Source organism: Vicugna pacos, chromosome 1 (genome assembly GCF_048564905.1).
Source record: "Vicugna pacos chromosome 1, VicPac4, whole genome shotgun sequence".
NCBI classification, from domain to species: domain Eukaryota; kingdom Metazoa; phylum Chordata; class Mammalia; order Artiodactyla; family Camelidae; genus Vicugna; species Vicugna pacos.
The window spans coordinates 90,002,850-90,147,028 of record NC_132987.1 but is presented as its reverse complement, the minus strand read 5'-3'; the positions used below and the strand labels follow the sequence as shown (position 1 = coordinate 90,147,028).

The 144,179-nt window shown below is 34.6% G+C and overlaps 1 long non-coding RNA gene across 2 annotated transcripts; it reads left to right on the top strand.

Annotated features, from left to right (window-relative positions):
* Positions 1 to 65,883: 65,883 nt before the first annotated feature.
* Positions 65,884 to 113,986, top strand: LOC140698979 (uncharacterized). Of its 2 annotated transcripts, XR_012077064.1 has the most exons (7): positions 65,884 to 66,183; positions 80,438 to 80,498; positions 101,533 to 101,713; positions 101,932 to 102,090; positions 112,322 to 112,436; positions 113,672 to 113,765; positions 113,889 to 113,986. It is a non-coding gene; the product is annotated as an uncharacterized lncRNA (long non-coding RNA). The 2 variants fall into 2 exon arrangements; XR_012077024.1 differs by lacking the exon at positions 101,533 to 101,713.
* Positions 113,987 to 144,179: the final 30,193 nt, after the last annotated feature.

The window sequence follows — 144,179 nt, the reverse complement described above, 5'->3', positions numbered from 1 at the left end:
AGTGTAAAGCATTTGGGGGATGACCATATTTAAATTTAAAATTGCTTCAAACTCGGCTCTTCTATAAACAACTATATATAAGATATTAAGCCAAATGAATACAGTAACTCTATCTGGCATCATTTAAATGACATCACTCAATATAAGTTAAGTAGCATGAAATTTTACTAAGATGAATTTAAAATACAGGTTTTCTTAAATATGATTAGAACAGTGCCTAGCTCATAGTAGACAGTATCTTTTAAATGAATGACTATTTCAGAATGGCTGAAACAATTCAAGTTTAGTAGCAAAAAATAGAGAATAAAAACAGTTATACCTCAAAGTGTAGCTAATATTAACATTTTATTTTTATTTTTTATTTTTTCCTGAATCCTTCTACTAACACTAATTATAAATTGTATTACTTTTTTGGAGTTTACATTTTACACCAAATTTACACATGTTGTATATTTTATTGAAAACTGAGATTTCTAAGTTTCATACTAAGGCACTCTAATTATTTTCAATTCTAGTGATAATTCCTAGTACTGGTTAAAACCAAAAATATTCATAAAAGAGAGTCTGGTGATATTAAAGAAATGAACTATATCATGATTTTTAAAAGCAGTGAAATAAATCTGATGATACAATTTAAAAATTTCAGGACACAAAGTACACAAAGATGGAAAATGCATGACTAATATAAACAATATTATTACTCACTCCTGCTCAGTTTTCTAAAAATGTCAAGCTAGGTATCATGTAATGAAACTTTAATATTTTTTTGGAATCTAATAACTCTTACTGACCTAAAGCTCAGATTTTAAAACTATCTTATCCTTATTTTCATTGGCATGATGAATTATGAAATAACTGCATTATAACGATAGTTATTCTACCTCATCGGCATTTCTATCCCAAAGACAAAATTAAATATCTGCTTCTAGTATAGAGATATGGATTTATAGATATTTTGTTTTCCAATTAGTATAGTAAAGTTTCCTCTAAGTTAAATTTATTGCTGTATTTTAGTTTATTTTCTTAATTCCTTATCTTTAGAGAGAAAATACAAATAAAATACAGTTAAAATTTTTGTGGATTATTAAGTTCTATAAAAATCAGAAAGCCATTGGTCTGAAATGGATGCATTCTTTCTTTCTGCTTTATGAGCTGAAGATATTGAGTGTCCCTCCGGAAATCATATGAGCCTCACAGAATACTTGATTTTGAAAACACTACAGTTTAAAACTTGAATGATTTTGAAAACTTTTTCCAGATTGGTATAATTTTTTTTTGCTTGAAAATAGTCTCTCCTAACATAATGCTGAATCCTTTAAATGTGTAGCTGTTCCTAATTTGTATCAGAACTGGATTTCTGACAAAACTAAGTAATATCTCTATAGATTTATTTTCACTTTTCAAAGAAAATGGAAACTTACTGACTCACAAAGCAAAACATGTTAAAATATTCAAACTACAAAAAAATGAATGCATATTCATCTTAGCTGGCATTGAAATCATATTAACAGCAGCATTTGATTCCTTTTATTGCTTCACCTATTGCTTGATTGGTCTCATACGATTGATCTACTGATTGAGCTAATAAAGCATAATACAGTAAAGTATCCATTAATTTGTCAAAAGTTCTTGTCTTTTTTTAGTGGACTTATTTTTATTTTTAAATTAAACTCTTCATTTTGAGATAATTATAGATTTACATACAGTTGTAAAATAAAATAAAAGGCGATTAATACACTTTACTCAGTTTTCCCCAATGGCAGTATCTTTAAAAAGCCACAGTGCAATATCACAACAACTGTATTGTCATTACTGCAATTAAGAATTATTTATTTTTTGTTTTCAGCTTTTTCATTTTGAGGGGGAGGTAATTAGATTTATTTATTTACTTATTTTCTTTTTAATGGAGGTGCTGGGGATTGAACCTATGACCTCGTGCATGCTAAGCACACGCTCTAACACGTGAACTATACCCTCCCCCAAAAGTTCTTAAGTCTTACAACATCAAATCACGTTAAATCTTTTAAGAAATATTGAGAAACTGAAAGTAGTCAAAATCAGTTTTACAGATGCTCATTTTTCCTTAATTGTTCATTCAAGAACCAGAAAGTTAACAAAAAGCAAAATTCCTTACTAAATGCAATTTCTTTGACCTCTTTTAGCAAATATTTACAAAGAAAATATGTTTGCAGCTTTCAGTGTATGAACCAATGTAGTCAGTATCTTGGCTTCCCTTATTAAATTAAGCTTAAGCTTCTTGTATAAAAATCATTGTTTCATGTCATACAAAGATGAGTTGAGCTAACTTCCTGAAGTTGATAATATCAGAAGCCTCCAGGGGAGAGGCAAAACATTAAAGGAAATCAAAAAATATCAGTTCAACACTACTCATCTAGGACCACGTAAGAATACCTTACAATCATAAATCAAGATTAAACCAGAATGGGGCTTTGAAGATTATCTAGTGACTTCAACTGTCTTTAAGCAGTGGAACCAACTCTTATTTGAAATCCCAATCTATAAAATAGTTACTAGTCTTGGAGCCCAACTGTGTCAGCCCATTTCCTTCTCCATCCCTCTCCCAAAGGATGGCCCAGATTCTATGGCTTTCATGAATGTGGTTTAAAAACCATGGAATCCCATCATTTTATGAAGACATTAAAGACACAAAGTTAAATAATAGCAGGCTTAGGACTAGAACACCATTCTCCAACTTTATTCTCATTCTTTCTGTTAGTGAGACTCCTTCAGCTCAAGGAAGCAGTATATACAATATAAATGGTTTTAAGTATGGGCTTCAGAATTGAACAAATCTAAGTTCAGTCCTGGCTCCACTACCAATAGTTGCTAAGAGTAACTTCCTAAACACTCTGAGTTTCATCTTTCCCATTTCAATGGGAATTAAATGAGAGGACTTATATGAAGGACTCACCCATAAAACTTCTACATAGCAAGTACTCAATAAATATTAGCTCTTATTACCATTAATTCAAAGTTTAACAGACTGCACATAAATGCTGAAATTTCAAAGTTACACGAATATTTAAACAACTAAAAAGAGAGGAATAGGTCAGTTTAAGTATTATATGGACTAAGTCCAAATGAAATGACCTCCCTTATTTAAAAGGATTTAAGAAAATAGAAGTGGGAATAAACACAGAGCAAAAGAAGAGACTAAATTTAATGATATCTAAACAAATCAGGGCTTGATAACGTAAGTGCAAAAAATATGTCCCACCAGCTGGTATTACCTAAAAGTCTTACCAACCTCAGCAGAGTTCCTTTCTAAGCTTCTTTTTGTGTGCTAAAACCACCACCCCGCCTCCGCCCCTGAAGTTTTCAATGATTAGGAGAAGGAAAAATGTCTGCCTGATTTGGTTTTATTTCAGGAAGCTGCTATCCCCTGCAGAAGCCATTCTTGACACATTACTCAAATGATGGTCCCAGTGGAGGGTATCATTATACAATGGTGCTGATAATTCTGCAAAGGGGTTTAGCTCTTTCTGATGAAAAGTGATCTTGCAAAGGCGACCAGCAGCCAGATCTTGTAAAGTCAAGGTTTTCTCCGCTCCTCTATCCAGATTCAGCTGTGATAGACACATCCTGCTAGATACCCAAGCAATCCTCCTACATGAGAGCGTCACGTACAACAGCTTTTAGAGGTGACTAAATCACTATGCAATTCACAAACACTGCTGTTTCCCAGGGCATAAAATAAACTCAAGAGGGCTGAAGGAGAATAACATGAGGTGTCTGCTTCTTCATAAACCCTGAAGTACCAGTCAGCTCATTTTCTCTCTAGTTCAGCACCATGGTTAGCACACTGATTTTATTTTGCTTTACTTTTGTAGTTAAACAGAATTTTTAATGCTTCACAGCTTCTTCCTGCCAGTGGGCTTCGGTTGGGACCCTAGAGTTGAGTGGTCTCAGCCTAAGGCTCACTCAGCTAAATTAAGGGTCAGAGACATGTCTTCTGCACATCTCCTATATCTAAGTGCCCAACATATTAGCCACTATGAGATCTTCTCACTCTTACTGAACAAAAAACACTTGGTAACTTTTTATTAAAGCTCTGTCAGCATCAGGCTGCACATATACATACATCCATGGATGAAAAGGGACAGGTTCAGGTATAGGGAAATACAAGGAAGGAATAACTATGACTGAATTTTGTTAATGAGTCCAAGAAGAAGGTGATCATTAATCTGAGTTTTGATAACTTAGCATGGTTTCATCAAGTAAATGATGAAATTATCATGAAAACTAAGGCGTGGCTGTATTTTGTTTGTTGGAAAGCAACAATAGTTGTTAACTATTTTAGAAAAGTCATAACACAAATTGTAATGCTGCTCATGGTATTTGAATCATTAATAAGACAACAACAAAAACCTGTGTGAAACTACATATTTTGCTCATGATGTGAACACTTGACAAACTACTTCTCTATAACTTCTACTGAAGTCTTTCTGAGATATTTAGACATTGAAATATTTATTACTTCATTATAAATTAATATTTTACATTGATTAGGATACCATCAAGACATAATATTGGTATTTTTATAATTTTGGTACATAAAATATTGGTATAAAATAATTGGTATTTTATCAAATTATGTAGGTGGGTTGTAATTACCCATGAATTTTATTTCAGGATAGTAAAAATGGATTTATAAAATATTTGCTATTAAAAAAGAATCTGATAGGGCTGAGAACTACTTTTCCAAAGCACACCAGATAAAATCACTACTAAACAAACTTTCTAGTTATAAAAGTAATAAAGACTTTAAGTTAGTTTTCTAGGCTGCTGTAAAAAAGTACCACAAACTAGTACTGAAACGAAAGAAATTTATTCTCATAGACGTCCCATTGGTTCTGTCCCCTTAGAAAACCCAGACTAACACAGAAATCTAGGCAGCAGAGAATGCAGCCAAGGCGGTACCACAAGAACAGGATGGTTAAGGCACTACTGCAAGTATCCTGACCCCTGGGCACATGCCTCCCCTGCCCACTCCTGACACCTGCCGCCATTATCACTGGACTTTGCTATGGCCACAGTGAATAAACTTTAGCTATCCTGACATCTTGATTTTGTTCCCTCTGAATGCAGAGACTCATGTGGAAGTATCCACTTAACCAGTGCTAGAGGGTGGGAAGAGGAAATGGCCAGCCCCCTTTGTTTTTATAGCAGGAAAACAGGCTCAGCCTCCCACCAAACATGACACAGAGAAAGTTCATTCAGATTATAAAGGGAATTCAGAGAGTGGTCAGCAAAACAAATACCAATGTCAATTGCTATGGCATTCAGAGTACCTGGTAAGTTTATTCATACCTGTATGTGTACACACACACACACACATATCTATATGCCACAAACGTTTATATTATATTTCAAATATTTAGGTTACCAAGAAGCATCCGAAAGAAGAATTCTCATAGTGGCCTTGCTGATAATAACATTTTCAGAATTAAAATTTGTCAGCCTCTGCTTCTCTAATTTGTTTTGAGTAATTATATTCCACCTGAAAGACCATACATATTCTAAGGATGTCTACATGAATTTTATTTTCTATTAATTAGATAATGTTGTGACTCTAGCATAAAGCCTTTTCTCTATTCTTTTGGAAACATTTCCCTAGATGTTAACACAAACAATGAAAAAAATTGCAGTACTTAAGAGAAAACAGTTATGTAACAAGTTAGAAGACAAAAGCAAATAAGCAAATTCTAGCAAAAATAATCGGTGTCACCAGTTAATAATATTGAAAGAGGTTGTTTATAGAAAGTCAAATATTATAACAAGATTGAAGTGACATTGGGAAAATCCCAGGATTTAAAATAGAGTTTCTTCAGTAAAGGTCATAATAAACTAGTCATGGAAAGTCAGATGTTATCCATTCTCACATTTCTTTTAGATTGCTGAGAGAAAAGTGATATTCTCTATTGCTAAATTCAGGAAGGTGTCTATCTGTAATATTACTGACACTTCAAAAATATTAAGACCTAAGAACAGATTTTAGAGAAAAGTCAAACAATATGTACACCCTTCAAAATAATATGTTCTACTCAATTTGTTGAAAACAATTTACATTGTTCAGTTACCTTTTAATACGTCCAAAAGGCAAAAATAGAGAAGAGTTTTCCTTCTTTTCTATGAAGAAATAATAATTGTGGAGCATTCTCTGTGCCAGGAACAGTGGGAAATGTCTTAATCTATGCTATCTCATGGAATCAGCATAAGCCTAAAAGGTCCAAGTATTGCAATCGATTAATTCTCTTTTTATCTAGTGGCATATTCTTCATCTCCTTTCTCCCCCGTGAAATTTCTTGGTTGAAGAAACAGAGCAGTATGCCTTCTGAAATTGCTCACAGTCTGGATTTTGTAGATTGCAAAAAATTTGCATTCAGTTTTTATTTCTCTCATTTTTACAAGACTACTTCAAAAGCAGTGTTATCTTCTTCCATCCTGAGACACATAATACATGGTCTTCTCTCTTTTGGGGATGTGTGCAACTGTTCGTCTATGCTTGAATCTTCCTCTCTTTGTTTCAGTTCTCAAAGTAATGGGTTAGTTCATTGACATGGTCTAATAGTGAGCTATTAGTTAATATTTCTAACTCTCATTATAAACCCAAAGATTTAAATATATTTGATGTGATGGAATCTTTTGTAGTTATAATCTGTTCTGATGATTGAACTGCCCAATTTTTAGTCAGTGAGAGCCTCTTCATGTGAGCATTTTGAGTACAAGCCTTTGCTACTTGGTGTGACTTGTTACCATCTCATCTTGTATGTGTCCTGCCCAGCCCTGAAATCAGCCTGTTCTCCAAAGGAGCCTTGGTTCCTCTTATTGGGAAATTGTATTTCAGCACAATGTGAGCACTTAAGGGCATTGCTTTTTATAAATTACAAAATAGCCACAGCTTGTTTGATCAGGAATTTGAGGAAGTGGAAAACTTTTACTTTTCATCAAAACTCTTGTATCATCAACCAAAGCTACTTTCAAATGATTTCCTTGTTAGTTGCTGAGACAATACAAGACTAAATAGGGAATATAATAAAAATCTTAAAAGCATTGTCAACCGAGAAAGTGACCAACTCTGACAGACTTCTTTCCTCCGTATTTTATATTCAACTTCTAAATGTATGTAAAGACAGGTATTTGAAAGCTTTGGAATCACTACAGGCCTTTTCCAGGTACAATTATCTGCCATATTTACACGGTGCTTCACTGACTTTCTTCCTCCTACTCCAGTTCTTCACAGTCCTTCTTGTGTGTGTCAGCTACTCTGGGAGAGACACAGCCACACAGAATATTCTACTGCTAACTTAGGATCCATCCCTAAAATTCTTATACAATTAAAATACTTCCGATCTTGTGAACCAAAAATAAGACTGGGAATTTGACAAGTGAGTGAAGCTATTAGAAAATCATGCTTTCAAAAGTTTAACAAAAATAACACAATGACTATAGCACACTAACTAAAGGAATAATCAACACATCCTAAATTAGCCACTTCTATTCCTTTGAGGAATAGATGGGTTATAAATAAATAAGCAAATTAATAACAGCTTTACTTTATAATAATGGAATTTTTATTCACTGGAAAGTTAATTTTTTCCATTTTCCATGAGATTTTTTATTATATTTTTTGCTTTGTTGCTGGCAATAGAAATATTAAGAAGTATACAAGTAATTGTGTATGTGAGAGAAAGATAGTGAAGTTGAGAGATAGAGAAATCTGCCCAGATTCCCAATGCTTTCCTAACAGAAGGACGTGGGATTTTTGTCTAACTCCAGCATTCAACCATCATCTCTAGAGGCAAATAATAATTTGAGTGCTTCAGAGGGCAAAAGCTCCAAGCAATCTTCACTGAAGCCAGTCAGATAGACATGATTACTTATGTACTTTGAAAGCTGTATTTCCATCCAGTGTGTCACCCACAAGGACTTCATACAAATAGTATGAAGTACTTCACACACCAAACATTTGAGAACTTTGGTCTGGCTCTGCCACTCTTCCTTACGCGTCTTACCGGCTTCTCTCCTAATAGCTATATGACTGCAATTCTAAGGCCCAAGTTCACATGTTTTTCAGCATCTTTTATTCCTTTCAGGATTGTTTCACTGCAAAATCCTCTAGCTCTACTCATTCTTCTGCTTTACTGAGCTTTTTATTCCTACATTTATTTTTCTCTTTTTAATTGCAATGAATGGGTCATGCCAATAAACTTGTTTGCTCTCCAACAGACATTTTCCTAGCTGAGGAAAAGGTATACAGGAGGAAATGAGAATACACTAAGGTAAACGTGAATACCTAAGGGAAACTCACTGTTTGAGGAGTATTATTGTAAAAACAAACAAACAAACAAAAACACCCACCAGGCTCTTCTGGATGGTTTAGAGTTTATAGGACTCTGTTTCTTGATGAGTTTAAGTTTATAGGACTTAAGTTTCTTGATGAGAAGCCAGGAATTCTAACTCCTAATTAAATGCTTTTTCACTTCCACCATTCTATGTCTATTTTAAGTTTCTTAAGATTTTAAATAGATGTCTCTTAAGCTTGTCACTCCTAATGACATAAAGATGTCTTCAAATGTTAAAACACAGTGGTAATAGTTGGGAGAGATTAATGTAGCCAGCTGGCTACACTGTCAGTTTTTATTAACTTCAATAGCATAATATAGTAAAATCTATTAATATTATTATCATGAATAATTTTTTTCTTTTTTATAATAATGTCTTTTCTTTTCCTTTATTTTATTCCCATGAGGTTTTTGTTTCTTGACCTTCAAATTATTTTTATACATATGGAGGATGTTACTTGTTTTCTAAAATGCAAATAACAAATGAAGATAGTGAAGTCAAGCTCTCCTTGCCTTCACAAGCTTCATGAGACTCCTTAAACATTTCTGCAAACTTCTCTCTAATTTAGGAGGAAAACAAATTCTTCGTCCTGTTCTACTTTCAGGTCAGATTTTCCCCTTCTCTTTAATATCATGTAATTAGGTGGCCCTATGGTATAGCGTTGGAGTTTGAGTTTCTTTGTGTCCGATTAGAATTTGGTTCCCTTTGAGATTTTGTAGTTATGTTTCAAAAGCAGTTAGGCATGGTCTTAGTATATTTTGAACTTGATGAACTCTTGTCTTCTACAGATTCTTTTAAAAATAGAAATTTATTTAAAAACCAAAAAAAAGAATAACCTGTTTTAGTTTGAAATGTATTATTTTAGTAAAGAATTTGTAAATTGATTGTTGACTTGATGAGCTGGAATAAATTTTGAATTATAGTTCATCAATATTTATGAAATTGTGATTCTCAACTTAATTTCTACTTTGCAAAGCTTTGTTTTGCTGAGACCTGTGAGTTCCATTTTTGGAGATGAAGAGTGGGGAGAGGGGTGTGGTCTTACATGACTGATTTCATAATTGCATCACACATACTTCATAAGAACCTCCCAACATCCATTCATTATTTGGTGTGATAATACTACTCCCTTTTAAATGCAAAGCCTTAAATGAATTAATTCATCTCAGTGTTGAATGCTCTAGAGAATTAAATTAGGATTTAGCTCCACTTTAACATACTTAAGGCAAAATATGTTAATTAGGGCTGGAGGAGATGAAAGAAAATTAAAAATGAGAGGGTAGATCTGGGTATGGTTGGAGGAATTTAGCCAAAAGCTAAATGTTACTGTGTTGAGATGCTGATTGAGATGGAGGTGGGTCAGTGAAGAGAAAGAGAAAACTAGAAATGAGAGAAAAATTCAGAAAGAGATGTCAGGAAGATAACAAGGCAATATATTAGCTCAGAATCTTGATGGCAATCAGTGTGGCCATGAGTGACCTAGTCAGGTTCTAGTGCTGGCCGGAGAGAGTACCTGCTGTGGGATGGACCTGAATCTTTGATTGACAGGAGAATAGCAGATAAAACAGCATCACATTTTTACTGCTCTCATAATGTTTCACAATCTGACCTCTGCCATTTTAATTGGATATCCATACTGCTTCCTTGAAAGATTTTTTCATTCATAGGTGTAACTATCATCAATATATAACTTCCGAACACTTTTAAAAGGGGCCATTTGTGAAGACCATTCTATCCATACTTTGCTCTACTTCATACCTTCATCCCACATGGTTCAGCTAAGTTTTATATGCCAACTTTTAAGATAAGATAAAATTGGAACTTGTTCCTTCCAAGACCAGGCTTCAATTTTCCCCACCAAATCCTTACCTTTCCAGGGCTGGGAAGAGAGGATCAAAGGAGTGATAGTTCTATCACATTTGCTCATCCCCGGTACCCTGCTTCTTAATCTCCAGCACCCTTAATTAGTCTCAGGATGGAATCAGCTGTTTTTCAACCTTATAATTTATTCAGAGGTAGCATTATGGAGAGTCTTTGCAATATTTTGAAAATGTAGAAAAATTAATGTTCCCATATATTAAAAGATGAACCATAAGTCTATCATTTGCAATTCTGATTTTTCTAACAAAGAGTGCTGATGCTAGATTTCGTTCCACCTCTCACAAAATAGAACGTATCTTAAGACAGACAGCATTCATTTTTGTTCTTTGGTATAATGGTTTTTTTGCTCATAAGCTTTCAACCTTTCATTTTAAAAATACACAATGCCATCACACTAGTTCTGATATGAGAGAACAAAACTAACATTGTTGTTATAACGGATGATAAACCTGCCAAGCATCACTTTTAGGTGTTTTCATATTGAGTTTTGTTTCTGCCTGTCACATGGATATATCTTCATTTCAACCTAAGTGCCATGAACATTTTTGCTTTCTTATAAAAAATACTTTTAAAGATTTGTATGACTATAAAGAGCAGCCATGGTTTTTACCCTCTGAAAATAAAGTGTAAGAAATACAACTCTTTATTAGAAATTTCAAGTCAAATTTTTCTCTTATAAAGTAGAAAGTCAAATCTAACCTATATCTAATTTTTAATGCAACCATTCCTAATGTATACTGATAACTCTTGGTTTAGGAAAAAGGTAAAGTTAAAGTTATACTTGAGTATTTTTTCTATGAAAGCATTCATAATTTCTTCAAATGGTTACCAAACTTTCCTGGTCATCACTGCCATCTCTCTGGGGAGTCAGAAAATTCTCAGAGAACTAATTGGAAGGTTGACACTCTAAGAGTCCTTTTTGTGGACTTCCAGTAAGAATTTCTTTTTTTTTTTTAAGTTATTCTTTGAGGACCTACTCTGTTCCAAATACAGAAGTTATGGATAAAATACTTTAAAAGCATGTGTCTGTGTGCTCATGCATGCACACATGTTTTAGAATAAAGTATGTCACCATGAAAGAGAGAAAGACAAAAAGGCAAAGACGAAGGATGTGGAAGTGGATAAATGGTCTGGAAGCAGGCGGAGAAAGCTAGGAGTTCTCTTCTCAGTGGCCCTATTCAAGGTGCTGGTCAGATATCCCTTCACTTAGTCCTCGTAACAACCACATGAAGCAATTTCATTTAACCACTTTTTCTGGGTGAGAGAACCGAGACACAGAGCTGATAATTAACTTGCCTAAGTTCTCAGATGCAGTAAGTGCAGAGCCTGGACTGAACACAGCAGCATCGTGCCCAGCCTCTGCATCCCCTACACCATGGTGCCTTCCATTTTAGACATTTTATTGGTAAAAAGAAAGCCCAAAAAGAAATTTCAAAATGTTTGGAATCAAATGACAATGAAAGTAACAACTAAACTTGTGGGAAGTATCAAAGCTGTACTTAAAAATAAATGATATTCAGGGTACTAAAAATGCAAGGTTGGAAATAAAAGGACAAACATTCAAATCAGAGTGTAAATCACTAATGGAGCAAATTCAGATAAAGTGGAAGGAAATAATAAAAATAAAAGCAGAAATTATTGAGTGAGAATTTAAGAAAAACAAACAGAATCTCAACAATATATTTGAAGAAAACAGTTTTTGAACAGACTAATAATAAAATTAACCAATATCTAAAAACCAAGATTTTAAAAATGTAATTAATTAAATACACAAGAGGTTCAATAGTAGGGTAAAAAAATGACAGAAGAGATAGTAAATATTTTAATATTTTATAAAGATAGTTAAAATTTTACATTGATAAATTCAAATAATTAGTGTAATGGATAATTTTCTAGAAAAAAATTGCTAACATTGACCCAGGATAAAATTTTTAAAAATAATAAGAGCCACTAGAGATATTTAATTGTTAGTTAAAAGTAGTCCCTCTCCAAAATCACAATAAATCACTTTCTTATTTTGAAAAGCTTTTAATTAGCCAAAACCCACAGCTTACACACTGTGAAGGTCTTCTGGGATGGCCACATATTTATGTTTGTAAATAAAAGACCAGCCTAATAGACCAGCTCATTATAATAATCCTAGAGTGGATAAAAAACAAACTCACCCCCTTCTTCATGGGAGAAACATTTAATTGCAGGAGGGAAACCACTGCTTTTACATTTTCAAAGCAGCCTCATGATAATCTGATCTAAAGCCAGTCATGGACTGATTCAGGAATCACCAAGCTGAGAGCTTTAAGTGAAGCAGAAATGCAGACCAGGTACAAAAAGGTTAAGAAAGATCAAGATAAAGAAATCTTAAAAATAGGCAAAAATACATTAAATCAATTCAAAACACGGTATTAGGGGCTGTAAATAATAGTTGATCTTCAACATCTTCAAATTTGAAATAATCTATGTATTTTAAATTTGATAGAATTCACGAAATCCTTGGGCAACAACAGTTTCTTTTGGTTCTAACAGGCAGCAGTCAGGTATGGAATTTCCTCAGGCTATTTCTCGTTATTCAGGAATCGCTTAAACATTCTTTGTAATCTGGATTTTTTTTTAACGTCATCTCAAAACCTCCCACCTCTTACAAGACTGATAAAAATGTGTTTGTCTAAATACATCGCCTTCCATACTGAAGCCTGTGTTATGGAGAGGCTTGGCACAGATTTCTTTGAAAAATGTTTCTTACTCATTAAGAAAAATTTTTAATACTAATTGCAGAAAACTTAAAGTAGTTATCTAAAGGTTAAATGGTAGGAGGCAAGATGAGAATCTTCTGTCACCGAGAAGGACCACACATATAAAACTCAGCAAGGCTCAAGCTTGTTGACTTGATAACAATAACTTGCAGTGAGGCGCCCCCCTGACTCCGACTCGCTCGCAGATGGGCGGAAGCAGTGCTCGGCTCTGCAAAACCTTTGCCCCGTTACTCCCCGCCCACCTGAGGGACTTCTCACAAACCCCATAGGCACTTCAACTACCGCGTTTAAGGGCACTGAGATGTTTTATTTTCCCTAGAACTATAGTCTCTCTTTTGCTCCACAGATTGTTGTTGACGTTTTATTTTTAGCACTTTGATGTTAGGGAAGTTTGGCAAATATAGCACCATTTTCAAATGACTACAGAACATAAAATCACTTTTCTTACTGATATTTTTTAAAGACTTCTGTTGAGATTCAAATAATTGGAATATTTCACATTGATATTTAAAAATAACTTGTCACACAAATAGTAGACTTTTCAGCCTGTCTAGTGTGGAGATTTTAAAAAGCAGATTAATTATTATGAAAACTAATAATAAGATATATAATAGTAAAAATAGACAATTTGATTTCAAAAACTACAGAAAAGTTCAAAGGGCCAGGAATAGCCAAGACAATCTTGAATAATCAAATTGGAGCATTTATCCTACCAGATGTCAAACACTTTGTATAAGAGACAGACAATTGGAAATAGACAATTGGAACAGAACTGAGGGTACAGAATGATGCATAGGGATATATTTACCTGATTCATGACAAATGTGCAAGTACACTCAAGTGAGAAAAGGATGCTCTTAAGAATAAATTCTGTTTGAACTAATGAACATCCATATGGAGAAAAAAGTGAATGTTGATGCTTAAATGACACAGAAAGCAATTCTTGGATTGTAGACATAAATGTGAAAGTAAACAATAAAGCTTTGGAAAAATAAAAGGACATCTTCTTAACCTTGGGATAGGCAGAGATATCTAAACAGATCACAAAAAGCACTAAACATAAAGACAAGTGATAAATTGGACTTTATTAAGAACTTATTCATCAAAATACATCATTAACATAGTGAAAAATCAAGATGCAAAGTAAAAAAAAAGTAACTTCAATTTGTCCAATGAAGGAATCATATTCATAATGTGTAAAAAAAAATTTCTACAAAGCAGTAAGAGATAAAGAACACAAACAAAATGGAATAGGCACTTCTGAAAAGAAGATCCCCACAAAGTGACAAACACGGTCAATTGACTTTCAAACCAAAAAAGTGCCCAGATAATTGAATAGAAAAAGAATAATCTTTTCAATAAGCATTGCTAAAACAAATGAACATTTATATACAAAAAAAACTCAATTTTTTACCTTGTATGATATAAAAATAATAACTCCAAATGGATAACAGATTTAATTAAAATCTAAACCAAAAAGCTTCTGGAATAAAACATAGAATAAAATCTTTGTAATCTTGTTTTAGACAAAAATGCCTTAGCTAGGTCTCAAAAAGCATCTCAAAAAAACATAAAATTCATAAATTGGACTTCATATTTAACACTTCCACACTTCAAAAAAATGGTTACAAAAATAAAAAGACAAGCCACAGAATGGCAGTATTACAAAATACATATCTGTACCCAGAATATTTAAAGAAATTTCATTTGCCAATGATAAGACAAAAAAATCCAATTTGACAAAAGAAGATAAATGGATGATAAGCACATGAAAAGTTGTTCAGTATCATAATCCTTAGTGAAATGTAAACTAAAGAAACGCCAATACAGATCTACTGGAATAACTAACATTTAACCACCGCCAGCGGGAGTATACCCTGGAAGAAAAATCAGCTTGGAAAACATTTGCCAGTATCCACGAAATCAGAACATATATAGATATGTACCATATATGCCATCATTTTCACTCCAAAAATACACAAATAGATTAGACAGCTAGATAGAGATGTACATTTGTGCATCAACAGACATGTGTAAGAATTTTCATACTAGCACTATTTTAATAGTCTATAACTTCAAACAAACTAAAAGTCCATCAACAGTAATGTGGGTAAATAAATGTTATATTTATAAATGGAATAGTCCACAGCAGTATAAACAACTGCTGATACGTTCAACAATATGCACAAATCTTGGAGATATAATATTGAATAAAAAGCCAAACTCACAAATGTACCTACATATGATTTGGTCAGGTTTCAAAAGAGGCAAAAAGAATGTATGGTGATAGAAGTCAGAATAGTGGTTAACTTTGGAAGTGGGACTGATAACTAAGAGTCTTCTAGAGTATTAATAATGCTATTTATTTTGATCTTCTAGAGGCCTACAAAGGTTCAATTTATAAAAATGTATCAATTTGCACACTTAATAATCTTTGCACTTTTTCTTGTATGTTATGTTTCAATAAAAAGATTACTGTAAAAATTACTAATTAGCAAAATCCAGTGCAGAAATATAAATCATTATACATTTTTATTTTTTCCTCCCTTTTTTTGAGGGGAATAGTTTCAGCCTTCACAAAAAATATCCATACCTATAAACAAAAGTATATAACACTGAGCTAAATTTCATCTGGAAATATACCATAACATCATCTGCTAATTTATACTAGTAAAGGGTAGTCTAATGACTCTTACAGAACTCTGTTTTTCAGTTTGTCTTTCTTGGTGTCACTATGACTTACACTGAAATATATTTTAAATAGGGGTGTAATTTTTTTAATTAATTGATTTACTTGAATAAGTCTCAGATAATCCTGTACTCTAGATGATCATTTTCCCCCCATAGGTGAATACTTTTAAGATAAAAAGCACTTTATAAAGTAAATTGTTGTCATAAACTTTATATTTTTATATGACCAAATTTTCTTGATGATTTAATAATCAAGTCATGAAAGTTTCTATCTCAAATTGGTTTGATTTCTTAGGGAAAAACAAACCCTCCAAAAATCAAACTATTTTTGATTTAGTTATTTGTAACTTGTATTTTTTTCAAAATTGCCAAATATTTGCCATAAAATTATTTTTTACCACAACGTAGTTAACAAACCCCAATGTATCGTGAGTTACGAGAACTGAGTTCTAGTTTGTTCTTTATCATTGAGCGAATGTAGATGAGCCATTTAATTCCTGCATATCACTTAACTCATTTGAAAAAATGAGAATGGTGAATGATGTGATTTGTAAGGTATCAGTAAATGTTGGTACACACAGATCAAGTTAGTCAAAATAGTTTAACGCTGATCTAAATGTAACTACACTGCCTGCAACAGTTCTTGCGTGTGAAACACTCGCCTTTTGTGATAAAAAGGCAAATGCCCTAAAAAAGCGAGAAATGATAGGCATCACAAAATAGAAATCAAGTATTTTCTAAACAGCAGCCACACACCTAAACATTCATCCTGAAAGACTTGAATTCAAAGCCCAATTCAATGTAAATGTTTTCAAATAAATATTAGGCAATTCTTCCAATTTTACTCCAGTGCAGTATGAAAGTTAGTATTATATGAACTATAGCTATAAAATAAGCAATAAGAAAAATGAGTACCAAAGAAAAAACAGCAGAAGGCAGCAATTGGCAGAACATAATAGCTGTGGAATTTAAGATGGGAAGAACTTAAACTGTGTTCAACTTTCTCAGATGAGATGAGTGAGACAAAAGCAAAAAAAGAAAGCAGCAATTTCCAGAGGTGATATATAGCTAGTCACAGAGGCAAGATGAGAAGTCTAATAACCTGAAACTCCTGTAATCCCCTCCACATGACATTGCCTCATTCACCCAGATAAAAAGTCCTTCCAAGTCTTTCCTTTCGGAAGTGTCAGCTCCAACCACGGCAGTGACAACCCTGATTAGCTTATTAGAAGGCCATTTGGAGGCCACCATTTACTGATAACAAATGACCGCACTTTATAATATTTTCAGTGAGATAAACTCCAGCTGAAGTATACAGATACAACCATTTGATTGGATTTATCTTTCACTAAGTGATAGATGAAAACCATAAAACAATCTCAATAAAACAAGATTCAAACTTGAAGTTTCAATTCAAATGGCACCTCTTTCTCAAAGCATCAGTTGATCCTTCCAGTCAGATATTCTCTCTCTTGTCTCAAACCCCATAGCCCATTTGACTATATTTTTTGCCACTTGTCATTATCATTGTATTATAATAATATGTGATCTTTCTTAGGTGACCTCACCCCATTCCTAACTCTTATGTTTAATTCTTAAGGACAGGAATCATTCTTATTCTTCCTCATATCTTCCACAGTGCTGCATGGTACCTACTAGATATGTAAATGTTTCTTGCTTAAACGGATGAATGAATATATAAATATTCTAGTTTGGACAAAATAAAACAAGGTAAAGGATAGAAATCAACCCCAACAGTAACACATCTTTTAAAAAATTTGACTAGAAATGGAAATCAACTTCCATTATATCGGTAAAGTGTAATTTCTTAAAAAACAAAACAAAACAATGAAGACAGAATGAAAGAGCTAGGTGGTGGATAAAAGGGTTGATAATGTTATCCTCTCTACTTCTCTGAGTATTTAAAATATTTCACAACTTAAAAATCTGTGGGACAAAGGCAACACTAGTACAGCAATGTATGCACAATAACACATCAAGTAGACTTACATTACTTGTCTTAAATAATTATTTAAAAAAAACAATGTAGCAATATTCCACTAGTCTGAAGAAAATATATGACATAAACTATACAGAACACAGTCAGGAGCCAACATGCAAAGAGGACCTCTAAAGAGAATTGGTTTTAGAGATTTTGTGAAATAGAGAGCACAGGTTTACAAGGTCAAAAAATCACTTTCTTCACACATTATCCTACCAAGCTTAGCTACTTATTAGCTCTTCTAGCTATCTTAGATTCAAAGGGTCAAATTTGAAAAATGGACACAAAATAAAGGCTAGGGAATTGTAAAATATCTGGGGACATTTGATAGAATATATCATTTAGAGAGCCTTACTAAAAACCCAGGGTGATATTTTGTGATCAAAGTGGCGATACTCTTCTTGGGTGTGGGAGTGAGATCTCAACTCTTTTTAATACAATTTTTAAGAATTCAGAAACATAACAATTATATATCAGAAGAAATTGTATTCTTTGTATAATAATGAAAATTCTTAAAGATTGAAAAAAAGTGATTAGGTTCCACTTACTTGGAACATCATATTTCTTGGTAATTCAACTGAGGTCAGTTCAACTAAAAGACCAGTTTTGAACTCCCACTACATGCTTCTGAGGTGCACCTATGATGGAAAATTGTAATAAATTCTAAAAGATACTAAATGAAAAACCTGTCAATAAAGCCTGTTTTTGTGAATTCATCTTTATAAGGTATACTATTCACATATACAAGTCGATTGAGATATGAAATGTATTTAGAGGAAATGAAAAGACTGGAGAGTTAGAAAGGCCTGTCCTTCAAAGGGAGAGGTTAGAACAAGCTTTCTGCAAGAACAGCGTTCTACTCAAAAGCAGTAGAACGCCTCTGCCCAGAAAGATCTGAAACAAAGACTCTGATGTTATATCATAATATGCAGCCCCAGCAGGAGCTTTCAATCAGATGAGCATGACAATCTGGCAAGAGGTCTTTTCCTCTCATTTAAAAAAAGAAAAAAAAAAAAAAAACCTTGTTCTAAAAGAAGAGCTGCAATAGCAGGCAGAGTCCTGGTGATTTAAAAAACCTAAGAAAATGACCCATAAAACGAGTACATACATTTTTAGAGCTTTAAGGGTCTTTGAGCTTCATTCAGTGAAAATACCTTATTTTACGGCTGAAAAAAATGAGATTTGCTGATGATTTTTCAGCTTCAGATATAAGCATGGAACCTAGAGCTTCTGACTGCCAATCTACTTTGACAGGATGCCTCTCAAAACTTAAAATGCATCCAATAAGTTAAATGAAACCATTTTTCTTGCCTCAATGATGTGATGCTTATATATTTTTGTAGATGACTGTGAAAAAAAAATCCAAATAGCACATACCTTCAGTTTGGTGTATCCAAGCTTAAAAAAAAAAATAACAGTAAATTTCCTAGTCTAGAATTGTTTCTACAGAACAAGTGAGCATTCTAGCAAGATAAGGCAATTTAGTATAATAGCAGGAAGAAGTTTCCTCTAAATGCTTCACAATTCTTCCAAAGGTACCAGAGAGCATGCCTAAAACCATATAAAACATCAGACATCCACAGAAAATGGAGGAGTTATCCTGATGTCTGCAATATATTTTACTGACAAGAGTAAAATAAAAATATTTATGAAATTTCATTTCAGTTGAAAAATATCAATTTTTAAAAATTATTCTCATATTAAGATGCTAGTTACTATAAACAAATTCATTGCATTTCAAACAAGGGGTTTTAGAATATAATATTAAATTTATACAAGGATCTTATTTTAAGAGTAAAGTTACTGTCTATAATAGACATAAATATTTAATGCACTGTCATAAATATGATATATTTAAATACTGAAAATTACCATACTCTGCTTTGAAAATAATTGAATTCATGCTTGAAATGTATGCTTATTGTTTACAGAGAGAGGAGAGAGCTTTGGGTCTATAGCCAGAAAATCTAGATTTAAGTTCCACAAATGTTATTAAATTGCTATAAACTTTAGCAATTTAAATTTCTATAAAATCTGGGGTGGGGGTGGGGGTTGTTTCCTTTTCTGCCAAAAAGAAATAGCATCATCTTCAGGGGTATCATTAAATCTAAATTAAATTTGCATATAAAACTTCGCTGAAAAACAATATATACATTCAAATCCCTATCCTTTTTTAATACACATTATTAGTTTATATTTATCTTGTCTATAAAGAGAGGAGGTTAATGAGTGTGGCTCCTAAGACCATTTTAATAAAAGAGTCCAATCTGATACATGTACCAGGGTAAGAGTCATAAACTATTATATCACCATCTTACTGAAAAGTTTCATAACAGAAACTCAGTGATTATAATTGCTGATGCAAAAAGAAAATAGCTCAAGTTAAATATGGCAGAATGCCTGAATAATATTTTCTGTTACTTCTACCTAAAAGGACCTAGTTCATGCTTTCTTCATTAGATCTTGCATTTGTTCAGGCACCATATGCTTTTCAGTTTTAAAACCCAATGGCTGGGCCGCTGGTGAGGCTGCATGGGCAATGAGATGTAAATCAACCGTAACTCTTACACTCTGCTGGCAGGACTAGAAATAGGTTCAGCCACTTTGGAAAACTATGTATTCGTAGCTATCCAAATTAAACATATGCCTACCTATGCTCCAGCAACTCCACTCTTTTAAGTATATCTCCAAGAGAAATAAGGGCAAAATTTTACGAGAAACAAGTCAAAGGGTCTTCATGGAAACTATAATCTTAACAGCCCCAAACTAGAAACACAGTAAATGTTCATCATAAGAATGAATAATTGAGGTTGTACAATAGAATACTACACTTTAGTAAGAGGGCAAAAATAATGATACATGTGAAAAAATTGTTTGGATCTCACAGATATTATGCTGAGTGTAAGAAGTCAGTCACTACAGCATTCACACCACATTATTCCACCATAGGTTGTTAAAACAAACAAACAAAAACAAAACAAAAACAAAACTATCAAACAAAAACAGGCAAACCTCTCTTTAGTTATTAAGTCAAAACCATTAGTGCAAATGTGATGCTGATGTGCACGAAAATCAAGGTATGTGTCAGCGGTTGGACACTGGGCAGCAGACAGAAGGCAGAAAGTTCTTGAAGCAAGGCTGGATAGAAAGAGGAAAATCTTATAGGAAACTGGAAAAAAAAATGATTCCGTTTATGTACTGGTAGAATAATTAGCCTCTGGCCTGAAATAGCAGGGTCTGTAGAAAGTGGCTGCCCTGGCAGGGGCAGGGAGGGGCTGATTTACTTGGAGGGGAAGAGAGCGCTCTAGGATGAGTATTCTATATCTTTGTAGAACCATGGTTGCTTTGGTGTAATTTGTTAAAACTGTACACTTTTGATCAGTATTATTTGTTGTAAATAAATTGGGCCTCAACTTTTAAAAAAAACAGAAAAAGATATGTCTTTAAAATTTTTTTTTAGAAAAAAGACTTTTAAAATTATTTTCTAATATGTAATACTGCTATGTGTTATAAAGTTGTGAAAAATACAAAGCACTTATGGATTTACCATATGATATGGTTTTCAAATAGCATGAGGCCCCTACTAACTTAAGTTTGTAAAAATCACATGAGATTTTCCACTTATTTCAGTGCTGAGCCATCAACCTCCTTGAATCATCTGTGTTTTTCTATAGTTTCAAATGTGGGAATGCTAGAAAGCTTGTTCACGTGTCGGCCACAAACATACGTGAGCCATGTTAAAAAAAACAATCATAAAAAATTTCTTATTCAAAATTTGTTGCTTTGTTTTGTCTTGTTTCGTTTTAATTTGGGCTATTGAGTTAGAACTGTTGAGCTTTCTCATAGAATGAAGAGGCTGGTAGAGTCAAAAACATCCAAAGAAAAACCTTCACGTGTCAGGGTATAATAGGGAATTGACAGATAATTATCTAGACTTGGAAACACACTGTGACACACACACAGTTGTGCGAACACTGCCTTTCAGGCAAAGATGGCACAATTATCCTACATTAGTAAGACCCAGAACCTTGAAGTTTTCTCATTTTTTGGATCATCCTGGGATCAAAAAGTACATTCCAGATGTAGCTAATAGCAGTGTTCTCTCTCTGTTTTAAACAGCAGACATTTGAGTGTGCTTGAAGAGCGTTCTTTCCACATGTTATGAGCTAAATCATGTCCTCCTCCCCAAATTTGTATGCTGAAGTTCTAACTCTCTATATCTCAGAATATGACTGTGTTTGGAGACAGGGTCTTTAAAGAGGGAATCGAGTTAAAATGAGATCATTAGGGTGGGCCGTAACCCGATCTGGCTGATATCCTTGTAAGAAATTAGGACATAGACAGATATATATACAGAGCAAAGACCATGTGAAGATACAAGAAGCAGGTGGCCAGATACAAGCAAAGAGAAAGACCTCAACACCTTGACAGCACCTCAACCAGAGACTTCGAGTCTCCCCGGGACTGTGAGAAAATAAATTTCTTTTGTTTAAGCCATCAGTGTGTGGTACCTTGATATGGCAGCCCTACAGATCAGTGCATCACCACATTACAAAATAACACATTTGGAAATAACTTATTCTCTCTCTCTCTTTCTCTCTCCCTTTATCTCTCTTTCTCTCTCTCTCTATCTCTCTTTCTCTCTCTCTGTAAATGTGTCCTTTCATAGATTGTGCAGTTTGGGATGAGCCACACTGATGTGAGTGGAATGCGAGTTGGACAACTGAACCAGCAGACAACTTCCGTGCAATGCTGGGAGCAAGACCCCAGAGACCTCCTCTTTCTATAAGCAAAGGAAACTCCGCTCATTTGACAAGCATTTGAATCACCCTCACATGCCTTCCTCAGATTTGTTTCTAATTTTGTCAAAAGCTTAGCCTTCTTCTTGGGCCTTCTTCTTTAATAGTCTAAAAATATTGGCATCATATATTTTAAAACATCAGTAGAATTTAGACATTGGGTGAGATAAGTCAGGGAAGCAGGAAGAACACAGTACCCAGAAATCAGACTCACCAGTCCGCAGGTGAACTAGTTGCCCAAGGTTGGACAATTTGCTTGTTTGGGGCAGTTATCCTTTGTATCAGTGATTCACAAACATGACCTGAATATTACTCTGGAGAACTTTTTAAACAATCACCTACCCCTGATTCTCAAACTTGTCTGGACATTGGAATCATCTGGCAGACTTTTAAAAATTGTGATATCTAGACCCCCATCCTCCAGAGCTTCTGATTTAATTGGTTTGAAATGTGGCTTTCACATTGGGAGTTTTTAAAGCACCCCCCTTCAAATATGACATCCTTTGCCCTTGACAGTGGGATTTAACTGGTCTCAGGAAAAGCCTGGGCACTGGTATGTTTTAATTTGCCTGGTGATTCTGATGCACATTAATTTCTGTGGTGATGCCCAGGCACAACCTGAGGATGCAAAGTTTAAATAATGCTCCTTTCAGCTCTAGATCATGCAATTGTTTTGACTTTTCGTGAGATACATGGTACTGATGATAAATCTCAAAGCATTCTTTTTTATATGTAAACAAGGTTACTTACTCCTAAGCTCATTAACTAATTGTAGACAGTATGAATTTTTATTTCTCCTGTGAGTCAAACACCTTTTGAACATTTTCCAAGTGTATCTAAGCCAGGAGAGAGGCTCTGTATGAAACTGGGAAGGAAACTGGATTACCATCTCAATCCCAGCTGTATTATCGATGCAATTATTTCAGGAAGGAACACATGCAAAGATGAAGGCACAAAACATAATTACTTCTATGATAGTAATTTAGTTTCCTAGGGTAAGGATTCAAACCAGCATCTCCCATTAGTCTAACAGCAATTACATAGTTTTCCCTCTCATCCATTTCTTTCAGGCTTTTCTTATATTTGAATCTTTCTAAAGGGTATTTGAGTGATCTAACATTAACCACCCGCACACTATTCACCACTGTTATTAGAACAGTGGATGAGCTTTACAACTCAGTGAAGCTCCAAGAAGCATTATTACCGATTTTCTTTAAAAGTGCCTCTAAATCATTTGCCATTTCTTTCGATTTATATCCCAGGCAGAATTATTTTCAAGTGACCTTTCAGTGTCTTGTACTTACATTTAAAAATGACTACAACTAGTGATATGATGAAAATGGACCTTGAACCTTGAAGTGTTACATTTCAGTTTACATAAATTCACAAAAGATTAGAAGACATACTGTGACAAGGAGAAATGTAGTAATGGAATAAAGCCCTACTTTGAGGTCCCCCAAACAACTATATACATATCAGAAGGGAATTAGGTGAAGGAAGGGGAGGGAGCCAGTTTATAAACATTAATGAGAAAACTTATTAGTTTTGATTGAATGAAAGATACAAGTCCATATATAGCTTCTATAAAATGAATTATGTTAGTCTGTATGAATAGAAAATGTCTAGAATTGAGGAGGTAGTCATTCTGCTCAATATATTACTAACCAAACCAAACTTACAGTATTACAGTAAGTTCTGAAAAACACTTCACCGTGTTAGTAAACACACATCTTTCTGTTAGATGATAGTAACCAAACAAAATGAATCCAACTGGGGAGCAACCAACCACACCAATTTTGGAAAAGTTGAAAGAAAAGTGAAAAGAGAATTACACTGTGTGATCAAAATGCCATAAAAAGACCTACATATAATTAGCAAAAGGCATACTGTGAACCAAAATAAAGGAAAGCATCTATGAGTCTGCACTTGAGAATTCAGTGAGGCCCCATCACTAATCACTAGAGTTGTTTATGCATAGGCTGAAAGACGTATGATAGGGAAACCATAGAAGAGATTTATGTAGAGATAGGGTTAGGCTGGTGACGAGGTAATACTACAAGGTGAAATAACGCTCTAAAATGAGCTGATTTGTTTAAAAATTAATGTAACTCTAACTTTGAATGTATTTAGTGCGTTGGTAGAAGTAGACAGAAACACTGAGGATAGGGAGGTATCTGGGGCTAGGCAACTGTATCCCAAGCAAGAAAGATCCTGGAAATATAGCAGGCACTTTTTTATTTCTCTTTTTTGAATGACAAGGTATATAAACATCACCACACTTCTGTGATTCCACAGTCTAGTGTAATAGCAATTGTTTTAAAATTATGGGAATATAAAAATCACCTGTTACCCAACTAGTCCTTTCTGAATGTCCAACCACCATATGCCCCAAATACAAAAGCTTAACTTCCCTTTATAAAATTAAAATAGCTTTTCTTAGTTTTTTTCCATTAAGAACTTTGAGAATTGTTATTGACCAAGTGATATTTTTTTGAGAAAGTCATCATTTTAATACCAACCCTTCCATTAGCAACAGAGTGTTCTAAAACAGCTGGTTCTTAGCTTAAAAAAAAATCTCATTTCAAAGACAATGAATTTCTTCTCCTAAACTTCAGAAAACTGATATTCAGAAGGTGAGAAAATATTCCATTTACCATAACACATTTTATAAAAATGGACAATGGGGAAAGATTGAATTTTCCTATACTAATTTATTAGGTGGACTTTATCACATTTAAGCTCACAGAAGATTGGAATCCCTTCTTATTTTCTCCAAATCTCCAGACCTGGAGAGAGAAAATTAAAACAATACAGATTTCTAGAGAAAGAATTAGTCTCTGATGCTCAGAGAGGTGAATAACAAGTCGGTCTTGTGACAGTCTGTGTGAAGACTTGATTTCATCTTGCCTTTTTATTCCTGGGCCTTTGTTGAGTGCTTATTACATATTAGCTATTTGCTGAATGTTAATATAAATTCATAATTTATTTTTACACTAATAAGGCCATAATGAGTGGCAGATTTCCATATTTTTATTAAAACTAATTGTTATAAAATGTTAGAATTAGAAAAGTCCTGAGAGATTATTTTATACAATTTTTCATATGGGCGACCAGAAGAGTTCAACTAATTCAGCAATTATTTATTGCATAGACACTATTCAAAGCTTATTTGATGTCCCAGAGATAAGTGACTTGTTTTAAAAGTATTTAAATTAATTGTACTTGTGCAGCCTGCATTCTGGGAGAGAAACAGACAATAAATAAACAAACAAGTAAATGCTCAAGACATTATTTGATAATGATAATTGTCATGAATAAGATAAGCTAAATAATTTGCTCAAATTCACTCCAGTTGTAGACCTGAATTTGAGCCACGGTCTTCTGTGTCTCAGTCCAATGATATGTTGACTAACAACTACATCCTACCTCTAAATTAAGTACAGTTTTTATGGAACTAAATTGAAGTCATTATTCAAGGTAGCAACTGAGCAACAGTCTGTATAGGTGAAGTTAATTATAAGTTGCTGTAACAAAGGTACCCACAAATGACAATGGCTTAATTAAGATAGAAATTTATTTACTTCTCATAAATAGTCTCAAGGTTGAGTCCATGCTGCTGGGGAGGCCTCCATTCTGTCCTCCAGAAACTCAGGTTCCATCACCTTATTACTCTGGTAAGCAAGGTGTGATCTTACTGGAAGTGTGGAGTAACAGGAGGCTGCAGCATCTTTATTTGGTACACAGCGAGGGAAGAGGGGGAAAAGCACATGCCCAATATCTTAAGGCCAAGGACTTGAAATGGTCACATTGTTTTTTTGCTCACTTTCCATTCACTTAATAAAGTACACTGAGATGCAAGAGAGCCTGAAAAACAGAGTCTCCTGCTGGATGGCCACCTACTCAGCTCAGAAGCTGGCCAGGCTGGGGTAGCTCCAGCTGTTCAAGAAGAAGAGAGGCACTTAGTCATCTCTGTCTTACTGGGACACTATTATTTACATTTGCTTGGTCTTAGAAACCAAGAACATTGGTAAACAATGAGGTCAGAACTGTCATTGCAAGGACAAAGTTATCAAAAACAATGAGGCAATTGATATAAAGAATATTTGGGTGAGTAGTGGCCCCGCTTCTACTGCCTGAGAAACTCAATACTAAGTTTAAAGAATACCTTTACTTAACTTCCTAAGAAAGATGTGTGGATAAAAAAGGGAAAAGAAAATGTATACATCATAAGTGGCAACTGTGCAGACAAATTGAGTTAAGTGAGTAATAGAGCCCACTTTGATGAACCATAACTGTAATTTGAACTGGCTGTTCTATACAGCACTCTAACTCACTTTATAGACCCAGAAGATTACTTGCAATAACCGAGGTTACATATTACCTTGCTATGAAATCAGTAGGGAGGGCAGCTGTGTAAAACTGGTAATTTAGCACTTGCTTAGCAATTCAGACAAAGCTGCTGAATCACAGAGATGTGGATGATAATCGTCCGGAGGTACGAGGGTCAACTGTTTAAACTTTCTATTTGTCAGAAGGAAGTGCATCTCCTGCTTTGAGTAGACACTTCTTCATGTTATAAAGAACTTCCTGACACAACTGTTCATCTTTGAGTCACATCTGAGAAGACACTTACCTCATATAGTATCTCTTCAAACAATGATGTTGATAACATCACATCTCTTTACTGCTGTTCTCATTTTCTCCTCTAGTAAATTCACTCTTCCACGAAGAGAAGGAATTAGTCAAATCCTGTCTCCTCTAACAGGGGAAAGATTGTTGTAAGGCCAATGACATGACATTGTTGTAAGGCCTGATGATATGCTCAGGGTTAAAAAAAGATGTTTCAAGGCTACAAAGAAAGCATATAGCTGGAAAACAGCTTGAATGTTTTAGAGTTGAGTTAGTTAATGGGAGAAGTACTCATAATTCAGTGAAGCATGATCAAGATTCAATAAATAGTACCTAGATTTAGATCCTTGGTTAAAACCATGTAGAGGATCCAGAAAAGTCTACAAAAAAAGTTAAATTTCTTGACAACAATGAACTTTAACGTCAAGAAGACCAAACATTATATATTTATTGAGCATCTATTAAGTACCTACTATATGCCCCAGGAAGTGCTGTCAGTATCTTTTCAAGCTGAAATGATATAGTCCTTGCACTCCAGTTTACATGGTAGTTTATTTCAAATGCAGGCATTTCTCCTGTAATGCAATAAAACTAGGGGATACAGTATTTTTATTTGTGGACTTCTGTTGGTTGTCTTGCAACACAGCAACTTTGTTTGTGAAGGTTAATCATTTATTCTAATAATGGGAAACAGAGACAATAAGGATGTCTAACATACACTGGGCTAATGATAGAGCTGGAGAGGATAGGAAAGACAGGTCATTGATCTGGAATAGTAGTTACAAATAAACAGGTGAGTTTTTCTCATGCAGGTTTTAGGGATATGCACCTGTAGCCCTACATTTATATCTAATATCCCACCTTTCATACAGAAATGCCTTTAAATAAAACAATACAAAAGTTTTTCCCTAGGAGTCTATAATTCTAACTCCTGATTCCCTACTCATTTAGTCCTTATAGTAACTTTACAAGGTAGGTTCCACTAATATTCACACTGTCAGATAAGGAAGATATGTCACAGGGAGGTTAAGTGACTTGCCCAGGATCATACAAGGTAATGTAGCTGAAGTATTCCAGAAGTCTCTCTTGTTTGCTCAGATAAAAACCACATAATCTTCAAAGATCAATAAAATAACTTCCAATGTTTCTTTGATTTCTTATTAATAAATTAAGATCCTTTTAGTTTTACTAGCGTTAAGTTTTATTTAGTGAAATAGTATAGCTGAAAAAAATTTAAAAACTTTCCAAGTGAAAATTACTCTAACTGGAAATAAATCATAATTCTTCCCTGAAAAATAATAATTTTTTTCTTCATTTCAAAATTCTCTTTTTTTAAAATCAAAAGGAAGGAAAATTATTTCACACAATCACATAATGTGTACATTATGGACAGTAATTTTATATAAATAAATATTTTTAAAGGATTGTCTTTTCTCTTTTGTGTTTTACTCTTTACCCTCCTTGTTCATCAGCTTGCTAAAAAACAAGATTCAACTGACAATTTAAAGATCAAATGGCTTTATTAAATGATTTGCGAATCAGGCAGTATCCCATCTAGCAAATAAAAAGGACCTGCAAGGAACTATAGAAAAATGGGAGACTTTGGAGACATAAGGGGGTGGGGACAAGGAATGAATGGATTATCTCACCTCTGCGGGATGGAAAATGGATTACATCACTGGTGCTGACCAGGAAATTATGACCAGTTTAACATTACATTCTTGAGAAAGGCTGAAACTACATTTACTTTAGGTTTACGTTAGTCTTGGTTTGCTGACCTGGGGCTTAGCACAAGTGACTCCATCTGGGGCCTGTCATCTTTTTTAAATAAGTTGTATTAATTTTCTGTTACAATCATAACAAATTACCACAAATTTAGCAGTTTAAATTGACACCTATTTGTTATCTCACAATTCTGTTCATCAGAAATCTAAGTAGAATGTAATTTAACTGTGTCTTCTGTTTAAAGTCTCATAAAACCAAAATCAAGATGTCATCAAGATTGACTTCCTTGCTGGAGGCTCTGGGGATATATCCACCTCTAAGTTCATTCAAGTTGTTCCTTTGATTCAGTTCTTGGTGTTTATGTCACAAAGAGTCAGTGTTTCCTTGCTGGTTGTCTGCTGGGGAAGATGGTGCAGAAGGGTGCAGTCTTTGCTCCTAGATTGCCTGAATTCCTTCTCTTGCTTCCCATGTAGCCACCCTTCCAACAATGGTGAAGTGAGTCCCTCTCATACTTCAAATCTCTCTGACTCCAGCCAAAGGAAATATGGTACTTTGTAGTTTCTGCCTTTTTGTTTACTGGCTTTCTATTTAAATTTAGGAGACCTATCTTTGTTTTTTGTTTTGTTTCATTTTGTTGGGGAAGGAGGCTATTTTTAATTTTTCTAATTACGAGAAAGCTAATAAAAGAGGTGATAAAACATTATCAAATAGGCTGACAAATTTTATAAGAATCTTCTAAACTTCAACACTATGAAGTTATATTTCTACCTCACATTATTCATTTTTCACTGTACTTTAAACAATTTTTCACATATGTTACACAAATAACTAAGGCAAACATTTCCTGAGCAGGGTAGATAAACCAAAAATACCTTTTCATCCTCTTCATTTTTCAAGAGGAGACAGGAGTACTGTCTAGAGTGTCAATAAATGGAGACGTATTTGCTTGAGACGGTCACTCAAAATAGTGAGAGAGAAAACATCAAACCAAACTTTTCAATAATTTCTTCAAATGTAGACTTTCTGCATTAAAATGTTAAATTCATGACAACCTGTTTGGTTCCTTCTTGTTTGTTTTGAAGTTTTGTTGTTATTTGTTTGTTTTTCTCTGTCTACACATTCCTATATCCTTATTATAGTCTAAATAGTCTATTCTGTTTAGTCAAGAAAGAAAACATGATTCCATCTCTTAGTTTGCTTAGACAGACAAATTCTAAAGTTAATATCGTTTTTCTCCTTTGTTCATACCTCCCATCCTGTTGCCTCTAAATCCCAGTTTTTTAGTACCCTCAGTGCAAAGTCCTAGTTCAGGTCAGCCTCATCCCCTGTGACAACTGCTTTAATAACCTCCTGATTGCTCTGCTTGCTTTAACTCTTGCTACCCTAAATCCATCCTCCACAGAGCAGCCAGAAAAATATTTCTAAAAGATAAACTAGGTCATGTCACTTTCCTGCTTGAAATCTTCCAGTGACGTCCAATACAAAATCAACATGTCCAAATTCCTTAACAATGGCCTCCAAATTTTTCTATGATACATCTTCACCTACCTATCATTAGATACCCTTCATGACTCCCTTTCCTTCCATTAACTCTGCTCCAGGTGACTGGCTTTTATGCTAACTCTTAAAGTGATGACAAGCTTATTAGCATCTTACTTTGCACTCACTGTTCCTTTTCCTTGCTATCCTCTGTTCAAATGCCACCTCTTAAGACAGACCTCACCACTCTAGTTCCTTTCTACTTCTTTACCCAGTTGTGTTTTTTTCATAATACAATGTTTTTACTTTGTTCTATATTACTTTACATGTTTTCTGTCTGTTTTTCTCTACCCAGATTCCCTATATCCACTAATATGTAAACTCCTTGAAGACAGGGATCCTGCCTGTTTTGCTTACCGCTTTCTCCCAAGCATCTATAAGATGCCTGGCCCATAACAAATATTTATGGACTCACTTGTAGAGGACTTTTATATATTAGGGATAATTCTTTTTGTCCAATTTATGGTTAAGAATAAAAATGCTAATTAATTGAATGTTTAATAGGTGCCAGTCACTGGGCTAAATAATTTACATATATTACTTTTTTAAACTTAATTAAATATCCTGAGGCAAATATAGATATTATTCCCATTTTAAAGATGAAGAAACTAAGGTTTAAGAAGGTTGCATGATTTGCCCGGGGACACAGAACAAGTAAGTGGCAAAGACTGAACTGTTTTTCACTTAAAAACCCTGAGATTAGACTATATCTCATTTCAAAGAACTATATTATTTCCCATCTCAGTCTACTGACCTAACTTAAAATTTCTAAGTAACTTAGCATTGTGAGGTCAAATTTCTATTTATGTAAAATAATCAAGTTTGTAATAAAATGTGTCTCAAGATTTTAGTGCTTAATACTTCAAGCAAGCAAATCCTTAGGGAGATATATGAGGCTTTCTATTTCACTAATTTCTTGTGATTTCTCATTTATTCTAGGTAATATAATTGCTTTTCAACATAAAACTACAATCAAATACAACCACAAGTGACACTCAATCTTTTAACCTCCAACATTTTCCGTTCTCAGCTTAAGGTCATCCACTTGTTTGGGAAGTGTCCTATTAGCAGCTCTTGGAAAGCGCGGGATCTGAAATTTGGAGTGCACGCTAGTGGCTTACATCCCCACATGTAATGCTGTGTAATAGCAGCACTTAGACTTGACGCCTCCAACTGCTATTCTAGACAATGTAGAATCACAAGCCTTGAATGGAACTCTTTTCTAAACAAAAGGGCAGCACTTCAAATATCTTCAAACCATTCTTGTAGGTAACTTTCATTTTTTCAAGAAAGTACCCTTCAAGGGAAGGAGTCTGTTGTTCTCTATGAGTTATCCCATGTTGTTTCAGTCACATATCCAGTTTTTACTTTGCTCTCTTTTCTCTTAAAAGTGATGGAGGGGTTTAGATACTGAAATTGTTGTATTAACCTGACCTGCTGTAGAAAAGCATTTGTTAAAGATTTGCTCTTCATCTAACATATTGTAACCTCTTTTAAGCATAGAGAAAAACAGCATTTAAAAAAAACAGATGTAGATTCCCTTGTCAAACCAGAATCTAAAGCACTGACATTCAATATTCAAAAAGCAAAAACTACTTATATACTTGCCTTTTAACAGAGTTACGACAAAATATCTGTAGATTTGGTAGCAGAGAGCAGTATGAAAGGGCGAAAAAACAAAATTTAATAAAATATATCGGCAGGTACTTCTTAACCAAAGCAAAGGCAACAAAAGTAAAAATAAACATAAAACTAAAAAGCTTCTGCTCAGTAAAGAAAACCTTCAACAAAGTGAAAAAGCAACCTATGAAATGGGAGAAAATATTTGCAAATCATATATCGGATAAAGAGTTAATACACAAAATAGAGAAAGAATTTATATAATTAGATAGCCAAAAAGCACACAATACAATTTAGAAATGGGCAGAGGACCTAACTAGACCCATGTGAGAGGCAAGGCAGTCTGTCCACAGCAGTGCCTCTTCCTGAGAACAACACAGGAAAATAAATAAAAGTATGAAAATAAATATTTATTTATTTATTTATTTGACCTTTTTTTTTTTTTAATTGAAGTACAATCAATTACAATGTGCCGATTTCTGGTGTACAGCACAATGTCCAAGTCACGCATATACATACATATATTCGTTGAAAAGGAATATTTGGAACATCCGTTTTTTTCCCCAAGAAAATGGAATTTCAATTTCTGAACATTAAAAATCCACTCGATCTCATTTATTCTAAGAAAAACTCCTTACAAAGTAGTATTAAAAGCGACAACTGGCCCAAAGTGGAGTCACTTGTACTAAACCCACATCACCATACCAAGACTTAATACCTAACCTAATTGCAGTTTCAGCCTCCCTCAGGAATGTAACCTTAATGGGTCAGTTTGGAATTTTCTGGTCAGCACCAGTGACTTAATCCCACTGATAGATTCCTTTTGTCCCCTAAAGGAATGTGACCTTGCCTGAAACAATCTGCTCTTTCCTTGTCCCTCACACATCTCTCTGCCTATAATACAGCTCCTTGGAGCTCCTTTCTATTTGCTAGATGGGATAATGCCCAATTTATGAATCACTGAATAAAGTCAGTTAGATCTTTAATTTACTTAATTGAATTTTGTTTTTTTTAACAGTAGCATTTATAAAGCATACAATTGATACTTTTAAAAACAGATATTTATTTATATTAATCTGAATGAAAACATGAAACTCCTTCATCAAGGCAGATTTGTATTACTTACAGCAGTAACAACACCCATTCCTCATGCCACATGTGGAGCTGGCTGGCACTCTGAAGTCATAAAACCCCCACCCCTGGGCTCTCTGTGTGCCTGGAGCCTTTGACACATTAACCCCTACTCACCACTGCAGGACCCTTTGCAAACCTGCATTTCTGCAAGACATAAAACATCTTCTCTTGATGGGTGTTTACCCTAACAAAAGTCATTGTCCCAGGAGATAGCCCTGCATACAATACCCTAGGTGGAGAGGCCTCGCAACCTGACCTTACCAAAGTCCTAAAACCTATTGTTCAGAGAAGTCCCTGACAGACCTTGCAACTAATCAGGTACCTGTGCACGAAGTGATCATGCAGCCCCCTACTCTTTGTGTGCACCCTCTCCGGGATAAAAGACCCTGAATGCCCACCCTCGGTGCTCTGTGCACCTCTCGCCCGTGTGGCCCGCTGTTTCTTATAGCAGTATAACTATTAAACTTTCCTAAACTTTCCTCAGTCTCTGGTAATTCTTCACCAACCCATGTCACCGGCCCGCCGTGCTATGCCCAAACACCGCAGGTCTTTCCCTTTCCTGAGTAGTGCAAATTAAGCACATACACAAAAGCACAAAATATACATAAGCAGGGCTCTTGTCTTAGGAGGCAACCTGAAATTACGAATCTGGCAGTTTACAAACATGTTGTCTCTCTCCCCTCCTGATAAAGGGAGAGAAACCCTCATCCCCTAGTGGTTTACAATCCTTTGGAACATAAATGACTGTCCCAGGTTTCATCTCCCTTTGAAATGTAAACACATGAGAGGTAAGTCTCCAATCTCTCAGGAGATCTTCTAGCTATCCAATCACCTCCCAATTTCCAAGTCACCTCCTTCAACCTAGGCTCTAGGTCTTTTTGCTCAGAAATCCCTAACCGTAGATAAATAAAAACATACACTTCATGACAACAGTTCATCCAAGATATTTAATAATCATGAACTTTTCTGGATCAAATAATGATGATTTTAATGTATATAAATAAAAATAAATTTTTATGAAGAAATAATAGTAATTTCAATGAATTCCAAAAGGGTTAAATATTCATACTATATTTGCTGATCACAGAAATAATGTGATTTGTTGATTACAAAAAACAACGGCAAAAAAAAAAGGACAAAACTATTTCTAATTGGAAATTAAAGAATATTCTTCTAAACAATTTAATAATTGTTACAGGTTGAATTGTGTTCCACCAAATTCATTTGTTGTAGTCCTAATCTCCAGTATTTCAGTATGTGCCCCTATTTGGAGCTAAGGTTATTGCAGATGTACTTAGTGAAGTGAAGATGAAGTTATATTGAAATAGGGTAGGCCCCTAGTTCAATCTAAGGAAGGTCCTTACAAAAAGGGAAAATTTGGAGACATACAAAAGAAGGAAGACTATGTGAAGAGATCTAGGGAGATGGCCACTTACAAGCTAAGGAGAGAGGCCTGAAACAGATCCCTCACTCAGAATCAACCAGAAGGAATTAATCCTGCCAACACCTTGATTTTGGACTTCTCGTCTCTGGAACGGAGACAATAAGTTTCTGTTTAAAGAAGTGTAAAAGAATTTTTAAGCAGAAAATAAAATAGCAATTTGAAAAATAAATTTTAAAATCTGGATCTTTATCAGTCTCCCAAGACAAAAGAAACAAAAGCAAAAATTAAAAAATGGGACCTAATCAAACTCATAAGCTTTTGCACAGCAAAGGAAACCATAAACAAAATGAAAAGACAACCTGTGGAATGAGAGAAAATATTTACAAATGATGTGACCAATAAGGGCTTTATTCACAAAATATACAAACAGCTCATAAAAGTCCATATCAAAAAACAAACAACTCAATCAAAAAATGGGCAGAAGACCTAAATAGACATTTTGCCAAAGAAGACATCAAAATGGCCAACAGACATGAAAAGATGCTCAACATTGCTAATTATTAGAGAAATGCAAATCAAAACTACAATGAGGTATCACCTCATGTCACACCAGTCAGAATGGCCATCATTAAGAAGTCCACAAACAATAAATGCTAGAGAGGGTGTGGAGAAAAGAGAACACGTGTACACTGTTGGTGGGAATGTAAATTGGTACAGCTACTATGAAAAACAATAATGGAGGTTCCTTAAAAAACTAAAAATAGAGTTGTTTTATGATCCAATAATTCCACTCTTGGTCATGTATCTGCAAAAGATGAAAACTCTGATTCAAAAAGATACATGCACCCTAATGTTCATAGCAGCACTATTTACAATAGCCAAGACATGGAAGCAAACTAAATGTTCATGAACAGATAAATGGATAAAAAAGACATGGTATGTATATGCAGTGGAATGTTACTCAGCCATAATAAAGAATGAAATAATACCATTTGCAGCAACATGGATGGACACAGAGATTATCATACTAAGTGAAGTAAGTCAGATAGAGAAAGACAAATATTATACGATATCACTTATGTATGGAATCTAAAAAAAAATGACACAGATGAACTTATTCATAAAATAGAAACAGACTCACAGACAGAAAACAAAATTATGGTTACCAAAGGGGAAAGGTAGGAGGAGGGATAAATTAGGAGTATGGGATTATTAGATATACACTACTATATATAAGATAGATAAACAACAAGGATTTATTATATAGCACAGGAAACTACATTCAGCATCTTGTAATAATCTATAATAGAAAAGAATCTGAAAAAAAATATATATGTATAACTGAATCACTTTGCTGTATACCTGGAACTAACACAATATTGTAAATCAATTCTATTTCAACAAATATTTTTAAAATAAAATAAAATTTGGATCTTTAAAAAGATGAATATCCACATTTTTTTCTTGCCAAGTCTGATGAACAAAAAGAGGACACATTTAAATAGTACTAGGAAGGAAAACAGGTAACTGTAGATAGGTAAATGCTACAGAATGGCAAATCTTGATGCAAAAGATAATTTCTACTAAAATAAAAATTGCCAAATTGACTCAAGCCATGATATTCAACAAATGTAAACGAAACTTTAAAAACAATCAAACAAATAGGCTGGGATTTCAAAATTGTAGAATAGATAAACAAGATTACACTGTATAGCACAGGGAAATATACACAAAATGTTATGATAAATCACAGAGAAAAAAATGTGACAATGAGCGTGTATATGTCCATGAATGACTGAAAAATTGTGCTGAACACTGGAATTTGACACAACATTGTAAAATGAATATAAATCAATAAAAAAGTTAAAAAAACAAAAACAAATAGGCACATGTAGTTTTATCAATGAATTTTACCCAATATTCATTTAAATAGAAATATTGTTTTCTCAATTTTTTCAAAGCACTATAAAATGTTAGAAATCTTTCCAATTTACCTGACAACTGTGTTGTAACTCTGATTCTCAAATTACTGGAAAAAGTTAAAGCTAGAAAAGTTTCATTTTTATTTCAATAATCATTATTATAATCTTGATCTCAAGGTCACTGGAAAAGGAGAACACAGCAAAGAAGCAACAGCTCAATTTTCCTTTTGAACACAGGTGTAAAACTTTGTATACATTACACACAAGAATGGCTAGACAAAAAATTTGATGGTTGATTTGGTTAAGTGTTTCATAGAGTAGGCAAAGTTTTCTTAATGAAGTTGGGGCGATAGTAGGCACATGAAAGTGATAGACAGTCATCATACTCCCAGGAGAATGGAGGGGACTAATGTGACTGCCTATTGGACAAACTTGTCATAGATACAATAGACATAAAAACATACAAATTCCAATTCAAAATTTACAATAGTAGACACCATAGGTTTAGTTACCTACTATACACTTATTGACACCTAAATACAAAATCCAAACCAAGTGTTAAATTCCCAGTCTCTATGGCTATATGTTTCATAATCATTTCAAATTCAACAAGTCCAATAATGAACACATTATATATACAATGAACACACTGTGTTATATGTATTTAAATATGGAAATATATGTATATGTATATACATATAAGTCTGTGTATATACAAGTATATAGAGAGATCTGTGGAATAGCTTATGGAAGAGAAGTGGCTTGATTTAGAACTTCGAGAGAACCAAAATCTAGAAAAGTATACAAAAATAGGGATCATAAACTTTATATCTGATAAAGTCTTAGATATCTAAGGAAAAGAAATCTGTATTAATGAGGCTAAAATACAGCTCCAAGAATGTAGGTATACAGGTGTAAGAATCCACCAAGGAGTGATGCATGTTGGTGTCTGAGTGGTGCTAGTAAGAGAGCACCTGACATCTGCTCAGGGTTGAGGAGACAGCAGAGAGCAAGAGAATGAGAAAGTACAAGACAGAGAGAGAAAGAGAAATGGAGGTTAAAATATCACCTTTCTATCAGTGGTCTGTTAGCTAAGGTCCATATCCTCCCCTCCCCAGTGCACAGTTTGGAATGGCCATACCAAGGGGAATTTTGTCTCTACAGAGCAGAGTATTTACTGAAGATCACTGCATTATACTGGTTCTGAGAAAGGAGAGCAGAAAAATACTAAATTCCATGTTTACAGATTTTAATAGATTATTCCCACTTATGGAAAACCATAGAGCAATGGCAGTTAACCATTCTCCAAGTATCTTATTCCACCTCTGTGGAAGTAGTCTTAAGAGGGGCATTTAGGAAAAATGTCTTCTGCTGTAAAACAGAATGGTGGGGAATATACTTTATTCTGAAAAATAATGTATAGTAAGTAAACCCTGGCTCTAGGAATCTTCCTTAACTTCTTCTGCAAATGCCTTCATTTTATGAACACTGCAAAACTTAATAAGGTGCCTGGGTGGCAAAGACCATTCCTGTTTAAATTCACTTGCATCCTTCACTTAAAGATTTTTAAAATCCTATGGGTAAAGTATGATAAGTGGGGATTTCCTAAGACTAAATCCAAGACTACTATAACAATTTTTCTAAGAAACGCTGGAGAAATACGAGAGAGAATAAAAGGGTGATGTAGTCTTAAGCTTAAATGTTAATGGCAATTTGAAAAGACTAGCTATTTTTAAAGGGCCATATGAAAAACTGATAAGTGGAAAATAAAATAAATAGCAACTGAACTTTGTAGGAAATTCTGAAAAGAAAGAATAAAGAGGTAACTAATGATTTTCTAGTTTACTCATAAACTAGAGTTTACTCATGGATGAATCACCAGTAATATTCTTCTTTGTCCCCTGAATTAGTGAATCACCAGCTCCCATGAGGAGACTCACCATTGTCATTTGGAACCCCACCCAGGACATCATCACTACTATGTGTTCTGTGCCCTCACACAGCATTGTAAATTTCTTCTTCTGCATTTTAATGACAGAACCATGCATATTTCATGGTCGTGGTGCTACTTGCTGAGCATGAGTCACCAGAAGCTGGCTGCCAAAAGAAACTCAAGATTATGACAGCAGTATAATTTTTCATTTAATCTTGATTTGTAGGATACTATAAAACTGGCAAAAAAACAAAAAAAAAGAAGAAGAGGAATCTGTTCTAGAACTGTCACTTCTCAAGGGCATGGCAGGAAAGGGGCAATATAAAAATCAAATAAGATAATAATGAATTACTAGAAAGTCTTAAGAAGAAGCTCCTATATGAGAGAGGGTTGAAAAAAGAGAATGCAAGGAATATTCCAAAGTTAATAACATAAGTGGGAAATGGGAAAAAATTGGAAACAGCCTAAGAACACTGTGAAATTTCATGTGAAATTTCCAAGTATAAATATGAGAGCAGAGTTGGCTTTTCTTTATAAAAGGTTAGATGTGAACACTGTATATGTTAAATATGATTCCATGTATGTTTGATGTAGATTTATGAACAAAATTACTGGGCTGCTATGGCCAAACTAAACTAAACTGTGTAACATTGGACAAAATTGGAAAATCACTTAATGTAATTCTATGAATAAGTCACATTCTTGCACTTTTTTAATAGTGAGAGACAGCAAAAGCTGACCTAGAACAATAGAGTATCATTATTTATATTCAGCCAGTCTCGAAGCCCTAGCACATCAGAAACTGGTGCTCCTGTGGAAGCTCCTGTGGTGCTCACATAACCATAATGCAATAAATTCCTGGAGTAGAGCTAAAACTCACCATTGGAGAAGACTCTCTGGGTTGAGAAGCAACGTGGAGGTATTCCCTGACAAAGCTCTCCTCAGTGAAATCCTTTGGGTGAGCATGCTTGTTAACACTTACTTTATAACAGAGAATTGTCCTATGAGAACCATATGATTTTATGAATTGGAGTCATCCTATAACCCTCTTTCCCACACACACCTCACTTGGTCACTCTTCACATTGATATGTTCACTTATTCTGGACAAGGGAGGATATAAAGGTGTTTCAAATCAAGATCGTACCTGTCTCAGGAGAAACTGAATGAGAGGGATTTGGTCAAATATTGAGTATTTAAAAAGATATTAAAGTGATTCTTTATTCTCCTTAAGAATTCTTCTTAAATCTTAGAAAGATTCATCATCCTAAGTGAAGTAAGCCAGAAAGAGAAAGAAAAATACCATATGATATCACTTATATGTGGAATCTAAAAAAAGACACAAATAAACTTATTTACAAAACAGAAACAGACTCACAGACACAGAAAACAAATTTATTGTTACCAGTGGGGAATGGGGGTAGGAAGGGATAAATTGAGAGTTCAATATGTGCAGATACTAACCACTGTATATAAAATACATAAACAGCAAGTTTACACTGTACAGCACAGGGGACTATATTCAATATCTTATAGTAGCCTATAATAAAAAAGAATATGAAAATGAATATATGTATGTATATGTATGACTGAAACATTATTCTGTACACTGGAAATTGATATAACATTGTAAGCTGACTATACTTCAATTAAAAAAAATGTGTTTAGTGAGGGAGAGTTTAAGTGGTTGCTACTCATTATGTGTTCCTGTGACTAGGAGCATCAGCACCACCAGGGAACTTGTTAGAAATACAGACAGTTCAGGCTCTACCCCGGAAGTATTGAACCAGAATCTGCATTTTAACAAGATCCCCAGGTGATTCATAAGCACATTAAAGAAGCCTCATTCTAAATTTCATAAGAAAAAAATTTTCTCAGCTCTTCATGTTTTTACCCTAGATTCTAAGAGCACCTAGAGGGAACTCAGTATCATTTGCTGGAAGAATGAATGAGTAAACTAATTAGTGGATTCTCCTCAACTTTTTCTTTAATCCTCTAAGAAGATGTTAATCCTTACTAAAATTTTTAAATTATAACTATAGTTCAGGCTTGACTAAATGGATGCTGAGTACTTGAAATGAGCAATGCATTATGCTAGGCTGTAGGGACTTTAATGATACATAATTCTTTTAAAATATTAAGATGTACCAAGAAACCTGTATTCTAATTAAGAATTATATGTCTAATGATATGACAAATATATTGAAATCTAGACTGTAATTAATATTTAAATAGTGTAGGACAACAACAAAAAAGAAGGCACCAAGTACAAGACAAATTACAAGGAAAATAAACTCTGTTGCAATTTGGAAGAAGAAATCATTTACTTCTACATGAACAGAATAACAGCAGCAACTAATGTTTATAATATGTTTAGCAGGTGCTTTCCAGTAGAAGAACATAGAAGTGAAGAGTCAGCTATTGGTGGTGATAATAATAGTTTATGTTACTACAAGCTAAGACTTAACTGCGTACAAAGCTCTATTATGAGCATTTTACATATATTGACTCGATTATCATCACACCTTTAGCATAGGACAACTATTATTGACAATTTACAGATTAAAAACTGAGTCATAGAGTAGCTTATTAATGTGCCCAAGACCCATGGCTGGTAAGTGGGAGGTGATTCAATGTGACTACTCAAAATAATGAGGCTTTCCTGGTGGAGAGCTGCGGCTTTTTCCTTGGATTAGGGGGTAGGTGGGAGGGAGGGAGGTAGAAGATTAGAGCAGCAGAGGTTGAAAGGTAAATAAAACAGCATGGACAGATTCAGAGTACTAACAATCATGTAGTGATTTTGAATATCATGAGGAAGAAATCAGGATTCGGACTTGAGTAGACTAGTGAGCAACAGGTCCTGCAGTACAGACGGGAAAGGTTTATTCCAAGCCTCCCTACCTTGGGCTTGATTCCTGGCTCGTTCACTTACCACTCGTGGGATCTTGCACACCTGACCTCTTTGATCCTCTTTCTTCAAACATTTCATGAGGTGGGTATAAGAATTAATTGAATAGACTCGATAAATTAGAGCTATTTTACGACTATGTCAGTAGCCACAAAAAAGTTAATCCACAAAAGCTCAAGTTAGACCCAATTTAGTGACTTCAGTGTGTCTCATCTCTGACCAGGGACACTCAAGGAACTGAATGCATGGGCCTAACTAGGTTGTATCTGATTATGTCAAAGCTCTGTGGCCAATTTCCTGCGTATTTTCTCTTCCTGCCCTCATCTAAAGGACATTCATGTGGGTTTCTGCCTTTTAGTTATCTTAACCAATGTGGGTAAAAATCAGTGCTTTTACAAAGGCAAATAATCCTTAAAGCTTTCCCCCTCCCCACATAAACCTCTGTGCAACTTTATATATGTGGAGATACAATAAGCATGGGATAATTATAAGTTGTGCATATGATGTCAGAAGACTATTCCTGTGACATTCTAAAGACACTGTTTTCAAAGCGCCTTCCTATAAAGTCAGTGCAAGTTAAATACAGAACTCCAGCTTGGTTCCACATAAATTATGGAGTTGGTCAGTCATGAAGAGAAAATTACATTTAGAGTTCCCACTGGCATTATAAGACGCGAAACTGAAAAGGGCATTCTCACACTGAATAACAGGTGTCCCAGCTTCTTAATGTTGTTGTTTTCTGAGTGGAACCCAAGTCATGAGTTTTAAAATAAGCTCTCTCAGAAGCCTGAGAAATTAACTGCAGTGGGTTAATAAGCCTCATATTTTCTACTAGGGAGCAACCATGGGTTGACAGAATTGGCTCATTAAGGAATAATTATATTTTCTGTGATCTAATTTGAGTCTAAAACTCATGTCTGCATTTGGTTTTAATTTTTTTATCCTCATTTAATAAATCTTCCATCCATACTGGCTGTGAAGTGAACTTGCATCATATTTGGCATTTCCTTTAATTTTCTCTTAAGACATAAATACCTTCAACCAGAAATCATACATGTACTAGAAATAATGCCTTTTCACAATGATGTTTCTAATTTATTCCAGCTAGGTTCAGATCTCACTCATATTACCATTTTTTAAGAAAATTAAAAAATTATTCAATTATTACTGGAGATGTTGACATCAGCCCTTGAGTTACAGTGTTCAGGTCAGTTTTTTTTAGGATTGAAACATACTACAATCTAATTAGAGGGCAGCCTTTATCCATACTGCCAAGAGCCAGAAAAGTAATCAACCTTGAACCAGGAGCCAAGGAGAATCACGGTGTTATAGTCTGCAGCTTGTCTTAAGAAAAGACTAATTTTGTACCATTTCTGTTCTCATCATATCATTTTATCAAAAGAGAATGCTTAAAAATAGAAAATTAAAGTGAATCTCCAAAGTATTATCAATCTATAACTCTTTCTCACAGGAAAGAGCAGGTAAAATCCATTCACATATTCTAAGAATAAAAGAAGGAATAAGAATTAGAAAGGGAGGAGTTGATTCCCGACCAGTTCATGAGAGATCTGCCATTTATCTCTCAAGTGTTTTGTTTCGTTTTGTTTGTTTTTTGGTGTGGTTTTGGGGTTTGGGGTTTTTTTGTTTGTTTTTTGCTTACTAGAACAAGCAATCACCCCCAAAATGATTACCAAAATAGGAAGAAGAGAGTGTAGAAAGTAGAACAAGTAAGAGAATAGAGAGCATAAAGTGTCATTTTAGTGACTAACACAAAAATCAGCACATCTAATTCAAGAGATAATTGATGATCAGAATGTTTTTCAATCAAAATCTTATTAGTCAGGCATCACATTTATTCATTTTCCTAGGAAAAGGCTTTTCATGCCACTGAATCTAGTATAGGTATACTCAATATTTAAATGTAAGCCCAGGAACTATAAAGCTTCTAGAGAAAAAACTTAGAAGAAAAGCTTTATGACAATGTGTTTGACAACGATTCTTCTTCATTTGACACCGAAAGCACACACATCAAAAGCAAAGTGTAGATCCACTTCAAACTAAAGAGTTTCTGCACAGCAAAGGTAACGATCAACAAAGTGAAAAGGCAGCTCACAAAATAGGGGAGAAACCATTTGCAAACAATCTATCTGATGAGTAATTAACACCCAAAACATAATAAGAGCTCTCACAACTCAACAGCAAAAACACAAATAACCAGATTAAAAAATGGGTAAAGGGCTGAATGGACATTTCTCCAAAGAAGATATACAAACGGCCAGATGCTGAACTTCTCCAGTCATCAGGGAAATACAAATCAAAGCCACAATAAGATATCACCTCACACGTGTTAAGATGGATATTAATTTTAAAAAAAGATACATGTTAGTGAAGATGTGGAGACACTGGGACCCTTGCACACTATTGATGGAAATGTAAAATAGTGCAGCTGCAGTGGAAAATAATATGGTGGTTCCTCAAAAAATTAAATATAGAACTGCCTCATGATACAGCAATCCCACTGCTGGGTATATATCCAAAAGAATTGTAATCAGAATCTCAAAGAGCTATATACCCAACGTTCATTGCAGGATTATTCATAATAGCCAAGACACAGAAATGTCTATCAACAAAAGAGTTAACAAAGAAAATGTGGTATATACATGCAGTTGAATATTGTTCAACCTTAGAAAAAAAAAAGTCTGCAATGTGAATCATGAATGAAACTGGAGTGCATTATACCAAGTGAAATAAGCCAGTTATCGATGTTCAGATAATGCATACTTCCACTTATATGAGGTATCTAAAGTACTCAAACTCATAGAAACAGAGAGTAGAATGGTGACTGCTAGGCCCTGGGGCGGAGGAGGGAGGAAGGAGAAGTCACTGTTCGATGGGTATAAAGTAGTAGTCATGCAAGATAAATAAACTCTAGGGATCTGCTGTACACATAGTGTCTATAGTTAACATTACTGTATTGTGCATTTAAAACTGTTAAGAGGGGAGATCTCATGTTAAGTGTTCTTACCACAATTAAATAAATAAATAAATGTCCTGCAGTGATTGATTGATAGATAATAGATAGATAGTGTTTATTTGAAGGATTAATACCACATTTAAGATAAATGGTTCAGATCACATGTACCCAGTATTTTTTCAGTTGTTCTGAATATTATGAGACTTCCCCATGTTATGAACACTTAAATCAGTTACAGTAAAATGAGAGAACAAATTATTTGCATGGGAAAAGAACGCTTTTTCAAATACAGGACTTCTTAGGACATTGTATTTCTTCCTTTAACCTATTTGCTTATCGCAGATTGAGACCAACCCAGGAGGAGGCAAAAACCCACCTGGGAGCATGTGCCTGGTAGTTCAGGTTTTAGTGAGTCTTCCTGAAATAATATGATCATTATTTATGACTGTAAGCCATAAACACTTTGAAAAAGGAACTAATAATATTGGGATTATTTACTTCTTTGATTTTTGGATTCCTTGAATACATACAACTTTAGCTGTCACATCATATTTTTGTAGCATCCCCTTTTAATATTTTCAACATTCTTATGGATAAACATTTGCATATCCACATAATTATAGTTAAGTTTAATTTACTTTAGAATTTTTTCCTTGTTGATGTTGCTATTTATGTAATTTAACTAATAACGAAAATACCATATGTTAGATTTTAATTCCATATACATAATAATCTGAATATTAAAATCAATATTAGAATTGAATATTAAAGTCAAAATCAATTGAATATTAATATCAATATTAGATTTTAATAGAAGATTCAAAACAAGGTAAAAATTTTGCATATAGATTTCTGAATTTAGACATAATCAGATGTTAGAAAATTTGTATTTTATGGAAAGATGCCTTGAGCCTTGCAAAGTAGGATCAAGAGAACATGGATTCTAACTGAAATCTTTGTAAGCTCTGGTCTCCAGTTCCTGTAAACTGTGAAGGCTTAGCTTAACAGACATTGTATAATGAGGTGCCTTAAGGAATCTTAGTCATCAGGTTTAGCTCTATCTCAGACCTGCATAAAAGAATGTACGCTTAGAAACTTCATAACTATAATTATAAATAAAATACTTACAGAGTAGTTACTATGTACCATGCACTGTGCAATGAAGTTCACGTAAGTTCTCTTTTATTCCTCAGATCAATCTTATAATATAGCTACTATTATTATACTATTTTACACATGGAGAAAATGAGACTTTTTAAAGATTGAATATCTTGCCCAATTGCAGAGACGTAGACAGTAACTCTAAGAGGAAAAATTGAGGACACAGTAGTTTCTTTAGTACAGTCATTTTGATTCAAATATTCAAAAATAAAGTTCCAAGAAATAATTAGATATTTCTTAAGTCCTACCCAGTATGACAGCATGATATAGTTCACCTGTAGGTTTTCTCCAACACTGTTTACTCTGATTCTAGCTCATCCTTAGGGACCACTTTAGAGCAGACTTACTCCTCTTCTGTGCAAACTCCCTGTTTACTTGCAGGCAGTTTTCAAGTTCTCTCCCTATTCTTGAGAGCAAACATCCTCATTATTCTCATGGAATGTGTTTCTCACCCTGTCACTCTTCAGGAAATCTGCTTCTGGTGTGCTTTGGTTTGCTAATGCCTTTAAAATGAGGCAATAAGAGAGTTAAAAGTAGGAAACATTAAAGGCTAGATAAATTAAAGAACACAAGTCCTTGGGAAGAGGGGGTTTCAATAGAAACTGAATAAAAATAAGGGCCTAATAATAAGAAAAAAGGGATCACTAACAAAAAACATACTTCAAGTATTGGCTTAGTGCTGGTCCAGCCAATGATAGCTAAAATTAGTTTTATGCTTCCATCTGTTGCTCCCTGAGTCATGCACAGAACATAATTCTCTATGTGGTTGGATCTGAGGTTAGCAGACGCTCTTTAAAATGAAGTTCAAATGAGTTTTCTTTTCCTCAGGCTTGCTGCCTGGAAGATTGTTTGCTTAGCTTAATGTTCTTTACCTTAATGTTTTAGGATATTTTACTAATTTACTTTTATCTTTTCTGCTTAATATAAATTATAACAGCATTTGAAACTCCCGTTACATGAAAATGCAAGCCCGTGCAAGAGAATACTATAACTCACTACACGATGATCTTCCAATTTATAGTAACAGGTAAATATTACAAAAGTCATTGCAGTTTTACTTCACTCATTTCATTAAGCACAGAGTCTAAAATGTTTATTGGTATTTTACCTTTCTCTTAGCTTATAGTCTTTATTAACTAACTTAATTTTCCATGTTTTCAATATTACAAATATAAGAAGGTAGATTTGAATTGTTAGGGTATTCAAAGAAATATCTAGCTTAGTTAAAAGTTAGTTATTACTAATAGCTCATAAAATATGTAGTAATAAGATTAATAACATACATCAATATTATTGATATTCTCTAAGAAGTCATAAAGAGAATATCTCATATTAATTGTATAATAGGAATTCTCCCTAAATTAAAAGAATGAATATTAGACTGCTTCACATGGCAGCAATGATTGGAAAGCAAATGAGATCATCCATTCAATTAAAATATTACAGAGTAGTGAGAGTGGGCATCTTTGTCTTGTTCCAGATTTTAGCTGGAAGGCTTTCAACTTTTCACCATTGAGTATTATCTTGGCCATGGGTTTGTCACAAACAGCTTTTATTATGTTGAGATAGAGTCCCTCTATACCCATTTTGGTAAGAGTTTGTTTTTTATCATAAATGGGTGCTGAATTTTATTAAATGCTTTTTCAGCATCTATTGAGATGATCATGTGATTTTTGTCCTTTCTTTTGTTGATGTGGTATATCACATTGATTGATTTGCATATGTTGAAACATCCTTGTGTCCCTGGGATGAATCCAACTTGATCATAAGTGTATGATCTTTTTCTCAATATCACTAATCATCAGAGACATGCAAATCAAAACTACAATGAGGTATCACCTCATGCCAGTCAGAATGGCCATCATTAAAAAGTCCACAAATGATAAATGTTGAAGAGGGTCTGGAGAAAAGGGAAGCCTCCTACACTGGTGGGAATGTAAATTGGTTCAGCTACTATGGAAAACAGTATGGAGGTTCCTTAAAGAACTAGAAATAGAGTTACTATTTGATCTAATAAATCCATTCCTGGGCATGTCTCTGGAAAAGATGAAAACTCTGATTCAAAAAGATGCATGAACCCCAATGTTCATAGCAGCACTATTTACAACAGCCAAGACATGGAAGCAATCTAAGTGTCCATGAGAAGATGACAGGATAAAGAAATTGTGTATTATACAATGGAACACTACTCAGCCATAAAAAATAATAAAATAATGCTATTTGCAGCAAAATGGATGGACCTGGAGATTGTCATTCTAAGTGAAGTAAGCCAGAAAGAGAAAGAAAAATACCATATGATATCACTCATATGTGGACTCTAAAAAAGAAAAAGACATAAATGAACTTATTTACAAAACAGAAACAGACTCACAGATATAGGAAAAAAAAAAAACTTATGGTTACCAGGGGGGAAAGGGATGGAAGGGATAAATTGGAAGTTTGAGATTTGCAGATACTAACTACTATATATAAAAAAAGCAACAAGTTTATACTGTATAGCACAGGGAACTATAGTCAATATCTTGTAGTAACCTATAATGAAAAAGAATATGAAAATGACTATGTATATGTACATGTATGACTGAAACATTTTGCTGTAAACCAGAAATTGGCACAACATTGTAACTATACTACAATTTAAAAAAACTCATTTAATTAATACAGACAGACTTTCCTGAGTTCAGAGTCCATAAATTAAAAATAAATTATGGAACCCTTCACTTTGTTTAAGTGCTGCACTAAGCAGTGGAGACAGAGATGAAGAAGAAAGGATTCTTTTCCACAAAGCCTAGTGTAGATGACATCAACAAATTTAGTCCAATTTTATAAGTGCAATGAGTAGATTCCAAATTGCCTTGAGATCTGGGAAGAAAGATCCCTAATCCAATATGCATATTGTAGGAGGAGGTAGGGTTGAACAGAGCCCACTGTGAGTAATGTATGTCTACCCCCTATACATGTAACTTTGTAAGATACATGTGTCCTTGGTAAATTTTTTGGTCTGTACTGTTTGCTAATTTTTTTTGTTGTTTAGCATAATAGTTTATTAGTTGTTTCATCATCTTCAAACACAGGGAGAATTTAGAATTAGGTATAGAAATATTCAACAGAATCTCAGCCATAATACTAATATTTTGTTTTAAATTTGTACATTTATGTATGTTTGAGTATTCATTTTTTATTTTTTTAATTTTGATATTCATTGGAGTGTAGTTGATTTACAATGTTAGTTCCAGGTGTACAGCAAAGAATTCAGTTATACATATACATACACATTTTTTTTCAGATTTTTTTCCATTATATGTTATTAAAAGAAATTGAATATAGTTCCTTGTGCTATACAGTAGGTGCTTGTTATCTTTTTATATATTGTAATGTGTATCTGTTAATTCCAAACTTCTAATTTAGCTCTTCCTTGCCCTGTCCCCTTATGATAACCACAGTTTGTTTTCTATGTCTGTGAGTCTATTTTTGGTTTGTAAATAAAATTAGTATAATTTTTGTTTGCTAATTTATCTCAGGTACCTGTAACAGTGCTTGGCATACATCAGTTGCTCAAAAATATATTTGGTGGAAAAAAATTACTTTTCCCATTGATACTACACTAGTTATTCCTTTATATGATTGATTACAAACTTTGGGATCTATATAGTTGTTTACTTGGAAGAGGGCAATAAATATTTATACTAAACTAAGCAACCAATAGCTTTCAGAAATATCACATTATCAAGCAGAAAATATTCTTGAGCTATTATTACTTTAGTCCTATACAAGAATGCACTGGTAAATTATAAATACAAAGCCAGAACTGCACAGGTTTGTTGGGGCTTACAGAAAAGAGAATAACTTGAATCAGTGCAAAAGCAAATATGAGCTCCCACTTGCAACTACAGAGCTGGACTGAGATTTAAAGCAAAGGAAAGGACAAAGCTATTAGTCACTCAATTTGATATTTCTTTTACATTTGTTTAATCGATTGTTCCTCTATTAGGAGTTAATATAAATTACAATGGAAAGGATATTTTTGAATTTTTTTTTAAAAATTTAAGAACGTTCCCTCTAAATATCAGGAGAATAAATGTTACTGGACACTCTCTTAGTTCTTATTGAAAGTAAGATTTCCTAAGTGAAATACATGAGCCCTCAGCAAGCTGACATTGCAGTAACATAAAGAAACATGAAATTGTTGGAAAGCAGGAAAAGTCAAGATGGTCAAATCGCCTTTCCCTAGATAGCTTCCCTATATTTAGTTTCAATGGAAAATAGAATGTTTTAAGACTCCATTTCTGCCGAGGTTAGGTCATCATGGCCTTAATAAAAACTTATTTTTTTTCTCTTTGAATTTAGAAATTTCAGGAGTTCCTCCTTGCCCAGCTGTGAGCTTACCTACCATTTCCCCTCACTATCCCATTTTTATGCATGACTTATACATTCACTTTAGAAAGTACCAGATAAAACTGATAGTTGCTTTTTAGATAACATTTTCTAATTAAATGTTGAAATAGAATCTAAGGTGAAAGATATTCATCCAACTTGCCTAGATAATTTGGTATGCTCTTGGCACTTTTGAAACTAAAGCTAGATTAACTGTGGTATCATATCAGTCATATGCTTGATAACACTATTATACTAATTTAAGGAAAATTAGTATATATAATAAATCTCTTTTATGAGTGCATATATTGCTCTTCATGTAGAGGAAAAACTTTCATATTCTCATATGTTATACTAGACCACTGATTCATTACATGCCATTCTAAGGGATGTAAAAGGCATGATGAATGAAATTTGGCTTCACACTTTATTACTTTAAAATTCAGCTTTCCTGATTGCAAAGATGTTAATATTTATTAAGTTTTCAAAGAAAATCCTTGAGTTTATGAATTTTAGATACTTCATGTAAACCAAAATAAAAAATAATAATAACACCATATATGTTATGACCTTGGTTAAGTGGTACTTCTGTCCTAAAAATTCTTCAATGAGGCACTTAAATCCTTTCTGCTCAGATTCCACTTCACCATCTACTTAGGGAAGTCCTAACTATAGGTCATCGCCCACAAGACAATAAAAACAGCTTTCAGCCATGTCTAGTTAGCAAGTCATTTTTTTCAGTCCTTTAGTAAACCACATTTTCTAAGCAAGCAAACAATTTATGTTGATTCTATGGTCAATAATGAGTTTCCATTTGTATCAAAAGTCATAAATGTACAGGATGAACAATTTCCCTTGAAGTAGGCAATTCTTTCAAACATCAAGAATGTAGCTGGTCTTAACCTCACAGCACATAGAAAAAGCTCTCAGTTGGGTTTCTGGTTAGGCCAAAGTAATTTCAAAAGAATGAGGTAGTCAAAAGATAGATCCTGGAACCAGCTCCTGGCCTTTGCTTTTTATTTGCTTCTTTCTTGTAGCCAAAGAAGACAAACTTTTACAACTAAGTGAGCTGAAAATTAGAATCAATGGAGAGAGACTTTATTGTCACCAGCCTCTAAGTTCCCATTTCTCCTGTGCAGCTCTCTGACTCACTGGGTCAAGGTTTTCTGACTATTTCTGTCATCCTTGACTTAACTCTGGTTAAACCAAGTTCTCTATGCTATGAGGATTGTCTTCTTGTATAACTTGATAATTCATGGTTTAATCTCATACTTAGGCAAGTACATTATCAAAAGCACAAGTTAATAAAAATATTAGCTTTCCCCACAAATTTTACATCTGTTCTTTTCTGTCTTACAAGTGAAAACTGGCAAAACTGTAACATTAAAGCAAAATCAGACACATAAACCACTGATCAAACTTAGTAAATCCATTTAATTTACCAGCATACAAAAAGATTTGTTCTGGGGAAAAAAATTGTTTGGAAACAGACTAATTTATTGGATCACCATTTTATTAAAGAAAAATGGAATTTGGAATAAGAGTATCCTACCCCAAGGTCATATATTGAAAACTGTGTGCTATAGGATGCATAGACATTTAGCAGAGAGAGAAATGGCATCTCGATCTCTGGAAATGCTGACATGTAAATTTAACCTTCAAGTAACAAGTATACCAGCATCATCATTTGGGAGATTAAACTAGAATAAATTCAGAAGAATTAATCATTCATGTGTGTGTCTCTCTGTAGTAGGAGTTAAAGGGTGATCCCATAATCTTCCTATGGTGGAGACTGTGGTCAACATTTCCGTTCCTCTCACCTTCAACACATATACATATCAGAACGCAAATGCCTACTGTATTATCGTCAATTGATTTCTCAAACTGGGGATGACTTTGTGTAGACAACATTCCTCTATTCCACCATGTCCCATGGCTAGCTGTTAGCATAAATTTGAGTTGTTTTTTCCTTTCTTATTGTTGCTGTTTATTTATTGAATACTTTTGACTTGGTTTTTCCAAGTCATAAAGAAGTTATATCAGAGAAAATTTGGAAATAACTTCTTAAAAACCGCTTGTCAACATCATTAAATTTTAGAGGCAGAAGTGTCTGTGAACCTCATTTAGTCCAACTCCTTCATTTGATACATAATGGAAGTGAAATTCTAAGACACTGTGATATACTTAAGGACACAAAGTTGGTTAAAATTAAGAATAGAAACCAGGTTCTTCACTTCCAGTTCAGGAAACTTTCTATTATTTCTATATCATTTCCCATATAACAGTTTTGGGTTTTTTTTTTTTTTATTTTTTCAAACCAAACAATCACCAGTTTGAAAATTGTATAGCAGTTTCTGTGATGTAGAAAGGCTCTGATATCCATTCTATTCAACATATTTAGCAATAAAGTCTGTTTCAGTATTTATTCCTGACTAATCATTGCTATATTACACATAATGACCCCCCCAAAATTGGCTTTTAAAACTTTCCATAATTATAGAATTAACATGAAAGCTGTTACAGAATAAATTGTTATATCGTTTGTGAAACATTTTTCATCTTTACAAACCAAATTTGGGGAAGCAATAGTTTAATAAATGAGAGGATATTTTGTTCTTCAGAGTCATTTGAAAACCAACACTAAATGGTATTTTAAGTAAGATATAATATTGTATATGTACTAGAAAAATGAATAGTATGTGTATTTGTGTATGTGTTCTCCAAATAAGTTCAAAATGTTCTAAGCAGACAATTCTATTTAGTCTAAAATATTGACGTATTGATCTGGAGTCTATTTTTAAATCTATAGGGAAACAATGCATAATAAAAAAATGTGGTCACAATCCAAGTGAATGTTTATTCATGTTTTGGGCTATAATTTAAAAATTAACAACTACTTTGTTACATTTGCTGATAATGAGATGCTAATTTCTTTATGTATGTAAATTCTTTCTGATCAAATGTCTTCACTTATGCATACTTAAACTAAGACTCTTCTTTGGCTGGAGAAACCAAAGAGGCAGAATAAAAAGACCTAAATACCTCTCAAAGGGAAAGATAAAATGGTGCCAACTTGTTGACATAGTTTGCCCTGTGCTCCAGGGTAAAGAAGCCAATGGCCAAGTTGGCTTCCAGGTATTACACTGAGTATTTTTCTCTTTCCAAGTCGATTTATCTGAGAGTAGATACGATTACATAATGTGGCTCCAGAATACATTTCATCCTAAACTTGTAATTTTGCTAGCCATTTTATTAGTTCACATAAGCTGCAACAATGATTTATGAAGACTAAAAACTATATACTGTATTATATCACATTTCTTTTTTTCTTTTTGCCACATTCAAGTGTTCATTACATAGTCCCCATTCTAACTGTGGTTCTGTTCTCTTAGTCCTCAGAACAACAACAACAATCTGTAACTGATTTCCGTCTATTCATCTACTACAAAGAAAGAGGAGTGTATGCAATCTGTTCACCTAACAACTTTATTCTATTAGGAAGCTTTCCTTGTGTGACTAACAAACAAGAATCAACAAAATATAAGGAAAATATAAGGGTCTGGATTTGAACTTCCCATAATTCAGATTTTCCCTTGTTTGACTGAATTATAGTGTTAGTAACTCATTGGCTCTCATATTTATTTTAAGATCTAATTAAAAATTCATGTAAAGACCATAGTGCTTTATTACCACGACTCTTTTATTTACCATAGCATATCTCTTGATAGTACAGTGCCCAGCAAATTTTTGTCAAATTACTTAATAAATTTAATAATGTATACCATACATTATTACCATAGAGGAATCCAATGATTACACCCTAATTTCACATTTATTCTTATAACAAGCTATATTTGTTCATTTTATTATGTATTATTTAAAAAGCACTACTATCCACGTCTGAGATACAGAAATGGGAACTCTGAGTAGAACTATTTTAAGATGTTAAAGAAATGACACATAATAAGCAACCTTTTCTGTAAGAAGAGACATAAAACACAGAGTATTGAGTTTTTATTTTAGAAAAATATTTATATATTTAACATTCAAGCAGACCTTGACAAAAGATCAAAACATTTTGCCCAGGGTGGACATTTTGGTGTAATTCTGTGGTGTTTTGGAAGCAGGCTGTGGTGTGAGCACTGCTGAATAAAGTGGATGATGCCAGGGAGACTCATCTCATATCTGCTTGCTCTTTCATCCAATCAGTTGAATCTCAAAAGCAGTAATATTGCATTTGAGAAACAAATGCTGAAATTGAACAGCTTACAAAGGATTTAAAACTTAAAACTTATGTTTAAAATATTTTCAAGGCTCTATGATCAATACAGGACTTAGCCTCATGGTGTTACATGGACTTAAAAGCTGAGCTTAAGTTTATTTTACAAATAAAAAGTAGACTATATATAAGTGCATGAACTTCCAATTCAAAAGTTCAAATAAAGCTCACAACCTGAAAAACAGATAGGGATTTCACAAGAATTCCTTTAAGAAAAACATTTGCCATTTTCTTGTTTGTAAAGGCACATCCACTTGCCCTCTGTTCTTTCTTCAAGATTTTTCCTTTTAGACTCGTACATTTTTATGTCTTCAAAAGTCATGTCCTCGCTGATGACTCTCAGTCCTATTTACTGATCCAAACTGCAGTTCTGGAAATCTAAATGCTAAACATTCTGTTCATACTTTTCCATTTGATTCCTCATTATTTCAAATGCAGGATATCTAAAATTGTCATCTATCCTCTTTTCTAATGTCTTTCTCCATAGTAGCCTCATAAACACTTTCTTGTTACTTTAGAGTCATTTATAAATCAGTCCACTTATCAGCATTCAGTCAATAACCCATTTCTGGTGATACCTCTTTCAAAAATTCTCTCAATCAGTGCTTCCAACGACCCATCTTATGTTGATTTTCCTAGAGGCCGAACCTGAGACAGAGATTTGGGCATTCATGATTGAGGGTGGCAGTGCTCTCAGGAGAAAGAGACCGAAGGAAGCAGAGATAGCTGGGGAAGGAGCTGAGCATGGATGAACTTTCATCCTGAGACCAGCTTCTGCCTGATCCCACGCGGCCTCTGGAGCATGAATTATGACACAGAATCCAGCCCACCTTGAGGCCGAGGACCTGCCTTCTCTATCTCCATGTCAGTCACTGGTTGCATGGAAGGGCACATAACCTCCTGGGCAAGGAAGCTCCCATTCAACCAAGAGCAATTCTCTAGAGAAGGCAGAAGCTGTGGGTCATTAGCATCCAACATTCCTGACAGCTGATGGACGGGTGTTCCTGTCTGATACTGTGGATCTGGATGGGGCACCAACAGTGTCCCCTACCACACTCAAGTAAAAATTTTATATATAACATACTTGACTCAAAACTTTGTCATTATTAATACTGAAGAAATTCTGAGAAGCTTAGTAATGATGTTACAGGCTATTTCTCTCAATGTTCTTCCATAGTCAAAGTTCATTTCAATAAAAATTTGTAAAACCTGTTTCCCCACCCTGCTATAAGAGGTATAAAAAATATGAACTACTATTGTGAATAACTTTGTAATGACATTTTAGAGGTCATAATATAGGGCAAACTACTCTCTGAATTCTGATTTTAGCAGATGAAAATTTTTTTTACAAAAGCTCAAAGGCATACATGTATGCATGCACATACATGCATTCAAATAAGCACATGCACACACAAGTTGGTTTGGATACAAACCTTTGGGGGAGCTTCCTGCATGGCCTCCAAGAGAATGAATGAAACAGAATGGAAGAGCAGAGGAGTTAGTTCTCCACAGAGTAAATTCTGGTTAACCAAAGTTGGAAAAAACCTGGGAAGATAAATCCTTCCATTCTTTCCCTAGTAGGGTTCTTCAAGGGGCAGGACCTCCTTGTAAATCTTCTAGGAAAATGCGCTGGACCAAGTGACTGTGCCTGCTAGGTGACCTGCCTGTCTCTTTGCGGCTTTTTGTGAAAGTGCCAAATGGAGTAATGTCTCACATTATATTGCTTCTGTCTTTGCCTCACTTCCCTTTTATATTAACCCCCACTTTCTTGGATGTCTTTTTCTCAAGTAAAGTACGAAACTTGTATCCCTGCCTCAGCTTCTGCTTTTTTTCCTGCTATTCCACGTGTGGGTCCATAATCATTATCAGAATGGAAATCAATGCACTGCTTTCTTCTTTGACAAATTCTTACTATTAAAAAAATCAACAGTGTTCAGTGATATGTTTGGTTTACCTCTAACACAAATGTCATATCCCATTGTGAACTGGTGACAGTTTATCAGCCGGCTAACAGTCTGTGTATTACCATTTGAGAAGCAGTTTCAGAGGACAAAAGCTGAAATACACACATACACACAATATGAAGAGATGGCCCCCAAACAAGACATACCTTGCCAAACTAACAGGAAAGCAGAAATAGCTTTATTAAAGTTCCATAATAATGTACCTTTCAACCAGAATCCAGGGAAGTTAAGTAATATTTCACACTTCTAATAACTACATGTTTAGCACTGTGCTAAATATTCTACAGGTTGTACCAGATTGTGTATGCCTCAGACAGCAACCATGTTATCTCCCTTCCCATATTCCTTTTTACAATACAATGCTATAAATAATCTATAAAGTGCTAGTGCCTACTTGCCTTCCCCTTGAACCTGGAAAGATTTGTAATGGCATTCACAAACACAACTGTGGCCAAGTGACACTTCGTGACTTTCCAAGGCTGGTTCCTATCAGCACTTGTCTTGCTTGGAAGTCATGTACTCCAGGCTATCACAAGCAATGACGCAGTAAGCCTCTCTGTACATGTGTTCTTTGAAAAAATTACTCAAAATATAGCTTGAAGTGGGACTCCTGTGGCATGGGATATGTGCTTTTTAAACTTAACCAAATATTGCCTAGACTTCCAGTCTAGACAATAGTCCTAGATGTCCAGTCACCCAGCCCAGGTGCTAAACATGTAAGTGAACAAGTCTTCAGATGATTCCACCCTTGGTCATAGATTCATCCCCAGACTTTGGGTCTCCCTAGCTCCAGATATTATGAAACAAACACAAGACTTCTCTGCTATGCCCTTTTCAAATTCCTGACTACTGAATCTGTGAGCATAATAATGCTGTTCTAGGCTGTTAAATTGTAATTTGCTACGTTGCAATGATAAGTAAAACACATGCAATAACGTTTCAAAGTCCTAATAATTTTTTTTACTTAGAATATCAATCCAATTATATCAATGCATTAAAAAAACTTATTAATGATCTCTATTAACAAGTAATAAAAACTATACAAGTTAATAGTCCCAAATAAATATTATCACTGTAAATGTTTCCATTGCATTCACGGCCCTCTATTAGGGTTTGGAGGGTGGGAGGGAGAGGAGAAAATATTCATTTACTCAAAAATATTAATGAAAAATGCCCCACATCTAATTTTATGTTCTACTGAGACATCCATAATTCTATCAGTTCCTGTCAGAGAAAATGAAATAAAAAACACAGTAGCAGAAGGTCAACATTTTCTAAACTAATTAACACCTTTACAGTTCAAGCAACTTGGACCCAACCTACTGGACCATATCTTGGATTGGATGATTCTTGTTCAAATTGACACTTGGGAAAATAAAATTATTATTCCAAATCTGCTCTTCAAGATAAATTACACATTGTATTACATTTTTTTCTATTATAAAAACAGATCCAAGTACACTTTTAGTCAAACCTAAAATATAGGTAAATGACATTTAATCATCAGACATTGATATGCAAATGATCACTCCTAACATCAGGCATACTTTCATCTTTGCAATAGGTTAAGCAAAGTCTGTCATTGGTATTGCCAAAAGATTGACAGCTGACATGTCACTAAGTGCATATAGAGTTCATTGTGGGAAAGAGACTTACCTTCACCTACCTGGATCTGAGTTCTTTCCCCAAGGTTTTCATTATCTTAATATAACCAAACAATGCTATTGGAACTACTCTACTTCAAACCATCAGCACATTTTTGAATTAATGAAAAATCTCTGAATTAATCTTCCTGTATCTATCATTGTCCCCTCAATCTTATCTCTATCAAAAGGCTACAACTTTTAAAGCATATATTTTAAAGACATAGATCAATGCTTCCTTAATTTTCCAATAAAATCCTAAGAAAATAGGGAGGAAAAAAATCCCAACTTTTACCCCTATGTGAAGGGCCTTCAGGTTTGACTTCATCTCAGATCCCTCCCCTTCACTCACTATGTCCCAGCCACACTTGCTATGTTTCTGTCCCATGTGCTCACCAAGCTGACTCTCTCTTTAGGACTTTTGCAGTTGTTGATTTTTCTAGCCAAAGGCTCTTTCCTCAAACATTCAGATCAGTGGCTCTTTCCTGTCATTCATTTTCCAACTGAAATATCAGTCTTCATTTCAGAGAAGCTCTTCCAGATATGATGATCTAATATTGCTCTATGCACTCCCAGTTCAGTTCATCCTCTATCATCTCACACTTTTTATTCCTCCCTAGTCCTTAATTGCTATCTTCAATTACACTATCAATTTGTTCCTTTTCTGTTTATTGTCTAACTCAAGGCGAACACAAGCTCCATGAGAGCAAGGCCCTTAACTGCCTTCCTCTTCCCCCAGTAACAAATAATCATTTGTTCAATGAATGGAAATATAAAACGAAACAAAACATGACAGTGAATAGAAGCAGTGTGGACATCAGCTGGAGAAAATGGCTGAATTATAAGCCAAGTAGAGTTATAGTGATGACACTGATAAAGCAAGAGAATATTTTCTTCCAATACTAAGAACTAAACTTCATTGGATATCAGCCTAAAATAGTCAGAACATTTAGACTATCGTTTGTAAATCCAAGATTGTTATAATATTTTGCAACAAGAGAATATTAAAGAAAAAGTAATTGAAATTACCTATATATGTACATTAAGTGTTGTGGGTTGAATTATGGTCCTCAAAAAAGATATAGTCAAGTCACATCATTAAGTACGTGTGAACACAACTTTATTTGTTTTGACAATTAATTTTTTGGGTCAGCTTGGATAGATCACATGTGTAGATATGTGGTCAAACATTATTCTGGATGTTTCTGAGAGAGTGGTTTTATATGAGAGTATCATTTAAATTGGTGGACTTTGAGTAAAGTAGATTACCCTTCATATTTAGGTGGGCCCCATCCAATCAGTTGAAGGTTTGAATTAAAAAAACAAAAGACTGAACTCTCCCCAAACAAGAGAAAATTCTGCCAACAAACAACACCCTAACCCCAACTGCAGCATCAGCTCCTCCCTGGGTCTCCAGTCTGCTGTCCCACCCTGTAGCTTTCAGACTTGCCAGCCATAATCACATGAGCCAATTCTTTAAAATAAGTTATTTTCTATATACATACATTCTATTGGTTCTGTTTCTCTGGAGAACCCTGACCAATATATTGGTAAACAGAATCTTTACAGATGTGATCAAGTTAAGACGCAGTCAAACTGGATTAGGGTAAAACCTAATCTAATGACTGATGCCTTGATAAAAAGAAGAAAAGTTGAACATCGAGACAATAGAGAGAACGTCCTGTGACAATGGAGGCAGAGATCGCAGTGATGAGTCTACAAGCCAGGAACCACAAAGGATTGCTGGCAACCACCAGAACTAGGAGAGAGACCTGGGGCAATGCCTCCAACAAAACTTCCAGGAAAAACAATCCTGCCCACACCGTGATTTCAGGCTTGTAGCTCCCAGACTGTGAAAGAACACATTTCTGTTGTTTTAAGCCATGCAGTTTGGGGTAATTTGTTACAGCAGCCCTAGGAAATTCATACAGTAAGTTTAAAAAAAAGCATCTCAAAAGAAACTATTATGATATACTCTCTGAACAGCATCCAAAAAATAAACGAGTAGAACTGAATCTGGAACTGAAAAGATCAGGTCCAATGGCAACATTTATAAGTAATTAGACTCTATTCTCTATGTGACTGTTTTGGCAAAGGTGATTTCAGAAAAGTGAAACCACATGTAAAATGCATTTTTATTTGCTTTGAACGTTAGACCTGTTTTTATAATCTGATTGTTCGTGTGCTTTTTCATGCCAACCTTTCATAAATATTTCAGCACAATCTATTGTTTGTTTTCAGAGAACTCCTCTTCCTGAAAATCCCTTACCACCCCACAACCTCACCCCTCAGCATTACAGAACCACATTGTTAGGACATAGAAGGAAAACCCTCAGTAACAGAAGTTGTCCTTCACTCAAAGCCAGCTTAAATAAGTGAGCTCATTAGACAGCTACACATTTGTCACAGAAATTCTTTAGAAAACACGTAAAGTCATTTGTTCAAGTAACTCTAGTTTTTCTACTGCTCACTGGAGAATTATTCAACTGTTATCCTGGCCACAGATATTCAGACCTTTACCCAAAAAGCTTAGTATATTAGTTTTCTATGACTGCTGTAACAAACTACTACAAACTTGGTCACTTAAAAAAACATAATTTTATTCTCCCACAGTTGTGAAGGCCGAAAGTCTGAGATGAAGGTGTTGGCAGGGCTGCACTCCCTCAGCAGGACACGGGGAGATCCTTTCCTTGCTTCCTGCAGGTTCCAGTGGCCATTTGGACTTGACTTGTGCTCAAGTCACTTCAGTTTTTGCCTCTGTGACCACAGGGCCTCCTCCTCCTCCAAGTGATCTCTTATAAAGACCCTTGTTGTTTGGTTTACGGCTCATCTGAATAACACAGGACCTCTTTACATTCTCATCTCAAAATCCTTAATTACAAAGACCTCTTTTCTAGTCAGATTCCAGGGATTGACATGGATATATTTTGGGGAGGGGCACCGCGCGGCCCACTACACTTAGATAAAGTTTTACTCTTGAATTTCTCTTTCATCTGCTGGTCAGACCTGGTAACACTTTATTCATCTTACAAATAAGTTACCTCTTGAATAAAAATAATTTGCACCTGTGTCATTTGAAGCATACTCAATTAGCAACAAATGTTTTATTTTTCAATCCTAATTGGGAAAGGGTCAAAAACAGATATTATCAGTCAAATAAATGGTTGAGACCACACCTAAAATTAAATAAATTTAGCTCAGCATAGCAGTTACAATCGTAATTTCTTTTTAATATAGAGAGTCTATGAGCAACTGAAATTAAAGCAAATTCTCAAACTATAAAAAAAATCTACATAGGAACAGATATCTCCATTACAGTTGACCATTGAGCTCAGGGGTTAGGGGTGCCCACCCTCTGCACAGTCAAAAGTTCACATATAACTTATACTCGGCACTTCATATCCACAGTTTCACATCCACAGACTCAACCAACCCCAAATCGTGTAGCACTATAGTGCTTACTATTGAAAAAAATCTGCATATACATGAACCTTTGCATTTCAAACCTATGTTGTTCAAGGGTCAACTGTCTACTAACAATGATTTTTCCTATTTTTATTTACATTATGTCCCTTTATAGTTAGGTCATATCAATTTTTCCCTTCCTTCTTCAAAGAGACTCAATGCTACTGGGTTCAGATCTGCTCCTCTCCTATATCTTATCTCTGTTAATGACATCGTTATCTATTAAAAACTGGAAATCTGCCATTTCTTTCTCCTCATCCTTACACCTACCTGCTCCACATCCATTTATTCATAGAATCTTGTGGATTTTATCTTCTAAATATCTCTGGAATCCATTCCATTCTCTCCACCTAGCTCCCTTCTTTTCGTCATTGCCTTGATTAATATACCCATCATGACTTGTTTGATCAAGTGCGAAAAATAACCAAAGATTCGTATCTCTCGTAAGAGCCCATGACTTCCTGCACACAGCCATTACTGACACCTTTTCAAAACACAAACCCACTTACTTCATTCTCTGACTTAGAAAACTCCTAGAGTCCCATATTCATAGGCTTAAGTCTAAATTACTACTTAAGGCATACAAATCCATCTATAATTTCTTCCGATAACTTCCAACTCTCCCTGCCGTCCACTGCCTCCAGCTAAACAGAAGTTTACACTATTTCTCAAGAATTCCAGACTAGTTCACTCATTAGTTTTCAACTTGGAATAATACACAGCACTATCCTGCTATTTTTTGTCTTTTTGTTTAATGGTAAATCCCTATTCATCTTTCAATAAATAATTCAGATATCTCTTACTCCATCAGTTCTTGTTGATAATGGTGTTTTTACATAACAAAAATAGGGCCGACGACAACTTGAAATTGTGACAGAGTAATCACAGCTCAGGCATACAAAAATGGAGCCAGACAGCCATGAGGATCTGGTCTCAGATATGTCCCGGACCACTGAGAACCTGAACTTTCTTGGAACTGTACCAGACCCAAGCATACAACCAGTCCTATTCAGGACACCTGCCAGCTGCAACCTTTGGTCTCCAGGTCTCCTCTTGTGTGCAACCATTTTTGACCCCAACCAATCCTTGCTTCACAAGAACCCTCACTTCTTGCCAGCTCCAATTATAATTCTTAATAAACAACTCATATAACTAACTGCAGTCTCTCCACTTTTTGCCTTTATAAGCCCCTTCATTTTGTAGTCTGGCAGAACACAATTCAAGTGTTTCTTGAATCTGTCTCCCAGGCTGCAGCCCTGACAGACTTCAAGTAAATGTCTCTCTATTTCAGGCAGGTCTCCGTTTCTGAAATTTTGGTTAACAGGAAGAATATTTATACATGACTCACCTGTGGTTGGTTCGAAACCTCGAGAGTTCTGGGGGTGAAATCCGAAACTGGCTCCCTGTCACCAAGGACCCAAGATAGAGGCCATCAGTCCAAATTAGTAGGTGGCAGTTTTTATAATCCAGGGAATTCACACAGGAGGCTTTTCTCAGGCACTGCAAGACCAGTAACTCTCCATACCTGCCGGCCAGAATCTTAGGACTTTATGTAGACGCCTTACTGGGGCTCACATCTAGTGTGGTGTAGACAGTCTCAGTAACACGGAACCCTCTCAAGGCTGTGCTCTCCAAGTGGCTCCTGCAGTGGAAACAGTGGGCAGAAAGCGTGTTCTGAGGACAGGGGAGCAGCAGGAACCTCTGATTACGCGGTTCCAGCTCAAGGGTTGACCTGCAGTCAAATCCTCTGGATGACCTCCTCCATGGCCAGTATGTCATAATCATAATCAGTGTCCTAAGTCTTCAAGTAACTTCCCAATGACTACAACTGCCAAGGCTCTTCATGGGAACAGCTGGTCTTCCGATAATCAGGCAACTAAAAAAGAAATACCTGATACTTTAGGAGAGCTGCAGGCATTTTCCTCAGCACTGTAGTCAAACTCGATTCTGATTTGTTGACACCTGTGTGTTGTTTCACTTTTTAAGAATTTTCATATTGCTTCTGACTAAGAAAGAAACCTAGGAACTCTCACGTTTTTAAAGTTTGCAGTGTCTGTCCTGAGTAGGAAACTGTGCAGTTATGCTAGAAACTCAAGGGATAATCAGATGTCTTTAAAAGGGTCTAGATTCAGCAGGAAAAATAATACATTTACACATGTAAACTAATACAAGATAACTCACATGACTGAGCAATGCATGGTAACTATGTGTTACAGAAGAGGAAGCAGTCACTGCTGACCAAGATAAATAGAGACAGAACCTGACAAATGCACGAGATTTAGCAAATGTAGAGAGGGATTTAGGAGGCAACTTCAGAACAATCAAATGTTTGCTGCAAGCAATGAGCTCAGATAGGAGAACGTGCATAATAATGGTGATTAAACCAGTTTAACTGGAACATTTGGTGTGTATAAATGAATAGGGAAAATTAAGCCAGTAAAGGTATGGCAGCAAGCATAAAAAATTTGATTGGAATACCAACAAATGTGCATTTATTCAAAAGGACAGTATTTATTACAGTATTATTTTAAATTGTGGGGAAAAACAGGAGTAGTTCTGTCCATTCACAGATAAATGGTTAAAACATTTATCTATTAATACATTCATGTTATGGAATTTTGAGGCATCTAGGGGTGGATCCACATGTATCCACAAGACAAAATTCACTGGGACATATTAAGTGATAAAAGCAAGTCGTAGTCTCAGCACTCTACCTCTCCTTTTTTCTTTTTCTCTATTTCTCTCTCTGGCTCTCTGGCTCTTTCTCCTTCTCTTTTTACCACAGAAGTAACCATAACATATTTGAAAAATTTTGAACACTAACAAAAAGAAAATTATACCCACTATATAATAGGATTTTATAAATGTTACATTTCATAAGACTGAAAAAGAAAGATTAAAATAGGTTTCATTCTTCACCCCCCAAAGAACATTTATAATAACAACAACAACAACAACAACAAAAGACATTGAAGGTAGTTACCCATAAAAATCGGACAAAGGGACCTGCTTTTTCTACAAAGAAATTTTTTTTTAATCCCTAAGACATTGAAGAGGTTTCAAGATTTGAGAAGGGTTTGTTTTTTATTACTATTAGTATTGTATTAGAATATATTAATTTTTATTTTGTTAGAAAACAAGAAAGTTTGAATTTTCCCCACTAATACTGGTCTTAGAGGAGAGAAACTAAATTTGTAATTGTAAAAGTACATTTCCTGATTACTCAAAAATGATGTAGTGATTTCTCTTAAACTTTTCTAGAAACACAAAAATTACTTGCTTCTATAATCACTTGCTTCATGGAGGAAGAGCTCTTCAAAACCAGAATATAAAGGGTGTGTTAAATAAACTCCAGTTCTTAAATAAGGCATCTCTGCAAGAAATAATTGAAAATAAAAACATTCTTCTGTGGAATTTACACCATGAATTGGACTATTTCTTCAATGTATACCTATGGGCCCCATTTAAAAGAATATATGATGTCATAATAAAAGATTTGAGGGAGAGTTTAAAGGCTGAAAAAAGAAATATTGAACTACGTTTCCTCTCCACCCCCACCAAGAATACTTATGGAACCAAAAAAGAGCTACCTTTTGCTGTCAAGATCTACACTTCAGAATTACTTGGTGCATTTTATTGTTTTATTCAAGACTATTTTCAATATAAATGTTCTTTTTTTCCCCCTTTCCTCAAAGCCCTTGTCAACTTGCTGCTACCTGTTAAAGACAAATGCAAACAACTGCTGAGTTATAACTAGTAGTCTGCAGACCTTGAGAGTACTTCAAAAGCATATCAAGTACGCTGAAAATATTCTTTATGAATATATTTCATTTTTCAACTTTGAGTTTAAACAAGAAACCAGAGGAACCAAAATTTGGTAAGATCTTAGAAAAGTTGAAATTTAATATCTTATCATTTAAAAGAAATAAAGCCAGTTCTTTTTTCTTATGTGATTATGTAAGAAATAATAAAATTAGAATAACGAGAAAGATACATTCATATATTCTAAAACCAGCAGGTTTTTATGTTTAATGTTATGATCGAATTTTCTCTGTATAATTTTGCGTAAACTCAAAAGAATAATTAACACTTGATACATTTAAAAATGAAAGAAAAACTTGCCTTTGGGTTAAAAGTAAAGGTATGTGTTGTGTATCTAATTATATTTACATGTACATTTTTATGAAGTATATTTATATACATACATTTGCTGAGATTTAAAAACTAAGGTTGGTTATATAAGCTAAAATGTTCTAAAGAGACCAAATTTCTGAATTTAGATTATAAAATTATTCCCACAGCAATCTACAGTGCAAACTCTTAACACTTACAAATCATGCAACTCCTTGCAGTGGGTGGTAATTAAGTGGCATATATAAAAGAACAAAATATCAATTCCTTTTATATGATACCAAATTGTTACTGACCATCCCAAGTCAGTCCCCAGCAAGGGACCTTCTGCCTGGCGTTGCTCGGGCCAGTAGGACGAGATCGAGATCCAGTTTGCCTCCGAAGCAAAGAAAGCTTTGTTCTTTGATCAGAGAATGGAGAGACCGTGCTGTTACTCTGGAGCACACGCTCTTCCCGCTTTTCCCAGCGGGCTGTGGGCGAGGCTGCTTTATAGGGATCGCCTCAGCGAGGAGGGGGAGGGGGCGGAGTTCTCATAAACAGCGGCGCGGCTGCGCTGCTCACGCCCCAGAGCGGGCACAGCGTCTCCGCGCACAGCCCGCCACCGCCATCTTGAGCCGCCCCGTGGTGCTCTGCGCCTCGGCATCCAGACCGCAAGCTGAGGTGTCCTTTCACGTGAAGAACTCTGGTCTGAAGGGCCTTCCTTCAGAGGAAGTCCTCTGCCGGCCGAGCCCTATGAGCACGTGAAACTAGATGAAGCGCTGACGAAAAGGAAAAGATTAGACTTTGTTTTATTACCCAGATTCCATTTTTATTTCCTGGGACTTGCCAACGAGCTTTCCCAGGCACGAAATGGTACAGTATTTACCAGATGTAAAGTCCTCTGCCTCAAAACCATTTTGAAATAAAGAGGTAAGCAACATTTTTCAGAAGTTTAGTTCAATTTGGTTTGCTCCTTTTTAAAGAAAATAATAATTGTATACTAATATTGGAAATTAGTAAATACTAGGCAGTATGCATACAAATTAAGAGGCATTTACGTCTGTTGGTATTCATGGAACAAGTGATGGGATGGCAGTAAATGGGCAGTGCTGAACTGATTATAAAAGAAGCACCACAGCGAAGAGCTATTTAAGACATAAGTTGAGAAAGGAAATCAGAAAAAAACAAAAATGGACTTGAAGTTCATGGAATTTTCCAAGCTTTTCTATTCAGAGAAACACTGTTTTGAATATTCTTTTATTCAAGTTGCTGTATGAATATACATACATAGATTTGTAGCTTATTTGGGCTTTCATAACTGATATAAATACATATATTCATCTACACATATAATCAGGAAATAGTTTTAAGGTGCAATTTTCTTATTTCATGAAGAGTTTCATATATTAAGCACAAAACAACAGAGAAAAGTTATGTTTCACTTTGCTTTACTTTTTATTTTTACTCTGAAAGAAAGTATTTAAAATGAGAAGTAACTAAGATATGTTTTTCTAGAATAGAGAAACTCTACCTCCAGAATTCAGGGGAAAAAATCTGGCTGAATAGTACATTTGGGCTCTCTCAAGGGCCAGTGAAACTTTGCTCTGATTATTATTCACAGTTCTTAGATTGCAGAGAAAATCAAGATAGCAGAGGAAAACTTTGCAGTTCAGTACTCAGAACTGAGTTGCTTTGTCATCAGAATAAAATGTAATATACTGAAAGCCTGACATGTGAACAATAAAAATGCCCACTCCTAGGTGAGGTTTACCCTTCTGAGTTGAACTGGCAGTAGCACAAAGCAGATAAAAATGCCCTATTTTTCTGGGTAGGGTTTCAGTCTAAGTAACAGCAACTTTTACCCTCTGTACCCTAGAGCTTAAGAAATACAAGCCTACCTTAGAGATATTGTGGGTTCAGTTCCAGACCACAATAAAGTGAATATTGCAATAAAGCAAGTCACACAGTATTTTATTTCCCACGCATAGAAAAGTTACATTTACACTGTACTGTTGTTTATTAAGTGGGCAATTGCATTATGCCTAAAAGATGTATATGCCTTAATTAAAAAATGCTTTATTGCTGAAGAATGCTAACAACCATACGAGCCTTCAGCACGTGTTAGTAGTAATATCAAAGATCCGTGATCACAGATCACCATAACAGATGTGATAAGAATGAAAACCTCTTAACTGTTGTGAGAATTATCAAAATGTGGTACAGAGATATGAAGTGAGCAAAGGCTGTTGAAGAAATGTCCTTGTTGGACTTGCTCAACACAGGGTTGCCAGAAACCTTCAATTAGTAAAAAACGCAGTTACCTGTGAAGCACAGTGAAGTGAAGCACAGTCAAACAAGGTATGCTTGTATATGAATTTGTAACTCACAAGGATATGTGTTATCTCATTTCTCAGAACCTCACAAAGTATGCAAAGGAGAATTTACATTCCCCTATATAATTTATTTTTTTTATTTTTTTTAACATTTTTTATTGATTTATAATCATTTTACAATGTTGTGTCAAATTCCAGTGTTCAGCACAATTTTTCAGTCATTCATGGGCATATACACACTCATTGTCACAATTTTTTCTCTGTGAGTTATCATAACATTTTGTGTATATTTCCCTGTGCTGTACAGTGTAATCTTATTTATCTATTCTACAATTTTAAAATCCCAGTCTATCCCTTCCCACCCTCCACCCCCCTGGTAACCACAAGTCTGTATTCTCTGTCTGTGAGTCTATTTCTGTCCTGTATTTATGCTTTGTTTTTGTTTGCTTGTTTGTTTTTGTTTTTGTTTTTTAGATTCCACATATGAACGATCTCATATGGTATTTTTCTTTTTCTTTCTGGCTTACTTCACTTAGAATGACATTCTCCAGGAGCATCCATGTTGCTGCAAATGGCATTATGTTGTCGGTTTTTATGGCTGAGTAGTATTCCATTGTATAAATATACCACCTCTTCTTTATTCAGTCACCTGTTGATGGACATTTAGGCTGTTTCCATGTTTTCGCTATTGTAAATAATGCTGCTATGAACATTGGGGTGCAGGTGTCATCCTGAAGTAGATTTCCTTCTGGATACAAGCCCAGGAGTGGGATTCCTGGGTCATATGGTAAGTCTATTCCTAGTCTTTTGAGGAATCTCCACACTGTTTTCCATAGTGGCTGCACCAAACTGCATTCCCACCAGCAGTGTAGGAGGGTTCCCCTTTCTCCACAGCCTCTCCAGCATTTGTCATTTTTGGATTTTTGAATGACGGCCATTCTGACTGGTGTGAGGTGATACCTCATTGTAGTTTTGATTTGCATTTCTCTGATAATTAGTGATATTGAGCATTTTTTCATGTGCTTTTTGATCATTTGTATGTCTTCCTTGGAGAATTGCTTGTTTAGGTCTTCTGCCCATTTTTGGATTGGGTTGTTTATTTTTTTCTTATTGAGTCGTATGAGCTGCTTATATATTCTGGAGATCAAGCCTTTGTCGGTTTCACTTGCAAAAATTTTCTTCCATTCCATAGGTTTTCTTCTTGTTTTACTTCTGGTTTCCTTTGCTGTGCAGAAGCTTGTACGTTTCATTAGGTCCCATTTGTTTATTCTTGCTTTTATTTCTTCTAGGAGAAAATTTTTGAAATGTATGTCAGATAATGTTTTGCCTATGTTTTCCTCTAGGAGGTTTATTATATCTTGTCTTATGTTTAAGTCTTTAATCCATTTTGAGTTGATTTTTGTATATGGTGTAAGGGAGTGTTCTAGCTTCATTGTTTTACATGCTGCTGTCCAGTTTTCCCAATAGCACTTGCTGAAGAGACTGTCTTTATTCCATTGTATACTCTTGCCTCCTTTGTCGAAGATGAGTTGACCAAAAGTTTGTGGGCTCATTTCTGGGCTCTCTATTCTGTTCCATTGGTCTATGTGTCTGTTTTGGTACCAATACCATGCTGTCTTGATGACTGTAGCTCTATAGTATTGTCTGAAGTCTGGGAGAGTTATTCCTCCAGCCTCTTTCTTTCTCTTCAGTAATGCTTTGGCAATTCTAGGTCTTTGATGGTTCCATATAAATTTTATTATGATTTGTTCTAGTTCTGTGAAATATGTCCTGGGTAATTGGATAGGCATTGCATTAAATCTGTAGATTGCCTTGGGCAGTGTGAACATTTTAACAATATTGATTCTTCCAATCCAAGAGCATGGAATGTCTTTCCATTTTTTAAAGTCTTCTTTAATTTCCTTCATCAATGGTTTATAGTTTTCTATGTATAATTCTTTCACCTCTTTGGTTAGATTTATTCCCAGATATTTTATTACTTTGGGTGCTATTTTAAAGGGGATTGTTTCTTTACTTTCTTTTTCTGTTGATTTATCGTTAGTGTAAAGAAATGCAACTGATTTTTGAACGTTAATTTTGTAACCTGCTACCTTGCTGAATTCTTCAATCAGCTCTAGTAGCTTTTGTGTGGACCTTTTAGGGTTCCCCTATATAATTTATATTAAATTGCCATAATAGTTCATTAATGCCCTTCTGTCCTATACACTTAAGACCCTGCCTCACCCCAAAAGCTGAGCTCTTCAGTTGATCCTGTGTCCAGGACTTAGTACAGTGCCCACAATTAGAAGATACCTATTATTTGTGACAAATGAGCAGCTGGATGAATGGGGGAAATTCTACTCCTGTTCTTAAGCTGGATATTTACTAGAGTCAAATTAAGAGACAAATCTGGCTTTGTAGAAGGGGTGCTAAAGACTTGGAAACAGTGATAAATACTGGAAAATTACAGAGACCTTACAGAAATAAAATAGATGCCTGTGCTCTACCCTGAGCATTTATGATTCAGTAAGACCAAGAAGGTAATAAGATGTGTGTACTTTTAACAACAGCCGCATATGATTTTGAGATCATTCTCAAGGTGATCAAAACCAAGTATTTGTCAAAAGGTCAGTAATATGCTACTCATCATTTTAATGAAGAGCAGAGTAGATGTCAGTTATATTCCCTAAAATTAAATATGTAGGCCTTACCAGATTTTGACATTGTTTGTGTGTAATTGGAATGAATGTAAGTTATTCTAAGTTGTTGTGTTTAAAACAAACGTTTAAAATTAAGAGAAAAACTCAGACTGTTGAACAAAATATAAGACTTATGTTTTCGAGGAAGCTTAATACTAAGAACTGACAGTTGTCCTGGTCATTAGGTTGGAACCTCAGCCTAGTGGAGAGGTGGGGGATTGTCAATCAAAAGCCTGGAATAACCTGTGCCTGCTAACAACCATACTTAAGTGCATGCTTAAGTCTGGAGTACTCAGATTTCTTTCCTACTTGTATTCCAGTACCCTTCTTTGTTGCAGACAATATACTCATGGGAGCATAACCATTGCCAAGTTTGCCTTTAGGATTAGTTCAGTCTTACTGGGAAGTAGGTACAGAGAAAAGGTAGAGAAAAGGTCTTGTATGGTATCACCATTCCTGCTGAGTCAAAAGTTTCAGACGGTCAGGTGGACTAAAAAATACCTCATGTCGTTTGTAGTACTTTTGAGTGCAAACCTAAAGCAGGAAGAATACTGGGATCTGAAGTTAAAAATTAGTCTGGTCTGAGTAAGAATTGCTCCCAAGAAACCAGCTTTGAGGAAAGAGACAAAAACTGTTTTCTAAAACTATATTGTCTAATGAGACTTGATAATAAGAGAAAAAGAAAAAGTTACAACCATCTTCAAGATGCCCAGGAATCCTTCTACTTTCAGTTTAAATTAGCATTAAGAATTTTATTTTTATTTTTGTAGGTTAATATATGATTTTATTAACTGTTATTTAATATAGATTTCTATTTTTTATTAAAAAATTTTAATTGAAACATAGTTGATTTACAATGTTGTGTTAGTTTCTGGTGTACAGCAGAGTGATTCAGTTATATATATATATTTATATATATATGTGTGTGTGTGTACATATATTCCTTTTCACGTTCTTTTCCAATCTAGGTTATTACAATATATTGAATATAGTTCCCTGTGCTATACAGTATAACCTTGTTGTTTTAATATAGATTTTTAACTTTTAACACCCTGACATGCATAAAATAGTAAATCAGAGGGGTGTGTAATAAAAATGTCTCATCATTCCAAATCTGCAGTTCTGCAATCTGAAGGGAATCATTTCAATTATTTTAACTGATTCTAATTTAAATTTGATGCTTATGTCCATATCTAAATTATATATATGCTTTGTCATTTTTATTGATTTCTTAATTTTTCTATTATATTTACTTCATAATGACTAATTTAGCATTTTTATTTTAAGTTGTATAATTTTACCTTTACATATTTTCCATCAAGTCAGCATGTTCTATCTTTCCCTTCAGTTCTCCTTCCTTCCAACTCCGAAAGTTTTGCTTCATGTGGTAGAATGTGAAGCCATTTAATTCTGTTGTGCATCTGTCATCAGATGTCTATGGTTTGATTTTTTAAACTGAACATCAGTAAACATTGTCTGCATTATGTGGTTGAACATTGTAGTTTGATACTGTTTATAATCAGTAAATCAGCTTACATATCTCTTCCATAATTTGCATTTATCAAAGCCTCAATTATTTTTAGTTCTTCATCATTTCAGTTATACTATCAACTCCCTTTTTCCTTGAATTCTTCTCTCTTAGCCTTCTCTAGAACTTTCCTTCCTCCTACTCTAATCTGGACTGATAACACTCAAAGTGAGCCATGCAGCTCTCTTCCCTGTCACTCCCATATTGGACCCAGTGTTTCTTAGAACTCACACCCTCTTCTTTCTTGGTTCACACTATCATCTGACTGAAGCAGATCTTTGAGTAACATTCTCCGTGTGGGTATTTACAGGTTACTTTTTGAGATTTTGTATATTTTTTTTCCTGCCCTCACAATTGCTTGATAATTTGAATATAGAATTCCAAGTTCAAAATATGTCCCCCAAGAATTCTGAAGGCATCTTTCTTTGTCCTATGATCTAGAGTTGGCAATGAAATGCCAAATTCTTGTTTCTTTGAAGACATGTTTCTTCTACTTGCAAGTATTTAGAATTTCAAGTACTGAGAACTTTCTAATGTATTTGTTGGAATCACAACCTGGAAGAGAAAATAGAAACTGTGAAGAGAAAAGCCTGAACTGACCTGATAACTGTGAACATAATGAAACTGAAAAATTCAGTGTTATGCCTTTTTTGCAATTGCCCCCATAAAATAAGTGTTGACTGTTATTAATTAAAAACTATTTTATTATGGGGAAATGTCCTGAGTTATTACTTTGCAAATTCCCTACATTCTTTTCTCTTTGTAGAGCCCCTGCTGGTTATGATTGGACAAACCAATGTCATATATGGCACTTACGTTTCTTTCATATTTTCCACCTCTTTGCCTTTTATTTCATAGTCTCAAAAGTTTCTTCATTCTTATTTTTTGAATTGTCAGAACTATCACAGCACTATTTTTAAATGGAATTTTTCAACCAACTCTATCATACTTATTTTGGTTCCTTAATTATGAAAATTCCTAGACCCCTATCCCAGAACTCATGAGTAAGAATCTGTGCTTGAGGGACTCAAGGAACTGCCATTTAAATGTGCAATCTTATCTTAGCATTGTTTTGAGTGGTAGCCAAATAATATCTCCTCAAAGATTCCAGGTCCTAATCTTTGAAATCTGTGGTGTGATTAATTTAAAGATCATGCGATGGGGAGATTATCCTGTATTATCTGTATGGGCTTGGTGTAATCATAAGGACCCTTCTATGAGAGAAATAGGACATCAAAGTGGTAGTAGGAGACATAATGTCAGAACAAGCAATAAAAGTGTCACAGGGAAGGGTTCACAAGCCAGGGCATGTGGCCTCTAGGTGTATCTAGAAGTTGGCTTCTATAGGCTTCTAGAGCAACTTCTAGAAGTTGAAAAAGACCAAGAAACAGATTCTCAATTTAGAGCCTCCAGCTAGAACCATTAATGCTGACACCTTGAGTCTCCACTGAGACTAATTTTGGACTTCTGACCCCTACAATTGCCAGATAATAAATGCATTGTAGTTTTTTAAGCCAAAAAATAAATGTGCACTCTGTATACTTACGAATGGTATGGTGAGTTCATGCATAGGTAAATTACTAATTTCTCTGAGGCTCAGTTTCATAAGTAGTAAAATGGAAATCATGATGGCTCTTACTTTATAGAACTGTCATAAGGATTATATTATCACTTATAAAAGACTTAGAACAGTGCCTGATACATATAATCGTGTCTTAAATGTTCAATTTGTCACGATATAGTGGAAACTCAATATCAGATAAAGATGTAGATAGAAATATCACTGGGTTTTCTACCCTCAGAAGTTACCCCTACACACACACACACACACACTTTCATTAATTAACATGGAAAAGTAGGAATCTCGTCTTTAGATTTTAAGTGTATGTGGGAAAGCCTCTTCAAAGCTCACTTCAACATTTCTCCCTCAAAACATTAACTTAATTTGATCCTCAAAGGACACATGCAGTGTTGACTTTTCTGCATTCTCCACTCAAGAAGCACAGACCTATCAACAGTGCTTTTATGATCTATCCCATAGGACCTCTCCAGTTTCATCCTGTGTCACTTGCCCAACTTGGCCAGCCAGGCCTATTGAACTACCTGCGACCTCATACCTACCACCTTTTTGCACCTGTATATCATTTACTGCCTCTACCTATAATGTCTCCTCCCAGTACAACCCCCAGTGACTGTTACTCTTCAAATTCAGTTCGGTCACCACCCACCTCTTTGTGAAGATTATCTCCTAAATCCTCCCTTCCCTGCTCCCCTCTCATTTTGCCCACCTGCTTTTTCACGCCTGTTGTCTATAAGTGCTCATGTTGTTTACATGTTGGTCTTCCTCTCTTGTCAGTGAACCCCTAGGAGTAGGAAATGCAGTTGGGCATTTGCTTTATCGATGTTTATTGAGTTAATAACAATGGAAGTCACACAAACTGGAATGTTTAAATGTTTGCTAAAAACTGGGAACATTTTCTAAAATATGATATTTTACAATCAGAAATTGAGTTTTTTTAAAAAAGCTGAAAGACTTCCAAGTTTACTCCTACAGAGTGCAGAACTGATGTCTAAAAAAGGAATGCGACGCATACGACTAGGAAAGTGAGGACTGCGGTGGTGGAGATGTCAGAGAAGTTGGGCTGATGTGGCCTAAAGCCTCAACAAATACCTTCGACACACAATCCCATAGCTGCTTTCACAACTGGAACCCAGAACAATATACTCCATTGCCTTGATTAAAAGATACAAGAGTTATTTAAAACTGAGTTTAATTATTTAGTAAAGGCATGATAAACCAAATAATATCTATCTTCATGTGATGAATATTAGACAGCCTGTCTCTCAATGTGCATATTTCTGTTTCTTAATTAGACAGTTTATGATTTATCAGGAACCATGTTCTAGGTTACAAATAGCACCTCATCAACCATGCGTTTCATTTGCCATTCACCCATTATTTTTTGGTGACAGCACAATATCTACCTACAGTAATTGCATACTGATAATTTATTTTTAATATATTTCAAGCTAGTTTGGCTGGAATTTTAAAATAGATAATAACAGCATTGAGTCTTACAACAATGTGATTTTTTCCTTTTTATTAGATACAAAATGACTACCCTTTGTGAAAGAGAAATAGCAAAAAGAATCTTCTCAGAGACTTAAACATATTAGAAAAAGACATTTAACAAATCATTCGATTTGAGCACTAAATCTGTCATCTAATTGTTTCATGAAAGCATATCCTATTAGTTCATCCTTATAAGTTAAATATCATTTTAGGTTGTTTTTTCAAATAAATGAAATTTTAAATAGCAATAATTTTCTATAAAAGTAAAATCAGCCAATTTTAACTATTCTGGGTCTTTTATTTTAACTATTTTGGTTGTCCTAATATATAATGGCTAGTGCTAATCAGGAGAAAAAGGTAGTAAAATAAAAAGAAATTATTAGGTTAAACTGTCAAGTATGTTTGTAAGAGGCATCAGGATATAATACTCTAAGGGTATTTTGTGGGTACCATTGACAGAAATAAAACATATTAAATAAATCAGAAGTATATGGATGAGCTAGATACATAAGAACTAATAAAAATATAAAGATATTCCAGTCACTTTTGTGACTACATACTAAAACAAGCAATGTACATAATAGAGACTGAGTTAAGAATTGACCAGCCATCCTCTTGACCAGATTTTATTTTCCTGTCAGCACATTTATATCTTTAATCAAGACCTCTCTCCTGATCTCCAGAACACATGTTCAGTTGCCTGCTGACATCTCCACTTGGACATCAGAGGCACCTCAAGTTACACACACATCTAAACCAGTTATCCTCCTTCTCCTCCTTTGTCTCTTACTCAGTAAATGGTAACTCCATCCGCAAAACAGCTTGAGCAAAGGAAAGAGCCACCATATTAACATCTTCCTCTTGACCATTGTATTATCAATCCTATATTATACATAATTTGTTCACTCTACTCTCTTGTCTCTATTCTTACTATCAACACCTTCATCCAAAACTCAATATTCTCTCTACTTCAATAACATTCTATTTTCTTTTTAGGAGTTCTTTGCTCTTACCCCTTTCAATACAGGAGCCAGAGTATGAATTTTTAAAACTCAGATCTGAATATTTATTCCCACCCAATATACTTTGCTGACTTCCAGTTGTCTTTAATATAGTTTTTAAAACCCCTACCAGAACTCACAAGATACTCAATTTAATGCTCACTAACCACTCTAACCTTTATATTCTATCCATGTCTTTTTTTCTATCCCTTGAATAGCTCAAATTTCATGGCATTTTCAGAGTATGTCTTCTGCCCCTCTTTTCATCTGGATAAGTTGTTATCATTTTTTAAATGTCAGTTTTTACATTGCTCTTTCAGGAAGAGCTTCCCTAAGTATGCCAAACTAAGTTAGACCTTTATTTTATTTTTCCTCTTTTTAACAATACCTACCTCTCTTACTAGATTGCCATCTTCATAATGACAGAGATAAATACTTCAGATAGCAACAGTGGGGAAAAAAACACCTTGATATCAAGCTGTAGTGGCTCATTCAATATATACTTCTCCCACTCTATGAGAATGTCTGGTCAGTGAACTTGATAATGAGAACTTCAAACACCTGGCTGGCTAGAGAGATGGTTTTGTGCGATAACCATTAGCATGCTGATGGTTTCCAATTCTTTTTAGCTCTAGATTCATATGTTTAGCTAGCTGCTGCTTGGATATTCCAACTGAATGTTTCCAGTGACTCAAAACCATACATTAAACAAGCATAACTCTTGGAACTAGTAAGAGGGGTCACTTCTCTGGGCCCCTGAACCTTAAGGGTCCCACATACCAAAAATATTCTAAAAGTAAATTTGCTAAAGAACACATGAGTGCCTCTGTAACTCAGGATTTGGCACTCCACACCAGCACAGAACACCTCTTACACTTACACGTTTATTCTCATTCTAACTAACACTGTTTAGGCCCCAGGAAAATTGTTCTTCACATCACTCATCCTGTGTCCTTGAAACGAAATGTGACTGTGACCAAATGCAATGACAGTCTAAAGATTTTGCCACTACCAGCATCTGAATGGAAGCCACTTCAAAAGGTGAGTTCAGTGGCAGAGAAAAAGTAAACAAACTAATTTGTCCAATTCTTCCTCTCAGCAGGATTATAGGGTGTTCTTTCCTAACAAAAAACTGTTTGCCAATAGTGTCAATTATCTGCTATTTGTTTTTCTTCATCTTTCATTTATAATTCTAGAGGTACTCAAGGTTTAGCATGGTATCCACAAGGGTTGCAATGTGAGATGAAGAAAATTGACAGTGTTTATTTGTGTTATTTTTTAAATGCATTAATTGCATAAAAATATGTCTAGTCATAATATATCTGAAACACACTCTTTATTTCCATATAGAACTACATATTACTTCAAGAGATGGTTAAAATGATATAAGTGATAGTAATTTATATAAATACATTAAAATATTTTGCAATATTTTTATGTGATAAGGATAATTTATTGTGTAAGATTCTCTTACAGTGTTTGAAGTCAATTTATCTAAAGTCTGTGTATTATTTTAATAATTTTTTGAGAGTTCAATTTCCTAATTTTTCAAAAAATCAGTTTTACTAGTAAAATAACTTTAAGAAGCTACCTAGGAATTATTATGATTCAAATGATCTTATTTGGCATTAATGTCAAAAGAACATGAATTGTGTGAAAACCATAATTATTACAGTATAATTAGTGGATTTGCTGAAATAAAGGCAACAGAATAATTTCAAGTAATAAGAAGTAATTGATTAGGAATTACGTCTCTTTATCTTACTATGTCCAGACATTGCTATTTATCCAAGAACACCAAGATGTGTGTAATAACTAAATTCTTATCTTTGATATTTTGCAAACTTTCAGTGATATAAAAACCATAATTTTACATTTTGGGGTATTTTTAGTATAGTTGTATCTGTCAGAGTAAATTTGTAGAACATATATGATGTAATATTAATAGCTTGACTTAAAATATTTAATTATTAATCACACAGTAAGCTTCCATTTGTGTTCTTTTCAAGTATTACAAATATTAGGAGCAGGACTGTCTTAAACCTATTACTCACCTTCTGTATCCCCATCTAATCTCCTCCAGCTGTGTTCTCTATCATAGAAAATCACACCATTTATCATGTTTGATCAATCCACTTTTAATATTGAGGACCTCATCTAATCTAAAGGCCTTAAAAAATATGTTCCCTTCAGTTAGAACAAGTCTTAACTTTCCATTCTCAATTTAGCAAATTCCAAATCAATTTGAAGAACAATTCTTTAGGGAACCATCCCTAACCTATTTGGTTAGTCCATTTCTTTTGCAACATACTTTTTTAAAATAGACTATTCTTTTAGAGCAGGTTCACAACAGAATTGAGCAGAAAATACAGAGTTCACACATAGCCCTCCCCACCAACACATATATACTCCCCTACCCTCAACATCCCTCATCAGTGTGGCATATTTGATACAATCGATTAACCGACATGGGCACATTATTATCAACCAAAGTCCATAGTTTACATTAGGGTTCACTCTTGATGTTGTACATTCTATAGGTTTTGACAAATGCATAATGACATGTAGCCACCACTATAGTATCATACAGAATAATTTCATTGCCCCCAAAATCCCTTGTGCTCCGTCTATTCATTCCTCCCTCCCTCTCCCCAAACCCCTGGAAACTATGATCTTTTTATTGTTTCTGTAGCTGTGCCTTTTCTAGAATGTCATTTGGTTGGAATCTTGCAGTTTGTAGCCTTTTCAGACTGGCTTCTTTCATTTTACGCTTCTTTCATGTCTTTCATGGCTTGATAGATTTTTTTTTTTACTGCACATTTATTTTTAATTTACATATATGTATTGTTCATTGTTTCTAAGAACATTTAGAGCTTTAGCTCTATAAACTTACTTAGTTATCAAAGGAATAAAGCCAACCACAAAATAAGAATTAATTCAGAAAGATACATACACCCTGCTATTAACAGCAATATTATTTATAATCGCTAAAATATGGAAGCATCTTAAGTGCACATCAATAGTTGAACATATAATAAAGATGCAGCGTGTATATATATATATATAAAATGGAATACAACTCACCATAAAAAAGAAGGCTATTTTACTACTTCAACATGCTCTTATTGCACTTTTTATAATAAATATTTATTTACCATTTTAAATTTGTCTTCGCTGCAAAATTGTAAGCTCCTAAAGTAAGATATGAGTCTAAAATGATTACCATTGTTTTCCAAATGCAGTGCAATGTCTGCCTCATGGTATGTATTTATTAAATTGAATTAAATTGGTTTGAATGAAAAGCATTTAATTGAAAGTAGGCCCAAGAGTAGAATCATTTCTCTAAAACATGAGTCCATGATTTATGTACAAAAAGCATAATGAACATAAATAACAAATAGGAACATAACTCAAGAAGAAAAGTTGGTAAGAGGAAAATCTCAGTGCTATATTTCACATGCTGAGTTGTCCAACAAAATCAAATATCCATTCCAGCAAATGTCATTGCAGCTTCTTAGCATTATTTTCCAACTTATCAATGCTGCAGGACCACCTTTAAGGAAAATACTTCTAAATGTCTCTATAACAGGTTTTTAGTAATTTAGATAATGAATGTTCGAACTGTTCACTTAATGTGAAATTATTTTTAATCTTTTTTACTATTGAAGTATAGTTGATTTATTAATGTGAAATTCTGATTAAGTTGGTGTACTGAAAGGTAAATAGAAAAGTCTCAGAAATTTGTACAACTTTTGTATTTTTCATTGTTTAATCTCTCTGGTTGATTCTATGTTCTAACATTTAAATAGAAGTTTGTGCTTTATAAAGGCCTCAGAAAAGTTTCTGCAAGATTGGGCTGCTAAGAAAATAAATCATCTACTCAATATTTATATACCTCAAATGTTCCTAATTTACTGCACTCACTAATGAAAATATTTTCCTTGACTTATAAATAAAAGCATTTTTCTCTGATGCAGCCTGACTTATAAAAGAACACATTAAATTCTTTCCCTAGAGATGGAATGTGATTAAGAAGCTATTTTTATTGTCACTGCAGTTTATCATCTTGCTGAAGGAATTACAGCTAATACTCTAGGCATTCTCTCTGTAACATTCACTTATCACATTTTAAATTGTTTTAGAGTAGTCATAAAGCATCTATGTTAGTTTTATGATATTTAAACTTGTAACCCAATGCGTCTTATATACCAGTAGACTACCTCACAATGTAGTCAAAGAATGTAATAAATACCACTTATTAAGTAACTGTTAAAATTAGAAGGCCTACTAAGGCTGAGAGCTATGTACAGTTTAAATTATATCTAAAATAAGTTTTATTACCTCTGGCAAAAATTTTAGAAAATCCTCAAAATATATGTCAAACACTAAATTCATTCTTTTAATTCTATTCATGATACCTGGGTTTTTTTTAATGCTTTGATGATATGAAATACCTTCAGTTAGGAATTTGGTGGACAAATTTGCAAGGTTAAAAATTATTTTACACTGTGTAGAGAGCTATGTTAGACCTTTATACTTAAACCTAGACTTCTTTTCAACTATATTTACAGGCATCAGAGATACTGCGGATTTGGTTCCAGACCACCACAATAAAGCAAATATTGCAATAAAGTAAGTTACACAAATTTTTCGGTTTCCCAGTGCATTTAAAAGTATGTTTACACTGTACGGTAGTTGATTAAGTATAAATAGCGTTATGCCTGTTAAAACAATTTTCATAGCTTAATTTAAAAAAAAGCTTATTGCTAAAAAATTCTAACCATCATCTGAGCTTCAGCAAGTCATAATCTTTTTACAGTAGTAACATCAAAGATCATTGATCATAGATCACCATAACAAATAATGAATAATATAACATAATAATAATCATAGTAAGAATAATAATTAAAAAGTATGAAATATTGTGAAAATTGCCAAACTGTGACAGAGACATGAAGTGCACAATGCTATTGCAAAGTGGCACTGATGGACTTGCTTGACACAGGGTTGCCATAAACCTTCAATTTGTAAAAAACACAGTATTTGCAAAGCGCAATAAAGCGAAGCACAGTGAAAGGCGGTATGCCTGTACATTCATTGCCTATCTCCCAAGAACTGACAAACACAAAAAAATCAGGTAAACTAGTCAATGCCCAGGATTTTCCTTACAGGCATAATAGGTGCACAGTGTCTCCTAAACACTGTCCCTAATACATTTGAATTCTAATGACACCAAATGCTTTTTTGAATTTACATGGAAAAATGTCGATCAAGGTATTATCAAGCAATTATTTCTAGTAAACTCTGTTATAATGGAAGTGCAGAACAAGCAAAAATTCCCAATGTATATTCTTTCTCAACAAGAAAAATGCAAGTTTCAAAACTAGTACATCCAATAAACTCAGACAATTCATAAAGCCTTAAGAAATGCGTATGTATAACTTTACATGTGCGCACTTATATATAAACCTGTGGAACACATGTATATGTTAATCCAGCATAGTTCATGGTGCATAATGCTCAAGAAATAACTCCTTGAAAGAATGTGTGAATAAATGCAAAACATACTAAATACACGCATGCATGCAACAGCATCAACACCAACAATAGAATTCATGTTCTTTGTATATATTTTATCTTGTAATTTTCAGTGTTTCTGTCAAGTTAAAAGTTAGTTTCATATATATGGATAAATTGGCAGTGAGAGAAAGAGAGAGACAGAGAGAGAGAGGGATGCTTTATGAAGGTGTTAATAGTGTTAGTTATTCTAAGATAAATTAGAGAAAGCTTAAAAGCACCAACATTTGTAGGGAGAAATACAACATATATAGTGGAAAATTTACATCCTCTAAAATTTATGTCTATAAAATTCATGATATATTGCTATTTATGTTATAACGCAATTCTTTATTTTATTGAGGTATAATTGACGTACAATATTATGTTAGTTTCAGGTGTACAACACATGATTTGACACTTAAATACGTTATGAAATTATCGCCGTAAGTCTAGTAATCATCTATCACTATACAAAATACAGTATTATTGACTATATTCCTTATGTTGTATAATACATCCTCTTGACACTTATTTTTATAACTGAAAGTTTGTACTTCTTAATCCCCTTAACCTATTTCACCCAACCCCCCCCCCCAACCTTTCCTCTGGCATCCCTCTCTGTATCTATAAGCCTGTTTCTGTTTTGTTTTGTTTATTCATTTGTTTTGTTTTTTAGATTCTACATAGAAGTGAGATCATACAGTATTTATCTTTCTCTGATTTATTTCACTTAGCATAATACACTATGGGTCCCTCCATGTTGTCACAAATGGCAAGATTTTATTCTTTTTTACTTTTTTTTACTATAATTATACATATACACCATATCTTCTTTATCCATTCATCTATCAATGGAGACTTATGTTGCAGCCATATCTTGGCTATTATCAACAATGAGGCAATGAACATAGGGAGCATATGTCTTTTCAAAGTTGCATTCTGTTTTCTTTAGGTAAATACCCAGAAGTAGAATTGTTGAATCAAATGGCAGTTCTGTTTTTAATTTTTTGAGGAACCACCATACTGTTTTCCATAATGGCTGTACCAATTTACATTCCTACCAACAGTGCATGAGAGTTTCCTTTTCTCCATATCTTTGCCAACACTTGTTATTTGTTGTCTTTTCGATAATAGCCATTTTGACAAGTATGAGGTAATATTTCATTGTGGTTTTGACTTGCATTCCCTGATGATTAGTGATGTTGAGCATCTTTTCATGTGCCTCTTGGCCATTGTATGTCTCCTTTGGAGAAATGTCCATTCAAGTTCTCTGCCTATATTTAATCAAATATTTAAGGGTTTTGATAATGAGTTGTATTTCTTTATATAATGTGAATATTAGCCCCTTATCAGATATATCATTTGCAAATATCTTCTTCATGTAGTAGGTTGCATTTTCATTTGGTTGATACCTTCCTTCACTGTGCAAAAGCTTTTTAGTTTGATGTTGTCCAATTTGTTTATTTTTGCTTTTGTTGCTTTTGTTGCTCTTTCCTGAGAGTATAGGTACAAAATGTATTGAAATATTTTTGTGGCCTAACATATGTTATATCCTGGAGAATGTTCCATGTGCACTTGAAAAGAAAGTGTATTCTGCTATTTTTGTATGGAATGCTCTGTATATATCTCTTAGGACTGTCTGATCTAATATCTCTCAAGACTATCTGATCTAGTATGTCCTTTAAGGTCACTGTTTCCTTATTGATTTTCTGTCTGGAAAATTTATCCATTGATGAGAGAGTGGTGTTAAAGTCCCCTACTCTTATTGTATTACTGTCAATTTCTCTCTTAATGTTTTACGTATTAGGTGATCCTATGTTGGGTGCATATATATTTACAAGTGTTATGCCTTCTTGTTTGATCCCTTCATTATTATGTAGTACCCTTCTTTGTCTCTTTTTGTAGACTTTGTTTTAAAGTTTAAGTTCTCTGGCATAATTATTGCTAACTCTGCGTTATTTTTGTTTCCATTTGTATGGAATATCGTTTTCTTATCCCCTTAGTACTTTCAATCTGTGTGTGTCTTTGTATCTGAAGTGAGTCTCTTATATGCAGTATACGAATGGATCTTATTTTTTTAATCATTCGTCCATCCTATGTCTTTTGACTGGAGCATTTAGCCCATTTACATTTAACATGTTTATTGATGCTTATGTACTTATTGCCATTTTACTGATTGTTTTGTGATTGTTTTTGTTGTTCTTCTCTTCCTTTCTTTTTCTCTTAGTCTCTTCCTTTATGATCTAAAGACTTTAACTTAGTGTTATGTTTGTATTCTTTCTATTTTTTGTGTATCTATTATCACTTTTCTATTTGTGGTTACCATGAGGTGTTTATATACTACGTATGGATAGATCAGTATATTTTAAGTTGATAGTTGCTTACATTTGAGCATGTTCCGAAAAGATTATATTTTTACTCCCCCCACCAAAGTTTTATGTTTTTGACTTCATGTTTTACATTTTTTTATTTTGTATATATCTTAACTTATTATTTTATATATACGTGATTTTACTAGCTTTGATTTTTAATCTTTGTACTAGCTATGCAGATGGTTCATCCTTTACCTTTACTATATGTTTACTTCTGCCTGTGAGATTTTTTTTCTTTTATAATATTTCATATTTCCAGTTATGGTCTTTTTTCTGTTTAAAAAAGTCCCTCTAACATTCCTTGTAAGATCTGTTGGGTGGTGATGAACAACTTTAGCTTTTGCTTGTCTGGGAAACTCTTTATCTTTACCATTCAGTTCTTACTGATTATCTTGCTGAATAGAGTATTCTTGGTTGTAAGAACTTTCTTTTAGTACTTTGAACATAGTATGCCACTCCCTTCTGGCCTGTAAATTTTCTGCTGGGAAGTCAGCTGATAGTTGTATGGGGGTATCCCCTACATGTAAGTAGCTTTTTTTTTTCTCTTGTTGCTTTAAAGATTCTCTCTTTATCTTTAAATCTGACATTTAGTTTTACTGTGTCATGGTGTAGATCTCCTTGGGTACATCTTGTTTGGAACTCTCTATGCTTCCTAGACTTCAATATCTGTTTCCTTTGCTGGGATAGGGAATTTTCAGCCACTATTTCTTCAAATACATTTTCTATCCCTTTCTCTTTTATCCTTCGGTGACCCCCTGTAATGCAAATGTTAGTATGCTTGATGTTGTTTCAGAGGTCTCTTTAACTATCCTCATTTTTTGTTTGTTTGTTTATTTTTCTGCTCTTTTGATTGGGTGATTTCTACTAGCCTGTCTTCCAGATTGCTGCTCCATTCTTCTGTGGCATCTAATCTCCTGTCCCTCTGGTGTGTTACTTATTTATTGTGTTCGTCAGCTATGGTGGTTCTTTTTTTTAATATTTTCTATCTCTTTGTTGAAATTCTCATTGTGTTCCTCCATTCTTCTCCTAAGTTAAGTGACCATATTTTTAACTATTACTTTAAATTCTTTATCTGGAAGATGGCTTATCTCCATTTCATTTAGTTCTTTTTCTGAGGTTTTATCATGTTCTTTTGTTTGAAACATATTTCTTTGTGTCCTCGTTTTGCTTAACTCTGTGTTTCTATATACTGGGTAGATCAACCCTGTCTCCCAGTCTTGAAAGACTGACTTTGTGTAGAAGGTGTCCTGCAGGGCCTAGTAATGTGGTTAGATGGGTAGATACAGAAATGGAATCTGCCAGCACCAAGTCAGCTAAGTAGAGGATGAGTCAAAATTTAAAAACAAACAAAAATACTGGCACCCACCAGATCCTTTGTACCAAAAGACAGTTACAACAGATCCCTGCCCCTTGGGTACATGCCCCAAAAATAGTTAATAAATTGCCTTCATGTATGACCCAGGCACTTTTCAGACTGCTGCCTCTGCACTAGGACTTAGATCAAGTGAGTTTTTGTGTGTGTCCTTGAAGTTCAGATTCTCAGTTTCCTACAGGACTCTCCTAGATATAAGCCCTGCCTGTTTTCAAAGATGTTATGGGGCTCTTCTTCCCAGTGTGTCTCCCCTGGGCCAGGGATCTGGGTGTGGACTTCAAAGCACTGGCTCCTCAAAGAGAACTTCTGAGGGCTGTGATATCCTTCACAGCTGTAGTCACAGTGCTAGGGGTGTAGGTCCTGGCCAGATCACATCTCTGTTCCTTTTACCTGTCACAATTTTTTTCTTTTTATTGTTAGTTGTGGAAAATCTCTTCTGCTAGTCTTCAGGTTGTTCTAAGAGTTTTTTTTTTCCTATATGTAGTGATAATTTTGGTATGTTTGTGGGAGGAGGCAAGCCCAGGATCTTCCTATTCCACCATCTTGTCTTGTCTTTTGGAAAATCTAATACAATATTTTAAAATTACAGAAAATGTGTATGTAAGTCTTAAAAAGACAAACAAAAGTGAAATACCCATCTCTACATGTATAGAGTGTAGCATGATTTTTTTGTCATCATTTGGAGATAAACTTTTCAAAAAGATCTGATACTGATTTAACTTTAATTTAATTTTATTTTATTTTGTGATTACTTCTCTGTCTGACATCATAAAGTATACATAGTTCTACATCTTACTTTAGCAGTTAATATCATCTAGGTAAGTCATGATAATGTTCAAGACAATTTCTTCAAAGAGTATTGCCAAGATGTTTTATTAAATTATAATCTTCATATAAATTTGCATCTCCTGACTTCTACCTTTCACTGTTTGATTTTAGCTTGTGTGAGGGCTACAAAATAATATGTAATAATTTGTTAATCTCTTTTTAAGAAATTATTAATTCGCTCTCCAAACAAATTTAAACACTAGATAGCATCCAGCTGCCTTAAAAATTAAAAAAAAAACACAACTGTTCATTTAATAGCAATCTGTAGAAAATTGGTAAATATAAGATCTATTGATCATTAAATTTCTTAGTAAATTACAGTTAGACAAGTCTGTTTGCCTCATTGCTAAACTTTATTAATATTTTACAAGAGAATTATTAGCAATTTGCCTTTTGCATAAGCACTAATAGTTTCTGTGAAACATGAGTATTTGTTTCTGGGAAATTCTACTTCTGAACTTCCTTTATATTTTAAACAATGAATGATATCTTCTTGACTCAGTAGTTTAGAAAGAAACTTTATTTTGTGATAAATTTCTATACTAAGAAACAACAGGGATATACCTCAGGGATAAGTTCTTAAGTATATGAAAGAATTATTCTTTGACATTTTTAAAGACAAAAGGAGAAAACAAGGAGACAATCAAAATTATTTTTCAGATCAATGTTTTACACTGGCATCTTCCTATTATTTCTTTAAGCATATTTTCTCTAATAATTGAGTTTGACTTCAAGTTTCTTTGGCCCTCTTTTAAGGATTTTACGTTATTTGGTTATGTATTTTATATTTTATTATAGAAAATTTAAACACAAAGTAAATAGCAAAATGAATTCCTATGTATCCTTTCCTCAACTGCAAAAATTATCTCCGTTGTATCATTCCTGTTTCATCTCTCACTCTTCCCACTCCTCACCATGGCAGTGATGATAATGATGATGATGCTTATGATGATGATTACAGTGATTGTAGGGGGGAGGGTGGCATTTACATACATTGAAATGCACAAAACTTAAATGTACAGTTTTGAAAAATGGATACCCCTATAAAGAACACATCTCTATCCTATTTCTATTGCCCCAGAAATTTTCCCTTGTCTCCCTTCCCAGTCAATCTAGCCTTCAGAAACATGTTTCAAATCAGATTATTACTGTCTATTCTGGGACTTCCTATAAATGGAATTATATAGTATGTGTTCTTGTGTACGGCTTTTTCTGTAGCGTTTTGTCTGTGGCAGTCATCTATGTTGATGTATGTATCAGTAGTTCATTCCTTGTTGTTACTGAGTAGTATTCCATTTTATAAATCAACAAAAATGTATTTATTCTTTCCTTTGTTGGTAGCTGTTTCATTTATTTCCAGTTTTGAGCTGTATATAGATCTGCTATTAACATTCCTAAACAAGTCTTTTTCTGGATATATGGTTTTCTTTTGGATAGATATCTAAAAGTAAAATTGTTGGGTCAAAAGGTAGGTTTATATTTAACTTATTATGAACCTATCCAGTCTTTTTCTAAAATTATCATACTATTTTATTTTTTAATGCATAAGGTACTAGTTTCTCCAACATTTAGTGGGATTAGCCTTTTTATTTTCAGCCATTCTGATAGGTGTATAGTGGTATTTCCAATGAGATTTTAATTTACATTTTTAATAACTAATGATATGCAATTTTCTTGTGCTTTTTGGCCATCTTTATCTGCCTTTGGGAAATGTCTCTCAAATATTCGCTCATTTTTATTCAGATTATTTTTATTATACTATATTTTAGTTAAAGAATTTTTAAAAATTTTTTTATTAAAGTATAATTGATTTACAATATTATATTAGTTTCAGGAACACAACATAGTGATTCAGTATTTTTACAGATTATACTCCATTAAGAGTTATTGCAAAGTAATGGCTTTAATTCCCCATACTATACAATATATCCTTGTTGCTCATCTATTTTATACATAATGGTTTGTATCTCTTAATCCCATAACCCTAACTTGCCCTTCTTCCTCTCCCTCTCCCCTCTGGTAACTTCTAGTTTGTTTTTTTATGTGTGAGTGTGTTCCATTTTGCTTAATACATTCATTTGTATTATTTTTCCACATATAAGTGATATCATAAAATATTTGTCTTTCTCTGTCTGACTTATTTCACTAAGCATACTGTTCTCTAGGTCCATCAACATTGTTCAAATGGCAAAATTGCATTCTTTTATGGCTCAGTCATATTCTATTGTCTTTCTATATACCACCTCTTATATATCCATTTGTCACTTGAGGTGCTTCCATAACTTGCTGTGGCCATTGTCTTGAAATTCTTAATAATTTTATTGTTGATAATGTGCTGCCAGTTTGCCAATGTCTGAAGACAGTTGTTTCAGATGATTTTTGCAGTTGTCTTTGTTGTTTACAGCAGGGTTAAGTCCCATAAGGAGTCTCATATCCGTTCACATGAAAAAGCAGAGGTCTAAAATATAATTTGAAAATTTTGGAGATTATTTTTTAATGTAAATATAAATTTAAAAATTAGTTGTTTCCCTTGGACATAGCTTCTATAGGTATAAAGAACTTACGAATCCTCTTACAAATAAATTTCCCCAACAAGAAATTATTGACTCAAAATACCAACAGTGTCAACATTCAGAAACTCTGCTATACTGGAAGTTATCCAAAGGCTTACAGAGATCAGAATGTTAGAATGAATTTATCATGGAAAGCCTGTTTACCCATTCATTAACTGTATACCCTGGAAAGGTCCAGAGGAACTCTCTTCACTACATACAGTCATGAGAAATAAATACATTTGTAAGGGGGAACCCATTATCTTTGAAAAACTCTGTGGTGGCCATTATTCTCTGTACACCAGAAATGAAAAATGGAACAGCTATTACCAAAATAGGCTGCCTGAATTCAATAGGGATGATGAGATTCCAGAGTGGCAGGAATCAAGTGGCAAACTTAATTGCCTAAAAAAGATGAACATGGTTACCATAGTAAGCTCTAGAATTGAACCAGCTTCAGAATATTCAGACCTGCATGGATCTTTAGTTTTAACTAATTGATCATAATAGCACTAGAACTGAAATAAATAATCTAATGGTCTTATTTAACTTACATTAGTAGAAAAGTTCCAGGTGGTAAACAGAAATCTGACTTACATCACCACACTAGAAAGTCAAAGCCCCTTCCCCAATTCCCACAGACTGGAGCAGTGCACAGACCCAGAGTCCTTTAAATGAAAGGGAGGCAGGGCTCTCTTGAAAATATCCTCTACAATGCCAAAAATTTGTACTGTAAATTTTCCTTTTTGATTCTCCTACAGTCGCTAGGATAACGGCACATTGGAGAGATATCAACATTTTCAGTTTTTTGGACACTGGCTCTTAACTGACACTAATTCCTGGAGACTCAAAACACTATTGTCATCCAAAAGTCAAAATACTTAGAGGGATGAGGTGATCAATGGAGTTTGGGTTCAGTAAGTCAGTGTGTCCTCAAAACCCTCATGTGATTATCTCCTCTGTTTCAGAATGCAAAATTGCCATAGGCATATTCAGTTCCTGATAGAATTCCCGTGTTGGCTTCTTGACCAATGAAGAAAGGGCTATTATGGTAGAAAAAGTCAGGTAGAGGCCACTAGAACTGCTTCTAGCTAACGAATATTCAACCAGTGGCAATACTACATTCTTTAAGGGATTTCAGTAATTAGTGTCATTATCAAAGTCTGGTGATGGGAAAGCACAGAGAGCAATCCATAACACACAACCTAGGTTTCTCTGAACCCAGGCCTTCTTACCTAAGACACAAGGAGAGTGAACTTTTTTTATTTCCTAGTTCTACAATCATAATTTCTGAGGTTTTCTTCAAAGCAGCACTTCTGATGAGTAGAATGGGTGAAACATCATACCTGTGCAGCTACAGAATTTATTTCTAAAGCCCACCTGATCAGAGATCTTGTCAGAGAAATAGAACTGTAGGGCCCAGGAGCTATCAGAGATCGAAGCAAGCCAATCCTTTCTTATATGGTTAAAATGATTTTTCTTGGTCACTATTATAAAGCCCTCCCAAAATCCTCCATAATTTTTCCCTAAAAGTGGAGTTAATTCAACTAAATGTAATTCAGTCTCTAATTTCAGTTTAATTTAATATACATATATACTCTTAATATACATACATAATACATAGTTAATATACATACTCTTAATATACATACAGTAGCAGTGTTATTAACATGGGGAAGAGACCCTATTGCCCCAGCTGAAATGGGCCATGAAGGTACAACTTCAAATTTTCTTTCGTTCCTTTTGATCGATGTCCCAATGTTCTTCACTCATTTCCTAGATTTTATTTTGTGTATGTGTGTGTGAGAAGTTGTACATGGTTCGTTCTTGTTTAATATGTTCTCTAACTGTGGGCATATTTCCTTATCTTTGAAGCTGTTTGCATTCCCCTCTTTATATCAGGATGAAACTTATCATAGGTATTAAGGTTACTAGTAACCCTCTTACTATTGTTTTGGCCATGTCTTATAAATTTTTATATGTGTTACTGCCCTTATCATTTCTTTCCATTTTTTTTAACATTTCTATGGTATGTCTTATTCCATTTGTTATCCTTTTGTTCTTTTACTCTCCTACAAATCTAGGGTCACATCTCCTTTCTCCCTCCTAATATTAGGGTTTTTCCTCTACTCTTTGATCAAAGACTTAAGAGATTTTCCTATATGATACTCTTGAGAAAGAACTCATTCTCATAAATTCTACCAGGGAGAAAGGCAGTTATTTTGTCGTTGTGTAGTGTTTACAATTCTGTTTCATGAGTTTTGCTTCTATATTAATTTCTTACATCTATGTTTGGCTGATTTTGCTACATTTTTTCCTAATTCTGAGTTAAAATCATTTGTTTACCTTTTACTTTTTTATTCAATTAAAAAAGATAAAGGCTATGATCGCTGATTATTCCTTAAACTAAGTAAAACAGATTTCTACATATATTGTAGTTTTAGTTTTGAGTTTCTGTTTAACCAGAAAAGCTATAAAATTTATTATAATTCTTCAAAGTATTTTTATTTTTTTTTATTTCCTAAGAGACCTTTAAATTTTTTAACACATGATTTCTTCCAGTGCTACTTTTAAAGGAATAGAGTACAAAGAAATCATTTTGGTAAAAGTCATACAGCCAGCTTAAGCCAAGTCTTTGCACTCCCAGGTTTTGTATTTTCCATTCAGCTGCAATCTGTTTGTTTCTTTTAGCATCTATTCTTAATAGTTATGTTTTTGTATGCTGTAATTTTTCTAGTTAAATGCCTATTTTATTAATATCATCTCCTACAATATCAATATTATAATTATCTCCTATGAGATTAATGTTGAAATAATATATATTTTTAAAAATTAATTTCTTCCCCCACAGCCATAGCCACACACCCATACTCACTCATAGCAGGTTCATCCTAAGACCACCAAAGCTTTGCCAAAAGTCATTCTATTAGCTTAAAAACAAACAGCAAACATCCTCCCTCAGGTTTTATTTTCTCCTGGATATTTCAGTAGTACTGATTCTGAACATAGATCCTTTATTGAATTCTAAAATAATTAGTTTTGTTATGTTTTCAAGTATGATCAGAATAACATAATAGCTAAAACATTCATCTTTAGGGTCTCAAAAAATTAAACCTTGTATCTGGTGGCACATACTTTAAAAGTTCATCTAATGCCTTACAGATTGTAAATATTTTCTTTCTTTGACAAAAGGAAAAACATTTATACAGAAACTAAGTATATTTCCATTCAGTATTTTTCCAAATCATAGTTGAATTGTTTCATTGTTGCTATTGTTCTTATATTCCTTCCTAATAAATGCAACCACAGAAGTGCCAACCGCTCGGGAAATATGGCTACTTTTTCACAGATATTAATATCAGTAGAAGCAATTGAGCCCTCTGGGAAAAATAAGTCAATCCATTCCCAGTTTTCAAGACAGATTTTCAAACAGACAGAGAAGAAGCCAGCCATGACACAAGAACCAAGGAGCACTAATAATCATTTCTGTCTCCAAATCTACTCAATTTCAGTAAAGAGGTGTCTCATTTTGGGTGAAGAGAAAAATATTCTACAGTACTACTAATCATGTTAAATGACAATTATCTATTCACGTCTTAGAAAATCTAGTTCAGCAAGCAGTTTTCCTGCCATTTACAAGAGCAGAGAGTCAAGTCCGTCTCATGAGAAAGGCTCAGATTGAAAAGTGGCCAGACATAGGAAGGGGCCCTTGGCACTGTTAGACCCCAGCAAGCAGACTGAGGCATGCTTAGAGAGGAGCATGTGGAAGGTGGGGAGAACAAACACACTGGACCTTTTCTTTTCAGTAATTTTGCCAAGGGTTCATTACATGTTCTCATCTCTAGTTGTATAATAGAATCACCTAGGAAGTTTTAAAAGAAAATTCCAATGTCTCTGTTCCATCTCAGGTCAATTAAATCAATATCTTTGGAAGTAAGGCTCAGCCATCAGTATTTTTAAAAGCACCTACAGTGAACTGAAAGTGCAGCTCAGCCTGAGAACTCCTGAGCTCAGTTCTGGTCATGTCACCCTCAGAGATTTGTCCTTGACAGATTAAGTGCAACAAACAATAGCTACCACTAGAAAAGTTGGAGAATTATGTCTCCACACCTCTTTAGCTTGTCTCTCAGAAAAGCAAACTTTGACTTGGAGCTGCAGATTTGGGGCTTTCTTAATTGTTCTAATATGAGCTTGGCTTTTTCTTTCAATATCTCATCTGACTACATAGCACTTACATTTCATCCTTTTAAAACCAGATCCATACTTTTCCATTTAGCTTCCTGAGTATTTTCTAATCAAAACTGATAGAGGAGGATACTGTTATATCTCCAGATTTATAAGTTAGACAAGACCAAATAGTGAACACTACAGGGCAGAGGACATACAATGAGACCTCGGGGTGGGTTTGGACTAACTGTGGAAATCCAACCAGATAAGTATAAGCCAGTGTCCAAGGGGTTCAGCAAACGTCTAAGGTCAAAACTTCTTTGAGTAGATGTTTGGTAGCAACAATATAAGATAGAAGGCTGAGATACCACAGCAGAAGAGCACAAGGATATGGAGGGGAAAGTGGAGGATTCGTACTGTAATATTTAGAATCCAAACAGAAAGTTGATTATGGAAATAGTGTACATGTATAGCAGATGCCAAGCCACAAGGGCTACACAAGATAAATCCTGGGTCCCAGGACTTATTTCTAGAAGAGAAAGGTTGATAAAATAGGTCTTCAGAGTAGGCAGAGATAGATTTGGGGCACAACAGCCATGTTAACTACAATGGGCACTGTCTGCAATGAAGAAATCCAAAATTAGAATAAAATCCAGAGGATTGAAAAATGTCACTAAAAGGATAGTTCTGACCTTTCTATGTGTCCATTCACGCAGCACCTAGTGTAGAATCTAAGAGTGCAATCTCTGGAGCCCAGATATCTGGATTTGAATTCCAGAACTGCTGTTTAGTTTGGGTAACTTAACTCCTCTCTAACATATCCCTTATTTGTAAAATGACAGAAAAATAGACCTAACTCCTATTATTTTTATGTAAATAGTTTTAAATTTTAAGAGGATTAAAGGATTAAAATGGTATAAAGACATAGTGCCCAATCTCCTTTTATCATCCTGAACATGTCTCTAAGTCTGTTCCTTCTTTGAGGATAAAGACCAAAAAACAAACAAGAAATACAACTTTTTAAAAACTTCTACCAAGTCTGAGATGCCATAAGATATTGCCCAATTCAGGACATTAAAGACACTTTTGGTTACTGTGGTTTTTTTAATCTGTAGGCAGGGTCTGTAAGAAGTACATCTTCAGGTTTTATTATTTCTTGGGGGAAAAAATACTTTATAGGCTCAGTCTTTAGTGTCTACCTTAATCATAGATTGGTATACATTTTGAAGTAAATATACAAAGACTAGATGAAAGGATAATTCACTATCGTCTTACTTTGCTCAAACTAAAAAAAAAAAAAAAAAAGAAATCAAGACGTAATAGAAAGCTTATAGTCAGCGCTGACCCCTAGTAAAGCGTGTTTGCCCAGGGGTCCTCATTGTCTCTTGGCTGGCTTGGAGCTCCTCCAATACAACCCACTTTGTGGCATGCTGCACCTCCCCCTTCTAGGATCCTTGAGTATAATGAATCTCTTTCAGTTTCATAGCCTCTCTGAGGTGTTGTTGTGTGTCTGCACCAGACTGATCATTAAATAAAATCACTTTTAAGTAATATAATTACTCCTCATAATACAGATGCCCACTCTCCAGCATCATCAGGGAGCTAAGTCCAGCTGATAAACACCCTCTTCCTTTACCCCTTTCCTGCCACCATTTCATGGTTCCAGTTTGTTGGTTGCTCAAGAGATGAGGGAAAGTGACAGTGGCCATTCACCAGCCTGGCTCCAACTTTAATATCTAGAGAATCTGATTCACTCTGTATAAGATGAATGTTTCTTGAATGATTATTTTAAATTATTCTGCTAAATAATGTTTTTTTGCCTAGCTTGGTTGGTGCTCAGGTCAAGAAAGCAAAATGAAAACCCTAGCCTGCTACATAAAACACAGAATATGATGATCATTTACTCATTTATTTTTGTTAAAACAAGTAAATAATGAAATAGTCTTATTTAACTCCTTTTGTCTCGTGTCTTGATTGAATTGCAATAGTTCAAATTTCAAGGAGTCTTAGATAAACTTAGAAACATAATAAACAACTTACTGTTTTAATACTTTCATAGTTAGATTGTGATTTTCCCCATTACCAAAACCCCATAATATATAGGTAGAAATTACTTTTCTTATTTTAATGTATTGACATTCTGAGCTTATTAACAAAATGCTTTGTTCTCTGAAATCATGTTTTCATCAAAAATGAAACACAAATACAACAATGTGAGAGCAAAACCTTGGGGCACATTTAGATGTGAAGAGTTATTCAATAGTGCATCAAAGTTCAATGTCAACATATTTTGCTTCCTTCTATGAGAAAATGTAGAAGAAAAATAGGCAGATAAACAAGTTTATTTTTTTAAAAGAGAGCAAAAAGAGGGAAATGGGCTAGAAAAGTTTATTTTAGAAGAAATGTCTTTTTCAGTATTATTCTCCAGGTGTAAATTGTTCAGTCAGAAATATTTCTTTAGTGCTGGACAAATAGAATAAAGAATATACTCATAGTAACAATTCTGACCTATAAGTCATTAATTCCTTACTTTAAAATACCATGTTTTTCTTTAAGAAAAAACAATGCTTTATAGATGTTTTTATATTATAGCAAGTCGGATTCTACGGCCTTCGTATAAGCTCATAAACTAAATTAACTCATTTATTCATTCAATGAACATTTATAAAGGATCTCCTACTATGTGCCTGGTATTATCTTTTCTTTAACACTTTACTGATGTATTATTGAGATTCAAGATGCTGACTGGAGCTAACTCAAAATAACCTGAGATTGACAGATAAATCCAAATTTCAGTCAGTGATTTAAAAATGAGATGAAAGACCAAGCATTCATACTGGCCTGTTAGTACTTTCTTTCTAGATGGTCAAGTGTACAGAATCCAGTCAGACCCCCAAATTTCTGCTGTTGCCTGTCAGAGCAATTCATCTTATGGAATGTGGGGCAAAGCTACATACACACTTTATTTAAGCTCAAATTGCTTCTTTCGAACCATGTTATTTAGGGTGGAAAACAGGGCATGAGTCATCTACTTTAAATCACTTCTCCCACACACCTGTAAAAATGTGCAACTTTACAAACTGTGCCTCTGTGATCTTCTCCTTTTCTCTTGTTCTACAGCCATACACATCCCTTTCTGATGACACTTTACTTCTGTATATTACTTAATATTTCAACTGGGTCTTCCTCCTAGGAACCATTCCATTTTTGTAAAATGATTGTGTCAATTGCTACTCTGATCTTTTATGTGTTTACGTTTTATTATATGTCTCATATATGTTTTAAGTGATAGGGAAGATTCATAGTGAGGCATGTATCATTTATTTTTTGCTCTGATGTTCTGCCTACAAGGTCTATTTTATAAACGTAGTAACTGAGAATCAGAGGGACTATGAGACTAGCTCATTGGTATTAGTAAACTCCTGAAAGGAATTAGAATAAAAATATTCTTACCTAGAATTTAGTGACTCCCCTTTATCTCTTGATGCTTCTTCCACATTATGGTAGATACATGAAAACTCACAGAATAAATGCTGTCTAGAGATGGGAAAAAACCTAAAATGCAATGGCAGTGAGAGTTCACTGTCTTCTAGGCGCATGAGCCATCGTAGGCTAGGCTAGTGCCCCAGCTGATTAAGAGTAAGAGATCAAAGACCTTCTAACTTTTTTTGTCCTGCAGTCTCATAAGATCACTTCATAGGGGAGCCTATGTTTCTTTTCAGACATTTGGTTATTGTAATTCCACCTCTGCAGAGGCACTGGACAGCAGTCAATCCTCAATATATTGAAGCTTTTAGAAACCTGAAAACCCTATTGCCAGTTTGATGATTTGCCAAGTCCTGAATGAGAACTGTCTCATTCCTGACAATTTACCAATCATGTAAACTAACAGCACATCTTATACTAAGAGCAGGACAATAAAAAATAAGTGAGCAAATACATTACCAAGAGCAGATTCTGCTTACTGCAAATATATGTTATGCTTACTACAAATATATACAAAAAGATTTATAACCACTTTGTATATTTTAGAAAATTCCAAATGATGCAAAATCAAATTTGAACATGACTTTGCTTTCAGCAAATTTATCTATTCTCAAGTAATATCTTTATTTTTTTAATGGAAGTACTGGGTATTGAACCCAGGGCCCCATGCATGCTAAGCATGTGCTCTACCACTGAGCTGTATCCTCCCCCTCAAGTACTAACTTTAAGTTTTTTAAAGTGATGTTTTGGGCTAGAATTTTAGGTTTTACAATTTATATATCAATGTATAAAGACATTATTGCTAATAATAAAACAAAATAGAGAAAGATTGTGTAGGAATAAATATTGTAATTTTCCAAAGAAAATGCAATTTAATTTATAAGTTGAAAATATCTTTTTTTAATCTGTGAACTACTAACACAATTTTGCACAGTTGATGCTACATTACAAATGTAGGAGTAGTAAGAGACAGTTGACCAGATTAGCAAAGAAGTTTGTAATTCTAGAGTAACTCTACCTGGGTTTGAATCTCAGCTCACCAACTGCCTGTTTAGAAGGCAATTCATTTGACCTTTTTAAACTTCAGTTTCACAGCTTATAAAATTATAACATGTCAGTTGCTGTCTTGTAAGATTTTTGCGAGGATTTAATGAGGATAACCCATGCAAAACCTTAAACCTAGCACTTTTTAAAGTATGCACTACTATTAATATAATCAATTAATTTCCCAACAGCTTTTGGTCAACTTGTTTTTTTAAGGATTCATAAATCAATATTATTATTCATCTACTGCCTAGAAAATGATTAAAAATGTCTACTCGAAATAGGAGACAATGCTAATGTGAGCTTTTATTACTGTGATATGTTACACAGAGCATTTCCTGTTCTTTAGATTTCAGCAGAATATCACTCTGTTTATTTCTTCCTTTCAAGGAACCCTGACTTAAAATAAAAATAAATCTTATCCAAATATAGCAATTTAGAATTGGTTTTAATAGTTTTAGATAAATTATAAATAATGAATAGAAATTATAAAACTTTTTAAAAATGAATATAGCAAATACTTTAAAGCACTTACCTGTGTTCCATATCATGGTCAGTTGCAAAAAAGAAAGAAAAGGAAAGGAGTGATGAGGAAGAGAGGTGGGAGGTTAAATTAAAAATGAAGTATTTTTAAAGAGATTAAAGAGAGAGAGACAGAGAGAAAAATGGAAGAGGAAAAACAGATGTGGAGGATCTTTGGGAGACAATCATATTTGAGGGGAGAAAGATAAACACTACCACCAGAAAAACAATAATGCTCTCAGGTACCTAAGCCAGGGCAGGTATATAGATGCAAAGAAAGCTATTGGTCTTCTTGCTCTGGTCCATCACAGAAGCCTGGTTTCCTTCTCATGTCACCCATCAACATCTCCTGAATCTGGGCCAGATTCCCTTGATTTCCAAGTCCAGACATCTTTTTTGAGATTCTCTTCTTCCTTGTTTGCCAATTTGGCCAAAACTGCTCATTTGCTATCCAATGGTGACCATCCATCAATTGCAGGAGCCAAACAAACCCTCTCCATCTTTTTGTTGTGACTCAGGTATTATAACACTATAAGCCACGCCATTGCTTCTGCCACCACCAGGGTGATAAAACTGATTCTTAGAGAATGTCTGCACAACCCACTGAGAGCATCAGATCCCTAAGGGACCTTTCTATTATCAATAAATGTTTATATGTATGTAGATCATTAAAGTAGGATCACCCTCAATAACTGAATCTTTGCTTTGGAAAACTCCCTATGGTACTAGAAAATAGTTTAAGACTTTTGGATTGCACAAGCTTGAAATGAGATTCCTAGGAGGAGAAAATATGAAGAGTTAGCATAGATTTTGTCTTTTATTTTGCCAAGTAAGATATTTTCTTTTTAAGGATGCAGATTTGTCATTTAACCCTCCTGTTCATTGACATCTATTGCTCTACAGATTAAGTCTCAAATACTTAATGTGGCCTCAGAGGCCTGCAGAATCTAGCCTCCCGCTGGCTTCCCAGACCATCACGTATGATGATTCATACCCTTTTCTGTTCTCTTCACTTCTGCTCAAGATCTGTGCACGTGCTGAGCCCTCTATGTGAAAATTCTTCCCTCTTGTCACATTCTCCAGTCCAGTTTAAGTATCCCTTTTCATAGAAATAAAACATCACTTATTCCAGACATCCCTGACCATGTTAAACAGGCTCCCTTTATTACATGTTCTGATAGCACCATGTACTTTTCCTTCATAGCATTTAGCACAGTATAGTATGTATATGTGTGTCCATGAGAGATTGTTTGATAGACTGTGTTTCTTAACTTAAATGATAAGCTCCATGACGGAAGAAACCAAGTCTGGTATCTTCATTGTTATACTACTTTTTCCTTGGGAACAATTCACATATGGTAGATGCTAAAAATATCTATTACTGTAACTAATAGAAGCATTCCTATCACTTTCAATTCCTTTTAAAAGGTTATTTAGCACCAAACAATAAATAAGGACTTAATCTTAGCACAGGGAGAGTTTTAAAACTAAATTCAAATAACTTAACAAAAATTTCATTTATGCTTTTCATCCTACTAACTAGAAAAATCCTAATTATGTACTTGAAATTAATCTAATATTTATCTTTCTCTGCACCTAGAGATTGACTGTCCCAGATATAAAATACAGCCATGTCATTAGAATATACACATCCTATGAAATTGGCTGTAATTTTCCTAAAATGGCACAGAAACCAGTTCTCATTAATATAGGATCCTGCTTCCTAGTGATAAGAGCCAGTATAAAAAGGAATCCTCTCAATTTCTAGCAGTGAGTAACAATAGTTTGGACTTTATTCTGCAAGTTTCTGTTGTTTTCTTTGACTGTGTCCACCATATCCCTAGGTTTGTCTTATCTTGTTACTTGACACCAAAAGTTATCATTTGTGTTGATTTATTTATTTGGTTTTTTCTATTGTCAGTGGAGTGTGATGGGGACTGGAGAACTGAGGTGTTGAGCCCCAAGTAGGGAATTTCTGCAGTAAAATTAATTAAAGTGTCAGATTGAACATAATATTGGGAAGTGGTTAGTCATATGTCAGTCTATAGACCCCAAGAAAGGGACAAAAACTTGTATTTGATGTCATTATTGAGCTACTTCTACCCTATGCCTTTTTATTTTTCACTGTTATGAAGTAAACTGAACATTTCATAGTTTGCACCAACTAGCACTTATTTTTTATTGACATCTTATCTGTCATGGTCCAAGAGGTTCAGATATTAGTAAACTCAGGAACATATAAACTATATACACACACATTTGAAAATACAACAGGCCATTTATGTTATGTTTAAATATGGCTATGCACATGAGAAAACAGATCATTAATCAAATAATCTATCTTTCCTAGCTCAGAAATATCACTTCATATTTGGGCTTAGCTGTAATATTTTCCAAAGATTGTTTGTACATTTAGATAATTACCAAAAAGGATGTAAAAGATTTCTAATTTTTAAGGATTTAGAACATTCTTTTTTTAAATATTCAGACACAGTATCTATTACAATGCAAGTAGCTCAGCAATATTTGGGGCTAAAAAGTGTCAAGATAATAAGTAATTCTAAAATCTGTCCACACATCACATGAAAGTATCTATAATCTGTTTGGATGTTGCAACACCATGAACAGGCAATTATGTTTAATAGAAGAGGTTCCATGGACCTTTGAGTACTAGTGAGCTGACAACAGTGACAGCAGTGTGTCAGTAACCTGCCCTCAAATTTATATTTTAGATTTCTGGAATGAGCAATATTTTCCTCTTTGGGGATTTAATATTAACTTCCTGTGTTGACACTGTAGGTTTTGCTGTAACTTTTGCTTCACATTTTGCATGAATCTAATCATTAAAGACTTCATAAAAAATTAAACCAAAGAAAAGACAGTGATCATAGTAACATAAATATGAGATAATTTTATTCAGGTCTTTGTAAATTCTCCCTTGAATAATCATCAGGTAACAGTAGAATGTATTCACTGATGTGGCTGGTATTCATTCCTGTTTTGTCATCTCTGTGTTCCTATCATAATGCCTTTGGATCTAAAGCCTGAAGTATGTTGATATGTCTAAAATAATGTACATTTAAAAAATCCATATCCTTATCAGTAAATGCACAGGAAGTCTGGCTGCATACCTTCCCCCATGCTGTGGTAGAGAAGGTGAGAGAATCTCAAAGGAAATACAGCAAAGTGTTATATACCCTGCGGATACCTGAAACTCCAATCCACCTCTTTCCTCAAGTAAAGAAGCTGCAGTGAAGACAAGGATACACATTCAAGTCATTTGTACCTTCCAGGAAAATGTTTCAAAAACAAAAATATCTGTTTGAGTATCTACTCAACGTTAGAAAATCCACTTTACTTTGATGTTTACATATGATGTGTGTGTTTGATCTGGTGGATCAAATTTTGCTTGGGCATCATAATGATGCCCTCTGTGACAGTGTCTATATTCCATGCTTTTGCCATATAGAGGAAAGTTAAAAACTTGTGAGAAGTAACAATTGACTGAATACTTTCAAAACTCGATTCGTGAGAAATTACAATAGGAAAAGAAGTAATAGTTTGAAGAGGGTAAGTGAATAAAATAACGCCACTGGTGTCTCTTGGGAGCAGTGAGAGACTATAAATTCAAGAGAGTCAATCCAAAACCTGAAACTGTGATTGGCAATGTGAATATATAGGTGGACTGACCTGGTTTCACAAGAATAAATAGAATTCAATACCAGTTCATGAATACCTTCATAGTGTTATCCTTGCTACGTCAGGCACTGTGCTAGGAGCAGAAATTACCATAATGGTCAAGACAGACGTGATTCCTGACCTCAAGGACCTTACAGACTACAAGACACAATGGAAAGTTACAGAGGATAATGAGAGAGAGTAACGGAAGGCCTATGCCAGGGAAGGCTGTGCTCAAGAAATACTATTTTAGCTGCGAGCTGATGGGTATGTAAATATTAACTTGATGAATGAAGTTGGAAGGGCTGAAAAAGCATCCAAACTATGCAAACAGCATGAATAAAAGCCTGAAGTGAAAAAGAACTTTCACTTATCTATTACCAGAGGGTTTCTTTTATTCTGCATGGGTCTGGACCTTGGCAGAAATTCTGTATAAGAGTTTGAGTTTTGTTCTATGTGTTTTTGTTCCTTTCCCTCCATTCCAGTATGTTTGATGCTAGGAATTTACCATGCTATCCTTCCCATGAGTAATTGCCATTGAAAGGAGGACTTCTGCATGAAGGCATTGTATAATCCACAAAGACTGCCTTATTGATGGAGATACATCAGGCTTCGTGGACTTTGCAGGGTACGGGAAGAATGAGGTATTGTTTTGGCTGCTAGAATCTTACTGAGTTCTTACAGGACATATTTAGAAAGGCCTACTCCTCTTTATCATAGGAAAACCGGATGAATTTGGGATGTGATACACAGGTTGGGAAACTATTGATGCAGAAGTGACATCTTCATACAGACAAGCATGTCATTATGTTTATCATTCAATGTCCAGAGGTTAAAAAAACTACTCTTCATTTTCCCAGCATGTCACTACTGTGAAGTGAGTAGTTGGCAAGCTCTGAGGGAAAGAGACTGGAGAGGTTCATATTTTACTCTCTGCCTTATCCAAGTGGCTACAGGTTAGCCTCAGTCAGACTAACTGCTTTTCAGTACCTTCCTAATTCACTCCCATCAAATCAAAAACCTAGGGAAGCCAGTCATTTGAGAAAAGAACATAGAAGGCCTTACTTACCTCTATAGCTAGGGAACAACTAATTGGTTAGTAATGTTGATCAATACAGTGGACATGATCTTCATGGAAATATAATCAAATAATTGATAATTTTTAGCACCTACTGTATGCAAGGCTGTATACTATGCCCTGTGGATAATTAAAAGACATATCAAAGATTGACACCTACTGGGGGAAATAGTACTCATTTATACTAACCAAATAATAATACAAGGTGACATGTAATAAAAACTAAATTAAACAATGGGCTAGAATATGAGCACAGAGTAAATATTGAATGTTAAGTAGAAAACGTAAATATAATTCTATCCAGAATATGCTTACAACATGTATATTTCATTTCATTTTAAAGAATCACTTAACTTCCTCAAAGTTTTATTAAGTCTGCATCTCAGAGCATGAATATCACATTTTACATCAAATATGCTGCTACTTGACTATAATGAGACAAACAATAATATTTTCAAAAGTTAAAGTGTACTTACAAAATATTGATTATATATTATATCCTACATTCCCACAAACATATTTGGAGATTACAAAAGAAAACAGAAAATGAGCCTAATGGCAGGCTGCAAAGAATGGGGGGAGAGAGGCTAAACATGTTCAACACCATAAAGAGAAACAGAAAAAAAGATAAGAAAGCCAGCAGCAGTCTTTCTGATGACAAATACAGAAATGATCTAGTGAAATTCTACCAAAATTAGAATTTCAATACACAAATGAACTTGGAATTAAGAATTATGTTGCTGAGGAAAAGTTAGACACTAAACTATTAATTGTTTTTAGACAAAGATGAAAAAATGTTTAAAGTGATCATTAAAAAGAATAAAATAAAATAAGACTTATCATGTTTAAACATTTAAGTGTTACAGTTAAAAGATGCTAAACAAAATATTTAGGAATGTAAAGAATATAATACTGTAACAGGGAAAAACAGTCTTCTGAAGAACAGCAAGAAGGCATTCAGAACTCAGAAATAAGCAATTAAAGTAACACTAATTACTAAGCTAATCTATGTTCTAATTTTTCTAATTTCAATACTTTTAAGGAAAATCACTAGTAAATGTCATTTCTCTATAAAAACAAAGAAATTATCACATTGATTTGTTCTCATATACCACCCAAGAGTATGATTTTCTTGAAAGCAAGGGTCTTTTATCACTCATTATTGTATCTTTACCTCTCAAAATAACTGAGGCATAACTGAAAATATTCTTGCTATTTTTACAAACACTGTTGGAAACAGAAGACTGGCTAGTTTTCCTTTCTGAAATTAACATTTTGGATCATACATATCCTAGCTTCTCTTGATTGATATAATTTAAAGTCAATTTATTATTTCTCCTTATTTCATTTTATAGGAAAATAGAAACAGATTAAACCTTTCAATGAATTATCATTCCCATTTAGTTGCTCAGCTTGCCTTTGAAAGTCACCTTCATTCTACTCTTTAGAGATTAGGCTTATTCTTCTCGAAGGTGTTTTGTTTTAGTTTGTTTTGTTTTTAAAATAATTTTCATTAGTCTCATTCTAATTTAAAGATCCCTTATCAATTACCTATAAGCATATGGCAACATTTTCTCCACTCCAGTTTCTTTCATTTACCCTTCTCTGATACTACTTTGCTACCAAGATAATCTGGGCAAAATAATTAAAATACAGACATTTTAATAAAAAGTAGGGCATAAATTTCCTTTTAAACCAATATTCTTCTTGATTATTCCCAAATGTTGTAGGAGAATTACATATGTTAATGTATTCCACGAATAAAATGTGAAATGTGACTCTGGCTTTAAAAATTGTGTAATCAAAAAATTATGGAAGCATTAAAAAGAATTTGGAAAGCTTTGTGGGGGAGGTGGGTACTAAATGGAGCTTTTAATGATGGAAATGGTATGCGTGGTGTTTAAAGCTTTAGTTTTGTAAAATGGAGGTGATAATACCTATATCATGGACTTATTATCAGGATTAAATAAAATAATATCTGTGCTTAGCTCACTGCCTAGCCCATTGGTCTTTAAGATAGTGCCTGGCACATTCATGGCAGCCTTAGGATAATTGATGTTTGTGGTGGTGGTAAGAGCAATAGTCAGATTTGAGGAAAAGTGTTCCATACGTATGCAGAAACCTAAGAAAACATTTTGAAAGCAGGAAAATGTTCAGGTTAAGAAACAAAATATTTTGTTCCAACACATTATAGAATAAACTTATTCATTCAACAGATTAGAATTTGCCTCTAAGTAGACTTTAACTACCACTATATTAGAAAAGTAATAACATCATGGTATAATGCTTCCTAAATGGTATAATTGAAAAAAAAAATAGATAAATATCCAAAGAAAAGAAAAGTCATTGGGATCATCCTTAAATTTACAACAAAATAGCAGTGTAAATAGCTTGTATCCCAGTCCACAACCATTTATTTTCTTCATAAATCAACAGTAAAGAATTTTTTATCCAGCCTGTTAGGTCATAACACCATTGTATATTCAGGAAGGTGTTCATTGTGATCCAAAAGAAATTGTGTGTGTGTGTGCATTCTGCAAAATGGGGATAATAATAACTCCCTCTTTATATGTTTATTATAAGGACTAAGTGAGTTAATAACTATAAAGTGGTCAGAACAGTGTCAGAAACAGTAATTTTTTCTATAAATATTTACTGTTATTTATGATGTTGTATTAAATGTTGATTCAATGGATCCCAAACTTTCACATGATCGTAAGCATATAATCAACTGCATACAATTTTTATTGAAACATTTGCAATTATTTCATGGTCTTTTGGTATCACAGATAGAATTTAACTTTGTTTTCCATGCTATGAGTATTTCTATATTTGGATTTATTGGAATGTGATCTCTGCCCATTTAAACTCCACATATACTTCAAGGTACACCTAAAAGCTACCTTTTCCATGAAATTTTTTATGCTTCCAACCCTAACATCCACCTCAACCACCATCAGTAGCACAATGTCATTCCTACCCATTGGAGAAAAATCTATTCACTCAACAGTCTCATTCAGTTTTCTTTGCCCTTTTTCCTCCTAACTTCATTAGAAAATTGCTTAGGGTCAGGGATCTCTTATCTCATCTTTGTATGATGATCTTTATATTAATGAGTAGAGAAAACTTTGTACACTAAAGGTGCTCAATAAAACTTTTATGATTAATATAATTAACAGTTGACACTGAGAAATAGTAACTGAAACAACAATAGCCAAATTAAATTTTCACTAGCAGGGAGCAGGTTTTAATTAGAAAAAAACATGATAGGCCATCTTTTATGGATTGAATTGTGCACCCCCAGTATGTTGAAGGACTAACCCTCAGTACCTCAGAATGTAATCTTATTTATTGATAGGGCCTTTAAAGAGGTAATTAGGTTATATGAGGTCATCATATGGGTGGGCTGTCATCCCGTATGACTGGGGTCCTTATAAGAAGTGAAGGAGATACCAGGGATTTGTGCACACAGAGGGGCAACCATGTGAGGACAAAGTAAGCCAAGGAGAGAGGCCTTAGAGGAAACCAGTCCTGCCTGTACGTTGATCTTAGATCTCCAAACTCCAGAACTGTGAGAAGATAAACTTCCATTGTTGAAACCATCCAGTCTATGGTACGTTGTTATGGCAGGCCTAGAAAATTAACACACCATCTAAATAACCTTTTCACTAGATCTATAAAATTAGTCAGTATGCTCAAATGAGATATAAAGTAAACGAAACTTGCACAAGGCATTTTAGTTAGCCTTACTTTTATGGGTTGAATTATGCCCTGCCTCCCTAATTCACATATTGAAGTCCTAACCCTCAGTATCCCAGAATTTGACTTTATTTGGAAATACAGTCATTGAAGATGTAATTAGTTAAGATGTTATACCAAAATAGGGTGGTCCTCTAGTCCAATATGACTGGCATCCTGGTAAACTAAGAGATGGGATTTCCTTCTGCCCCCACCTTAAACCTCCCATCTTGCCTTAATACCACTGAAAGCATTTTTCAGAACTAAGTGGTAAATGTGGCCTTATGAAATAAGAAAGAAAGGAAAAGCAAAATCGACTGGTCACATTGCTTTTGTCCTGGCTTTTGCTGAGCACTTTCAAAGAACACAATTGTAACTGATTGTGAAAACTTTACATAATAATTCAACCTAATCTTAAAAGGGGCATTTGCCTACTCATTGACAGAACATTGAACTGATGGGTGAATAAGTAGGTGAACGAGTAAATGCCTAACTATAAAATGTGTTTATGGAAGCAGGCTGGCTAACCATGACCATCAGAAAATCCTTAGATTTTCTCTCTGAGAATCAGGGATTTTGATATGTTCTACGCACTTTCTGTAAAAAGCTCCTTGTTGGCACTAGCCCCTTACAAGAAGCCCTAGCAATAGTGTTCCCATAGTCAAACACTTTCAGTAGCATTTTTGGAAAAGTAAATTGTACTCTTTTTACTTAAAGAAGGCCTTCAAAATTCTGTAAGCTTCTGGATCTAACGCTGTCTGCCAGACAGCAACATTCATACTCCCTGTCAAGAGTGTGGGCTTGGAACTTCCTGGTTGTAGCTTCAGGGGAATGACAGTGCAGAACCTAACTGGGCTAAGCTAAATTTTGGCCCCATTAAATGCTGATGGGCTCACTCATGGGTGGCAGAGAGGAAAAAGAAGTGCCAATTTTTCAAGCACTGCCCAGAGACTGACAGTGGACTCTCTATGATGCCATTAAAGTTTTTCACACCGAGGCCACATACTTTTTCCCGTAGTTATTTATAAATTGATGTTGCCGACTTCACTTCAACTAAATAGGACGTATATGTCAGAAGAGTCCGAGGATAGAGATGATAAATTGGGAGAAAGAGGAAGGGAGAGAATTTTTAAAGTAAGAAAATTGTATGGGGTAAAAACATTTTTACAGGGAGAAATCAATTGATGTCTGAAAATAAGATTTATCTTAGAGAAATTATAATGTGCATTTAAAACTCAATTCCCTTTTAAAATATATTCCCTTTTTGAAAAGCTTAAAGAATTAATTTCAAAACATGTTGGAAAGACATGAAAACTGAAGAATAAGAATACTCTCAATATGTGTGACAGTGTTAAAGAGATGCAATGATGAAAGAAAAAATTTGAACTCCCATTTTAATCCTCATGTTCCTAAAGTCAGTTAAAGCCATTAAAAGTGAGGAAAAACTATCTTATTTGATATTCCTTTTTTCATTTCAGTAAGTTATGCAAAAGGTTGAAAAATGCCCTATTTTTTAATGCCACCGATTGTCCTATTATCAGAAAACCATCATATGCTGACTTAACATCTGAAGGTGATAATCAACCTGCCACCAGTGTGATAAATTAGCTCTTGTTTATCTATATATGGTAGTTACTGACTGCTTATGGACTGCTGCTGATTTTCAGCCAAATGCTTATCAGAACCTGTTTTAATTAAACCTAACACTAGGACTTAATTACTGATAATATTTTAATTAAAAAATTTTAAATCTCATGATAAAAATCTTTGGAAAATTCAACACACAATCAAAGCATTCCATAATAATTGCTAGATCTTGGACTATGTGTATTAAGTTTAAAAATCATTTTAAAAATTGTATTTATCTTCTCTACTTCTAAACTCCACCTCCACTCCAAATCCAGAAAACTCTACTTGCTTTTCTGTTCTTTCTCGATTTTCATAAAGGAATAAGATGACATTAGATGATGCATCTTTCCTTAAATATTTAATACAATGTCTTTCAAAGTAGTCTTTGGGTATTAATCTATTCTTCTTTGAATCTGAAGCATATATTTTTCTGATGAATCATTGTGGCTTAAACTGAGTATTTAGCTGTTATATTTACATGTCCGTAATTCCCAAAGAAGTTCCAAGAGCACCTTAGAATGTGATCTAATTTGACAGTCAGAAGTTCATCTCTATAAGTGGTAACTGTCCTTCAGTGAACAACAAAACAGTCTATTGGATTTATTGCTTTTGATTTTATAAACTGAAAAGAAAGGCTGTCCTATTAAAATAAATAATTTAAATAACTAGTTTTTCAATAATATGCTGTCTAGTGTGTACAATAAGTACACTAAATTCTTTGGCTAATGCCTGATATTAATGAGAAATCTCTTAACAATATGTTTGTTACTTAAATCTCAGTTTCTGACAGACCTGTACAACAAGATAGGAGCCAGTATGAAAAGATGTCCTTACGTACACAATAAAGAAATCAAAATTTTCAGTCAATGGGTTGCAACTTTCTTTGTTTCTGTTAGGAATAACTGATAATCAGGGAGAGGCAGAAGTGCTCAATTTTCAGAAGGTTGCACCTGTGATTTCAGCTGCTTTGGGTCAATGGCAGGCACTCAAGTTGAAATTGCAGAAGCTATAAAACTGCTGACAGTAGAAATCAGTTTTTTTGTCCTCGCATTCCAGAGTGAGTGCATCAGGAACAGGGTTAACCAGCTGCACACCAGTCCACAGACACTGCTACCAGTTGGAGCCATAATATTCTAACACTCCTTTTAAATTATGTCATTAATGAGTTTTTATTTGAATAATAATAGTTGCATTTTACTGAGTGCTTACTGTGAGTCAGGCATCATACTAGAGGTTTCACACGTTATTTGTAGTTCTCAGATGAAGGAAGTGAAGCTCCCAGGAGATACATCTTCTGCCCAAATCCTCAAGCCCCTTGCCTATCTACACAGTGATTTTAATTGGCATGTTAGATTAGAAACCACATTGTACTATTATCCTTCTCCGCATGAGATGGTCCCTGAACCAAGCAGCAGGGCCTGGGAGCTTGTATATCTCAGACACCATCCTAGACCTACTGAATCAGATTTTAACAAGTTCCTCACAGGAGTCACATGCACATTCAATTCACAAAGCATTACAGAATGCTCTATTTTATTGGGGGAAAAAAATCAAGAGACCCTGATAGATATCCTTTATCTTGCCAGTGAATTAAAATAAATGACTTACTTACAAACATTTACAAAAATTTTCAGCAGTCACATTTTCAGGTGTATAAGTAATGTGTGAATTAAGAGAAAGTGCTTGAGGAAAGCAGCATGTTAGAGAGCATTGCTAGGAAGTACGGCATATCAGATTTGTTCTAATCAAAATTCAAAGATGTTTCATAATTTAATGGTCAAATCTCAACACTATGCATTTTCCAGCAGAAATAATTACAGTAACAGTCATATGTTTTATTTAAAAATCAACTGTATGTATTCATGTTTTGTTTATCCAGCCATCTGTTCAACAGATATTTGCCAAATGCATACAAGAGTGGGTCCTAAATTTTGCTATCATCAGAATCACCTGGAGGGTGCAAATTGTTAGGCCCCCACCCCCAGAGTTTCTGATTCAGTACATTTCTAACAAGTACTCAGATGATACTAATGCTACTAGTCCAGGATCTACACTTTTAGAACCAGTGGCTTTGAAGATGGTAGGCATTATACTAGGCATTTGGAAGATTATAATGATGAATTAGGTACTATTTCTTTCCTCTAGAAATCTACACTCATGTTGAACAGCTATAGTGAGTATACAAATATGTATAAGAGAGAAAGTGATCATCTAAAGGGAATTACAAAATAAATACTACCAATGATCAAAACATGGATGGATATATTACTTCCAGATGAAAGACTGAAGTGGAATTTGGGGAGAAGTTCGTTTGTGCTTGCAACAAACTATGGGTAGAATCTGTTCTACTAGAATTTTATAGGAAAGAATTCAGATAAAGAATCATTGAATAAAAACTAAGATAGAGAAATATATGAATATAAAATAGAAGCAAACAGATGGTTGATTCATCACAGTTTTTGAGAATGGGAAAAAAAGAAAGTAAGATTGGAAAAATAGGTTACAGACAGAGTGAAGGGTGAAACTAAATGCTTTGGACATTTAGTATAAGAAACTGAGTGGTAGTTAATATTTTAAAAGAGTAGAAATATAATCACTTCTGTGTTTTAGGAAGTTTAATCTAGAAATTCCCTAAATTCCTACACCTGACATGTTCCAAAAGTAGAATTATAAGCACTGTTGTCCTGACCTCCAAAGTTTCACTTTCCATTCCTTCATTTTCCAAATGTTTTAGGGAAAAGGAAAAAAAGTGACAAAATGGTAACTAAATGTAGCAAGTGCAAGGGCAGGTTACCGTAGAGATGCTAGATAGATAGATGATAAATAGATCAGAAGATATAGGAGATTAATTGTGTTTCTAAACTGAAGAGAATGAAAAGGAAAAAATTCATTTTTTCATCAAGGGAAACTTGATGAGGTGTAGTATTGAAAAGGACAGGAAAGAAGATCGTGGCACTAGTGGCTGGCTGAGCTATGGAGAGGAAGTAGCTCATTCTCCCACTTCAATAGGAGGAAAGCAGAAGTCAGTAAGTGAAGATACGGATCATCTCTACTGTGTAACAGACACAGAGGTAAAAGGTGCATAAAACTTCCAGTAAGGTTATTTATCTGAAGAGGTCTCCTATTCTTAACAAAGTACAACAGAGGACATTTAGAAAGGACAAAGAGGAAAGTGTAAAAATTAAAATACTGAGGAATTTAGAGGATTTAAAATAGAGATGTTTCCAATGGAAGAGGCCAACTAGAACTTATTTGTGCCATTTTTCCCCCAAACAAGAAGTTGTGTTCTTACAATTCAGGTATTAGTTTAAAATATCACCTTCTAAAATATCACATTCCATACCCACCAGTCTATCTCCCTGACTTCCATCACCTTGTTCTATCACACGCTGTCTTGTTTATTCAGTTGTTTGCTATCTCCCCACCATTACTAATTTATATAATCCAAGAATGTAGATTCCTTGTCTGTATTTCCCACCACATATACCCAGTGCTTAAAACAATGTTTGGTATATACTATAAGCCCAAAAACTTGTTAAATGAATGAATGCTATTTTATACATTTGCCATATAACTGAGAAATCCTAATAAAGCAATCTCAGAAGTTGGAGATTGGGATAACCTGGGACTAGAGAGTGGTGGAGAGTGTAATTAATGCAAAAACAGATGGATATTTAGAGCATAAGAGCTACATCATAGAAATAGCTGATGTGGGAGCCAGAGTCAGTCAGATAAGAAATGCTTGCTAGAAGAGTAAAGATATTTTCATAGAAAGGTACTTTTAGAGTAGTGGTTCTTAAAGTATAGTCCAGGGCCAGCAAGATCAGCATCACTTGGGCTGAGGATTACTGAATCAGAAACACCTATATATTTTAACAAGCCTTTCAGGTCATCTGTTTACAAGCTTAAGTTTGAGAGCCATGGCTTTAGTGGTGAGCATAGTGCCTAATGACAAAATTACACTTAAAATTGTTTTATATATATCATGAATAAATTCTATGCAAAGCATATATTTCAGAATTCTCCCTCTGTTGAAGGTAATCAGGACAAAGCTAGGTGACTACTTAACTTACGTTCCTGAAGGCCGTATTCATGCATCTATAAAGTAGGGCTCAGAGTGTATCAGGACTGACAACCTCCCAATCTTGATAGTAAATCTCAGAGCTTTTACTCTACATTTATTCCACTGTAGGTAAATACTTAAAGTGGAATTTCTTCAAATCTGCTCTTTTTATTCCAAAATAATTCATTGCTCTGCAAACTGCAGTCATCTTCATTAGCTAAGAACTCACAAGCTCAGAAGTTGAACTAAACTTCATTGCATTTTCATGGAGATAAAGTTGTCACAGACATCATTTATCTCTATTACCTTGTACTTTTCAAGGAAGATTTGTGCAGTGCCTCTAACTTTTTCACTTGAAAATTGCCAGAACAACCACCCTGTAATGTTCCATGAGAAAAGAAGAAATGGAATTAAATGAACACAGAAATATCAACCTTAATGCCTGGAAATCAGACATACATTCCCAGGACCTTATCTAACAGGTATTGGAAGTTTTATTAAAATCCGCTGCCAGGGTAGTATGGCTTTGCTGTCCAAAAAAAGTCTGCTTAAGATTCTTAACAGCTTTCCAAATGATCTACATTGACACCACAGATGAAATATCTCTGCCAGGCACATCAGACTGATGGGAAAAAACCATAAACAAGTGCCAAATTGCATTCCCTAATGAATTCTCTTAGCATAAAAATCCAGAGAGAGCAGCAAATTGAAATTTAAATTGGTGCCACGACTGAGGCAGATAACCAGGGGGATGGGAATTAGAGGATGGAAGTGTCAGATAGGGATAGAAACAGGGTAATTATTCCAATGAAAGATCTCGTAAGAGATAGACTCGGTCACAGGTAAGAGACTAAACACTTCACGGAAAAAAGCTTCATTCAGTGTAAATAGTTGGAACAATGAGGTAGATTGATGAAGTTTCACAGATACTTTTAATCAGGTTGTTAAGTCAACTTTGCTTATGGGCAAAACTATATGATCCTAAAAGACTACACTTACAGTAGCTCAGATTTACAAAATATAAATAATCCAAATTATCTGGAACTTCCTCTCTCTGTGTTTGAGGAACTACTTCCTCATGTTTTGTTTGGAGATGGTTGATTGACTTCTGCAAGAGAGGATTTGAGTTAATCAGAGATGGCCCCATATCCTTGCCTAGGATATGTTGACCAATTTGAAACAATAAGGCCTTCAGAATATGCTGACCTGAACTGAAGAGAGTGAAAATGTTAAGACGCACTGTTGTATACTCCAGTGTCTGCTACATAAACCTGGCTTTAGCATACATTTGTTAGAAGGCTAAATAGGTATTGATTCTAACCTTATTATTTGACCAGTGTTGTATCTATGACCCATCACTTAGCTATGTAGTAGGCTGAAAAACAATATATTCTAAAATAAGCATTCTACACTTTTTTAAATGAAGATTTGTTAATCACTCAGTCACCAACCATGAGATTTGCAGTATATTTGGAATGCCATGTTCTTCATTATTTTTTACCTGTATATCTATCTATGATAAAATATGTAATTACCTTTCTAATATAATTTTCTTCAAAGAATATCCACTCTTTCAAATTCATCTCTCAAAAAACTAAAAGCACCTAAAATTCAGTGTTAAATGCTAATATTTTTGTTGCATTTATGAGACATTCTTTACATGTTGAAGCCCTAACTATTATAACAACTTGTAATCCTCACTATTTGGCTCTTCTAGGATGGAGAGAGAAGAAAGAGCTGGATGCTGAATTTGTCTGGTTGGCTTACAATGGCCACAGATGTTGATGCTAATAATACAACAGTATGGCATGGTTAGTCATCTAAATGAACTAACATGAATACAAATTACTTTACCAAGTAAAATTAAGTGCAATTCTATATGATATAGTGGCTGAATATTTTTTCTGTTTCCTCTCATGCTTTTTATCTTTCAGGTTTGAGCAGTGAACCAGCACCTTTGAATAACAGTGTCTTTATTGTTGATAAAGTATTCCGAAATAAAATAAAGTTTCTAGAGTCCGAACTACCCAAAGCAATTGTGTTATGAAGTTAACTGTCAATCTGATTTTTCATCATTTTGTTTCCTTTTTAGATAATTTTTTTCTTATCCCAAAAGTAATGTATATACTTCTTTGGAAGAGTTAGAGGCAAAGCTTAAAGAATAATCTGTCAATATTTTAATAAAAAATGAATAAAATACTCATAGTTCCTTATAGAGAGAAAACAATTGTTAATCACCTCTCTCCTTGCACTCACTGATAATTCACTTGGAGACTGCTGGAAAGGGATGTGTTTATTAGACTGAAGAACTGAGTTGGACAGCAAATAATGTGTATGGTTATTAAAAATCAAACTTTAATGTATAGGTTGGAAAGTCCTCTTATTTGCATTGTCTTACAGCATTAGACAATGTCTACAAAATTTCCCAAATTATTAGTCAGATATAGAGTTTATCATTTCTGATAACAAGACTCCAGATAGGTAAATTACTACAAATTGTTTATTTCTGAAATAAACTATATTTTATAAAACTCAAAAGATTGACCATAGCCAAAAAAGAAAATCACAAGCAAATATGGATCTAGCATAAGCAGCTGTGTTAGTACACCCACAGGAAGTGTGATAATGTTTCTGAGTTGCATTATGGTGGGAAGTATCAAGAACACCATGGCAGTTGACACAGGTTAAAAAGGGTATCTGTAGGGCAGAAAGATAAGTCATGCTTCAGCACCTTCTCTCTTGTCCTCATTGTCTGTTTGTCCTCTAACTTAGGCACCTGGATTGATATAGTTCTTGGAGACTGAAGCAGTATTTCCCTGGGTGTCACCACTTCTGTGTGTAGAAATGAGGAGAGGGAAGGGAGTACTATGTGAATCCAAATATATGCTCAACATTTAAATACTACAGCAACACAAAGCAGCTGCTCAGTGAAAATTTTTGGATTAGTTGCTATTTTTTCTTCTACTTACTCTAGACTATTTGTCCCTTCTTTTTCTAGCTTTTTATGGCAGAAGCATAAAACATTGATTTTAGATTTTTCATATTCACAACTGTAAGGGTTTAGATTTCTTTAATTTCTCTCACTAATGTTTTCCCTGTAAAGTTTTTACACATATTTTATTAGATTTCCTCTTATGCAGTTGGTATTTTTCTATGTTACTGTCTTTTACATTTCATGTTTAATTTTTTTTTTTTTTTGCTGGGAAAACAACTTTCAATTTGATTACATGTTCCCAGTAGTTTGTTCTTCGTGCTATAATCCTAGGAAGACTCTTCATAGGCAGTGATGAAATAAATATTCATATATTCAAATAAATATTCATAGGCAATGATGAAATTCAAGTAGAAGGACAGATCTCTCCCAGTAGGAAAAAAATGTTCATAAACCCTATAGAACAATACCATATCGTGTAAATGCTTCCGTAATGAAAGAATTATTATCAACCAAGAAAAAAGGTACTCATGACTGATAACCATATCTCCCTTTAGCATAACTGGGACTTCCTCAACCTACTTATATAGCTATTACATTTCTGATAGTTAAATTTCACTGTTTCCTGCTTCTACCTAATACTGTAAGAATGTCAGCAACTTGAAAATGGGTCATCCCATACTCCCTCTCCCAGCTCAGTTATTCTGCAGGTGACCAGAGAAGCTCACAGTTAGTACATGATCCAGCTATTTCCTATGAGGTGCTTCCATTACTCTTACAAGTAGTGCCACAATCCTGCAAGGACAGCTGCTGCTCACCAGATACTGCCAAAGACACAGGAGATTTTGTGTGCAGGGAGATGTGCTCAATCATGGGAGAGCTCCTCTCTGACCTGTGTTTTCCACTCTGCTAAGAGGATCCCAAAACTTTGATGCATGAGAATCAAAATTAATTAAAGAGAGCTTTAGTTATAACTCCTCTGCACTTTCTAGGGGCTGAGTTAGAAGGCAAATATAAATAACAGAAACTACAATATTCCCAGTTTACTCCTGAGAGAAGTTTTAATGATTACCCATAATTTCTCTTACACATTTCCAATAGCACAGGTAGAGTTTATGTAAATGTATATGATATATGCATGCTGTGTATATGTATCAGACATGGCATCTCATGAGGCAGATTTTTTTAAACCAACAAATTTGCATTGTTATCCAAAAGTTCATACAAGTAGAAAGAAAACTTCCCCACTTAGGTAGAAATTTAAACACATGCACGTACACGCACATATAAAACAGATGTTCTTCTGAAAAGAGAGTCAGCTGTCATTTGTATTCCATAATTTGAAAGACATTGAAATGACTTTCATCTCACAATTTTCCTCACCTGATGTCTGAAGTTCAAGCATTTAGATTCATTTGTCCTAAGCTTTTACAGTTCATGTTACACTGAACATGAAATGATTGACTAGGAGCACCCTGAGCTACTGTGACCTGGAAGAATATTTAAAAGACTTACAGAGGAGGAATGATGTCAGCCATATACAAATTTAAAGAGGAATTCTTCTTCCCTGAGAAACTGAATCCGGAGATAATCTCCCTGCAAACTGGTAGAACACAGTCCTACCCAAGGCCACAGCTTGGGCAGAATTCAGAGGCAGTGAGCCAAGTACTTAGATAAACTGAAGAGAGCACTCTTTATATACATAAAAGGAGATAAAGCCGACTCTGTAAAACATGCAGCAGGCATTTTTCAGACGAAATTAGAGGAAACAAATGTCCTCTATATTTCCTCAGATAAAATTCTGGCATTTAAATTGAACTTTGAATTTTTGCATTAATGCCACTTCCTCCTGAAAATCCAATAAGTCTACCACAAGGGATTGTAAAGACATACCCAATAAGCATGGAAGAACAGCAAAGTATACAACAGAAAACAAAGGAGAGAACAGGTGATGGATACAGAATATCTAGAAAACTTAATTAAGCAAGTGAAGTTGAGAAATAATCCAGTTTATACCACAGAATGCTCAGACATTTCTTGGATCTGTAGCACCAGATACCTCTACAACTGAGGCGGGGCAAGGAAGCAGAAATGTCAAGAGGATTGGGTGAAGTTGAGTAGCATCTGGATTGCCATCTTAAACTCCTGGATAAAGCCCTCTCCCACCAATTCCTTTACCCTCTCTACTTTTTCTGGAAATACAGTCATTAAAGACGGTATAGTAAAGAGCCTTTGTGGCAGAATATGCTAGATACAGTTGAGGATCTGGCTTTATCCCGAAATAGGGGGATTAGTGAACATATGTATTCTGAACGCTAAATGCTGAGGACCCCATATTCACTATACAATTTGACACTCAGAAAGCTGATAGTCAAACTGTTAATCTACGCACAGATTATTAGAAAAATTTTCTCTAGGAAATCTGACAAGCCTAAGAGGAAATACCTAAAAACACAGACATGGAGAGGTTCCAACAAGTGTCCCACTTAGATTACCTTAGTACAGAGTTTCTCAAGAGTGACCATTATCAAAAAAGAAAAAAGATAAGTGTTGGTACGGGTGTAGAAAAATTGGACCCATTGTATACTATTAATGGGAATGTAAAATGGTTCAGTCATTATGAAAAATGGAATGGAGTTTCCTCAAAAAAAAAAATAGAATTTCCACATGATCTGGCAATTTTACATCTGGGTATTTTATTATCCAAAGAATAGTATTCCATTGTATATAGATGGACCACATTTTGTTTATCCTTTCATTCATAGATGGGAAAAATAGAAAAATATTAAAAAAAATACTTAGTCATTAAGGAATACTGTCTTAAAAACCCATATAAAAAGGAAAAAAAGTCAAACTGATATTATGATTCATCTGTAAAGAGAAAGGGCCACTCAAGAAACAGAAACCCAAACAACTGAGAATAAACATAGGGCAAGAGCCTCAACCTTGGTATTATTCAGGGAAATGCAGATTACAGCAACAATGTGCATCGTATTTCGGTTATCAATTTAGAAAAATGAAAGTGCGATTTCATTTAATGCTGACAAATGAATGGAATAAAAATTGCTTTTTCATACCTTACTAGTGGGATTCCAAATTGATAAAACTTTTTTGAAGAATACACATTATCCTTTGACCCAACAACTCAGAAATGTAAATTAATGCTTAAGAATATATTTACAAAGCTGTTTCTAGAAACAGCTGTTCTAGAAAAACCTGTGGTGACAAGAAAATTAACATCTTAAAAGCCCATCAATTAGAGAATAATTAAATTAATTGTATCACAGTCACTACTCTATGTAATATTATTGGCTTATAACAAGATGACTTGGGGAAAAGAACTTTTCCTTTGATTTAGAGGAATACTGACACCAGTCCATGTAGCTCACCGTCGGGAAGGTGGATTAAAGCAAGAGAATTACAGAGAGAAAAAATAGAATCAAAGAAAATGAACAGAGCATCAGCGTAGGATACCTTCAAGAAGCCTAATATGAATGTTAGAGGAAAAAAGTGTTAAGTAAATAATGAACAATATTTTTCCAAATTTGCTTTAACTAAAAATTCTCATATCCAACAAGTTTAATAAACTCCTAGGGAAAATAAAATAAAAGAAGAAAACTAAAACAAGGCACATCATAATCAAACTACCAAAAACCAGTACGACAGAGAAAAACAAAGGCACCCAGAAAAAGAAAGATATACTACATAGAGAGAAGTAAAGATAAGGTGATGGCAGAGTTCTCATCAGAAGCAATGCAAGCAAGAATTACAGTGATAGAAAGCAGGTCCATTGTTGCCTGGGAGGGGAGGCATGAAAAGGAGAGTAGAGGAGAAATTACCAAGGTTCAGAAGAAAACTTTTGGAAGTCAGGGATGAGTCATCACCTTGATTGTGAGTTTCATGAATTCAAAACCTATGTCAAAACTTAATCACTTTTCAATTTTAAACAAATTTATCACTTTATACACTTCAAATATGTGCAGTTTATTGTATGTAAATTATATCTTAATAAAAAAAGTTCTATGTTTGTATATATATGAATCATAGAGCTGTGGCTCAGTTATCATACATGTGTGACATATATACACATATACACATCTGTCATATGTGTATACATATATGGCATATGTGCACAATTTATGACATATTTTATATATGTCAGACATATATATGACAGCTGTGCCACAGCTCCAGAAGTACCATGATAGAAAAAGCATATTTAGGAATATGATATCAGAAAATTCTCCTTGCTATCATCTTTAGAGGTCTTTCTAGAAAAATATAATCTTTCTCTCTCTCTCTTAAAGAATTTGTTTTTCCACCTGGATGCTGTAACATCTATAAATAGCTAAAGTCAGACTTAATGCTAGTGGATATTGAGAATAATTCAATTCATGATAAGAAAGCAGGCATTCTGTCCTCTCCATAGAAATTAGAAATACCTGGATCAAATATCAGAAACATATATAATGTTTTCAATTGTGTTGAACCTAAATCATTTTATTTTAACTACAAAATTCCAAGTGTGTAATTATATAACCATAATTTTAAGTTGAAAGTCCTATTTTAGGTTTTAGTCATTATATAGTATGAATACGTCATACCTGTAGAACCAGAGCCTCAGAGCACATCAAAAAATACAAAAGTAGGGGATCAAGAGGTAAAAATTATTATGTATAAAATAAGCTACAAGGATATATTGTACAACACAGGGAATATCGCCAATATTCTATAATAACTATAAATGGAGTATAACCTTTAAAAATTGTAAATCACTATTGCACACCTGTAACATATAATATTGTACATCAACTATACTTCAGATGACTGGATGAAGAAGTTGTGGTATATTTATACAATGGAGTACTACTCAGCCATAGAAAAGAATAAAATAATGCCATTTGCAGCAACATGGATGGACCTGGAGACTGTCATTCTAAGTGAAGTAAGCCAGAAAGAGAAAGACAAATACAGTAAGTTATCACTTAAATGTGGAATCTAAAAAAAAGAAAGAAAGAAAAGGACACAAATAAACTTACTTACAAAACAGACACAGACACAGACACAGACACAGAAAACAAACTTATGGTTACCAGCGGGGAAAAGTGTGGAGAGGGATAAATTGGCTGTTCGAGACTTGCAGATACTAACTACTAAGTATAAAATAGATAAACAAGGTCCTACTATATAACACAGGTAGCTATATTCAATACATTGCAATGGCATATAATGAAAGAGAACATGAAAAGGAATATATATATATGTATAAGTGAATCACTATGACATACACCAGAAATTAATACAACGTAAATTGACTATACTTAAATAAAAAATAAAATAAAGTAAAAAACTAATAGATAAATAAATAGATAAACCTTCATAACAAATTTTAGTGAAATCAGTGGTAAGAAATAGTATATCTAATTTGTGTGGCCAAACGTTAATCATGAGCTCAGAAATACTTTATTTTCAGACATTTAAAAGCTAAATTGTTAGTCAACATGAGAGAATTTTTAAACGTATTCTATTATAAATGTTGTTTATCATTTTTATTGCAAGTGTAATTATTTAAATAAATCAACACTTTAATGTGATCCTGGGCCACTAGGTACGTGTTGGCTCACTCACCTATGCCACTGCTGGTTAGTAGTTGGTCCCCGTAGATGGAGAAGAAAGGAGAGACTAAAGAAAGAGGCAGGGCATGCCAGATGGGTAGATGACAGGTTTAATAAGCTAGGGAACTTACTTACAAGGCTTGTCCTGGGCAGCCACAAGGCGGAAGATCTCTGCACGTGCCCACCAGAACACTAAAGTTCACATAAAACACTAAAGCCCTCAACTGGGCTTGGTCCACTCTGTGATCTCTTCCAATAGCCACATATTGCCGGTGTCTTGGATTCTGAAGAGGATGAGTGAGCAGGGCTTGGAACAGGCAGACCGCATGCTGCCTTTATTGTCCTCTTATGTCAGCTGGGAGATTTTAGGCCAGAGAGGGCAAGGGTAGTTCTCAAGTTCGTATAGCAAATAGTGGTAGGGCCAAGAGTTGAACTCAGATCACCTGTCTTTCCCAGTGTTGCTGCCTTGGTTGGGCAGTTTCAGGAGTGGGGGCAGTCATCCTGGGGAAATTGAGGGGCAGCTCAGGGGTTCAGGGCTCAGGGCTGGTTACCCTTTTGTGAAGCTAATACCTTTTGAAACAGTGGTAAGAGTTAAGGTTTAAAAACATCTTAAAACTATATGGAGAACATAAGAGGAGTAATTCAGGAGTACAGCTGCTTCTTTAACATTCATTATGTACAAGTTTGATCAATGACTAACCATTTTTAAAACAATGTCTCTCTTATTTTGGAATTTTAATAGGTCACACTTTCAATCTGTTTGTGTACTTAGTATTAAATATTTACCTCAAATATTTAAGTAGTGAGGTAAAATAACTATTGCATTGATATTAATCAACACATTCACATTCATGTCTTAACCTACTCAATTTAGTTGAAGTTTGCTTTTGAGCACATTTAGACTTGGTCTGACTATGAGTGTTCATTTCATTGATGCACAGGTATTTGGACTCGCAAACTCCATGTCTCTAAAATACTGCATTTAATTTTCCTCATTGATAATAATAATGTAGGGATTTATCTGTTGATACATACAGAATGATTAAACCTTACCCTTCTAAAAGACTTAAGCATAGTTCAAGGAAAGGAGAAAGGCCATGGTCTGTGTGTTTATGGATGTACAGTACAATACAGACAAGAAACTATACTATTAAAAGATATATATATAAATTTGTTTTGCCCTAAAAATTGTTACTTTTCTAAGTGTTTTTAAATGCTCAGTCCATTAGTAGCTTGTATCTAAAAGCACCGAATTTGTGTTTATTTTTTACCCTTTTTTGATATTGGTTTCATATTGTGTCTCTAACTGCTTTACACTTTCAAAATACTCTTATGCAAATATGCCTTAGTATTAGTGTTAGTATTAGTACTAGTCTAGTAATAGTTTTAGTATTCCGAGAAGTATTTCTTCTTAGTATCAGACAGGACCAGGGGTATTATATTACACTACTAAGGCAGTCTTGGTAAGGTCAAGGCAGCTCTTCAAAGGTCTTTTTTTCACAACTAATGTATATTTAATTTGTCTCTCTCCACCAACCAATACTGAGGATCATCCTTACAGTGATAAGTATATCTTCTAGTAATTCAATGAAGAATGCATTTTAAGTATTCTCAAAAGCACAATGAAAGGGAGGAAAATAAGTAACCAATACACAATTCTTGTATTATAGAATTATTCAAGTAGTTGTAAACAACTATTAAAGTTTATTCAAACTGCAGATTGTCCTTGAAAATAGATATGTTAACACTTTACAATTTGGGGTAGATGTCAACTGTAGTTTTAGCACACCATTTGTAGTAATTTTAGAAACTAAGATTTGTAAATTTGACACTGAAAATGCTCTTTTTAGTCCCTTCCTAGAGTACATCTGATATTGAAATAAGTTCTTCCAAACTGGACAGGTTTGCACCTGATTTAAAAGTTGGGCTTTATTAGTATGTAGTGAACTGCATTTTAAGAAGCAATATGTTTTCCACTGAATTAGACTTTTTACTAATTACTAAAGCAATGAATATTAAATAATTGCTGAGTATTGTATCATAAAGAAAAAACAAAGAAAAGTCTAGACCGAAGTAACTATCTAAAAACTGTCATTAATATCCAATGACTCACTGCTTCTTTAACTATGGCTTTCCTTCAGGGCTAAATTATTTACAGATAATTCATGCTAAACTCATTACTGAAATCACAAGACTTCTGGAGAAGTTCTGGATTGAATAGTGACCTCCAAAAATTCATATCCACCAGAAACCTGTAAATGTGACCTTTTGGCAATAGGATCTTTGCAGGTATAATCAAGTTAAAATAAGGTTGTAGTGGATGAGGGTAGGTCCTAATCCAACAACTTACGTTCTAATAAGAGGAGGGAAATTTGGATACAGGGGCACACAGAGGGAGAACACTATGTGATAATGGAGCCACAGATTGGAATAATGCATTTACAGACAAGACATGCCAAAGATTGGCAGAAACCACCAGAAGCTGGGAGAGGGGCTTGGAACAGATTCTTTTGAAGAGACTTCAGAAGGAACAAATCACTGAAACTAGGTTTTAAGACTTCTGGCCTCAAGTACTGTGAGAGACTAAATATCTATTGTTTTAAGCCAGCTGTTTGTGATACTTTGTTCTGGCAGCCCTATAATGTTAATACAGGAGAGACACATGGTTTTGATGGAATTTCATGGTTTTGAAGGAAGGACCTTCACTTTTAATTTCAGATTCAGTTTTCTCTATTTCCTTCTCAGAAGAAAAGCCCTATTTAGTTTTCTAATTCCTCTATGTCTCACTCTCTCTCATTTATGAAAAAGCAAATAGCAGAGAAAGTATGTAATAATGTGATGGTATTGACCTATAAAAATCCAATCATGGTGTTTTATTAAATCAAAAGTTTTCTTGACAGTTCTTCATCATCTCCTGCAAAGAGAGATTTCCAATGTTATTTGATAAATTTAAATTGAATAGTCAGATCAAATTTCCCTGCACTTTGCGAGAAGACTGAAAGTTTTTAAAATTCCTCTTTTGAACTTAAAATTATTTTGCAAAAAGAAATATGAAAAATGCCTTATTTTGTTGTTTACATCGTTGCATATAGAAAAAGCACTCTTAGCCAGAAACCATCTATTTCACACTTTTATAAAATAATCAAGATGTCAGAGATTTAGCAAAAAACAAAAGTACATTTAGATGATCTCTTTAAGAAAGTATTTAATGCAATCATAAAATAGACTGTGATGTTTGTGATGGATATTATTTAATCCACTAAATCTGGAAAGTCATCTGTAGGAAGGTAGGTTATATCAAGAAATGCACTCATTCTTATTGATGTCAGTGTTCATAGAACATAAACAGTAGACATCATCCTTATCCTTCTTTCCCATGGATTATTCTTTTTAGGTCTATATGTCAAATTCACAACCTGTGAATTTAACTACATTAACATTTTGTTTCCTTTCATTTTAAAAGTTGTATCAGGAAGAACTTACATTTATCTGTGAGTAACTGAACCCCAGCATGTGTTCTGTAGCTGGCAAAGGACTAAGAAAAAACTCCGTGCCACATTTAAAGTCTAATAGATTAATTGGAAAAAGAAGTGTTACTTTCTGTAGTTATTCCACAAAATGTTACCATTAACTTCTAAAGAAACATAGTACAAAAGTAATTTTAAAAAGCTAGAGTAATCAAGTATTCAATATTTTAGAAACTAATCTTTTACCAAAAAAATTACTCTTAATATATGTAAAACTGGAACTAATACATTTCAGTTACTTTGTATGCCTAAGAAATAAAGTATAATAGAAGGCAAAAATATTTATAAGAAAACATATATAAATTCTAGTTGCAAATTTCCAAAGAATCAATATTTAGTATGATTTGCTTCAATTCTATTCAGAAATGGAATAAGATATTAAATATTTTTGTGTTACTTATAAATTTGAAGTAGAATATAAGATCTAGTTTCATAGACCTATAATTTCAGAAAACTATGGATAAAAATTCCAATAATAAGTCTCTCTTTAAGCCTGAAAACTTTTGAAAGAAGTGGTAGGTTGGTTGGTTAGTTGGTTGACTGGTTTTTATAAGTAATGATAATTTTAGGACTTTTTTTTTAACTACCCTAATTTCTTTCAGGATACACCTCACTTAGGAAAAATCACAAGTTGGAAACAGATTACGTAGTTCAGGAGTCCTCATGGGTTCAATAATTTGCTTGAAAGACTCACAGAATTAAGAAAAATCATTATCCACGTAGTTATTGTTTGTTACAGTGAAAGAATTCAGATTAAAATCAGCAAAGGGAAGAGGGACATAGAGCAATGTCTAAGAGAGTTTCAGGCATGAGCTTTCCACTGTCCTCTCCCAGTGGAGTCACATGGACGGTGCTTATTTGTCCCAGCAGTGGTGTGTGGCAACACATATAGAGTGTTGTCGGCCAGAGACGCTCACCTGAGCATTGGTGTCCAGGGATTTTACTGGGGATTTATCATGTAGGCATCACTGACTACCCACATGATTGTTCAGAGTCTCCAGCCCCTCCAGAGGTCAAGCTGCCAGTGCATGGTCCAGAACCTTCCCAGTAATCACATTGTTAACACAGATTATCTAGCATGGCCCAAGACCCCTAGTGAACAAGCACTCTTATCTGGTAAGATATTCCAAGGGTTTAGAGGTTACCTTCCAGCAACTGGAGACAATGGCAAAACTTAGTGTTCAGGCTGTGGACCATGCAGACTTGCTGACTAAGAAAGGAAAATTTGAGTTAAATGACTGAAAAAGAAAATATTGATAAAAAATTTTTATTATAAAAGACCAATTTCTAATATAACAAATAATTTCATTGAGAGTTCATTTATATCAGAAATGTAAACTAGCAAACTTCAGAGCATTTCATATTTGAAAACCTTTTGGGGACTTAGGAAAAACATGACAAAACATTTTATTGTCTTATTTGCATCTTAGGGAAGTTGTCTGAATTATCTACTCAAATTTCCCAGATCAAGACAAATTCTTGAGTAAATGTTTAAGTAATTTCTCAAGTAAATTCTTGTAAAGTCTATACTGATCTAATTCACCAGGTTGTGTAAGTAAATTAGTAAATGATCAAATATTAATACTAATGTAAATTACTTTAGCATGCCACATGGTAATAAAAAGACACCAATAAAATGAAGACAGACAAAAACAGAACAAACCATTTCTGCAAACAGAATAAACAGAAGACAGATAAGAAGGAATACAGATTATCTTCTTTTCATAAATACAGGTATCCCCTGAGTTTTGAAAGACCTGTGTTAGTATCTGTTTTTACTAACTGAAAGAAACTCAGAGAGGATTTTCACTTCTAAGAAAAAAAGGCAAAAAGGGAAAATAGCATTCAGTGTTTGTTTTGCAGGGAGCCTTATAGAGGCATCGTGCACGAAGATTCAAGAATGGCACCACCAAGCTCCTTCTCTGGGAACTACACTCAGCATCTCAGCACCAAGCCACCATAGCTTTGTGAGCTTTATCTCGCCTCCATTAGCAAGATGTCTCCTAAGGTAATTACTTCTTTGCTTTAATGCCATTTTGGCTTACGAAAGCTTTCATGGGAATATGCTGCTTTCAGATAGCAAGAGAAACCTGTGATTATGGATGCATAATCCATATATATATATACACTAGAACTCAAATTAAAACAATCAAATTAGATGATTTCTTTTAAAGAGCCTTTAAGATACTGTAGGAGTGAAAATGGTCATCATCCTGTGTTTATTGCATTTAATCAATCCTCAATTTGCATTTCTCAAGACTGTTTTTTATTTCTTAGAATAACCTTGAAACTTTTCATTCTGAAAGGGAAATCAATGATATCTTCAGGAACTCACTTTGTGATAAAAATGCATTTGAGGTTAGATAAATAACATAATATCTCCTCTCCTATCAACAAAGGGTGTATTTCTTAATTTCTTCTCCATAGTCCCGTCTCAAAGTTACAAGTACTTAGATCTGTGAATTTTTTACTGCATATTCTCAACTCTAATCAAAAATTAAAGTTTTGGTTATTTGTTATTATAAAATATTTGGAATGTATCTTTAAGCAAAAATCTTTACCCTGAAAAGATTACTTAGCCCAGAAATTTCCCCAGCCATTGATCAGTTATTTATTAAAAAACAATAGCAAAATAGTTTCTGATAGTTATTTGTTAACACGGGTACAGAACAATTAGTCTTTCTCTAGGATCAAAAATAATCATCAGAACACATCTTAAATCTTAAACTATTTAATTAGGCAGCAGCAGGCATACTCCAGTAAACCTGAGCAGCCAATTAACAGCATTCTCTTCTGAGTTACCTCACTTCTAAAGCTTACCAATTCCTGAATACCATGCTTCCTCCAAAACAGTATATAAGATCACTTCTTTGCTCTGCTGAGAAGTCTGTGCCAGTACTCCTATAGTATTCCTTACTTAAGGAAGCAGTAAACTTAGCTCTGTGTTTTTGTTTTGATTGTTGAGTGGTGGTCTTACCCTTTGATATTCTTATGTTTTGGCAACAATACTAGCTTATAAACATCATTCTTGACCCTGGTCTCTTTTCTCACAATTTTCTTTAAGTGCAGTCTTTATTTCTACATTATCTTATTATCTCTTGCCTATATATTTTCCTTTTGTTTCTTGAAGAATTTATAATGACCATCTCTTATTCACATAGTCATTAAAACTTCCCTTTATATTTTGGCCTTTTGTATCTCCACACGGGCTAATTTCCATATGCACAACTTGCCAGATCAACCAATTTGAATAAGAGCTTTCAGTTAAAGCTTTAAAAGTATTTTGCTTTTATGGAGTTTCTTCATTACCATTCATGTCAAAGTTGATTTGCACTTCCACAACCACTGCCAAGCGGAGAAGAACAATATTTTGTTCTTCACATCCCAGAACAATATTTTTGACTAAATTTTTATTGAAAATTTTTCCAACTGAATTGAATATGGTAACTCAATTGAACTTAGTAAATGATTAATAAAAATATTTTATGTTTGCCAAAATTTGCAAGACTTGATCTTGGAAATGAGGAGGGAAAAACCGGATTTGATAGTCAACCTATTGCTACTTAATTTCATAATCTGAAATTACTCTTTTAACTATTTCTCCAAAAATAAAGTCTTGAAAAGCATGAAAATGTTCTCTTTGGTACGGTTAATGGTAAACTTTAAAGAAACAAAATGGCAAAATAAAAAGATCAATTTATTCATCTATGTATCAGAAAACATACAATACTGCCCTTAGAATTAAACAACAGAGATTCTTGGCTTGGATCTTTTAGCTTTTAAGAGTCCCACATATCATACACATCATTTATCAAAGAAAACATGGATTCTGCTCCACAGAATTTAACGTCAATGCTGAAAGGACCTGTAACACTGAACACCAGTTCTCACAACTAACAATTCTTCAGGCTCCAGGAAATAGCTTCTAACTATTTCTTGCCCCATGTCCTCCAGAAGAAAAGAGGATTACATCCAAGTGCTGGGAAGGTTTGTAGACTATATGACTGACTTGTGTCACCAGACACAGAAACTGAGAATGAGAAGAGGATGTGAGTGGCAGAAGTATTACGCAGGAAAAAAAAAAAAGACAATATAAATACTAGTCAGCTCCTTCCTGTCAGCATGAATGCAAAAATTCCTATAAAGCAAAGATCTTCCCATTAGTACATAAAACCTTAAAAGTTGCAGAACGTAGTTGCCATGAATTTACTGTATTAAGCAATCTTTATTACACATAAATTTGTATGGATGTGGGTCTAGACTTAACATTTTTTTTTAAACTTTTTAGGGGGAGGTAATTAGGTTTGTTTATTTATTTATTTATTTTAATGGAGGTAGTGGGGATTGAACCCAGGACTTCATGCATACTAAGCACTCACTTTACCGCTGCACTATACCCTCCCCTTCTTAACGTAATTTTGATACTTCACTTTAGTATGAGGTGTGAATTGAATGCTACAGTTGCAAAAAGCTTTATTTTATAAAAACATTTAATAAGATTTAATTTATCAATATTCAAAACACTAAATTAAGAACTTCAACTTTATTGAAATACTTTTGAGCTCAATTTTTAGTGACATTTTGCATTTTAATTTCAAGAAAAAACTTTCTGAAAACAAATGTGAAAATAATTTTATCTTTTATTTTTACTTTAATAAATTTTGATGAAAATATACTTAATTTCTTACACTTTTGGAAGCAATTACATCTTATTAGATGATTAAACATGAGTTCAAGTTGGAGTCATAACAAGATACCCAAAAATGGAGCTCAAAAAAAAAGAAGAAATAGGGAAAATCTTTAGAGAACTAGTTTGTTTATATTTTTAAAAGCTAAAAAATTAAAGAGACTAACTTTTATTTAAGTGTAACCAACCTAAATTGAGCATACAAGACACTACAAATGATTAATTTAATGAAGATTTAATTTCTTTTGAAAATGAGAAGGAAAGTATCTCATCAAATAGAAAACTTGAAAGGGTCAGATGAAAACTGTAATTTTGTTTAATTCTTTTTTTTAAACATTTTTATTGATTTATAATCATTTTACAATGTTGTGTCAAATTCCAGTGTTCAAGCACAATTATTCTTGATTAAAATAATATGAAACATATAACTTGTGTACAAAAAAAGAACATGTATAATTATTATAACTGAAGGAAGACTGAATAAATAGCAACTCATAGTATGCAACAATTATAAGAAAATGCCAACAAAGAATATTGGCTTGAACGTTTGAAGTTATTTAAAGCATGAAACTATATATCCATTATTTGTCAAGAGTGACAGTGATTTTATATATGATATTTACAGAAAACAGTAGAAAATTTCTAGATATAGTAGAAATGATTTCAAAATGTGATGCTAGGAGGACTAACATGTAAATATGGATATAAATAATTTAAAAAAATCACTATCTAGAATGAAAATCTCTAAATAAGATTAATTTACTGTGTTTTTAAAAAGAAAAACCAAAATAAAATATAAATAATTCTGTACTAATTGATTCAACTAGAGAGTACTTGGAACAAGAGTCATGTAGAACAAGAAACACTTATACACAATGTTGAACCACTCAGAGAAGAAAATGGGAGATGCGAAATTAATAAATGTTTTAACGATTTTACACTAATTTTAAAAGCACAAGTTTTGACTCAAGTGGTGAGCTGAAGAAACAAAATTCAATATTAGGCCTTAATTTAAAAGTGAAAAGAGGGGTTCAAAAGAGCGGTGTAAGAAAACTCGGAACTCACCTCCTCCCACGGATACATAGATCTACACGTACATATCCAGCAGTTCCTTCTGAGGAAGAGCTGAAGGCTGATTTAACAGCTTCTGCACAGCAAACAACAGAAGGACCACAGAGGGATGGGTGGAGAGAGGGAGATCCAGTGTCTGTTAATATTTAATAGAAAAGATCAACAAAACGAAGATCTGGTTCTTTGAAAAGATGAACAAAATAGATAAACCTTTAGCCAGATTCATCAAGGAAAAAAGATAGAGCCCAAATAAATAAAATCAGAAATGAAAGAGAAGCTACAACCAATACCACAGAAATACAAAGGATAATAAGAGACTACTAAAAACAATTACATGCCAATAAATTGGACAACCTAAAAAAATGGATAATTCTCAGAAACATACAATTTTCAAAGACTGATTCAGGAATAAATAGAAAATCTGAACAGACTGAACAGGTTCATTACTAGTAATGAATCAGTAATTAAAAATCTCCTAACAAACAAGGTCCTGATGGCTTCACTGAAGAATTCTACCAAACATTTAAAGGATATTTAATATATATCCTTCTAAAATTATATCCAAATGTTTAAGAGGCAGGAATACTTCCATTCATTCTGCAAGGCCAACATTACCCTAATACCAAACCAGACAAAGATACTATTTAAAAAAAAAAAGATAATTACAAGCCAATATCCCTGATGAACATAGATGTAAAAATCCTCAGCAAAATAGTGGTAAACCAAATTCAACAATACATTAAAAGGGTCATGCATCATGATCAAGTGTGATTTATTCCAGGGATGCAAGGATGTTTTGATATCTAGAAATGAATCAATATGAGATATCATATTAACAAACTGCAGAAAAATCACATCATCATCTCAATAGATGCAGAAAAAGAATTTGAGAAAATTCCACATCCATTTATGATTTAAAAAGAACTCTCAATAAAGTGGGTATAAAGGGAAAACACTTCAATATAATAGAGGCCATATATGATAAACCCATAGCTAACATATACTCAATGGTGAAAAACTGAAAACTTTTCCTCTAAGATCAGGAACAAAAAATGGAAGCCCACTCCTGCCACTTTTGTTCAACATAGTATTGGAAGTTCTAGCCATAGCAATCAGATAAGAAAAAGAGATAAAAGACAGTCATCCAAATAGGGAAAAAAAAGAAGTAAAAGTGTCACTATTTGCAAGTGACACGATATTATAGGTACAAAACTCTAAATACTCTACCAAAATTACTATTAGAACTAATAAGTGGATTCAGCAAAGTTGCAGGATACAAGATTAATATACAGAAATCTGTTACTTTTCTATACATTAAAAACAAGCTATCAGAAAGAGAAATTAGAAAACAGTCCCATTTATAATTGCATCAAACAGAATAAAATACCTAGGAATAAATTTAACCAATGAGGTGAAAGACCTGTATTCTGAAAACTATAAGATGTTGATGAAAGGAATTAAAAAAGACACAAATAAATAGAAAGATACACTATGTTCAAGGATTGGAAGAATTAACATTGTTAAAATGTCCATACTACTCAAAGCAATCCACAGATTCAATGCAATGCAATCTTTATCAAAATACCCGTGGCATTTTTCACAGAACTAGATCCTCAAATTTATATGGAACCACAAATGGCCTTAAATAGCCAAAACAATCCTGAGGAAGAAGAACAAAGTTGGAAGTATCATGCTTCCTGAATTCAAATTATACTACAAATCTATGGTAATCAAAAAGTGTGGTACTAGCACAAAAACAGATACAGATCAGTGAAACAGAACAGAGAGCCCAGACATAAACCTATGCTAATACAATTAGTCTACAGTAAAGAAGACAAGACTATACAGTGGAGAAAAAAACAGTCTTTTCAAAAAATGGTATTGGGAAAAGTGAACAGCTACATGCAAAACAATGAAACTTTCTTCCATCATATACAAAAATAAACTCAAGATGGACAAAACACTTAAATGTAACATCTGAAACCGTAAAACTACTAGAAGAAAAACGTAGGCACTATTCTCTTTGACATTTGTTTTAGCTGTATTTTTTTGGATTTGTTTCCTCAGGCAAGGGCAAAAATAAACATATGGAACTACATGAAACTAAAAAACTGTTGCACAGTGAAAGAAGCCATCAACAAAACGAAGAGGCAACTTACTGAATGGGAAAAAATACTGGCAAATGATATGTTTGATAAGGGGTTAGCATTCAAAATATGTAAAGGACTCATATAACTCAGCATCAAAAAAGCAAACAATCTGATTCAAAAACGAACAGAGGACCTGAAAAGGCACTTTTTCAAAGACATATAGCTGGCCAATAGTCACATGAAAAGATGCTCAACATCACTAATCATCAGGGAAATGCAAATTAAAACCGTAATGAGATATCACCACAAACCTGTCAGAATAACTATTATCAAAAAGACAATGAGTAAGTTTTATCAAGGATGTGGAAAAAAGGAAACCTTCGTGCATTGTTGGTGGAAATGTAAATTGGTACAACCACTGTGGAAAACAGAATGGAGATTCCTCAAAAACTTAAAATTAGAACAACCATATGACCCAGCAATTCCTCTTCTGGATATCTATCTGAAAAAATATGAGAACACTAATTTGAAAAGATAGATGCACCTCTATGTACATTGCAGCACTATTTATAACAGCTAAGATTTGGAAGCAGCCTAAGAGTCCATTGATAGATGAATGGATAAAAAAAAGAAGTGGCATATATATATTATTCATATATATATTAATAATATCAGAATATATAAATAATGGAAGATTACTCAGCCATTAAAAATAATGAAGTCTGGTCATTTGTGACAACTTGAATAGACCAGAAGGTATTACAATACATGAAATAAGTCAGACAGAGAAAGACAAATACCAAATGATTTTACTTATGTGTACAATTTTAAAACAAAACAGACAAACATAACAAAACATAAAGAGACTCATAAATACAGAGAACAACCTGGTGGTTGCCAGAGAGAAGGGGGTAGAGGTATGTGTAATATAGGGATGGCGACTAAAAGGTATACATTCCCAATTGCAACTTAAATATGTCACAAGGATGTCATGTATAGCATTACAGTACACATTACAGGGAATATAGTCAATAATATTATAATACCTGTGTATGGTGACAGATGGTAACTAGACATTGTGATCATCTAGTAATGTATTAAAATATTGAATCACTGTGTGGTACACCTAAAACTAATATAATATTGTAAGTCAGTTATACTTCAATTAAAAAAATTTAAAGTGGACTTGCAGTATCATCTACAAATGTAAACTAGTAATAATATAATTCATACTTCAGGATGGGGAGAAAGAGGAGGTAAACCTAGAACAGCTGTGGGAGTCAACAGGTTTAGGGGTGTAAGGGTGGCATTGAAGAATAGAGGTGGGAGATAAAGGGAAAGATTATATTCATTGAGTAGAACAGAGTCATAAATTCATGTTCAAAATAATGAAAGAAAAATTTGAAACATTTCTAAAATAAATTAGCTCATGAAATGCTTGAGGCAGTTATTTTCTCTCCTTAGCTTCTTCCTCAACAGCTACTTCTAATGATTTATTTTTTTCTACTCTGGAATGCAGAGAGCGGGAAGAAATAGTTCTCATGCTTAACAATAGAAAAATTGCTGGCTAATTTCACATTCATGATTTTTTTTAAATCTATCATAGAACTGAAGTCACCTAGCAATCAACCGGCCCAAAATCTGAGGACACACACAGGCACACATGCAGACAGCGTGAGAGGCGTGTGTACTCACTTACCTGGGGTAACTATCAGGTCTATTACACCTCTGCCACCAGGGGTGGCCGATACACCCTGATAAAGTTCTGGGCCTTGGAACTAGGTTGCAGATTCACAGCCATTAATTCCTTCAGCGGTTCAGATCAGCTATCTTTGGCACCCCATCACCAAAGACAGGCCCCAACATATCCCTGGACTCTTTCAGTATTGAGGCAGTTTATGCCCCACTTCAAATTCCTACTTGATCCCATTGACTGACCTACAAATCAGCTCGTTTTGAGTTGCATCCTAATCAAAAGTCCCATTAGAAATTTTCCAGCAAATTATAAGACATTCTTTACCTTTGGGTCTGACAATCCTAATGACCCTCTTGAGCTACAAATTTCTATGACTGATAATTTTGCCTATCAAAATCCCCAGCAATGGGAGGTAGTCATGCCTCAGAAGTCCCTCCTAAGTCTTTGGAATCCCTGTTGCCCACACAGCTGCTCAGTACAGCATTTCTGATAAACAGCTATTAGCATACTGTTGGGCTTTATTTGAAACCAAACACCTTATCAGAAGGGCCCTGTGAGTCTCTGACATAACATGCCTATTTTAGAGTCAATTCAGTGTCCACAACTAACGAGATAAAGCATGCTCAACAAGCCTCACTTGTCAAGTGGAAATGGCATATTCATTTGGCCCCAGCAACATCTTAGCTTACATGACAGACTGCCAGCTGTATCTGCGAGGGACACTTCATTCCCCACTCCACTGCCTGAAGAAACGCTGCCTGCTCGGTGTCACTGAGATTCCCCACAATGCCCAGCTCTGCTAAACTGAAACCTGATGGTGTGCACAGGGCTCTGCAGGCCCAGCCTTGGACCAGCTGGGCCAAACTGAAAAGGACTGTGTTTATTCTATACTGTGGGCAGATCTCAAACTGTTCTCTAACTCAGACAAATACTCCCCTTGATGAACTTTGTTATATTTTCACTGACTTTTGAGCTGTTGCAAAAGGCACAGAGGTGTGGTCAGCCACATGGTAAACTACGGACGGTCAGATTAAATGCACCTTTATTTAGGGCTGTGAACCAAGCTATCTGGCCCACTTGTACAGATGGCCATGATGAGGATTCATTCTCTGATGAGGCCAGCTGGAATCATACTGCTGATTGAGCCCACACTGCCCAGATTGTCACAATCACTGCATAGATTCATTACTGTATATGGGATATGGCAGTCCATCCACCATCGTATCCTGGGCACAAGGGAAAGCATTCTGTTTCTGATGAAGGGGCTACCACCACATGCCAGATTCTTGCCAAAAGTCTTGAGGTAGAAGGGATCAGATTACTTGGGACTTGGCCTCCACCCAATGCTTGCAGATTGATTGCATTAGCTCCCTAATCCCCTTATTGAGCCTACTAATGGTGCCTCACTGCTGTCAGCACAGTTCAGGTTATGGAATTTCTGCCCCAATCCAGACAAAGGCCTCCAGTCACACCATTGTGACCCTTAAAATTAACCTCTATTGTGTGTCTGACTTTCTGGACCATTTGCAGTCTGACAGTGGTGCTCCTTGCATCACAGAAGTCACTGGACAGTGTGCACAATGCCCTGATAGGTATCCGGTGGATTTTCCACACTGCCTACCATCTCCAGGCATCCAGTATTCTTGAGCATTGGAAAGACCTCCCGAAAATGAGCTCAAAAAGATTTCTGAGTCTACTTCCCTCATTTCCTTCTAGTCCACATACTTAAGGCAGTTTGGTCATTAAAGGAGCATCTAATGGTCAGGATGGAAGTAGTTGGGGGGATATGTAGACCTATTTTGAAAGTTTGAGATTCCAATCTGACCAGTCCTGAGCATTATGTTTTCTTCTTTGCCTTAACAGCAACCTCAGGCTGGATGAGTTAGTACACTCTCTAAGTGGCAGCTGAACCGAAAGTGGTCTCAGAGGATTCAAATGAATTCTATCTGGCCCAGCCACCTGGATTTTCTCATTGAATGTACATAGTTTTTTAACTTAATAACAAGGACTCTTTGGTTGAGTGCACTATGCAACAAACCCCTTACAGTAACCCACATGACTCCAATAGGGGATATACTGGGTTTCTGAAGCTTTTATAAAAATGTCCTATCCTTGTCACACCAGATCCTTCTGGATGAAAGGTTTAGATGACAATAGACAATGGTTGAAAAATAGTGACATTATCACTACTGTAATAGGACCTACAGATTTTACAGCCATGGAGAGAGCGCGACAACCGTGGCACCTGTAGGAGGGAACATCTTAAACCCAGGAGATGTGAGAGAGGGAGGGAGCTTAGTGATCTTTTACATTTCAAAATTGCCCTGGGTAGCTTCTCTGTGGAAGAAAATGCCCTACATAACTCTCAGATGGTTCCAAGTACCTTGAATTTAACTGACTGCGGGGTTCTCTATCCCTACCAGAGGGCTTTGACAGTGCTTTGATCACCATTCCCTGAAACCATCCAGGAAGTCAATTCAAACTAGCAGGGAAAGACCCCATATCCCACATCTCCCTCATAAAACACTTGTCAATAGTTCTAGATGTCTTTTTCACCCTTATTCTTATAGCTGTTGCTCTAATGCTCCATAGGACAGACAAATATCCCCCAGCGAGTGGCATGCGAGAACCAAACAGATTGGCCAAATTGCCTGTAGGCAGTCTCTCCAAAAGCAAGAATTAGGCTCAACTCTTCAGAATGAACTGGGAACTACACCAGATGGCTGGGAGATGGTGTAGGAGACACTGTTGACTTGTGTCTCCTGATGAATGTGGGTCCCACTTGGGGGATTCTTAAAATTGTAAACAATTTCTTTCCAAGATTACTTTACCCCATCCCCCTGTGATGCTTCTTACGCAGAAGCCATCATTAACTTTCCTCTCTCCTTCAAGCTTTAAGGGAACACAATCTGTAAGGGATGTAGCCCTAAGACAATGGCTGTGGAGATCTCTTCAAAATGGCTACCGTCAGTACCTTAGGGGAGCTTCCCAGAGGGGTAGCTGCTCATGATTCATGAGTACTAAGTGGGCAGTTTTACCTACAATGAGAGTCATTCCTTTAGAAAAGATGATAGAGATTTATAAGATTAGCTTGCTGCATGTGGAGTTGTTCATACCTCCTCATAACCAGACAGCAAGCTCTAATACCAGTCACCACTGAGTGGGTTCTTTCATGAATATAAGCTTGGCAATCAGCTAGTCTCTCTGAAAGACATGAGTTCATATTTCCAGATGTGCCACTGAAGAATGGAATGACCTTGAGGAAATCAGTCCACTTCAATCTTTTGGATTGTTTTTTATCTCTGAAAATGTGGATAATATTACCAAAATTGGCAATATACATAAATTTTTATGGCACATTTACTGGCTCAAATAAATGAAGGTTCCTTTCTTTTCTTTGCTTCATCTAAAAGCTTCCATGGTACAATTGAATTTTTTTCATTATTTTTCTTTAGTCATTTATTGTTTGAGACTTTAAGCTACTGATTTTCTTAAAGGGAAAAAAAATCTTACCTATACTATGTAATGTGCTGAAAATAAATAAGACTTTGGAATCGTCAAATCTAGATACAAATTGAAGTCCCATCACTCTTTATCAGTGTAAGCTTAAGCAAATTACTTACACTCCTGGACTCAAAAAAATAAAATTAAGGATTTGAACTAAATGATCATTATTGCACTACAAATTTCTAAGAAAATAAATGTCTTTTTGAACACGGTGTGAGATTACTAAAGTGTCTTTTTAAAAGCATTGAATCTATTTTAAGGAATTCTAAAGTGCCATCTTTTAAAAATGCATTATATATAGTCTCACCTTCTTTAAAAAAGTACTCGAAATACATTTAGCCATTTATTGATAAATCAGGATTACTATTCTGGCCATAGAATATCATAATGCACTATAAATACTGAATAGTCCTAAAATATTCATGCCTCATGATTTTTAGATTTAGAGCTTCAGATATGTGGGCAACACTCTTCCAAAATCTGAAAAACACAGGGGAAGGGTATAGCTCAAATGATATAGCTCATGCATGCCTGAGGTCCTGGGTTTAATTACCTCCTCTAAAAATAAACAAACCTAATTACCTCCCCCACCCCTGCCAAAATAATACAATGATAAATAAATAAAATCCTTTTTTTTAATCTGAGAAACAAACTTTAAAAAAAAAGAAAGAAAAGTAGTTGGTCGAATTTTATTTTTCCTTTCAAGTGCAAATTAATTAAGATGGAATTTCTTTATCCTTGGTGAAAGACTCTATCTAAACATATATTCAGTAAGACTCCTTATATTATTAAATTTATTTATAGAAACAATTCACATTTTACATCATCATTAAACATTAACCTAGGTATTTTCAGTATATACAGGGAGCAATGGGATTCTAGTTGCCAGACTAAGATATCAGGATTGTATGAGATTCTGAAAGGTGTTAGGTCCCTGTCTGTGAAGTGAATGTGCTCTGAGCATTATTCCAGCTCACTGCCAGCTCTGGTCCCATGCACAAAATTTCACAAATTAATACTTCCAAGCATGAAGTATATTCTGGCGGTTATTTTCAGATACACAGCCAAGGAATGAAATTAGTGTCTAGGGGCTGTGTTGGAGCTTTGGAAGGAAAAAAAATTGTATACTGTGTGCTACATCATTTGAGCCCATTATCTCATTGTTTACTTATTTATTATTCAGATTCATTCAGAAGCAGATAATCATGTTTCTTAAAACAAAATATCTAATTGCTATGAGTGTGAGATTTGAAAGACTATTCAGGATGACAAAGCCTTTTGCAGATCACAGTGACCTAAAGTGTGCTTTAACTCCTATTTCAAGGATGTGTTGATAAGAGTGAGCCTTGAAATGTTAAAGGGAAATGGACTTGGCAAAGAGGAGAGAAAATGTTTTGAATGATGCTCCCTGCATGGAGATTGTCCTATCAGCACAAGGTGAGCTTGTTTTTAGGCAGAAAATTTAAATGTTGAAAATACTCAATATTATTTGAGGCAAGATAGGTGCTCATTAATAGCCTCCATTTATGCTAGCATGTTTTTTGCAGAGCTCAAGGCATTTTTTCACTCACATTGTCCTCAGGTACAGTCAATGAAGGAATCATCTATTTTAGTAGTTTATTTGCTCTTCTTTATTGAGAACTGTAATTGTGTCTCCCCAGATCCCCAACAGTATGAAATAGAACTATTTCCTCATCTTAGGCAAAGTCGTAAAATTATTTTCCCACTCTTTTTTTATACCTGCAAATAACACCTGATTTAATTCCAGAAACTCAAGGTTTTTTCTTATCATTCTGCTGAAAAATGTCCACGTAAAATATCAAAGCAGGCATGTAATCAAAAGCATTTTAAAAAGAACCAACTAACACTTTATCTTCTTTGTTTTTATATGTGGGCGCTGACCAAAGGCCACTGGGGAGTGATTCTATATGCCAATTGAGTTGATAGTGGTGGTTTTATCTGTTTTGCATAAAACCTGCATTTCAGTAAGGAAGAAGACATCAGTAAGAATTTTAAGGAAGTGCTCCATACCTCCTGTTGTTCCAAACTTCTTAAATACCCTGGAAAATGAATATACTGCTTCCACTAGGAAACATTCTAAAACATCATTCTCTTCATGTAAATAGTGGAAGGGTTTCAGTGAATTGCAGGAGTTATTGATAAGGCATTTATTACATTTCTTCCATTAAACTCTAACCACTGCCTCACAGTCCTGGCTTCTTCCTCTACTGGTGGCTCTGAAGACATTTCTGAAACCGTCTCCCCTTTCGTAACTTACTTCCTCTGCAGGACAACTGCTTGTTGTCTTCACTAGTCCTTCATAGAGCTTTGTTTGTCCAGTACACACATGAGAGACATTTCCAGGGACGAATCAGTAGGATCTAATGATTTATTTGCTGTTGAGGGCAAGAGAGATGAGGGCTTTTAGACAAGGAGAATCTTAAGATTTTGGTTCCCAGCAGAAATTGAGGCAAGATATTTATTTATTCTTACAAGTGAGAATCATCTGCTGCACAGTCCGCTTGCTGAAAAGTTGGCTGCCAGCGTGGGTCTGGAACATTTACCAAGGTTTCCCCCAAACAATCAAGAAACAGAGTGAGAAATCAGAACTTTCCTAACCATCCATTCCAAGTTTCCATCTTTTTTAACAGTGCTTTATGTCTTTATTTGCCAAAATAGTTCAGATTTTTTTCTCAGTACTGCCTCACCTGAAAGCAGTTCTTTTCTTCCAGATCTTGACTATACATTTGAAACTGAAAACTTGAAAACTTTTCACTGGAAAACATATTCCCGTCTGAAATATGCTTATGCCTAAGGTGTTATAAGTTGCATTTCTTGTCCTTGACGCTAATGAGCCTCACCTGCTATGATGCCGGACACTGAATTAGTATTAAGGATTACAAGGCCACTGAGAACACTTCCCTGCTCCCAAAGGCTTCCAATTTAAACATGTAAAACATAAATAAATGCCATACAATATGGCAGGTGTGTGGTGAAAGGGAAGGCAGAAGTCCACAGGGGTTAATAAATTCTCCCTAGGGAATGAGGCACCACAGATAGCTTCATAGAGGTGATGTCCCCACCTACTTTGAAACTGGGGATTAGGGGTTTGCTTTTCGTGCAGCAAGAGCAGGTGAGGACAGGTATGGATGCACAGGCAGACTGATGTGCTCACAGAACGGCAAGCAGATCAGTGTGCATAAAACCACAGTGCACACAAGGATTCCACAAGAGGGAAAAATGGATAGGCTGGCAGAATTCACTTTATCGAAGACCTATGACTTCTATGAGGGGAACAGTGATTGTCTGTCCTGCACCCCCCACCCCAAACCCCATTCTTTGGCAGCTATGTGAGTGGGATCACTTCACTCCAAGTTCAGGGTGGACCAGGATTGATCTCAACCGTCAAGGTAATCCCACTCTCCTTGCCACAGTGATTGGTTCAGGGCAAGACACTAACGAAGGCCTGAAGGGGTCAATGCACTGTGATTCCCTACCAAAGGGATTTTATTCAAAGAAGCCCCAGTCAGCTGAAGCTAAAGGCTCTTTTATATGGTTGTGGGAATTGACTGGAAGTGTCCTTCTTCTGAGGAAGGAAACTCCTAGTCCCATTTGCAGCTGAACTGTCACCTAAGAATGAAGCTAATAGAGTAGTAGGGAAAGTGAGAAGAAAAGCAGGAAAAATGCATGAGGCTTACCCTGTACTTTAATGAGATGATCGAGTCAATTTGTGTTAGACACAGGTAGTGTTAAATTTTCTGATACTGCATCCTAAAGGAGCCATGGAAACTTTTAAGGTAGAGTTGTAGTATTACCAGTGTTATACTTCAGAAAGACCATTCAAGACATAGGCGTAGAAAGAATTTTAAAAACCACACAACTGAGGTTGAGGGATTCTTGAAAACCTACTTTGGTAGCCACGCGAAGGCTCTGAAGGCCTTTAGCAGTAATGACAGATTCAAGAGCCAGAAGTTAGACATAGTAAGATAAAACCCGTAAGACTTAGTGATTTTCGGCGTGGGCAGAGAGGTCAGGAGAGAAGAGGATTATTACACAGTTATCACTAGGTTTCTGAGTTTTGGATACATTCTTTTTTATTAGACAGGAAATTCTGGGGGTATAATCATTTTTCAATGATTCAGCCATGTCAATTTTGAAGTGAATGGAGGAAATATAAAGAGACGTGTCAAGTAAGCACTGGATATTCTCAAAGTGATTTTTTGATAGCAGTATAAATTTGAGAACCATAAATAGCTATAGGAGAATACATTAAGTGAAAAGCAAAAAATAATAAAAGATAAATTCAGAAGGAAAACTAATATTAATAAACTTAAGGAAAAGCAGTCAATAAAGGAAGTACAGGAAAAGCCCAGCAAAGTAATATAAGAACCGAGAGAATGGTGTATCAGAAACCAAGGAGGGGGAAAGAATGACCCGAAGAGAATGAGGAAGATGTTGAAAATACCACAGCAAGTAAGAAAAAGATACCACTCATTTATTCACAGATGTTTATCACTGCTCTGACTTTGTGCCAGGTGAGGCTGTGCGTGCTGAGATACACAATGCAAGAGGCAGGCAGAGTTCATACTTTCAGGTACCTTACAATCTACATGGATCTTTTCCTACCATTGGCAAGGCAGTCTCCTGCAGTGGTCAGGATAAAATCCAAATTACGGGTGTGGGGGCCATGAAGAAGGCTGGAAGAGAGAGGGGTGATGGCAGCCTACCCCATGTCCCCCACCCCACCCATTCACAGAGGACCAAGCTGCCACACACAGCCTTCTCCAAGGCTGCCTCCCTCTTTCCCACCTGTGGGTGGAGACTTCAGGGAAGACCAGAGCCCTAGACAGAGTGGGTAGCAAGAGAAGCCAGGGATGAACGGCAATTGTGTATCCCGTTTTGAGAGTGATTAAGGGGCAGCTAGTTGCTAATCGCATGGCCTTTTTTTGTTTGTTTCTATTCTTTTATATCACTGTTTGAATCGAGGAGGAGGGGTGCTGTGTGGAAATAAAAATCCTCAAATCTTCCCCCCGCAACCCCCCACCCCAGAAAACCCACAAATTACAGGTGTGGAAAAGTGAGTGGAATGAAAGGAATTAAAGCCTTCAATTGTAGGTGGAAATGTCGAGAAGCATGGTGATGAAGCCGAGAATAAGAAAGAGTTATTAGTTGTGGAGTGGCCCATGACAATTATCTTTTATATTTAGGACAAGAATGAGCATGTTTAGGCTGAGGGACAAAGAAAACTAAAAAGAAACATAAGAAAATACAGATAAGAAAGGGAACAGCAAAGGTTGCTTGAAAGATCCTAGAAGAGAGAGGATGAGCTTGAAACAAGAGCACAACTGGAGAAGTGAGCCTTGAATGAAACAGAGGATGTGAAAGCAAAGAGGCGGTTGGCCATGCTTGGCCCCGCTCAGATGGAGTGAGGGACTCTGCTCTGCAGTCTTGCAGAGCGATGCACATACCTCTACATTATTGTTGTGGTTATTTTAAGTGATTTTCTCCCCGATAAACTGTAAGTTTCCTGCAACCAACAGTCGTGTGTATCATTTGTCCAATGAGGAGAACAGTGCCTGGAACATAGCAAATGCTTAACAAGTGCGTGTTAATAACAGAATGCTCCCAGAGCAGAACTGGGCATTCCTGACTTAAAGGACTATATTCTAAATGCAAGCGAATTTCCAAATAACTTCAATTTGCTCTCGCTTTATTTCCATAAGGCCTCAGGAGTCAGTAACATAAATAAAATAAAACATTTCAAAGTTATAGTGGGGTTTTCTTTCCAGTTGTTACTGGATTTTCTTACCATCAAAGCTATAACTAACATATACAAACATTTCCATACGCACAACCTACACCCATGACAACTCTCATCTACCTTCACTGAATAAAGAAAGGCCCTTCAAATGATAACAGCTTATTTGCAGTTAACTCTTTCAAAAATGTAGAAATGCTCATAAGATCTCAGAATTAACACTAACTAACAGAAGTAACACTACTTAATATTATACACTACTGGCTTCTCTAAAGCATAAATATATACGTAGAAATCTGAGTCCTCTGTATTTATAATAAAATCAGAATTCATTTTTAGTTAAGCAAGAGTTCCCTAATGACTCACACAGCAAGTATCCTCTATGAAGGAATGGGATTTAAAATACAAATGGGGACTTTCCTTTTATAAAACTAAGCACACAACTGCAATCACTATACTTGTCCTCTATTTTCCCCAAATGTCTCTAATCATGTAAACAAAGGACCATAGTTCATGATTCAGTGAACAAGAAAAAAATGCCTTCCTTTTGAAAATCCGACTTTAGGGAGACCTTCAATACCTTCGAAGTTCAAGTAAACTTTCTTTATCCTTAGTTGATAAATTTGCTTTTAGTTCTGAGGGAAGGGAGAATAAAAAATAAAATGTTAATGTGTAGCCACTATCACTGATCTCTGTAGAAGAGATTCTACGCTCTATTAAGAATAAATTCTTGACATTGTGTACCACATCTCAAATCCAATCATAACCAAAAATTAACATGATAATGATTTCCAAGCTCTTATCATGGTCCACTTAATTCACATGATTGTTAAGAATACAGAATTTGTTCTGTAACTGTTGGCTTTAATTTATGTTACTCTGTTACTTCCCTACTGATTCTTTTGTATATGTGTGTCTATTAGGAATTTGTTCTACTGTAAGTAACAGATAACCCAATTTATAATGACTTACACTAATAGGGGTTTATTTTTCTCACATAATGAGAAGTTTGAAGATAGGAGGTGGCTAAAGTTAGTTCAGCCACTCAATAACATGTCAAGGAGTAGCTCTTTCTATCCCCCTACTGCATCATCTTTAGCATGTCAGTTTGTTTCTGATGAAAACCAGATGATCACAGGAAGTCTGCTGCAGGTCCAGATATCTGTCTGTTTTCAAGGCAGAAAAAAATAGGAACAAATGATGCTGGCCACCATAGTTCCGTTTTTCAGGAAAGGAAAAGCCTTCACAGAAATCCTTCCCCATGCTATCATTTCGATCTCATTGGCCCCTCTTAGATGCAAGAGAGATCAGGAAAGCAGAGAACAAACAGGATTCTAGAGGC